The sequence below is a fragment of the Phaenicophaeus curvirostris genome, unplaced genomic scaffold, assembly GCF_032191515.1.
Source record: "Phaenicophaeus curvirostris isolate KB17595 unplaced genomic scaffold, BPBGC_Pcur_1.0 scaffold_55, whole genome shotgun sequence".
Taxonomy (NCBI): domain Eukaryota; kingdom Metazoa; phylum Chordata; class Aves; order Cuculiformes; family Cuculidae; genus Phaenicophaeus; species Phaenicophaeus curvirostris.
The window spans coordinates 922,020-1,060,905 of record NW_027206677.1 but is presented as its reverse complement, the minus strand read 5'-3'; the positions used below and the strand labels follow the sequence as shown (position 1 = coordinate 1,060,905).

At 53.6% G+C, this 138,886-nt stretch overlaps 5 protein-coding genes and 2 pseudogenes across 6 annotated transcripts; 3 read left to right on the top strand and 4 right to left on the bottom strand.

Annotated features, from left to right (window-relative positions):
* Positions 1-7,163: 7,163 nt before the first annotated feature.
* LOC138734077 (olfactory receptor 14A16-like) lies at positions 7,164-8,200 on the bottom strand (annotated as a pseudogene).
* Positions 8,201-23,782: 15,582 nt separating this feature from the next.
* Positions 23,783-26,855, top strand: LOC138734061 (class I histocompatibility antigen, F10 alpha chain-like). Its single transcript, XM_069881621.1, has 7 exons — positions 23,783-23,872; positions 24,830-25,093; positions 25,562-25,837; positions 25,906-26,295; positions 26,374-26,406; positions 26,620-26,647; positions 26,739-26,855. Exons 1-7 carry the CDS (start codon positions 23,809-23,811, stop codon positions 26,848-26,850), a joined length of 1,167 nt encoding a protein of 388 aa, XP_069737722.1. The 5' UTR covers positions 23,783-23,808; the 3' UTR covers positions 26,851-26,855.
* A 15,999-nt stretch (positions 26,856-42,854) lies between these two features.
* Positions 42,855-43,811, top strand: LOC138734062 (olfactory receptor 14A16-like). The gene has a single exon (XM_069881622.1). It carries the CDS (start codon positions 42,855-42,857, stop codon positions 43,809-43,811), a length of 957 nt encoding a protein of 318 aa, XP_069737723.1.
* Positions 43,812-57,946: 14,135 nt separating this feature from the next.
* LOC138734063 (class I histocompatibility antigen, F10 alpha chain-like) lies at positions 57,947-88,218 on the bottom strand. 2 transcript variants are annotated; one of them, XM_069881624.1, is made up of 8 exons: positions 88,213-88,218; positions 61,505-61,583; positions 60,064-60,327; positions 59,319-59,594; positions 58,861-59,250; positions 58,750-58,782; positions 58,509-58,536; positions 57,947-58,417 (listed from the first exon to the last, which is right to left on the bottom strand). In XM_069881624.1, the coding sequence occupies exons 2-8, from the start codon at positions 61,566-61,568 to the stop codon at positions 58,306-58,308; spliced, it is 1,167 nt and encodes a 388-aa protein (XP_069737725.1). In that variant the 5' UTR covers positions 61,569-61,583; positions 88,213-88,218; the 3' UTR covers positions 57,947-58,305. The 2 variants fall into 2 exon arrangements, with proteins under 2 accessions (XP_069737725.1, XP_069737724.1); XM_069881623.1 differs by lacking the exon at positions 88,213-88,218 and having other exon boundaries at positions 57,948-58,417; positions 61,505-61,595.
* LOC138734076 (class I histocompatibility antigen, F10 alpha chain-like) lies at positions 58,508-104,964 on the bottom strand. The gene is made up of 6 exons (XM_069881632.1): positions 104,896-104,964; positions 99,079-99,190; positions 98,335-98,610; positions 97,877-98,266; positions 58,750-58,782; positions 58,508-58,536 (listed from the first exon to the last, which is right to left on the bottom strand). Exons 1-4 carry the CDS (start codon positions 104,962-104,964, stop codon positions 97,902-97,904), a joined length of 822 nt encoding a protein of 273 aa, XP_069737733.1. The 3' UTR covers positions 58,508-58,536; positions 58,750-58,782; positions 97,877-97,901.
* Positions 104,965-106,224: 1,260 nt separating this feature from the next.
* Positions 106,225-107,707, top strand: LOC138734075 (olfactory receptor 14J1-like). The gene is made up of 2 exons (XM_069881631.1): positions 106,225-106,295; positions 106,716-107,707. The coding sequence occupies exons 1-2, from the start codon at positions 106,244-106,246 to the stop codon at positions 107,705-107,707; spliced, it is 1,044 nt and encodes a 347-aa protein (XP_069737732.1). The 5' UTR covers positions 106,225-106,243.
* A 24,732-nt stretch (positions 107,708-132,439) lies between these two features.
* LOC138734073 (olfactory receptor 14A16-like) lies at positions 132,440-133,491 on the bottom strand (annotated as a pseudogene).
* Between the last annotated feature and the right edge of the window lie 5,395 nt (positions 133,492-138,886).

Below are 138,886 nucleotides of genomic sequence, written 5' to 3'. Positions count from 1 at the left end.
GAAAAGGGGGTGCAGGAGGGGCTGGGAGCTGCCCCAGGGGGTTGCAGAGCTGGGGGGGCTGGCGAGGTCCTGGGTACCCCCCAGAGCCCTTCTTGCCGGGGTCCCAAGGGCGGGGGGGGATCCTGGGAGGGTGGGTGTCCCCAGGACTGTGGGATGTGGGGTTGGGGGGGTCCAGGGTTTAGGGGACACAGGGGATGTGGGGGGGAGGGTCTAGGGTCCTGGGGGGTGGGGCTGCCCAGGGGCGTCCCGGGTTGGGGGTTTTGGGGGGCGGGTTTAGGGTCCCGGGGGATCCTCACGCTTCACTGTCCCCACAGGCTCTGGGCGCAAATAGTATTTTGCTCCTTTCCAAGGCTAAATACAGAGGAGCAAGAAGTCAAGAAGCAGCAATTGTTTAACGCCTGGCTCTGAGCTCTCTTCCCTCTGTGAGGGCTGAGGGTTCCCCAGCCCAGCTGAAGGGCATTTACACCAAGGCACGCAGCCTGGGGCATAAGAAGGAGGAGCTGGAGGCTGTTGCAGGGCAAGGAGGCATGGATGGAAAGGCTGTTGTGGAGGCAGCTCTGTCCCACCAGTGCCAACTGCCTGTCCCTGCCTGCGGGCACAGCACTGCCACGCAGCACGGCTGTGACCAAGCTCAGAGCCCTCAGGCCTGACAGCAAGGCAAGGGGTGAGGAGGAGGGTGGGGAAGCAAAAAGAGAACAGCTCTGGGAGATCAGGCAGTGCTGCCATGCTGAGACTCTTCCTCTCCACCCACGAACACAGGAACTGTCCCTACAGGCCCAAAGAGGAACTTGAAGGAAGGGGCTCAGGAAAAATAGAATTTGTTGAAGGTCTCTACTTTCTTTAAAAACACAGAGAGAATGACTCCTCAGTTAGAAAGGTACTTGGCCAGAAAAGAAAAGCGGACAGTAAAAGAGAAAAGGGATGAGAACATTAACACAATTAAAAGATCAGTAATAACAACAAAATGGTGAAGACAGACTGGGAATGCAATGAGTTTCATTATAACTGCTATGCCGAAAGAGAACATCAGTTGATTGCTTCAGGGAACCATCCAGTTATCAGCTTCCACACTGCACCCTTGATCTCCTTGTTCCTCGTGCTGTAGATGAGGGGGTTCAGTGTTGGAGGCACCTCTGAGTACAGAAATGACACCCCCACATCCAAGGATGAGGAGGAGGTGGATGGAGGCTTCAAGTAGGCAAAGAGGCAAGTGCTGATAAACAGGGAGACCACGGCCAGGTGAGGGAGGCAGGTGGAGAAGGCTTTGTGCCTGCCCTGCTCAGAGGGGATCCTCAGCACAGCCCTGAAGATCTGCACACAGGACACCACAATGAAAACAAAACAGCCAAATGCTAAACAAGCACTAAGGCCAAGAAGCCCAGGCTCCCTGATGTAGGAGTGTGAGCAGGAGAAACTGAGAATCTGAGGGGTTTCACAGAAGAACTGTTCCAGAGCATTGCCCTGGCAGAGGGGCAGGGAAAATGTATTGGCCGTGTGCAGCAGAGCAGTGAGAAACCCAGCGCCCCAGGCAGCTGCTGCCATGTGGACACAAGCTCTGCTGCCCAGGAGGGTCCCGTAGTGCAGGGGGTTGCAGATGGCAATGTAGCGGTCGTAGGGATCGTAGGACATGATGGTGAGAAGATAATACTCTGTTGCAATGAAAAAGACAAACAGAAAGAGTTGTGCAACACATCCTGCATAGGAAATGACCTTGGTGTCCCAAAGGGAATTGGCCATGGGTTTGGGGACAGTGGTGGAGATGGAGCCCAGATCAAGGAGGGAGAGGTTGAGGAGGAAGAAGTACATGGTGGTGTGGAGGTGGTGGTCGCAGGCGATGGTGATGATGATGAGGCCGTTGCCCAGGAGGGCAGCCAGGTAGATGCCCAGGAAGAGCCAGAAGTGCAGGAGCTGCAGCTCCCGTGTGTCTGCGAATGCCAGGAGGAGGAACTGGCAAAATGTTCATGGCACAAGTGCCATTGTAGCCAAAGCCAGATCTGCCTGCCCAGGGCCTGGGGCTCAGGGCTTGGCCTTTCTGCTTCATCCAGCAATCCCCGGCTTTTCTCAGCATCACAGCTCCCTGCACAGCGCCTTTGCATTCCTGCAGTCATGGCCTCTAATTCTGAGCTCTAACGAGTCCCTGGGGAGGCTTTGTCACTAGCAGTCCCCATTGAGAGCAGTTAAGACGTCAAGGAATATTCAGCTTTTCTTTTGACTTCTTGAGATGTTTCCTCAATCTCCTCTCAGCAGTGATCCTTCAAGGACCTAGCAGCAAATCCACCCTGAGTCTCATCAAACTACAGAAAGACTTAATGAGCTCTTTGTCTTCCTGTGGTTTTCTTAAGGTCTTCAAGGCTTGCACAGCTCCTTGGAGTCATTTCCCAGTGCGGTTAAACAGGAAAATTTCAAAGTCCACCTAAGAAAATTATATTTTAGTTTAAAGTTTATATTTCCATGCTTTCCAGTATGATAGAATGATTTGGGTTGGAAGGGACTTTAAAGCCCATCCAGTTCCACCCTCTAGACATGGGCAGGGACACCTCCCACTGGACCAGGCTGCTCAAGGCCCCATCCAAGCTGGCCTCGAACACCTTCCGGGAGGGGGCAGCCACAGCTTCACTGGGCAACCTGGGTCACTGCCTCACCACCTTATTTTGTGAAGAGTGTCTTCCTAATGTCTAATCTAAATCCTCCCCTCAGCCATTTAAAACATTTCTCATCATCCTGTCACTCCATGTGGTTGTAAAATGTCCCTCCCCAGCTTTCTTGGTGACCCCTTTCAGGTACTGGAAGGCTGCAATAAGGTCTCCCTGAAGCATTGTCTTCCGCAGGCTGAGGAAGTACCAGGAGAAGATCAGTATTTCTTTAGAAAATCCCTTTTGAAAGGGCTAGGGATTGGTGGAGGTTGTTTTGTGAATAAGGACAAGCAGGTGTCCTGGTGCCCAGGTCAACCTCCTCGGGGCACTCCTCAGCCGGTAAGGTCTGTGCACGTGCTGCTCCATGGAGATGATTTTTGACTTGTGTGCTGAGCTAAAAATAGTTTAATAGGTGAAAGAAAAAAAGACAAAAATCCAACATAAACCCAAACCTAAAACCAATGCAAATATCATCACTTGCCACCTCCCTCAAGCAGATTGACACCCCACCAGTCTACCACCACCTGTCACCTTTAATGATAAAAATCTCCACTTATTCCTTCTCCTGCCATAGTTTTATCGCTGAACATGCCATCTCTGTTAAGGGATCTCCCTCTGGTCAGCCGGGGTCAGCTCTCCTGGCTGTGTTCCCCGACAACTTCTTGCCCACCCCCAGCCCCTCTCTGGGAGGAGCAGAGGGAGCAACTCTTGACGCTGGGCAAAGGAGACAATCGCTGCCCTCACTCTTCTGGCACCAGGACGATGCCACAGGACCCAGTGAGTCTCACATTTCAGAAGGAAAGTGGAGCAATGGGAGAGGTCCTGGAGGAGGTCTGCCAGGATGGAGTTAGGGGCCACAGCATGAGGGGTGAGGGCACACTTTGTCCTGCTGGGGGAGGCTCAGGGCAACCTGCTAAGTGGGTCTCTACATCTTATGCTCATAGCAGAAAAACTTAGGCAATACGAGTGCTCAGGTGATTTCTAGTCCAATGAAAAAAGCTGAAAGCAGGGCCAGCTCTGAGGTCAGAGCAGGCTGCTCAGTCCATGTCAGCATTCACAGAGGAAGTTTAAACATCAAAAATGCACTGAGGTCATGATTAAAGGAAAGGATTTTGTCATTTGACCAGCTCCATGGACTCAGGTATCTGTCGGCCACGGCTCCTGTGGCACCTGGGGACATCCACCTTCTTGTCCAGAGGAGTGGGATCCTTCTGGGTTGGACAGGAGGGAAAATGCCTTTGTGTGAGCTCAGTGCAGCCCCGGCCGAGGCTCCAGGGCAGCGGGGGATTCTCCACCCCTGGGAGTTCAAACCGAGAAGATTTGACACCTCGGGATGCTCCGTGCACGGGGCTGGGCTGGGGCTGGGGTAGCCCAGAGGCTTTTCAGCCTTAATGGTTCTGTGCTGGTGTGAAAGAGGGTCCAGGGCTCCGTGTGTCCCCAGCGAATCCTGCTAGTACCCCCAGACCAATTTTGGGGCCAGATCCCCTCATTTTGGTGCAGAACCCCCGTTCCAGCCAATGGCTCTGCACCCACCCTCCCCTCCCCTTGGCCCTCAGTGCCCACAACTCCCCCTGAGCCTGGCAAAAGCACGGGGGACTGGGGAACACCTCCCTTTTGGGTCCAAAAGCCTTGATTTTGGGTACAGGGCCTCCTTTGTGAGCTCAAATCCCCTTTTTAGCATCAAAGACTCATTTTAAGACCCAGAGTGTAATTCTTAAGGAATGGAGTCTGATTTTCTGTCCACAGACTCTATTTTTTAGACAAAAGCCTCTAAAAGTCTGAAAAGCTAGTTTTTGGTCACCAAAGCCTGCTTTTCAGGCAAGAAAGCCTCAGATTAGAATGAAGTCCCCAATTGTGATAGCTCAAATCCTCTTTATGAGCCTCTCCCATCCCATTTTTTCAAGGGAAATCCTTAATGTTTGCTACCACGGCATCGTTTTAAGGCACAAAACATTGCATCAGGCTCACACCCTCAGTTTCAGTTTCAAAGCACCATTTGTAGGACCCAAACCCTTCTTTGGAGGCTGCAGAGTCTCGTGTAAAGGATAGAACCCCCTCTTTTACAGCTTGAAGCCTGCACTGGAGCTCCCAAAGCCCTGCATTTGGGACCACAGCTTCGTTTCTTGGGGCCACCGAGGAACCAAGAGATTCTCTTCCCTTGCAGGGCCAAAAGACTCACGAGTAGCAGCACACCCACCTCTTTCATGCCCAACATCTTACGTTTGGTGCTGAAATCCTCAGTTCCCGGGTTCCAACCTGTTTTTTAGGACCCGTAGATTTTTATGACCCAAAGTTACATTGTAAGAGTCTAAACTCGAATTTTGTGTCTAATCACTCCTTTTGAGAGCCTCATTCTCAAGGCCCAATGCCTGACTTTGAATTTCCAGTGCCTCAGTTTCAGAGGCCAAACCCTTAGTTATAGGTTCCAAAAGCTAATTTTTATCTTCCCAAGACTCTTTCAGGCAACAAAGCTTCATTTTGAGAGTTATCCACAATTTTGATGGCCCAAATCCTAACTCTGCCCCTCTCAGGATGTTGCTGCCCATGGCAGGGGGGTTGGACTAGATGGATGTTTGAGGTCCCTTCCAACCCCAACCATGGTTCTGGCCGTGGCCTCTGTGATGCTGCCCTGTGACGCTGCCCGGTGTCCTAGGAGACCTCTCTGCTGTCCAGGACAAGCACCCTCTGGGCTCTCTCTCCAGGAGGATCTGGAGGAGGCAGGTGGTCTCTCCGCTGGGAGCTGCCTGCACCTTGCTCTGTGTGTGAGAAACAAAGCGGCTGCGGTTCAGCCTTCGCAGTGCCCGGTGCTGGTTCTGCCGGAGAGGAAACTCTGCCCCACGGCCAGGGTAGGTCAGGTGTGTCCGTGCCTGCTCCTGCGCAGTCATCGCTCGGAGTTTAATCTCCATGGCAGGGCCTCCAGTTCTTGACGGTTCTGTCAGCTCCTGCTCTTCGGAGGTGGAGCCTGTGCTTCTGGTTATTTTCCACATGAGAGATGTTCCCAGCCCAGGTGGTCCCGTTTTAGTTTGACTGTGCACTGCCCCATGCCCCATGCCTTGCCCCCTGCTCCTTCACTCCAGTTGGATTTGTTTCCCAAGTGCTGTATCGCTGACTCCAGGCCCCAGGCGGGGCTGCTCTGTGGGGCTGGAGAGAAAGCAGGGCTGTGGGGAGAGCTGGGAGGGACGGGGCTGAGCTGGAAAGGGCCCGGGAGAGGACACCAGCAGTGCTGGCTGAGCTGTGTGACCATGCAGGGAGGACAGGCTGCAGAGGGCGAGAGGGGCAGAGCCCAGCCCGGCAGGTGCCGGAGAGAGGAGGCCGGTGGGTGCCCTTGGTGGCAGGGACAGACTGGGGAGGTGCCCAGGGCACTGGTCTCTCCCATCGCCAGCTCCAGCACTGGCCCCTCACCCCAGGCGATGGGTGAGCTTTGCCCTCTGTCCATCTCTTCTACTCCTGCCCATCCACTACCCTTCCCGTGACATTCCTTCTTCCTGACAAGTTCCACTGTGTTACCTTTTCCTCTCCCCTGACATCATCCTAGCTCTCCATATCTTTCTGTATTTGGGTTCTACCGGAACACTCCCTTCCTGCATTTGCTTCTCTCTGCACTTGGTGCTTGATTGCAGGCTGCTTAACACCTATTTGTGCACATGGCACGTCATCCCCAGACACCACTGAACCCTTATCCAGTCATAAATTTTTATAATAAAATCAGATTTTGTGCCCATATAGAAATTTCCAGAAACTGTAATAATCACTTCATGCAATCCCTGTGGGCAGAAGAAATGGCAAAGGGCCCGAGGTGCCCCCTGACTGTAAGGGATTTGTGTCTGTGACACTGCAGGGGCAACAGAAGGAGCACAAGGGATTTGCCCCAGAGACACTGTCAGCAGATCCTGGCAGGTGCCGAAGTGTGAAGGACCCGTGATGCCCCCGTACTGCAAGGGGTTTGCCCGGTGACGCTGCCAGCACGGTCCTGCCCTGAGGAGGCTCCGCTGTGTTTTCCACCTGTATCCAAGGCTTAACCCTGCACAGGTCCTGTGGGGGCTTGGCCAGAGCTCCTTTCCCAGCCGTGTTCCTGCTGCTGCCCCATCACCTCCAGAGACAGAACTGACCTCACCAACCCCTTCACAGTCAGATGTTTCCTACTGGATTCTGAGTTTCTGAGACACAATTGACAGCCTAAGCCCCAACTCATCCATCACCTCCTCATGGCCCAGGACCGGAAAATATAAAAGTACGCTTGCCCCGCAACATGAGAAATGGACACAGGGACCTCGGTTCATGGAGGGACATCCAGGTGAAATATTGCTGGTGCCTGGCAGTGCTGCGGTGCTGGGACTCCTTTCCCCTCCACCCACCACCACACGAACTGTCCCTACAGCTCCAAAAAGGCCTTGGAGACAAGATATCAGGAAACAAAAGTCATTGATTATCCCTTTATTTTCTTTAAACACAGAGAGAGCACAGCTCCTCAGTAACACAGCCAATCAGCAAGAAAAGAGAAGACAGTGAATTAAAACCAGAATGACAACATTATTGCAACTGAAAAGCCAGCAACACCAACAACAAATAGAGAAGCCAGTCTGGGCCTGCCATGAGTTGCATGATAACTGCTATGCAGAAGACGATGAGCAGTTCATTACTTCAGGAAACCATCCAGTTATCAGTCTCCTAAGTGCATCCTTGAGCTGCTGGTTCCTCAAGCTGTAGATGAGGGGGTTCAGTGCTGGAGGAACCACTGAGTACAGAACTGACAGCACCAGGTCCAGGGATTGAGAGGAGACAGAGTGGGGCTTCAGGTAGGCAAATACTGCATTGCTGAGAAAGAGGGAGACCACGGCCAGGTGAGGGAGGCAGGTGGAAAAGGCTTTGTGCCGTCCCTGCTCCGAGGGGATCCTCAGCACAGCCCTGAAGATCTGCACATAGGACACCGCAATGAAAACAAAACAGCCACATGCTACTAAGACACTGACCACAAGAAGCCTGGCTTCCCTGAGGTCAGAGTGTGAGCAGGAGAGCTTGAGGATGTGGGGGATTTCACAGAAGAACTGTTCCAGGGCATTGCCCTGGCAGAGGGGCAGGGAAAATGTATTGGCCGTGTGCAGCAGAGCAGTGAGAAACCCAGCGCCCCAGGCAGCTGCTGCCATGTGGACACAAGCTCTGCTGCCCAGGAGGGTCCCGTAGTGCAGGGGGTTGCAGATGGCAACGTAGCGGTCGTAGGACATGATGGTGAGAAGATAATATTCTGCTGAAATGAGAAAGATATGGAGAAAGACTTGGGCAACACATCCTGCATAGGAAATGACCTTGGTGTCCCAAAGGGAATTGGCCATGGATTTGGGGACAGTGGTGGAGATGGAGCCCAGGTCTAGGAGGGAGAGGTTGAGGAGGAAGAAGTACATGGTGGTGTGGAGGTGGTGGTCACAGGCGATGGTGATGATGATGAGGCCGTTGCCCAGGAGGGCAGCCAGGTAGATGCCCAGGAAGAGCCAGAAGTGCAGGAGCTGCAGCTCCCGTGTGTCTGCGAATGCCAGGAGGAGGAACTGGGTGATGGAGCTGCTGTTGGACATGTGCTGCCTCTGGGCATGGAGAACTATCTTAGGAGGAAAGGACAGTGACAAGTTAGGGGAGACGTCTCTGAGCAAAAATCAAAGCCATTTCTCATTCCCCTCCCCTGCTGCACACACCCTGCCCCTTTTCTTGCAGCCCTTCCTCCAGCTCCGTGCCTGGAGCCCTGCTTAGTGCCAGCTGAATTTGCTGGAGGAGCAGAGCCTCTTCCCGCTGCCTGCGAGGAGTCAGCCCTGCTCTGCAGCAGGGGCTCATGGGGACAGTGTGGACAGTACTGGTGTTCTACTTTTCAAGTTAATACTGCACCTAATGCAAAAGGGCTTCGCAGTATCTGCAGTCCCAGTGCTAAGAATCCACAATTCCCAAACTGTTTCAGAGGGTGAGGGTTTCTTTACAGCTCTGTACCATCTTGGCTGGAGATCTTCATGGATGTCAGAAACGCCCAGTATTTCTGTTGCATTCAGGGACAATAAAGCAATTCCTGCAAGGCGTGAGCATTGTCTGTGGCTCAGTGCAGAGGGAAGGGAGCTGCTCTCTCCTTCGCTCTTGTCCTGAGCTGCCCTGGACTTGCACCTTTCTGAGATGGAGGGGGATCACACTGCCGTCTTACCCTGAAAAGCCACCAGACCCTTCTGTGCACAGAGGGCTCCAGCTCACACCACTCAATGTCACACCCTTTCCTAAGGGGTTTTCTCAGCCCAGGAAGCACATGGCTCATTTCACAAATCCAACAGCATTTCCTTGGCTTCAGCATCTCTGCACTTCTCCAAGGTCATTCAGGTAGCACCAAGTTGTGATAGCAGAGGTTTATATCCTGGAGGGAAGCTCACAGCTTGGAAAGAAACGTCATGGAACTATCCCAATATCCTAATGATGGTGTTTCAGTAAGGAAGAGTCAGCTCTTTCCTCAGGGAATGACACAGACTGCTCTGCCCACAGCCCCACGGGTGAGATGAAAGCTTGGACACTGCATTCCCACGGACACACCTGCATGGGAGGAATCAGAAGGTCAGTGCCTGACTCGACTGCTGGAACTCCTCACCCCAGAACGCCTGGCAGCAAGAACAGGAGATCAACAGCAAGAACACAGAGAAACAGAGAAGCCATCAAACAAGCTGTGCTGGTGCAGCTGAGAGAAGCCAGGGCAAAGGCAGCCGGGCACTCAGGGCAGCGTTGCCCTAACCCAGCTGTGCCCTCCCTGCTCCTAAACATAAACTTGCTGCACTGTTGCTCTCAGCCCCTGTGCTCTGGAGAGGAAAATATACTCATGAGTAGAGAGCTGCACCATGGCTCTGCTGGAGTTCTGGCTGCAGAGGAGGGGGTTCAGCCTTGGAGCCCAAGCTGAGGGCAGAGTCTTTGCTGGGTGGCAGAGGAGGCAAGGGGGCTTGCTCAGTGGAAGGGTTTGTACTGAAGGGCATCACACAGAGCTGTCTGAATTCTCCCTCCCACAACATCTCTGTTTTAATTTACTCTCATCCTCTGATCCTATCCCTTCTGCCCAGAGATTTTCCTCACTGGAGGTGTTGCCTTGTCCCATGCCTTTTACCTGTCAGTGCTTACAGACCCCATCTGACCCTCTCTGCTCTCCCCCTGCACCTACAGAAACCTGCCTGTTCACCAGGTTAAACTGAGCACAGTTTATAAGCAGAAAAGGACAGGACACACAAAGCCTGATGGGTCCAGCAGGGGTGATCCTAGTGCTGTTCATGGGCAGAGGAGCAGCTGCAGACACATTTAGAGGCTCCTGTCAGACGTACTGACCACTCAAGGATACAGCTCAGGAGTCTCAGTGATTTCTAGCATGAAAGCCTCTTGCTCCATTTCTTGCCTCAGATTCCCCAAGGGCAGGGAAATGAAAACACAGATGCAGTTGTGTTCCTTATCTTTGACAGAATCCCTGTCCGGATCTTGAAATGTCCTCTTTGAAATACTGTGGGCTGATGTGGAGCTGTGAGCAGCCCTGACTCACACTGCACCCTCTTCAAAGCAGGAAGACCCTCTCCTGCCAGGACGTGCTTCTTCCCCCACGGCTTCTCCCTGTCCCACAATGGGAGCTACAGGGGCAGGCTGAGCACTGACCATGTTTTTTCTCTCCCCTGGAACAACTGCAAGAGCCCTCCTGACAGATCCCACAGGCTGTGACTGTGCCGGCTCTAGGAGATCACTCCAGGAACCGCACCTGCTTTGTCCTGCAGCCAGAGACTCACCTGGAGAAGGGCTGTGAAGATTTTTCTCCAGATGAAGTCTCGTCTTCCCTCTAACTCCAGCCTGCCTATTGCCTCTCTCCCGCTCCCTCCTCTCCCCGCGCTGCCTGCAGGCAGTGCCCTCAGCCCTGCTGGGCTTGGCAGAGGAGCTGCTCCTGGACAGACCTGGCTCTTTGTAGCGCTGCCCCTGGCCACCAGCTCCCTCCCTGCCAGGAGCCCAGCCCAGCTCAGCAGCAGAGGAGCAGCACAGGGCAGCGCTTTCTCTGCCTCCTCTGGGCTCCCTTGAGGTGCCCCTGGGTCTCCAGGGGGATGTTCCCTCCCTCAGCTGGGAGAGACACTTCTTTCCTGCAATGTTACTGCATTACCTGGGCAGGAGAATCACTGGGGAGGGAGAGGAGGTGGGGTTGTGCCACCAGGAAGGTGACAGAATGATCTCATTTCCTCAAGATGTCAGAACAGAAAGAGAAAGGGATGTAAGGAAAAGGGATGCAAGTGCCATGTGGTCCCTGCCAGCAATGGTGGGGCTGGGGAGGTGAGGAGCAAGGCTGTCCATGCCGGGTCAGACCTCAAGGGGTAGCTTTCCATGCTGCCCAGACCCCCTGAGGTGACATTTCATCAATGCCCACTGTAGAAACTTCTGTCATCTTTTCTCTGAGCTGAAAATGAATGAAATATAAACTTCAAACATAACCTATTTTCTTTTCGGTGCACTTTGAAATCTTCCTCTTTAAGCACACTGGGAAATGACTCCAGGGAGATGTCAGAGGCTTGAATAACTGAAGAAAACAAAAGGAAGAGAAAGAGCTTGTTAAGGCTTTCTGTATTTTAATGAGACCCAGGGTGAATTTGCTACTGAGTCCTGAACCTCAGCTGCTGAGAGGAGATTGAGGAGAGCTCTCAAGAAGTAAAAACACAACTCAGAGGAAGTTGAAGTATTAATTGATCTCAGTGAGGATTGTTTCTAAGAAAGTGTCCCCAGGGACTTGTTAGTGCTGAGAATTGGAGGCCATGATTGCAGGAAGGCAAAGGCTCAGTGCAGGCAGCTGTGATGCTGAGAAAAGCCTGGGTTTGCTTGATGAAACAGAAAGGCCAAGCCCTGACCCCCAGGCCCAGGGCAGGTGGATCTGGCTTTAGCTACAATGACACTGGTGTCATGAACATTCTCACATTGCTGAATCAAATGGGGAAGAAATCTTCTTTGTAATTCCAAAAAGAGGGCTGGAGGGTTATGGGAGGAGCCAAGGCTCTCACACAGCTTGATGCGGTTTGGTGACAGAGGGGTCTGTTCAGAGAAGGGTCAGGTCCTAAAAGAGTCATCCAAGCATCTGTTCACTGAAGGCTCACAGAAGATTTATAGGAGGGTGTGATCATAGAAGTGTCAGTTCATAGCCATGTCGGGTCATAGAATGGTTGGGTCATAGAATATTGAAGTCATACAGGAGCTGGGTCACAGAAGAGTCATAGAGAAGTCAGGTCACAGAAAGTCCTAGAAGGATCAAAGAGTTGGGTTGGGTCATCGGCGGCTTGGTTCAGATAAGGCTCGGGTCTTAGAAGAGTCGGGTCATAGAGGAGTCTTAAAAGACGGGTTTAATAGAAGAGTCAGGTCCTCGAAATATTTGATTTGGAAGGTGCACAGAAGTCTTGGGTCACAGAAGGCTCATGGGTCGTACAAAATTCAAATTAAAGAAGTGTTGGGTCGTAGAAGAGATGTCTCATACAAGCATTGGGTCATAGAGGACTCATAGAGGAGTCAGGTCATAGGAGGGTCAGTTAATAGCAGGGTTGGTTCATGGAATGTTTGGGTCGCAGAAGAGTTGTGTTATAGAAGAGTCTGGTCATAGATGTGTCTGGTTGTAGAAGTCATGGGGCATGGGTGATCCATTGCATAGAAGAATCAGGTCATAGAAGAGTCATAGAAGACTTGGACCATAGAATGTGTGTCATAGAAGAGCCAGAGAATAGCTGAGTGGTAGAAGGTGTTGGGTAATAGAAGGGTGATAGAATATTGGGGTTGTGGAAGAGTTGAGTCATAGAAATGTGAGGGTTTAGTTGGGCCATGCAGGAATCATAGAGGAATCAAATCATAGAAGTCTCAGTTGATATAAGGGTTGTGTCTTAGAGAAGTCGAGTCACGGAAGTGTGGGGTTATAGAAAAGTCCTGGAGTCATCAGGTCATAGAAAGTTATAGAAGGCTCAGAGAAGAGTTGGGTTATAGAAGGCAGATCACAGAGCATCCTGGTCATACAGGAGTCACAGAAGAACGGGGTGACTGAAGACTCAGGTCATGGAAAAGTTCAGTCACAGAAGGTATATAGACGTTTTGGGTCATAGAAGAGTTGGATCACAGAAGAATTGAGTCATAGAAGTATTGTTTAAAGACTCTGCTCATAAAAGTTTTGTAGAAGATTCGGGTCGTATAAGGCTCACAGAAGTCAAGACGTATAAGACTCAGGTCCTGATAGCTCTGGAAGGGTCATATAAGCATCAAATCATACAAGAATTGGGTCATAGGTCGGATCATAGAAGTGGTAGCTCATTTAAGAGTCAGGTCACGGAGGAGTCACAGATAAGCCAGGTCATACAAGGACCAGGTCATTGAAGAGCTGAGTCATGGAAGAGCTGAGTCGTGGACGTGGTGGGTGATAGAAGGATATTGAGACTCAATCTCAGCAAGGAAAGTCCAGTCTCCTTCTCTTTCAGACATCCAGAAATGGGATTTGAGGGCCAAGGCCTGGGGCACAGCCTTTAGTTCCCCTCCTCCTCCACTGGCCATTTCAGAAAAGAACATGCAAAATGGGAGTAGTGTCAGTGGTCAGGGAGATTCCTTAGTCTCCATGACCTTTGGAAGATGATGGAGAGAGGCTTCACTGGGACATCGTCCTCCTCACTCAGCTCCCTGGGATGCTGCCCCTCCTGTTCCACAGACTGGGAAGGATCCTGTTTGCTCAAGTGATCCCTGACTTGATCCCCACCCACCACTGGCTGATCTCCTCCAGAGTCCTGCCCTGAGTCACAGAGGACTGGCAGACCCTGATGGGGAAGACAGGGACAGAGAGGACACAGGGAATCTCAAGTCTCTCTACACCTCCTCTTCCTAAACCCAGCAGTGGCCACAGTGTCTTTTTTTCTTCTTTTTTAACTGTTCCAGAAGCAGCAAACACTCATCATGGGGCCCATGAATGGCTTTTCAAGTTGATACTGAGTTTGTCTGGACCCTTGCTCATCCTGGAGGATGCTGTCCTTGAAGATCATCTGTCTTGATGTCTGTGACCATGTCCCAGCTCCGTCTCCCACAGGAACAGCTCCAGCTCCTCCTGCCTGTGCCCCTGGCTGAGGCCATTGCTGCCCATTGGGGCTGATGTCCTGCAGCTGGACAAGGAAAGAAGAGAGCTGAATGTGTTTCCAGCCCCAGGTCTAAAGACCCAGGATGAAATGCCTGAATTCACTCAATGGAACAGATCCTCCCGCTTGGAGATATGAGAATATTCCCTGTCACCGCCCTAGGGTTCTTTGTAAGGATGGGACCAAGCTAAGTGATTCTCACACCCAGCTAGTTTTCTAAGAGGAGCAGTGACACTGCATTTAATCACAGAAGAATTCAGGTTTGAAGAGAGCTCTGAGCATCCTCTTGTCTCACTGCCCTGCTCAGGGCAGGCTGAACCTGATGAAGGTAGTCAAGGCCTCCACCCAGCTTTGCATCATCCACAAAGCAGCTGAAAGTGTGCTCCTTCACATCAGACAGGGTGGTAATAAAGACATTTGACAATGCTGACTCAAGCACTGGTCACTGGGGGAGGCCACAGGTCACTGGCTGCATGGAGGACTTTGTACCACTGATGACATTTGGGCTTGATTGTTCAGGCCACTTCCCAGCCAGGGTCGCTTCTTCAGCCCAGACAGCCCCACTCTGGCTCTGAGGACACCACAGCAGACCATGTCTAAGGCCCTGCATGATTAAATGTACAAAACATGCCGTTCTTTCCCTGCCCATTTGGGTTTAGAAACAACTTTCTTGTCCTTCAAGGGCCTGGAAAGGGTTGCAGGTTGTGTGCCATCCCCTTCCTAGCGTCGGGAGTGTCCTGACCTGCCTGTAATTCTTCCCATTGTCATTCCTACTTTTTCTGGAGACGGATGTGACATCTGCCTGTTCCAAGGAACCCAGAGCATCTCCAATTGCTCTGGTGTCCTTGAAGGCACAATCCAGAATCATGGACCAAGGTGACGCAGCAGACAGGAACATTTGCCCTGGGCCTGTCCAAGGCAGCTGAGATGGATCTCCCTGGGCCAGTGGGGTTTGTTCCTGGAGCCACACACAGAAATCCCAGGGTTCTGTCAGGAGTCCACGTCTGAGCTGGACTCGTGCACCCCTAATGCACCCAGGGATCTTCACTGACAAGGGCTTTCCCTTTCACACCCAGAGGCACTTCAGGAGTCACAGTGTCTCTCTGGCTCCTGGTTGTCACTCCCAGAGGACGGGAGGCACCTCAGCGCTGCAGTGTGTCACCCCGATCTGCAATTCTCTGAGATGAACCAAACCGTGGGGAATGGGCACAGGGAGCTCAGTTCAGGGAAGCAGATCCCAGCGCCACGTCCAGGTGATTCCCATGGGATTTTACTCTCAAAGGGAAGTGACCTCGAGGAACTATCATTCCTAAAGGCCCTCCTGGAACCCAAGGAACACTTGGTCTCAAGTCTGGTCTCACTTGGGTTCATCTCACCTCCCGCAAGCTGGGGTGAGAGGCCAGTGCTGGCAATGATGGTTGTGAGGGGCGACTCCAGGACGATTGCCCTGAGGCAGATTCCGCAGGGTGTCCAACGCACATGGGCACAGACCAGACCCTGCCCGGCTGCTCCTTCAGGTCTCTCACGGGAAGCCTGGTTGTAGTAGCCCGTCCCAACCCTGCACGGCCACACTGTTTATCTGCACACTGGGGCTTCCCTCTGGGGGCAATTCCTTGGAAATGGTCCTAAGAGAATCCTTGGGAAAAAGGCCTAAGCCTTCAGGCGCTGCCCTAGGAGATCCCCTCTCTTCATGGAAAGGCTGTTGTGTCCCACCAGTGCCCACTACCTGTCCCTGCCTGCGGGCACAGCACTGTCACGCAGCACGGCTGTGACCACGCTCAGAGCCCTCAGGCCTGACAGCAAGGCAAGGGCTGAGGAGGAGAGCGTGGGAGTGGAGAGAGAACAGCTCTGGGAGACCAAGCACTGGTGCCTGGCAGTGCTGCCGTGCCAGGACTCTTCTCCCCTCCACCCATGCCCACAGGAACTGTCGCCGCAGCTCCAAAAAGTCCTTGGAGGAAACATATCTGGAAATCCCTTTATTTTTGCATTGAATATCCCTTTATTTTGTTGAAACGCACAAAGAGCACAGCTCCTCATTTCCACAGCCTATCAGCAAGAAAAGAGAAAAGACAGTGAATTAAAAACAGGATGACAAGGTTCTTGCAATTGAAAAAACAGCAACACCAACAAGAAATACAGAAGCCAGTCTGGGCCTCCCATGGGTTGCATTATAACTGCTATGCAGAAGGTGATGAGAATTTCATTGTCTGACAGAACCATCCAGATAACAGTTTCCACACTGCATCCTTGAGCTGCTGGTTCCTCAAGCTGTAGGTTAGGGGGTTCAATGCTGGAGGCACCACTGAGTATAGAACTGCCACCAACAGGTCCAGAGATGGGGAGGAGATGGAGGGAGGCTTCAAGTAGGAAAAAACACTTGTACTGATAAACAGGGAGACCACGGCCAGGTGAGGGAGGCATGTGGAAAACGCTTTGTTCCTTCCTTTCTCAGAGGGGATCCTCAGCACAGCTCTGAATATCTGCATATAGGACAACACAATGAAAACAAAAGAGCCCAGTCCTAATGAGATACTGGCCAAAAGAAGCCCAACCTCCCTTAGGCAGAAATCTGATAAGGAGATCTTGAGGATCTGGGGAACTTCACAGAAGAACTGGTCCACATGGTTGCCCTGGCAGAGGGGCAGGGCAAATGTATTGGCCGTGTGCAGCAGAGCAGTGAGAAACCCAGCGCCCCAGGCAGCTGCTGCCATGAGGACACAAGCTCTGCTGCCCAGGAGGGTCCCGTAGTGCAGGGGTTGGAGATGCAAACGTAGCAACAAAGAGCAACAAAGCTGGTGAAGGGGCTAGAGAACAGGCCTTATGAGGAGCGGCTAAGAGAGCTGGGGTTGTTTAGCCTGGAGAAGAGGAGGCTGAGGGGAGACCTCATTGCTCTCTACAACTACCTGAAAGGAGGTTGTGGAGAGGAGGGTGCTGGCCTCTTCTTCCAAGTGACAGCGGACAGGACGAGAGGGAATGGCCTCAAGCTCCACCAGGGGAGGTTTAGGCTAGACGTTAGGAAAATATTCTTTACAGAAAGGGTCATTGGGCCCTGGAACAGGCTGCTCAGGGAGGGGGTTGAGTCACCTTCCCTGGAGGTGTTTAAGGCACGGGTGGATGAGGTGCTGAGGGATATGGTTTAGTGTTTGATAGGAACGGTTGGACTCGATGATCCGGTGGGTCTCTTCCAACCTGGTTATTCTGTGATTCTGTGATTCTGTAACGGTCATAGGACATGATGGTGAGAAGAGAAAACTCTGTTATAATGACAAACAGAAACATTTGTGCAACACACTCTGTGTAGGAAATCGCCCTGGTTTTCCAGAGGGAATTGGACATGGATTTGGGAACAGTGGTGGAGATGGAGCCCACATCGAGCAGGGAGAGGTTGAAGAGAAAGAAGTACATGGGGGTGTGGAGGTGGTGGTCGCAGGCGATGGTGATGATGATGAGGCCGTTGCCCAGGAGGGCAGCCAGGTAGATGCCCAGGAAGAGCCAGAAGTGCAAGAGCTGCAGCTCCCGTGTGTCTGCGAATGCCAGGAGGAGGAACTGGGTGATGGAGCTGCTGTTGGACATGTGCTGCCTCTGGGCATGGGGAACTGTCCTGGAGGGAAAAGACAGAGAGGAGTTAGGGGACATTTCTCTGACCAAAATCAAAGCTCTTTCTCATAAAACCACCACCAAACTACCTGTTTCAAGGAGGATGTTCAGCAGGTCCCTTTCACAAGCTCTGGTTGCTCCTCTCTGAGGTTGCCCCAGGGAGCAGGAGACTGTGATGTGGGCTCTGCAGGAGTCGGTCCTGCCCTGCAACATCAGCGGAATGGAACACAGGGTGATTTCAGGATGAATCCACTCCTGATATCAAAGAGCTTTCAAACACTGTCCCAGCCCGTTCACCTGACTGTTATGTTCTGGTTGCCCCAACACAGCTCAGGACGGCTTTCAAGCAGAAGCTCCTGGCTTTTCCACTGCACTCCAAGTGAAATCTCCTGAGTCCTGACAGGTAAACGGACTGCCCCTTCGTGGAGAGTGAGCACAGCCATCAACCCTGGTCTCAGCTGCCCTGTGCTGGAGGACTTTTGCACTCGGGTGTTCCCAGCAAAAGAAACTGGCACTGCTGGGACCAGAGGAATCCAGTTTCCCAATGCAGATCTCCAAATACCCTCACCCTGTCCTACCGGAGGGGGGATCTCAGCTCTCCCCTCCTAGCCAGGGACACGGAGGGCTCATTGCTGCTTCCCACCCACAGACGATGAGCAGCCAGATGACACAGAGATACCATGGGAGAGCTGTGCCTTCTGGAGGGCAGCCTGAAGCCCAGCAGGACCCTGCAAGCAAAGAATCAAATGTCACAAATGCAGCGTGTCCTGAGAGGAGAATCTGCTCATTTGCATTGCCTGAACCTGTCACTTCAGAGAGGGATTAGACTCTTTACTCCTATGGCTACAGCTGCATGGCAGGACCCACAGGACTGGTCTCTGCACTGCAGCTTAACCCAAACACCATCCCAGAAGGTCCAGTGGTAAGAACCTGAAGCAAAGGCAGAGAGGGAAGAGGGAGAAATGCACGGTGCTGCTGCAGATGGAGGCAGCAGAGACACAGACAGTCAGGGGGGTGGTAATTTCTCCTTTGAAGGGGTGCGGATGCTGAGAAAGTGACTGACCAGCCATGGCCTGAAGAGAAGAGGTGGGAGAGTAGAGTGTGAGTTTACTCTATGGTAGGTGTCTGCATTGCAGGGGATGGCAGGGAGGTGCCCGAGACCCCCTTCCCTGCCCACGTCTCTGCTGCCTGGAACTTGTTCCTCCTGGGAGCTATTTCTGTGTCCCTGGATCTCCTCCCTGTCTGTGCTCACAGAGCCCACCCCACCCACGGTGTGCTCTGCCCTGCCCTGCAGACCCTCCTGGCAGTGGGGCCCTGCCCAGGGGCAGCTCTGGGAGTGCAGGCGTTCAGTGGTGTGAGGTGGGTCCCTCTGCTCTAATCAGGGCCTGGTGGCTTTTCAGGGAACCATGGGAATCTGAACCCCTCCATCTCAGAAAGGTGCAAGTCCAGGACAGCTGGGAACAAGACCAGGAGCAGTTCCACAGGACAAAGCTGAAACCTGGCAGTGTCCCCTGTCCCCACCGTCCCCATGAGCCCCTGCTGCAGAGCAGGGCTGACTCCTCGCAGGCAGCGGGAAGAGTCTCTGCTCCTCCCAGCACATTCAGCCGGCTCCGAGCAGGGCTCCAGGCACGGAGCTGGAGGAAGGGCTGCAAGAAAAGGGACAGGGTGTGTGCACCAGGGGAGGGGAATGAGAAATGGCTTTGATTTTGTACAGAGAAGACTCCCCTGACTTGTCTCTGTCTTTTCCTCTTGTAACAGTGCCCCATGTCCAGAGGCAGCAGATGTCCAACAGCAGCCATCTGCAACCCCCTGCACTACGGGACCCTCCTGGGCAGCAGAGCTTGTGTCCACATGGCAGCAGCTGCCTGGGGCGCTGGGTTTCTCACTGCTCTGCTGCACACGGCCAATACATTTGCCCTGCCCCTCTGCCAGGGCAATGCCCTGGAACAGTTCTTCTGTGAAATCCCCCACATCCTCAAGCTCTCCTGCTCTGATTCCTGCATCAGGGAGCCTGGGCTTCTTGGCTTTAGTGCCTGTTTAGCATGTGGCTGTTTTGTTTTCATTGCATTGTCCTACGTGCAGATCTTCAGGGCTGTGCTGAGGATCCCCTCTGAGCAGGGATGGTACAAAGCCTTTTCCACGTGCCTCCCACATCTGACTGTGGTTTCCCTATTTCTCAGTACTGCCTGTTTTGCCAACCTGAAGCCCCCTTCCTCCTCCTCCCCATCCCTGGATCTGGTGCTGGCAGTTCTGTGCTCAGTGGTTCCTCCAGCACTAAACCCTCTCATCTACAGCTTGATCAAAATGAGATACAGTGAAGGGAGTTTGGGGAAAAAAAAGCAGCATCATAATCAACACCAGGTGTAGGCCAATTAAACAGCCGTTCCCATGTGCTCACAGGAGGGCACTCTCTCACAATTTACCCAAACAAATACATGCTTAAAAACTCTCAGGAGTTTCACAGAAAAATCACATTTCTCTTCAGGGCTCTTTAAGAAATATTTGAAAGTCCTTTTGTCTGTACACACCAGCTTTGAACACCAGAAGCCCTCTCAGCCCAGGAGAACCGATCAGCCCGGATTAGAGTGGTGGCAGATGCTTTTTCCTTACAAAGAAGTCAAAGAGTCTTCCTTCCCACAACACTCTCCCTTCAGTTGCCCTCTGTAATCCTCTTCTGATATTCTTCAGGGGGTGTTGGCTTTTGGCTCATACTTTTAAAAGGCATCTTAGGGGCAGCTAGGTGTTTGAGTCTGATTTATTTATAGGACCCAGGCACCCAGCTCTCAGGCTCCTTCGAAGCCCTCCTAGGACCAGTGGTATATTTATTCCAAGCACAGTTTTCCTTTGTTGTCTCACTGTTTGATGTGCAAGAAGGTGCATGTTGAAGTAGACAGTTTCACCATGTCCCATCAGGACCTACTGCCCAACCTACTTCCATCCTGTCCAGAGCAAGTGTCCATGTCTCAGCCCCTTTCACGGAGACAAGCACAGTAACCCAAACCATCAGTGCCAGCTATTAAGTCAACCTCCGCCCACAGCAATAAGCAACCCACATACTGCTTGGGCGCACACGCACCTCAGGCCAACCTCACTTCCCCTGCCACGTACAACTCCACTTGTGTCACCTGAGTGCAATCCCTAGTCAAAATCGTGTTTGTACCAAGAAATCCTTTTTCTCTGGCATGCTGGAGCTCCTCTACTTGATTTGGCCTATGGAAGCATGGGATGAATTTTGAATTCACCCCTGTTACTGTCCATTGTAGCAATCATTAGTGTTCATACAAGGCACTTCCAGTCCTCCTGTGCCTCCTCAGGATTCCTCCCATTGGTCCTTCCAGGAGGCTCTCACCATCTACAGAATACATGGAACAGATCACTGAACATGTAGCAAAGGATTTCCTAGGGTTTTGTATGGCTCCCTCCTCACCTGACTGCCAAACAAGCCCTAGTGCTACAGGCAAAGATCTGCAGCACCAGCAGGAGCACAACCCACAGGTCACATCTGTAGTGTAGCCAAGTAAGGATGTGACAAAAAGAAGCTATTTCAGGCTCAGAAAACACCCCAGTGGGAACCAGACTTAGAGATAGGATTCCTCCACCTACGATCCTGCTTTTCAGTTGATAAAATCCTCCTGTGTGGTCTTCTGTCAACTGTAGCTGAACCCTCTTCCCCTTACACTTCTCTAATCATCTCATGCTGACAATTGATTTTGCATGTGTAACTAACCAGTGTGGCAGGAAAAGGGTAAAGTGTCATCCTCTGGGTCTAGACGTGAATTTCAAGGCTGCCTTCAGCTATAAACATTTATTGATTATTCACTTGGAAAGTCAAATGCAGAGAGGGATGATGCTTGTGTAGAAACCTTGGCAGGATGCTGGCTACAGATGCTGGATTGCCTTCATCACATTAGCCTGATGGCATCTGAGCATGTCCTGATCTTTGGCCTTGACCTTACAATAACTGAAGAGAGGTCCTGGACCCCATCACAACAAAGCAGGAGCTTTGCCTGAGTGCAAGAGGAGACGCACACCCCTCCCCTCTTTGGATTCCTCCTGTTGCTTCTGGACTCCAACAAAATTACAGAAGACAGTCATCTGGCTGTTGTACTGCTTCATGCTGGTCGTCATCTCTGTTTGAGGTTGTTGATTGTCATCAGGAAGACTGCGGCTGCCTCTGCCACTTAAAATTAGGATTTATCACATCAAACCTCATAATCTTTTTAGTTTTTATTTTCAAGGGATTCCAGCTTTAACTATATCATCTCAGGGGAGGAAGCCGGAAAGAAAGTGTGTTTAGCATGAATGAAACTGCCTGGAAGCTCTCCTAAGAGTTTTGCATTTTAGAAACAATGTCAGATTAAAGAAGCAGCTTTCAGAGCAGCAGAGCCAATGTCACTGGGCAATCAAAGGATTCATGTTGCAGGTCTCAACATCCCTTTAAAATTTCTGTTATCTTATAAGGGTTGAGTTAACACCGCAGCCTGGGGACGTTATTAGGGCTGCTTCTCTCCTTCATCCCTCTGTCTGTTTTCATGAAATCCAGAGTTATTTAAAACTTTTGAGAGTTTGACCCATCTGCCACGTTTGTTTGACTTTAGCCAACGGGTTCAGAGATTGTTACGTGGGGTCTGCTAGATGCCTGGACGCTGTATCACAGCTTTCTCAATTCCCTTGGAAACTCAGCTAAAACTCTTGGGTTCAATCTCTACAACCTCCTACTGTGCACAGCCATTTATAATACTATCCAGTGAGCATCTCTAGCTCCTGCAAAATGCTAACACATTCAGTTTGTGCCAGGGTTGAATAGCAACCCATCCTGCAAGCACAATTCACTGTTAGCACCAGGCTCTGTTCACGGAGAAAACAATACTTGTACAGCTTGGAAAAGACGATCCTTCTGAGCTGGACGTGCAGGGCACGCTCGGTAGGGCTATCTCTGTCACAGGGGACGAGTAAGATGACAGATGTTATATGAGGCCGAGGCTGAAAGAGGAGAGAAGCAATATATATGTATATCTATCAAACAGCCTGGCTTGTGCAACTAGTAACACCAGAGATTAGATCAGCTTTACTAATGCTCATTTCTGCCATTTCCTCGGGTTTTTTATATTCCCTTTGGCTCACAGTATGTAAATAGACTGATTACCTGCTTCTTGATTGTTTCCAAAACACCACCTTTGTATTGCTTTCGCTAGGGAAGAAAATAATTGATGGCGTAAAAACAGTTATATATATCTTTTTATTATTATTTGATGGCAGCATTTCCATCATCGTTATGATTGATCAAGCTTTTAAATCCTGTTCAAAACCTACATCCTTCCTCAGTTCCTGCTGCTGTCCATGTAAGTACTAGGAGTTCCTATCCAGCAATTCTTTTCTCCTTTCTGCCTCTTCCTTTGACAGGGGCCGTCAGAAGAGTTTTCTGTCTGCTTTCCAGGGCTGAGTAACCGGTTCATTATAAAGTCAACAGGACAGGTTGTGGAAAATGGAATGAACACCTTTCCGTAACCACTGTATTTATGCAAAGAGAGATCAGTCTTCAGTGGGACTGCTTATTTTTGCAGATGTCCCTGGGCTGGGAAAACAGCACAGACCAGAGACAGTGAAAGGATCTTTGTTGTCAGTGATGTAGAAGATTGCAGCTCCAGGGAAAATAGTTGGACATCAAAAAATAAAATACACACTAGAAAAATTTGAAAAGATTAGAGAGAAAGTGTCTGATCTAAATGGGCAAGAGCAGTCGTGTCCTCAGACAGCTGTCCCAGTTTGCCTGGCTTTGAGTTTAAGATGATTGAGGTTTCATCAATGAGCAAAGAACCCCAAGCCCCTCTCCTCCCCCCTGGCTCGGAGCCAGGCGTTAATCAATTGCTGCTTCTTGACTTCTTGCTCCTCTGTATTTAGCCTTGGAAAGGAGCAAAATACTCTTTGAGCCCAGAGCCTGTGGGGACAGTGAAGCGTGAGGATCCCCCAGGACCCTAAACCCGCCCCCCAAAACCCCCAACCCGGGACCCCCTGGGCAGCCCAACCCCCCAGGACCCTAGACCCTCCCCCCCACATCCCCCGTGTCCCCTAAACCCTGGACCCCCCCAACCCCACATCCCACAGTCCTGGGGACACCCACCCTCCCAGGATCCCCCCCCGCCCTTGGGACCCCGGCAAGAAGGGCTCTGGGGGGTCCCGGGGTGTGGGGGACACGGGCATTGGGGGGGTGCAGGAGGGGCTGGGAGCTGCCCCGGGGGTTGCAGAGCTGGGGGGGCCGGGGAGGTCCTGGGGCTCCCCACTCCCTTTTCTCCCTTTGGCTTTCGCCTCCCAACCCTCGGCGCCGGGATCTGCCCGGCGACCGGTGACGTCACGCGGCGCCTCGGGCCGCCATTGGCCGGCGGGCGGCGGCTCCGCCAATGGGAGCGGGCGGGGCGGGGCGCGCGGCTCGGCCCGGGCTCGGCGCCGCGAGAGGAGCGGAGCGGGCGATGGCGTCGGGCTGGGCTGCGGCCCCGGGGCTGCTGCTGGCGGTCCTGGGCGGCGTGGCGAGCGGTGCGAGGGGGCCCGGGGGCTCGGGACCCTGGCCTGGGCTCACAGACCCCCTGCACCCCCTTTTCCTTTGGCTTTGGGACCCCCCTATCCCTTGAACCCCCCCATCCCTGGGCTCCAGGACCCCCTACACAGCCCCTTTTCTCCCTCCTCCTTCCCAGGGCACTGGGACCTCCCTCCCATTCCTCCATCCCCCCCTGCACCCCTTTTTCTGGGCTCCAGAACCCCTCTCCTTTGATGCTCTTCCTGGCCTCCCTACCACCCCCTGAAATCTGCTTTGCTTGACCCCAGGGACTCCCTGAACCCCCATTTCTGGTCCCCACATGTCCCCCACCCCCTGGATCCCCCCTGTCCTTGATACCAGGGTCCCCCTGAATCCCCATTTCTAGTTCCCACATGTCCCCCACCCTGTGGATGCCCCCTGTCCTTGATACCAGGGACCCCCTGAACCCCCATTTCTTGTCCCCACATGTCCCCCACCCCTGGACCCCCCCGGCCTTGATACCAGGGATGCCCTTCACACCCATTTCTGGTCCCCACATGTCCCCCACCCCCAGATCCCCCCTGTCTTTGACTCCAGGGACGCCCTGCACCCCCATTTCTGGTCCCCTCGAGTGCCCCACCCCCTTGACCCCCCCCGTACTTGACCCCAGGGACCCCCTGCACCCCCATTTCTGGCCTCCACATGTCCTCCACCTCTTGGACCTCCCTGTCCTTGACACCAGGGACTCCCTGGACCCCCTTTCCTTGTCACCAATGCTCCCTGGACCCCCTTTTCCTTCACCCTAGTCTCCCCCTGCTCTCCCCTTCCCTAGAACGAGGACCCCCACCCAGACCCACCTCCCTCCCCCGAAGTCCCCCCACCTTCAAGCTGCGCCCGACCCCAGATCTGCTCCTCGAGGACCTCCCCAGCCATCCCTGTGCCCTGTCACCCCCCCGTCACCCTCCATGTCCCCACAGGACTCCACTCCCTGCACTATTTCGATGTTGCGGTGACTAAGCCCAGCCTGGGGGTCCCCGAGTTTGTGTCCGTGGGGTACGTGGATGGGCACCTCATCGTGCGCTACGACAGCGAGATCAGGAGGGCGGTGCCCCGAGCAGACTGGATGAAGGCCAACCTGGGTCAGCAGCACTGGGACACCCAGTCTGAGATCAACCGGCAAGACCAGGAGGTTCACCGTGCAAACCTGTACGTTGCACAGGAACGCTACAACCAGAGTGGGGGTGAGTGCGGGCTGGGGGCTGCGTGGGGCTGGGCGAGTTCCCACGTGCCCCACAAGCTCCTGCCCCACGGTGCTGCCACACTGGTGCCGACCCTTGTCCACCTGCTGTTGTCACCCGAGGGCTCCCAGCCCCCTTGACCCCCAGGCTGAGGGGTCCAGGCTGCCCCATCCCAGCCCCACAATGCGTGGGATCCCCTGTGCCAGATCTGGGGGGGCTTCTGGTCCCCCCATCCCGTGTCCTTGTGCCCCCCGTGGCATTTGGGCCCCCAGGGTGCCATGGGGCTGGGTGCAAGGGGGGCTGCATCATGGACTTACGGGACACGCCGAGCGCTGTGGGCCCCGAGCAGGGCTGGGAGCAGCTCTCGTGCTGGTGCCCGATGCCCCCAAGCTCTGGGGTTCAACACCAGGGGTCCGTGCCCCCCTGAAGGCCCAGGGCTGCAGCAGCCCCTCACCCCACATCGTGTTTTAGGAGTTCACATGTTTCAATACATGTCTGGCTGTGACCTCTTGGAGAACAACAGCACCAAGGGGTATTACCAGCTCGCCTACGATGGGAAGGACTTCATCTCCTGGGACATGGACAGCATGAAGTTCATCGCGGCGGACGCCGGGGCAGTTGTCACCAAGATAAAGTGGGAGAAGGATGGGATGGTTGCTGGGCAGCTTAAGAACTATGTGGAGAACATCTGCATCCCAGCATTGAAGGATTATCTGAGCTATGGGCAGAGGGTGCTGGAGAGGAAAGGTGAGGGCGAGACGGCAAGCAGCCAGCGCGGGGGTGTGTGCCGATGCTGACCCCAAGCCCTTCCCCAGAGCCGCCCACGGTCCGAGTGTCGGGGAAGAAGGCCGGGGAGTTCCTGACCTTGCGCTGCCGCGTTTATGGCTTCTACCCACGGGGCATCTCCGTCAACTGGCTGAAGGACAACGATCCGAGGGACCAGGACACCACGTGGAGCGGCATCATGCCCAACAGCGACGGCACCTTCTACACCGCGGCCTCCATCGTCATCCACCCGGAGGAGAAGGACAAGTACCAGTGCCGCGTGGAACACACCAGCCTGGCCCAGCCTGGCCTCTATGTGTGGGATGAGTCTTCAGAGAGAGAGGCCAACAACATCCTCCTTATCGTCGGGGCCATGGTTGCCGCCATCCTGCTTGTCATCGTCATCATCGTTGGAATTGCCTTCTGGAAGCTCAAGTCAGGTAAAGCGCTGTGGCCGGTGTGGGAGGGAGGTCTGGCAGCGAAGTGCTGGCGATGCTGATGCCTCTTTCTCTCCACAGGGAAGCAGAAGGAGCGCTACATCAAGGCATCAAGTGAGCACCGGCGGCACAGCTGGCTCGGGGTGGCCTCGAGGCTCCAGCTTGTGGCCACTGCCGGTGTTTCCGATCCCCCATCCTTGCTTTGCTGCCCCTTTTCCAAGTGGAAGAGGTGGAATCCGGTGTCACCCTGCTCTCCCAGTGGCTGCCGGGCCGGCTGGTGGCACAGAGCGCCGGGCTGGCGGCTCACGGCTGTTTCTCTCCCTGCAGGCGCCCACACGGGGATTGGCAGCTCAGGGTCAGTACGGCGTGGGGCCGGGGGGGCCCAACGGGAGCTGGGGACACCGAGGTGGCCCTGGGTGACACCGTCTCTTCCTCTGTCCCTGCAGGGAGCACAGCCTAAGTGTGTCCCCGACCCTCGTTGCAGTCAGAGGAGCTGGGGAAGGGTTGGAGCTGCTGGCAGAGAGAGATTGCACCGTGACGGCTCCCGGCGCTGCGTGAAATCCCTGTTTGCCTCTTTCTCTAATTAAGCCCCGTGGGCTTAAAGATTCCAGGATTGTGTCTGTGCTGGGGCGAGCGGCCGATGCCGTGGTGAAGCTGCGATATTAGCAGCAAGCACAGAGCAAACGGTCGATGTTCTCATGCTTGTAACTTGTTGAGACTTTGGAGTCTTTATTAAGACTCGTGGGTTCATAGGAAAGGAAAACGCAAGGCGGAAAACATGCAGGTAAGGGGCACGTGTGTGGAAAAGAGGGTGTTGCACTCTGTCCCTGCACTGTGGGATTCTCACGGGTGGAGATTCACTGGAATAGCTGCTGCTGGATACAGAGGCACTACATAAGGTTTGCATTCTCTAAATAAAGTTAATCTTGATTGTTATAGAATCATAGAATCATGAGGTTGGAAAAGACCCACAGGATCATCGAGTCTAACCATTCCCATCAATCACTAACCCATGTCCCTCAGCACCTCGTCCACCCATCCCTTAAACCCCTCTAGGGAAGGTGACTCCCTCTCAATCCCCCTAATACCCCTCCAAAGCCCCCCTGGATCCCCCCAGATTTTCTCCAGCTCCCTCACAATCTCCCTAAGACCCCTTCCAATGCCCCTCAAGGCACCCTAATTCTCCCCGCCTGCCCCCAAAGCCCTCCAGGATCCCCAAAACATCTTCATCCCTCTCAATCCCCCCAAACCAACCAGGACCCTCTCATTACCCCACAGAACACTTCCAACCCCCCCCTACCCGCAGGCCCCCTAAACCCCCTCAAGACCCCATAAACAATCCACAAGATGCCCTAAACCCCCATAACCCCCCAAACACACCCAGGACCCTCAAAATCCCCCGAAGACCCCCCCAGCTTCACCGAGGACCCCCCCAACAAAACCCCAGACCCTCTCAATCCCCCAACACCCCCACCCCCCCAGCCCCAAAATCATAGAATCATTGAATCAGCACGTTGGAAAAGACGCACTGCATCATCGAGTCCAACCATTCCCATCAATCACTAACCCATGTCCCTCAGCACCTCGTCCACCCATCCCTGAACCCTTCCAGGGAAGGTGACTCAACCCCCTCCCTGGGCAGCCTCTGCCAGTGCCCAGTGACCCTTTTCTGTGAAGAGTTTTTCCTGATGTCCAGCCTGAACCTCCCCTGGTGGAGCTTGAGGCCATTCCCTCTTGTCCTGTCCCCTGTGCCTTGGGAGAAGAGCCCAGCTCCCTCCTCTCCACAACCTCCTCTCAGGGAGTTGGAGAGAGCAATGAGAGCAATGAGCAATGGGGGTGTTTTCTAACCAAGTGATTCTGTGGTTTCGTGATTGTGTGAATAAGTTAAATTCTGACCTGGAGAACACACCAAGCAGGGATTTCTTCTCAGCTCTATGGGCAACCAAACCACAGATGAAAGTGGCAGTTCTAGCGAATTTCTTTGGCATTAATAAATTCAGATTGTCTTTGATGAAGAATAATCTGTTACAGAAGCCTCTTCACCAGTTACAGCTACACTGTGGTGGCCCTGTGACGTTCTCCCTTGAGATTACCATGAGGAATACACAAAAGCCCGGTTCTTTTGATGTATCCAAACATTGCAGGACGTCCAGACTGGGCGTGCAGCACAATTCTTTTCTATAATAACAAAAACTAAAGATGAAGAGCAACACATCTGTCACCAGATATGGGGGAAAAGGAATAGTCCCTGAGCTCAGGAGGTGCCGGGGGCCGGTGCCTGGCGAGGGGCGGGGGTGGCTGGGGTCTGGACTATGAGGTCACAGACGCCGCTGCCCACGCCGGGAGGTGCTGTGCTGTGCCACGGGCTCTGCTCAGCAGTGCTGGCAGCAGCGGCAGCAGCAGCAGCAGCAGCAGCAGCATGGTGCACGCACAGGGGACTGTGGTCCCTATCAGCCTTGTTATATTCCTTGCGTTGGTCGTTCTGGAAGCCCAGGGCGTTCAGGCTGCTCCGTGGCGAGCACGGGGATCAGGTGAGTGGGAAGGGCCGGCACCCAGCCTGGGGAAGCGTGTGGCTGTGCCCAGCGCTCCTCGGGGTGGCAGCGGGGCTGGGGTCAGGATGGGGCAGGGCTGGGGGAGCGGCGGGGCCAGGCTGGGCTGGGGGAGCCGCGGCAGCTCCACTGCAGGTCCCTGGAAAGAAGTGAGTCCCAAAATCTCATGGCAACGGGCTGGGTTCCAGCTGTGCCCCTAAGCAAAGGCCACCTGGCTTCTCAGCCGCATCTTGTCCAGGAGCCTCAGGGTGACCCCGCAGCTCGTCACTGGAGTGAGTGGCCCTGGGGGCTCATAGGAGATTTTCCTTCCTATTTCCCTGCCCAGAGCTCTGATGTGTAGAAGAGGGTTGGGTCGGGGCTGTGCCCTGGCTGCTCTGCCCTGGGAAGATCTTTGCTGGCCTCTCCCTCCCTGCGCTGCTCCCCGTGCCGCCTGCAGAGCTGGGGGGGGCTGAGCTTAGAGCTGCCGGGAGCTCCAGGGAGTCATTTCTCCAGGAAGCTCCATGCCTGGTTGGTGTTGGATCAGCACGGTGCAGGCACGCAGGGACAGCACGATGGTCCCGAGTGGAAGGGAGAGACGAGAGATACGGAGCAATCCTGCTTTTGAACTGCATTCAGCACCATTCCAATTGGAAGAAGTAGATTGGAATATTTCATGGGAGCTGCTTTCTTCTCTTTGTTTACAGACGTGGCTGGAGGCAACAAATCCCCAGCTTCCCGGCTGAGTCCCAAAGATGACGTGCAGGGACATCACACGGGTACGTCATGGCTTTTGACCCCCTTTGGAAGCCGCCAGCTCTAAGCCCCCATGGGAGAGCTGCCTCTCCTGTGTGTGTGAGAACACAGACCTGAATCGCGTGTGCCACCCCGTTCCATGATCCCCCCGTGTTCTGCTGTTCACTTTTGATGGGGTGATCACTGTGTGTGATGGAAACTTCTCATGGATGTTTGGGTGCAGATGTGGCTCCTGCTCCAGCTTCTCAGCTGGATCCTGTGCTGGAGCCTGCCTGGCATCAGAGAATCAGAGAATAGTTTGAGTTGAGAGGGACCGTAAATATCCTCCAGTTCCAATAAGGCTTCCCAAGGCCCCATCCAACCTGGCCTTCAACACCTCCAGGGATGGGGCAGTCACAACTTTCCTGGGCAACCTGCGCCAGTGCTTCACCACTCTCATGGTGAAGTAATTCTTCCTCATGTCTAGTATAAATCTGCTCCTCTCCAGTTTATACCCATTCCATTTCATCCCATCACCACAAACCTTTGTCAACAGTCCCTCCCCAGCTTTCTTGTAGCCTCTTCAGGTACTGGAAGGTCACTATGAGGTCTCCTCGGAGCCTTCTCTTCTCCAGGCTGAACAACCCCAGCTCTCTCAGCCTGTCCTCCTGCAGGAGGTGCTCCAGCCCTCTGATCATCCTTGGAGCCTCCTCTGGACCTGTTCCAACAGCTCCACCTCCTTTGCGTGTTGAGGATTCCAGAACTGGACACAGTGCTCTAGATGAGGTCTCACAAGAGAGGAAGAGAGGAGCAGAATCCCCTTCCTTGACCTGCTGGCCACGCTTCTTTTAATGCAGCCCAGGACAGAGTTTGCTTTCTGGGCTGTGAGCGCACATTGCCAGCTCTTGTTGAGCTTCTCATCCCCCAGCACCCCCAAGTCCTCCTTTGCAGGGCTGCTCTCCATCACATCATCTCCCATCCTGTATTGAAACCATGGATTGCCCTGACCCAGGCGTAGGACCTTGTAATTGGCCTTGTTGAACCTCATGAGGTTCCCGGAGCCCCACTTTCCTCAGGTGAGTCAGCGGGAGGAAGGAGCCTTCCCCTTGTCAGCTTCTTTCCATGTGCAGTGCGAGTCGCTCCTTCCGTGGCCGATGCACAGACGTGGAGAAGAGCTTTTTGGTTGTGTTCAATCTCCCATGTGCTCACCCACAGCTGGGATGGGACGGCTGTGACCGTACTGGAGGGTAGAGGGAAGCGCCTGAAGGCTTTGCATAGGAGCCTTCTCCCAGGGTCTGTTTCCCTGCTGGCCTGGCTGCAGCTGCTTCCCCTCCCCTTTGAAGGAAGGGCTGCGGCATCACCGCACGGTCGCCACAAACCCACCTCGTGCAGCTCAGGGCAGCAGATCGCCTGCCGTGTCCTGGTCTCCCAGCAGGGCAGGTGTGGCGGCTGCTTGCAGCAGCCCCCAAAGCCCAGATGTTGTTCCTAGACCTTGTCAGTGTCTTTGGGAGGGATCGTGTCCTGAAGGGCCATCACCCTGATGGGAACGGTTCCATCTGATCCAACTGTCCTGCTTCCTCTCCCTAGAGGTGGACGAAGAAGCTGTGCCAGAGGATGAGCTTTTGCAAGGTGGCTCAGTGATCATCTCTGCCAATGGAGAAGGTAATTGCTGTCCTGTGGTCACCCAATGTCACCCCTCAGGGGGGAGGGAGCTGGCCAGAGGGCAGGAAGAGCTGGGGGTGGCCCTCGCTGCTGCAGTTTTCTCTGTTTTGTCCACATGCTTTGTCCGTGTCCCTCAAAGGAGCAAGTGGCCAGGCAGCCACGCTCCCCACGAGCTCTCTTGACACCTGATTTTTGTTCAGTGTGACAACCTGTCCCAGCTGGGAATGAGCCTGCAGGCACCAGGACTGGAGGGAAACAGAGAACATTCTGGCCATGCCACACGTGCTGAGAGCTCTCCAGAGGGCCACAGGACAGACTGACATTCTGAATTGTTCCTCCAGGTGCAGACAGCAAGACGGCCCCAAGTGTTCACGAGTCCCAGAATGATGTGGAAATCTACGTTATGTCAGTCATAGCAGGATTTCTGAGTTCCCTACCACCTGTGTTTTTATTGTGCTGCGATGTGATCTGGCTGAGGAGGAAGAGAGTAAAGTGAGTCCCTGATTCCCCCCACTGCTGCCTTCCCAGGGCTGCTCCCAGCCACGAGGCATCGCTGCTCAGGCTGCTGGGCAGCGGCGAGTGAGGGGCTGGACAGAACACTCTTCTGCTGCTGTCCGGTGCTTTAACTGCTGTCTGAACTCCCGTGCCTTCCTCTCGGGAGCGCTCTGACTGGAGCCAGGGTTGGCTCAGGCTGGCCCTGCCTGGACAGGAGCAGCCCCAGGAGCAACAGGCAAAGCCAGGTCGGGATGGGAAAGAGCCGGGTCTGAGGCTGGCCTGGAAACAGGGACACACAGCAGCGCCTGCTCCTGACAGGGAACCTGCCTGCAGGGATCCCCCTGCCTGGAGGAGCCATCAGGTGCCGGTGTCCCCCTCGGTCATGCTGTGCCAGCACCTCTGAGCCTGTGGTGCGGAGCTGAGCCAGCTCCGTGTCGTGCAGGAGATTCCCCGTCCTCCATCTGCAGCTGAGGCCTCAGCCACAACTTTTCTCTCCACAGAGCCGTCTCTGCACCTCCAGAAGAACAGCTGGAAAGTGGCGGCTTTCCACACAGCTGGAGCCCCGGCACCCCAAGTATCAAGATGCTCCAGCATCCAGCCGCCACCAGCCCTCAAGCGGCCCAGGCACCAGGGAACCAACCTGGCAACCAGCAGCCCGAGACTTGTACCATCTGGTTCACCTCCCTGTGAGCTGGACAGGATGGACCCTGGGTCCAAGGTGGATGCTCAGGGCTGGTGCCTGCCCTGCTCAGGCTCGTCCATCCGAGGACAACTAGCAAGGGAGATAAACGACCTCCACATCAGAAAAGAGCATCTTGCGATCTTATTGAATGCAACTATATAGCAAGCAAGCAAAGTAGACGTGGGCTGAAAAATTATTGTGGAGGCATTTATTTGTTAAAGAATGTAGATAGGAGGCCTGGTTTGTGTAAAAGTGCAAGCTACTTAAAAGCAAAACACCATCCGTCTCCCATCAAAAACACCCCTTGTATCTTCAGGGGACAAAGCACACGATGTACAAGTTTGATGACTTGGTAATAGTTTGGGGCTAGGGAGCAGGAAAAATAAATTCAGGTATTGTCCTAAAACCCTCTAAACTTTAGAAGCTATTTTTCCTAGAAACATCCACAACAGTGACAGCATTTCCTTTCACAGGTTCTTGATGGTGTAAAAAGAATTTGGCAGAGAGACTTTTTCTTCAGAATGCTGCTTTTTGAGCAGTTTGTGCTGAACGTAAAAGCAATTACCGAGCTTCTGGATGCAGACCTGGACAATTCACTCTTATACTGCTTCAAAACTAGATTTAAAGCCGTTTAAATAGAGAAGAAATCTGGTTTACTGAGTCAAAGGAGTACCATCACTGCCCAAAAGATGTTGAGATCCCCTCTCAGTTTTTCATAAGCTTGGGATGGAAAAGAAGAATTTGAGACTATGTAGTGCAGCAATGTTGGCTTCCAACATTGTCCTACAGCAGAGCAGCCTGTCTTGTGCATGACAGCATGAAGAAAGCTGCAACTGCTCAGCACTCCTGCCCCTGAGCCTTCCGAGAACAGATTTAAATACAGCTGCCACCTGGCTGCGCCAGGAAAGGGGAGAAAGCAAAGAGGTCTCTGGGGTGGTAGGCGGAATGTACTTAAGCTCTGAACTGAAGCAGACAAACTGTTTTGCGCAAACTCACTGAATTGAAATACTTCTGAAATATCTCCTGATCTGGGGAAATATAGTTTGTTCATAAACCTGTAGTAGATGACCATAAAAACAAGGATGGCAAGGAAAATATTTCAATTTCATGGAAATCGTACTTCCTGGTGAAAAACTATTCCCAGAGAAAACTTGTGACTAACCCTCTACACAACACACTTAGAAGAAGGCATTAAAAACGCCTCAGATCTCCTGGTAGAGGCTCAGAGCAGGCAAAATAAACATCCTACAGAGGAAGAAGGGATTGTGCTATTCCATTGAGATCAAAGCCTCTCTCTGAAGGTCAAGGTCTCCAAGTCACGTTGAAGCAAGTTACACAACAAGATCAGGTGTTTGTACCGCACTTGGAGGGGAGGTGACACAAACAGCATCTTATAATCTAAATTATGTCACTGCTTCCATCTCGCACTCACTTTGTAGGTTTGTTTGGTTTTTTTTTTTTTTCAATTTGCCATCTAGTCTCTACTTTAAGTCTACTCCAGACATTTTTTATTATTTTAAAAATAGTTTACTTTTTGAGCTAGAGTTAGTCTCAGATGTCTCAGAATGCAGAGATGCAGATCCGGCCAGCTATGTTGAACAGAGATGAGTAGGACCTCAGCAGCTGCTTCTACTATGATATTAATTATTACGATAATACTCCTATAGTCTATAATAGCATGACTATAATACTATTATATTTCCTTGATAGTAACTACTATTATAATGTCTATGGCACAGATATTATAATAGTAATAATACCCATTACTGCCACAGAAAGTGGTGGCTTAGTGCTTCTAATGCAGGCAATATTCCCTTTCCCTCGTCTCCTATGTTAGTCCTGCAAAACCGGTGCAATATTTTTAGCAGAGAAAGGTCATTGAAGTCAGATCCCTCATTATTCCGACTTGAATATGCAGGTCTTTGAAGCAGAAGCTTAATTATTATATTAATACAAAGAAGAGGGGGAAAAAATTCTTTTTCCCCACACGGTGTGAGACAAAAGGACGCTTGCACAGGGAGTATAATTCCTAACTCAGCAGGAGCTGGGAGCTGCTGGTTGCACAAGGTGTGACCCCTCTGATCAGGCTGACGGGAGGTGTCTTGGTAGCAAGCACCACTTCCCAGCTCCTGCTGGATTCCCCCCTGAAGAAAATGGGCAAAGTGTCTCTTATTTTCCTGCTGGTTCTAAACAGAGCAGGGGCTAGAGGAGTGCCTCATATGAAAGGCACCGTTCTGTTTCTGTAAAGAGACAATCTCTGCCTTGCATACAGTCAGCCCCTTCCCTGGAGCACACACACACAGGTGGCTGCTGCTCCGTTCCGAGTCACGATGTCACCCGTCAGCTGCTGCTTGGCACTGTGTGACCCCATGGCAGGGCAGGGATCTGCTTTTCCTGCTAAACTTCTCCTAGTCTGATGGTAAGGATCCAGCTCACTGTGTGAGGTGTCGGCTTATACAGTATTTATTCCCTTGGCACTGGTTTGTGAAATGCAGTCCGACACATACTGCAGGTTGCCGGAGGACTGATCTAAAATTAAAATATTATCCTCCATTCCTTCCTGTTCCACGCATCTTACAGGCTAAAATCCGAGCTGGCTATCAGGTAGCTCCATGCAAGGGTCAAGATCTGAGCGCGTTCAGAAAGGGCTCCCTTCCCTCCAGACTGTATCCTGCTGGCCAGAAAGCACATTGCCATGGCAGAGACAGCTCGAGGGATGCTTTATTGCCCTTGTCTAGGCTACAGATAATGAGGAAGCTCTTTAGTCTCCAGCCCTGTCAATCGGACAAATTCTCATCTGCATTAAAATTGGTCCAAAGGTGTTTTTAAAAGAAAATATAATGAGGGGATGCACTTGGGAAAATGAAAAGCTCGGCTGCTTTTTTATCCCTTCTCAGGCACTTTGCATCCTTCTCTGACGAGAGCTGTTGTCGTTCAGGGCAGCTCATCAGCTTCTTGTGCTGGGAGCAGATACGGGCTTGGCACCTTCCTCCTCTCCTGGTGACAGACAGATGTGCACTCTGCTCATTTCCTCCTCGATAAAGCTTCCATCCCGCTTTGAACCTTCTCATATTTCATTGGGCTTGTCAGATAGAAGCCCCTGTACAGTCCACTCACAGAGATTAGGTTTTGGTTTGGCATTATATTAGCAAAATAAATTCCCGAGTTGCTTTTTCCTCACTCTTTTTATTCCTGGACAAGAATCAGGCTGCTGCAGTCCCTTTCACGCAGGGCTCTTCCAAGTCCTCTTACAAGAGCGGATGAAATCTCGCTACTCCCTTGTGTGACCTGGAGGTGTTACTCTCGTTATCGGAAGGCAAAACTCAGTGCTGAAGAAATGAGGGGCCTTGTTTTCAGAAGCAGTTACTGTCTGCTGCTTCCATGGGATGTTGTCCTTGACATCATGGCCAGGAGTGATGTGTCTGAGACAAGCAAGCTCATCGATGGCTGCTGCAAATAACAAAGGGAGGCAGGAGTTCAAAGCTGGATGCCCTCCAGTGATATAATCTCTCTCTTTATTTTTCTGAAGTGCTGCCAATTTCCATGTGAAGGGAAAGAGAAGGCAAATGTGCTCCTTCTTACGAAATAAGCCAGAGAGTGTGTTTGTGGTCCTACAGAGGCACGGTGCAGTGCACATCTCAATGGAGCTGAGTGAGCAAGACCTGGCTGCAGTGCCAGTTCCTAGGGAAGCAAAGTGTTTCTTGGAGAGCGCCATGGAGACACCGGATCTTGGTGGGACAAAGAAAAGCTCTGCCATCTGGCAGGAGCGGAGAAAACAAAGCTTGGAGAGTTCGCATTCATTTTGAATATGGTAACCTCTGCAGGCAAAAGGATGAAGAGCATTGTCTGTCTTGGGTTTCCCAAGGAACTTATTTAAGGGAAAAATGTTATTGACAATTGCCTTTGGAACATTTCTCCTTGTTTTCCAGAAGAGCGAAGAAAATGATGGAGCTTCCCTCATGTGGATTCCCACATGGTTTGTCCATCATTTACTCGGTTTGCCTTGCATCTCAGATCCCTGTTGACCTATTTTGCTCTGAGTTTGGCCTCCTTCTCTTCCCAAACGGGGACTGAACGTGCTGCATCCTGATGTAAATGGAAGTGGAGGAGGGAGGCCCCGCAGGGCTGTTCTCTTTCACCCTGTGTTGGGAAATGGAATGAGGGCTGGTCCATCTGCAGACCGAGGGAGGCCTTAGTCCCTTACTCTCAGGACAAGAACCTGTTTTATGAAGCCCCAGTCCTGTGCAGGGTTAGCAGGCGCTGGCAGTGGGATAAAGAAGGATAAAACAGTGGCTGCAGAGGAGACTAGAATATCCCTCCACCCCATCTTCTGGTTTGCTGTAAAGGTAGAATAAATTTGTGACTGTGAGCTCATCAACGGGAATCGTGGGCCTGTAAGAAGCACATAAGCTGTGTAACTTGGATAAGCCCCTTCCCTGTTAACAAATTCTGCTCCACACATGTTCAGTCAATATGCTGTCACATTATAAAAAGAAACTTTTTCAGGACGGTTATGGAGCCCTCACTATCACAGAGATATATTTATACTACCATTCTGCTTCAATTTAAGCCCCTGACAGGATTACCAAAATGCCAGTGTTTGATACCTGACCGCTGGAGATGCAAAGCAGCTGTAGCTCCCAATAAATAGAGAATATTTACAGTCTGAGGTCGTTCTGGCTTGTTGTATGTGGCGTCTTTATCACTGATCTGTTTCTCCAAACATCTATCTTGCAAACACACTCAAAGTATTTTCTGTCATGCTCAGTCTAGACAGTCAGTCGACCCACAAGGCAGCACGTTCAGGGGATGCAAATCAGTGAGGAGCAGAGCACAGAGCCTGCGAGGCAGACACCAGGACTTGTTCTTCATTCCTAAAAATGCTACTGACTGGAAACTAAATCAGAGGCTTTTAGAGCACAAAACCCCACTAGCCTTTTTAGGTTGGAATTAAATAATAATAATGACTGCTTCTTTGGCAGCCCCCGGCAGCAGGACGGTGAGTTCTGTGGTGGGGTGGACTTTTTGAGGCAGTGGGAGCATCCCGGAGCCGGGAAAATCCCAGAAAAACCCAGGCGGGGGTCCTGCCAGCTCCTACACGCTGGTCCTGTGGGGCCTGACAGGAGGGGGGGGTCCCGGCGGCCACCGTGGGAGATTTAAAGAGTCCCCTGGGAGCCCCGTGACCTGGAGCACGGCAAAGAGGAGCGTGGCAAAGAGGAGCGGGGCACTTCGAGTGGCAGTTCGAGTGGGCAGGGCAAGAAGGCAGGGCGCAGAGAGGACCTAGGGACTAGACGGAAGACACTGAGTACGATGGTGACCACCCGGCAGAAGGTTAAAGCTGCCCGCCATGCTGCAGCAGGCAGGACGGATGCTGCCACCCAGCCAGAGCCACAGTGGGTGCAGCAGCTCCCCAGCCCCTGGGCTGCAGGCAGTGTCCCCTCCCACACCGGCTCGTGCCTCTGGTCCTGGCTCCACTGGTGAAAGCTGCACCCGAGTGGGGGAAATCCTTCACATGGTGGAGGAGCTAAGGGAGGAAGTAAAGAGGCTGAGGACCATCAGGGAGTGTGAGAGGGAGATTGACCAGTGGAGCAGGGCCCTCTCCCTAACTCAGCGGCTGCTGGAGCTGGTGTGTCTGAATATCATCCACCTGCAAACTGCATTGTTGGGGGAACAAGAAATGGGGAACGGCAGCAAGTTCCTGCCAGACGAAGGAAACGTGCTCCCCTCACCCAGACAGCAAAGCCCCAGATCCCCCTGGTGAACAAGTACCAGGTGCTGCATGTGGAATCCAACCCTGAGGATGAGGATGGTGGTTCCCACAGCCTAGAATCCTTCCCTAGGCTGCACCATCCTCAGAAAAAGATAAAAAAATCCTCCATCAAGAAGAAGAGGAGGGTGATTGTTGTAGGGGACTCCCTCCTAAAAGGAACAGAGGGACCCATTTGCAGACCGGACCTGCTCCACAGAGAGGTCTGCTGCTTACCGGGGGCATCAGGGAAGGAGGTAGCTAGAAAACTTCCTTCCCTGGTCCACGAGACAGACTACTGTCCTCTGATAGTCCAAACTGGTAACAACGACCTAGTAAACAAAAAGACCAAAACCATCACGAATGACTTCAGGGCCATTGGGAAAATGATGGAGGGCTCTGGGGCACAAGAAGTATTCTGCTCCATCCCAAGGCTAAATAGAGAGGAACGGGAGGCCAGGAAGAAGAATTCGATTAATTCCTGGCTCCGAGCCTGGTGTGAGGAGAGGGGCTTTGGCTTCTTTGATCATGGGGTGGCTCACGCACCCCCAGGCTTTCTTGCTAAGGATGGGACACGTGTGTCTCCTAGGGGGACTAAAGCCCTTGCTAGAAACCTAGCTAAGCTCATAAATCGAGCTTTAAACTAGATGTGAAGGGGGAGGGGGTTGAGCCCAGGCCAGACAGGAATGAGCCTGGACGTGGGGCACTGGTGATTGGGAGAGGGTGTGCTGGTGAGGACCACCAGTACCTCACCACACAGAAAGTGGGGGACAACACACCCCGGGGTGCTAAGGGAGATATGGGCACTCTGGAGCTAGCTACTCCAGTTACCAGGCAATTGGGAATAAACTCTGTTCCCTCTAAGAGGGCTGAAGGCTCGGCAGCTCAGCTGAAGGGCATTTACACCAATGCACGCAGCATGGGGAATAAGAAGGAAGAGCTGGAAGCTGTCGTAGGGCAAGGAGCCTATGATGTCGTTGCCATCACGGAAACGTGGTGGGACGACTCATATAACTGGAGTGCAGCTATGGTGGGTACAAACTCTTCAGGCGGGATAGGAAGGGTAGGAGAGGAGGCGGGGTAGCCCTCTTTGTAAGGGAGGACTTGGACACCGTTGAGGCGGATTGTGGTGATGAGGAGGTTGAGTGCCTGTGGGTCAAAATCAGAGGAGCCCACCAGAAGGTAGATTTTGTGATGGGAGTCTGTCACAGACCACCAGCCAAGGAGAAGCAGCTGAGGAGCTCTTCTATAAACAGCTGGAGTTAATCTCTAGATCAATGCCTCTCATTCTTGTGGGAGACTTCAATCTGCCTGATATCTGCTGGAGGTACTATAGAGCAGAAAGGAAGCAGTCTAGGAGGTTCCTGGAGTGCGTGGAAGACAACTTCCTTGCACAGCTGGTGAATGAACCAACAAGGGAGGGTGCCCTCCTGGACCTGCTCTTTGTGAACAGAGAAGGCCTTGTGGGGGATGTGGCAGTAGGTGGACGCCTAGGACTAAGTGACCATGAGATGACAGGGTTTTCTGTTCTAGGTGAAGTGAAGAGGGTGGTTAGTAGGACAGGAGCATTAAATTTCCAGAGGGCAGACTTTGAACTCTTCAGAAGGCTGGTTGGCAAAGTCTCATGGGAGACAGCCCTTAAGGGCAAGTGAGCCCACGAGGGCTGGGAGCTCTTCAAAAAGGAAATCCTAGCAGCTCAGGAGAAAGCCATCCCCATGTTCCGGAAAAACAGCCGGTAGGGGAGAAAACCAGCTTGGTTGAACAGAGAGATCTTGAGTGATATCAAGAAGAAGAGAAATGTTTATGGGCTCTGGAAGAGGGGACAGGCCTCTTGGGTGGACTACAGGAGGGAAGTGAGGTTGTGTAGGGAAAAAATCAGAAGGGCTAAGGCTCAGCTAGAGATCAGATTGGAAAAGTCTGTGAAAGATAACAAAAAATCCTTCTATAAATATATAAATAATAAAAGGAGGACTAGGGAGACCATACAGTCCCTATTGGACACAGAAGGAACAACAGTGACAGGGGATGAGGAAAAGGCTGAGGTACTTAATGCCTTCTTTGCCTCAGTCTTTAATTGTAAGGAGGGTCGTTCCATCTTTGTACAAACCCAGGAGCTAGAGGAGCAAAATGAGGCTCCCGTGATCCAAGAGGAGGTGGTCGGAGCCTTGCTAGCCCAACTAGACAGTCACAAGTCTATGGGGCCGGATGGGATCCACCCAAGGGTATTGAAGGAGCTGGCGGATGTGCTGGCCAAACCCCTTTCCAACATCTTCCAGCAGTCCTGGAAGACTGGGGAAGTCCCACTGGACTGGAGGCTGATGTCGTGCCCGTCTACAAGAAGGGTCGCAGGGAGGATCCAGGGAACTCCAGGCCTGTCAGTCTGACCTCAGTGCCAGGGAAAGTCATGGAGCAGGTGATCTTGAGTGTGATCATGAAGCACATGCAAGAGAACCGGGTGATCAGGCCCTGTCAACACGGGTTCACAAAAGGCAGGTCTTGCCAGACTAACCTGATCGCCTTCTATGACAAAGTGACTCGGCTGCTGGATGAGGGAAAGGCTGTGGATGGATCTTCCTGGACTTCAGTAAAGCCTTTGACACAGTTTCTCACAGCGTTCTGCTTGAGAAACTGTCACCTCTGGCCTGGAGAGGCGCACACTCTCCTGGGTGGAAAACTGGTTGGCTGGAGGGCCCAGAGAGTGGTGGGAAATGGAGTTAACTCCAGCTGGAGGCCAGTGACAAGTGGGGTTCCCCAGGGCTCAGTGCTGGGTCCAGCCCTGTTCAATGTCTTTATCAATGACCTGGATGAAGGCATCGAGTGCACCCCTAGCAAGTTTGCGGACGACACTAAGCTGGGTGGAAGTGTCGATCTGCTGGAGGGTCGGGAGGCTCCAAAGGGATCTGAACAGGCTGGACCGCTGGGCAGAGTCCAACGGCATGAGGTTTAACAAGGCCAAATGCCGGGTCCTGCACTTGGGGCACAACAACCCTGTGCAGTGCTACAGACTAGGAGAAGTCTGTCTAGAAAGCGGCCTGGAGGAGAGGGACCTGGGGGTGTTGGTTGACAGTGACTGAACATGAGCCAGCAGGGGCCCAGGTGGCCAAGAAGGCCAATGGCATCTTGGCTTGTATCAGAAATGGCGTGACCAGCAGGTCCAGGGAGGTTCTTCTCCCTCTGTTCTCGGCACTGGTGAGACCGCTCCTCGAATCCTGTGTTCAGTTCTGGGCCCCTCACCACAAGAAGGATGTTGAGGCTCTGGAGCGAGTCCAGAGAAGAGCAACAAAGCTGGTGAGTGGGCTGGAGAAAAAGAGGAGCGGCTGAGAGAGCTGGGGTTGTTTAGCCTGGAGAAGAGGAGGCTGAGGGGAGACCTCATTGCTCTCTCCAACTACGTGAGAGGAGGTTGTGGAGAGGAGGGAGCTGGGCTCTTCTCCCAAGTGACGGGGGACAGGACAAGAGGGAATGGCCTCAAGCTCCACCCGGGGAGATTTAGGCTGGACATTAGGAAAAAATTCTTCACAGAAAGGGTCATTGGGCACTGTCAGAGGCTGCCCAGGGAGGGGGTTGAGTCACCTTCCCTGAAGGTTTTTAAGGCACTGGTGGACGAGGTGCTAAGGGGCATGGTTTAGTGTTTGATAGGAATGGTTGGACTCGATGGTCTGGTGGGTCTCTTCCAACCTGGTTATTCTATGATTCTATGTGTGCCTTCAGTGAACAGATGCTTCGATGACTCTTCTAGGACCTGACCCTTCTCTAAACAGACCCCTCTATCACCAAACCCTTCTAAAACCTGCATAAATCTCACACTTCTACAACTCCACTCTTGCATGACCCAAATATTCTATGACGCTTTCAAGACCTTTATCTTCTATGACCCCACATTTCTGTGAATCTTTTAGGAGTGAGCTCCTCTACTACTCCCCTATGACCTAACTGTTCTGTGATGTGACTCTTGTCACACCCAAGTTTTCTGTCATTCTATTTTGAACCAACACTTTTATGACCCAACCTTTCTAGGACCCAAGTCTTCTACAACCGCATCAAGCTGTGTGAGAGCCTTGGCTCCAACCATAACCCTCCAGCCCTCTTTTTGGGATTACAAACAAGAATTGTTCCCAATTTGGTTCAGCAATGTGAGAATGTTCATGACACCAGTGTCATTGTAGCCAAAGCCAGATCCGCCTGCCCAGGGCCTGGGGGTCAGGGCTTGGCCTTTCTGTTTCATCCAGCAAACCCAGGCTTTTCTCAGCATCACAGCTGCCCGCAGCAACAGAAATACTGGGGGTTTCTGACATCCATGAAGATCTCCAGCCAAGATGGTACAGAGCTGTAAAAAACCCTCACCCTCTGAAACAGTTTGGGAATTGTGGATTCTTGGCACTGGGACTGCAGACACTGAGAAGCCCTTTTGCATTAGGTGCAGTCTTAACTTGAAAACTAGAACACCAGTACTGTCCACACTGTCCCCATGAGCCCCTGCTGCAGAGCAGGGCTGACTCCTCGCAGGCAGCGGGAAGAGGCTCTGCTCCTCCAGCAAATTCAGCTGGCACTAAGCAGGGCTCCAGGCACGGAGCTGGAGGAAGGGCTGCAAGAACAGGGGCAGGGTGTGTGCAGCAGGGGAGGGAATGAGAAATGGCTTTGATTTTTGCTCAGAGACGTCTCCCCTAACTTGTCACTGTCCTTTCCTCCTAAGATAGTTCTCCATGCCCAGAGGCAGCACATGTCCAACAGCAGCTCCATCACCCAGTTCCTCCTCCTGGCACTCGCAGACACACGGGAGCTGCAGCTCTTGCACTTCTGGCTCTTCCTGGGCATCTACCTGGCTGCCCTCCTGGGCAACGGCCTCATCATCATCACCATCGCCTGTGACCACCACCTCCACACCCCCATGTACTTCTTCCTCCTCAACCTCTCCCTCCTAGACCTGGGCTCCATCTCCACCACTGTCCCCAAATCCATGGCCAATTCCCTTTGGGACAGCAAGGTCATTTCCTATGCAGGATGTGTTTCCCAAGTCTTTCTCCATATCTTTCTCATTTCAGCAGAATATTATCTTCTCACCATCATGTCCTACGACCGCTACGTTGCCATCTGCAACCCCCTGCACTACGGGACCCTCCTGGGCAGCAGAGCTTGTGTCCACATGGCAGCAGCTGCCTGGGGCGCTGGGTTTCTCACTGCTCTGCTGCACACGGCCAATACATTTTCCCTGCCCCTGTGCCAGGGCAATGCCCTGGAACAGTTCTTCTGTGAAATCCCCCACATCCTCAAGCTCTCCTGCTCACACTCCTACCTCAGGGAAGCCAGGCTTCTTGTGGTCAGTGTCTTAGTAGCATGTGGCTGTTTTGTTTTCATTGCGGTGTCCTATGTGCAGATCTTCAGGGCTGTGCTGAGGATCCCCTCGGAGCAGGGACGGCACAAAGCCTTTTCCACCTGCCTCCCTCACCTGGCCGTGGTCTCCCTCTTTCTCAGCAATGCAGTATTTGCCTACCTGAAGCCCCACTCTGTCTCCTCTCAATCCCTGGACCTGGTGCTGTCATTTCTGTACTCAGTGGTTCCTCCAGCACTGAACCCCCTTATCTACAGCTTGAGGAACCAGCAGCTCAAGGATGCACTTAGGAGACTGATAACTGGATGGTTTCCTGAAGTAATGAACTGCTCATTGTCTTCTGCATAGCAGTTATCATGCAACTCATGGCAGGCCCAGACTGGCTTCTCTATTTGTTGTTGGTGTTGCTGGCTTTTCAGTTGCAATAATGTTGTCATTCTGGTTTTAATTCACTGTCTTCTCTTTTCTTCCTGATTGGCTGTGTTAATGAGGAGCTGTGCTCTCTCTGTGTTTAAAGATTGTAACAGATTGTAACTGTCCTATATACTACTTCAAAACACTTTACAAGGTATACATAAATTTTTAAAAGGGAAAATGCAGTCAAAACAGTAGTGCATAAAGACTTGGTTCGAGATGGTGAGGTAAAAACTTGGACCTAGAGAAGGGTGAAAGAGGGGGAAAATATAAAGGAACAGTTACTCGGGGGGAAGAATTCAACTGAGATGCTACTTTTCAAATGATAAGTGAAAGGGAAATTGTGCTTTGGCTGATCTTTATACTCTTCCTCTTTGAGAAGTGTAACTGATTACAGCATTGTAACTCCGTTGCTCAAGGGAAGGTCAAGTTAAATATTCCAAAGGTGTGCTTGCATCTGAGCGTTAATGATTAAAGAAATTAGCCAACACTCCTTCAGAGGAAGAGTAGCATGATTATACTGTGCATGTGCCATTCACTATTAGTAATGACTTGTAGATCTTGGTTAATTTAAACCAGATAGTTTGGGTACTAGTCCACAGTACGTGTGAAGCATCTAAGAAAATAAAGGGATAATCAATGACTTTTGTTTCCTGATATCTTGTCTCCAAGGCCTTTTTGGAGCTGTAGGGACAGTTCGTGTGGTGGTGGGTGGAGGGGAAAGGAGTCCCAGCACCGCAGCACTGCCAGGCACCAGCAATATTTCACCTGGATGTCCCTCCATGAACCGAGGTCCCTGTGTCCATTTCTCATGTTGTGAGGCAAGAGTACTTTTATATTTTCCGGTCCTGGGCCATGAGGAGGTGATGGATGAGTTGGGGCTTAGGCTGTCAATTGTGTCTCAGAAACTCAGAATCCAGTAGGAAACATCTGACTGTGAAGGGGTTGGTGAGGTCAGTTCTGTCTCTGGAGGTGATGGGGCAGCAGCAGGAACATGGCTGGGAAAGGAGCTCTGGCCAAGCCCCCACAGGACCTGTGCAGGGTTAAGCCTTGGATACAGGTGGAAAACACAGCGGAGCCTCCTCAGGGCAGGACCGTGCTGGCAGCGTCACCGGGCAAACCCCTTGCAGTACGGGGGCATCACGGGTCCTTCACACTTCGGCACCTGCCAGGATCTGCTGACAGTGTCTCTGGGGCAAATCCCTTGTGCTCCTTCTGTTGCCCCTGCAGTGTCACAGGCACAAATCCCTTACAGTCAGGGGGCACCTCGGGCCCTTTGCCATTTCTTCTGCCCACAGGGATTGCATGAAGTGATTATTACAGTTTCTGGAAATTTCTATATGGGCACAAAATCTGATTTTATTATAAAAATTTATGACTGGATAAGGGTTCAGTGGTGTCTGGGGATGACGTGCCATGTGCACAAATAGGTGTTAAGCAGCCTGCAACCAAGCACCAAGTGCAGAGAGAAGCAAATGCAGGAAGGGAGTGTTCCGGTAGGACCCAAATACAGAAAGATATGGAGAGCTAGGATGATGTCAGGGGAGAGGAAAAGGTAACACAGTGGAACTTGTCAGGAAGAAGGAATGTCACGGGAAGGGTAGTGGATGGGCAGGAGTAGAAGAGATGGACAGAGGGCAAAGCTCACCCATCGCCTGGGGTGAGGGGCCAGTGCTGGAGCTGGCGATGGGAGAGACCAGTGCCCTGGGCACCTCCCCAGTCTGTCCCTGCCACCAAGGGCACCCACCGGCCTCCTCTCTCCGGCACCTGCCGGGCTGGGCTCTGCCCCTCTCGCCCTCTGCAGCCTGTCCTCCCTGCATGGTCACACAGCTCAGCCAGCACTGCTGGTGTCCTCTCCCGGGCCCTTTCCAGCTCAGCCCCGTCCCTCCCAGCTCTCCCCACAGCCCTGCTTTCTCTCCAGCCCCACAGAGCAGCCCCGCCTGGGGCCTGGAGTCAGCGATACAGCACTTGGGAAACAAATCCAACTGGAGTGAAGGAGCAGGGGGCAAGGCATGGGGCATGGGGCATGGGGCAATGCACAGTCAAACTAAAACGGGACCACCTGGGCTGGGAACATCTCTCATGTGGAAAATAACCAGAAGCACAGGCTCCACCTCCGAAGAGCAGGAGCTGACAGAACCGTCAAGAACTGGAGGCCCTGCCATGGAGATTAAACTCCGAGCGATGACTGCGCAGGAGCAGGCACGGACACACCTGACCTACCCTGGCCGTGGGGCAGAGTTTCCTCTCCGGCAGAACCAGCACCGGGCACTGCGAAGGCTGAACCGCAGCCGCTTTGTTTCTCACGCACAGAGCAAGGTGCAGGCAGCTGCCAGCGGAGAGACCACCTGCCTCCTCCAGATCCTCCTGGAGAGAGAGCCCAGAGGGTGCTTGTCCTGGACAGCAGAGAGGTCTCCTAGGACACCGGGCAGCGTCACAGAGCAGCATCACAGAGGCCACGGCCAGAACCATGGTTGGGGTTGGAAGGGACCTCAAACATCCATCTAGTCCAACCCCCCTGCCATGGGCAGCAACATCCTGAGAGGGGCAGAGTTAGGATTTGGGCCATCAAAATTGTGGATAACTCTCAAAATGAAGCTTTGTTGCCTGAAAGAGTCTTGGGAAGATAAAAATTAGCTTTTGGAACCTATAACTAAGGGTTTGGCCTCTGAAACTGAGGCACTGGAAATTCAAAGTCAGGCATTGGGCCTTGAGAATGAGGCTCTCAAAAGGAGTGATTAGACACAAAATTCGAGTTTAGACTCTTACAATGTAACTTTGGGTCATAAAAATCTACGGGTCCTAAAAAACAGGTTGGAACCCTGGAACTGAGGATTTCAGCACCAAACGTAAGATGTTGGGCACTAAAGGGGTGGGTGTGCTGCTACTCGTGAGTCTTTTGGCCCTGCAAGGGAAGAGAATCTCTTGGTTCCTCGGTGGCCCCAAGAAACGAAGCTCTGGTCCCAAATGCAGGGCTTTGGGAGCTCCAGTGCAGGCTTCAAGCTGTAAAAGAGGGGGTTCTATCCTTTACACGAGACTCTGCAGCCTCCAAAGAAGGGTTTGGGTCCTACAAATGCTGCTTTGAAACTGAAACTGAGGGTTTGAGCCTGACACAATGTTTTGTGCCTTAAAACGATACCTGTGATTTTTGCCTGAAAAGCAGGCTTTGGGGACTAAAAATTAGCTTTTCAGACTTCCAGAGGCTTTTGTCTCCAGAAGAGAGTCTGTGGACAGAAAATCAGACTCCATTCCTTAAGAATTACACTCTGGGCCTTAAAATGAGTCTTTGATGCTCAAAAAGGGGATTTGAGCTCACAAAGGAGGCCCTGTACCCAAAATCAAGGCTTTTGGACCCAAAAGGGAGGTGTTCCCCAGTCCCCCGTGCTTTTGCCAGGCTCAGGGGGAGCTGTGGGCACTGAGGGCCAGGGGGAGGGGAGGGGGGTGCAGAGCCATTGGCTGGAACGGGGGTTCTGCACCAAAATGAGGGGATCTGGCCCCAAAATTGGTCTGGGGGCACTAGCAGGAGGCGCTGGGGACACACCAGGCTCTGGCCCCTCTGTCACACCAGCACAGAACCATTAAGGCTGAAAAGCCTCTGGGCTCCCCCAGCCCCAGCCCAGCCCCGTGCACGGAACATCCTGAGGTGTCAAATCTTCTCGGTTTGAACTCCCAGGGGTGGAGAATCCCCCGCTGCCCTGGAGCCTCGGCCAGGGCTGCACTGCGCTCACACAAAGGCATTTTCCCTCCTGTCCAACCCAGAAGGATCCCACTCCTCTGGACAAGAAGGTGGATGTCCCCAGGTGCCACAGGAGCCGTGGCCGACAGATAGCTGAGCCCATGGAGCTGGTCAAATGACAAAATCCTTTCTTTTAATCGTGACCTCAGTGCATTTTTGATGTTTAAACTTCCTCTGTGGATGCTGACATGGACTGAGCAGCCTGGTCTTTTATCATTAAAGGTGACAGGTGGTGGTAGACTGGTGGGGTGTCAATCTGCTTGAGGGAGGTGGCAAGTGATGATATTTGCATTGGTTTTAGGTTTGGGTTTATGTTGGATTTTTGTCTTTTTTTCTTTCACCTATTAAACTATTTTTAGCTCAGCACACAAGTCAAAAATCATCTCCATGGAGCAGCACGTGCAGAGACCTTACCGGCTGAGGAGTGCCCCGAGGAGGTTGACCTGGGCACCAGGACACCTGCTTGTCCTTATTCACAAAACAACCTCCACCAATCCCTAGCCCATTCAAAAGGGATTTTCTAAAGAAATATTGACCTTCTCCTGGTACTTCCTCAGCCTGCAGAAGACAATGCTTCAGGGAGACCTTATTGCAGCCTTCCAGTACCTGAAAGGGGTCACCAAGAAAGCTGGGGAGGGACATTTTACAACCACATGGAGTGACAGGATGATGAGAAATGTTTTAAATGGCTGAGGGGAGGATTTAGATTAGACATTAGGAAGACACTCTTCACAAAATAAGGTGGTGAGGCAGCGACCCAGGTTGCCCAGTGAAGCTGTGGCTGCCCCCTCCCGGAAGGTGTTCAAGGCCAGCTTGGATGGGGCCTTGAGCAGCCTGGTCCAGTGGGAGGTGTCCCTGCCCATGTCTACGGGGTGGAACTGGATGGGCTTTAAAGTCCCTTCCAACCCAAATCACTCTATCATTCTGGAAAGCATGGAAATATAAACTTTAAACTAAAATATAATTTTCTTAGGTGGACTTTGAAATTTTCCTGTTTAACCGCACTGGGAAATGACTCCAAGGAGCTGTGCAAGCCTTGAAGACCTTAAGAAAACCACAGGAAGACAAAGAGCTCATTAAGTCTTTCTGTAGTTTGATGAGACTCAGGGTGGATTTGCTGCTAAGTCCTTGAAGGATCACTGCTGAGAGGAGATTGAGGAAACATCTCAAGAAGTCAAAAGCAAAGCTGAATATTCCTTGACGTCTTAACTGGTCTCAATGGGGACTGCTAGTGACAAAGCCTCCCCAGGGACTCGTTAGAGCTCAGAATTAGAGGCCATGACTGCAGGAATGCAAAGGCGCTGTGCAGGGAGCTGTGATGCTGAGAAAAGCCGGGGATTGCTGGATGAAGCAGAAAGGCCAAGCCCTGAGCCCCAGGCCCTGGGCAGGCAGATCTGGCTTTGGCTACAATGGCACTTGTGCCATGAACATTTTGCCAGTTCCTCCTCCTGGCATTCACAGACACACGGGAGCTGCAGCTCCTGCACTTCTGGGTCTTCCTGGGCATCTACCTGGCTGCCCTCCTGGGCAACGGCCTCATCATCATCACCATCGCCTGTGACCACCACCTCCACACCCCCACGTACTTCTTCCTCCACAACCTCGCCCTCCTTGATCTGGGCTCCATCTCCACCACTGTCCCCAAACCCATGGCCAATTCCCTTTGGGACACCAAGGTCATTTCCTATGCAGGGGGTGTTGCACAACTCTTTCTGTTTGTCTTTTTCATTGCAACAGAGTATTATCTTCTCACCATCATGTCCTACGATCCCTATGACCGCTACATTGCCATCTGCAACCCCCTGCACTACGGGACCCTCCTGGGCAGCAGAGCTTGTGTCCACATGGCAGCAGCTGCCTGGGGCGCTGGGTTTCTCACTGCTCTGCTGCACACGGCCAATACATTTTCCCTGCCCCTCTGCCAGGGCAATGCCCTGGAACAGTTCTTCTGTGAAATCCCTCAGATTCTCAGTTTCTCCTGCTCACACTCCTACCTCAGGGAGGTTAAGCTTCTTAGCCTTAGTGCCTGTTTAGCATTTGGCTGGTTTGTTTTCATTGTGGTGTCCTGTGTGCAGATCTTCAGGGCTGTGCTGAGGATCCCCTCGGAGCAGGGACAGCACAAAGCCTTCTCCACCTGCCTCCCTCACCTGGCCGTGGTCTCCCTGTTTATCAGCACTTGCCTCTTTGCCTACTTGAAGCCTCCATCCACCTTCTCCTCATCCTTGGATGTGGGGGTGTCATTTCTGTACTCAGAGGTGCCTCCAACACTGAACCCCCTCATCTACAGCACGAGGAACAAGGAGATCAAGGGTGCAGTGTGGAAGCTGATAACTGGATGGTTCCCTGAAGCAATCAACTGATGTTCTCTTTCTGCATAGCAGTTATAATGAAACTCATTGCATTCCCAGTCTGTCTTCACCATTTTGTTGTTATTACTGATCTTTCAATTGTGTTAATGTTCTCACCCCTTTTCTCTTTTACTGTCCGCTTTTCTGGCCAAGTACCTTTCTAACTGAGGAGTCATTCTCTCTGTGGTTTTAAAGAAAGTACAGACCTTCAACAAATTATATGTTTCCTGAGCCCCTTACTTCAAGTTCCTCTTTGGACCAGTAGGGACAGTTCCTGTGTTCGTGGGTGGAGAGGAAGAGTCTCAGCATGGCAGCACTGCTTGATCTCCCAGAGCTGTTCTCTTTTTGCTTCCCCACTCTCCTCCTCACCCCTTGCCTTGCTGTCAGGCCTGAGGGCTCTGAGCTTGGTCACAGCCGTGCTGCGTGGCAGTGCTGTGCCCGCAGGCAGGGACAGGCAGTGGGCACTGGTGGGACAGAGCTGCCTCCACAACAGCCTTTCCATCCATGCCTCCTTGCCCTACAACAGCCTCCAGCTCCTCCTTCTTATGCCCCAGGCTGCGTGCCTTGGTGTAAATGCCCTTCAGCTGGGCTGGGGAACCCTCAGCCCTCACAGAGGGAAGAGAGCTCAGAGCCAGGCGTTAATCAATTGCTGCTTCTTGACTTCTTGCTCCTCTGTATTTAGCCTTGGAAAGGAGCAAAATATTATTTGAGCCCAGAGCCTGTGGGGACAGTGAAGCGTGAGGATCCCCCGGGACCCTAAACCCGCCCCCCAAAACCCCCAACCCGGGACCCCCCTGGGCAGCCCAACCCCCCAGGACCCTAGACCCTCCCCCCCACATCCCCCGTGTCCCCTAAACCCTGGACCCCCCAAACCCCACATCCCACAGTCCTGGGGACACCCACCCTCCCAGGATCCCCCCCCGCCCTTGGGACCCCGGCAAGAAAGGCTCTGGGGGGTCCCGGGGTGTGGGGGACACGGGCATTGGGGGCGTGCAGGAGGGGCTGGGAGCTGCCCCGGGGATTGCAGAGCTGGGGGGGCCGGGGAGGTCCTGGGGCTCCCCACTCCCTTTTCTCCCTTTGGCTTTCGCCTCCCAACCCTCGGCGCCGGGATCTGCCCGGCGACCGGTGACGTCACGCGGCGCCTCGGGCCGCCATTGGCCGGCGGGCGGCGGCTCCGCCAATGGGAGCGGGCGGGGCGGGGCGCGCGGCTCGGCCCGGGCTCGGCGCCGCGAGAGGAGCGGAGCGGGCGATGGCGTCGGGCTGGGCTGCGGCCCCGGGGCTGCTGCTGGCGGTCCTGGGCGACGTGGCGAGCGGTGCGAGGGGGCCCGGGGGCTCGGGACCCTGGCCTGGGCTCACAGACCCCCTGCCCCCCCTTTTCCTTTGGCTTTGGGACCGGAATGACCCCCTGAACCCCCATTTCTGGTCCCCCCATGTCCCCCACCCCGTGGACCCCCCCTCTCCTTGACTCCAGGGAGTATTTGTCTGTTTTTAAGGCAAGGTCAGGCAGAGCTGGAGCAAAGCTGCGAATTAGCTACTTTTGGCTGTTGTGAAATTCGTAACAACATTAAAAGTAGACCTTGGAAAGTAATAGAAAGTAATAGAAAACGCCTAAGATTTCTGGGAAGATTTATACATAGGCATGGAAGTGGGAAATTTCTTGTGTCCCGGCTTCTGTCTCGCTCGCTGCCCATGACCGGTGGAGATCAGTGCCGCACGTTCCCAGCCCTGAGCAAGGATGCTCGCTTTCTAAACCTCCAGAAGGAGTCTCAGAGAGTTGGATTTGCCAGAATTTTTGGGATCAATGGGGAGAGAGGAAACGGCCTCGAGCTGCTCCTGGGGGAGGTTTGGGTTGGGTCTTGGGGAAGAGCTCGGGGCTGGAGACGCAGTTTGAGGTCCCAAAGCTTGGTTTTTGGGTTAAACCCCTCCTTGACAGGTTCAAAAGTGCGTTTTGGGGCTTCAAAGGCTCATTGGAAGGGCCTGGAGCATCATTCTTAGGGCACAAATCCCGATTTTACGCGTACAACACCTCAGTTTTAGAGATAAAATTCTCTGAAAGGGTTCAAAAGCTCATTTTTAGCTGCCAAAGCCTTCATTTCGGGGAACAAAGCCTCAGTTTAGGACTAAGTCCACAACTGTGCGGGCTCAAATCATCCTTTTGATCTTCTCAAGTCCCATTTTTAGGGCTCAAGGCCTTCGTGTTTTGTGCCACGGCGTCGTTTGTAGGTACAATCCCTTAGGTCAGCATCCACAGCCTCGATTTCAAAGCGCCAGCTGTAGACCCAGACCCTCCATTTGAGGATTCAAACTCTCATGGTAAGGATCCAACCTGCTCTTTTACAGCTCAAAGCCTCCACTTCAGCACCCAAAGCCCTGCGCTCGGGACTAGAGCTTCATTTCCTGGGGCCACGGAGGAACCAAGTGGCTCCTCTCCCTTGCAGGGTCCAAAAACTCATTAGTAGCGCCTCACCCATCTCTTTTAGTGCCCCAAAGCCTCCTGTTTGGGGCTGAAATTCTCATTTCTAGGGTTCCAACCTGTCTTTACAGACCCACATCATTTTTTTAGGGCCCACAGTTATATTTTGAGAGAGTGAAAACTCGCTTTTTGTGTCTAAACACTCTTTTGTCTCTAAAAACACATATGATGGCTCAGAGCATCAATTCTAAGGCCCAAAGTCTGATTCTGGATAACCAAAGCATCAGCTTTAGGGGCCAAAGCCTTATTTGTAGGTTCCAAAATCTCAGTTTTACCTTCCAAAGCCTCCTTTTCAGGGAACAAACCTTCATTTTCAGAATTGTGAGGGCCCCCATCCTCATTTTGAGCCTCTCAAGTACTGCTTTTAGGGTGTAAAGCCTTTGTGTTTGCTACCACAGCATCTTTTTAGGGCACAACCCCCAGTTTCAGGGTTCAAAGCCTCGATTTCATTTTGAAAGTCCCATCTTCGAGGCCCAAAGCCCTCATTTTGAGGGCCCAAACTCTCATCTAAAGGATCCAACCCCCTGTTTTCAGCTCAAAGCCTCCACTTGCCAGATGTCCCCAGACTTGTGCTTTCAGCCTTCAAACCCAACCTGTGCAGGCAGCCTCTCTGCTGAAAATTCGCCCCCCATAGCCACACGAGAGAGGCTCTTTCCCACACGTCACCGAGTTCCTAACACATTTTATTGAAGATCTCCAGGTGTCTGGCAGACGCCTGCCCAGCTGGTGGGATCCTGATTGTAAACGTTCCCTTGACTTTCCGTTGTAGAAGAAACAGAAGTCACAGGGCTTCATCTTGAGGTTGCTGGTCTGAGGAGGGGCTGCAGGGGCCGTTTAGTTTCGAGCTGTGTCACAAGTCACCTGGCCACTTTGCAGCTGGGCTTCTTAAACATCGGAGATGAGTCTGTGGAGAGAAAAGGCTGCTGAGGCCTCCGCTGCAGGTGGGCACAGGGACTCTCCTCCACGGCACGGAGCTGGCACAGCTTCCAAGCGCGGGCTGGGAGCTGCCGGCACAGCGTGGCCGAGCGGGACACCAGCACCTGGTGGCACCACCGAGCATGGGGATTGCCTGGGGAGCAACAGATGCTGGTGTGTGTCCCTCTTCTCAGGGCAATCTCAGCCCCTGCTCTTTCCCACCCCAACCTGGCTTTCTCCACGCCTGTTGCTCCTGGGGCTGCTCCTGTCCAGGCAGGGTCAGCTTGAGCCAACCCTGGCTCCAGTCAGAGCGCTCCCAAGAGGAAGGCACGGGAGTTCAGACAGCAGTTAAAGCACCGGACAGCAGCAGAAGAGTGTTCTGTCCAGCCCCTCACTCGCCGCTGCCCAGCAGCCTGAGCAGCGATGCCTCGTGGCTGGGAGCAGCCCTGGGAAGGCAGCAGTGGGGGGAATCAGGGACTCACTTTACTCTCTTCCTCCTCAGCCAGATGACGAAGCAGCACAATAAAAACGTAAGTACCATGCATCCCAGAAATCCTGCTATGACTGACATAAAGTAGATTTCCCCATCTTTGAATGTGTGAACACCTTCATCATTCTGGGACTCGTGAACACTTGGGGCCGTCTTGCTGTCTGCACCTGGAGGAACAATTCAGAATGTCAGTCTGTCCTGTGGCCCTCTGGAGAGCTCTCAGCACGTGTGGCATGGCCAGAATGTTCTCTGTTTCCCTCCAGCCCTGGTGCCTGCAGGCTCATTCCCAGCTGGGACAGGTTGTCACACTGAACAAAAATCAGGCGGCAAGAGAGCTCGTGGGGAGCGTGGCTGCCTGGCCACTTGCTCCTTTGAGGGACATGGACAAAGCATGTGATCACCCCATCAAAAGCGAACAGCAGAACATGGGGGGATCATGGAACGGGGTGGCACACGCGGTGCAGGTCTGTGTTCTCACACACACAGGAGAGGCAGCTCTCCCGTGGGGGCTTTGAGCTGGCGGCTTCCAAAGGGGGTCAAAAGCCGTGACGTACCCGTGTGATGTCCCTGCACGTCATCCTTGGGACTCAGCCGGGACGCTGGGGATTTGTTGCCTCCAGCCACGTCTGTAAACAAAGAGAAGAAAGCAGCTCCCATGAAATATTCCAATCTACTTCTTCCAATTGGAATGGTGCTGAATGCAGTTCAAAAGCGGGATTGCTCCATATCTCTCGTCTCTCCCTTCCACTCGGGACCATCGTGCTGTCCCTGCGTGCCTGCACCGTGCTGATCCAACACCAACCAGGCATGGAGCTTCCTGGAGAAATGACTCCCTGGAGCTCCCGGCAGCTCTAAGCTCAGCCCCCCCCAGCTCTGCAGGCGGCACGGGGAGCAGCGCAGGGAGGGAGAGGCCAGCAAAGATCTTCCCAGGGCAGAGCAGCCAGGGCACAGCCCCGACCCAACCCTCTTCTACACATCAGAGCTCTGGGCAGGGAAATAGGAAGGAAAATCTCCTATGAGCCCCCAGGGCCACTCACTCCAGTGACGAGCTGCGGGGTCACCCTGAGGCTCCTGGACAAGATGCGGCTGAGAAGCCAGGTGGCCTTTGCTTAGGGGCACAGCTGGAACCCAGCCCGTTGCCATGAGATTTTGGGACCCACTTCTTTCCAGGGACCCGCAGTGGAGCTGCCACGGCTCCCCCAGCCCAGCCTGGCCCCGCCGCTCCCCCAGCCCTGCCCCATCCTGACCCCAGCCCCGCTGCCACCCCGAGGAGCGCTGGGCACAGCCACACGCTTCCCCAGGCTGGGTGCCGGCCCTTCCCACTCACCTGATCCCCGTGCTCGCCACGGAGCAGCCTGAACGCCCTGGGCTTCCAGAACTATCAAAGCAAGGAATATAACAAGGCTGATGGGGACCACAGTCCCCTGTGCGTGCACCATGCTGCTGCTGCTGCTGCCGCTGCTGCCGCTGCTGCCAGCACTGCTGAGCAGAGCCCATGGCACAGCACAGCACCTCCCGGCGTGGGCAGCGGCGTCTGTGACCTCATAGTCCAGACCCCAGCCACCCCCGCCCCTCGCCAGGCACCGGCCCCCGGCACCTCCTGAGCTCAGGGACTATTCCTTTTCCTCCATATCTGGTGACAGATGTGTTGCTCTTCATCTTTAATTTTTGTTATTATAGTAAAGAATTGTGCTGCACGCCCAGTCTGGACGTCCTGCAATGTTTGGATACATCAAAAGAACCAGGCTTTTGTGTATTCCTCATGGTAATCTCAAGGGAGAACGTCACAGGGCCACCACAGCGTAGCTCTAACTGGTGAAGAGGCTTCTGTAACAGATTATTCTTCATCAAAGATAATCTGAATTTATTAATACCAAAGAAATTCGCTAAAACTGCCACTTTCATCTGTGGTTTGGTTGCCCACAGAGCTGGGAAGAAATCCCTGCTTGGTGTGTTCTCCAGGTCAGAATTTAACTTATTCACACAATCACGAAACCACAGAATCACTTGGTTAGAAATCACCCCCATTGCTCATTGACCTCATTGCTCTCTCCAACTCCCTGAGAGGAGGTTGTGGAGAGGAGGGAGCTGGGCTCTTCTCCCAAGGGACAGGGGACAGGACAAGAGGGAATGGCCTCAAGCTCCACCAGAGGAGGTTCAGGCTGGACATCAGGAAAAACTCTTCACAGAAAAGGGTCACTGGGCACTGGCAGAGGCTGCCCAGGGAGGGGGTTGAGTCACCTTCCCTGGAGGGGTTTAAGGGATGGGTGGACAAGGTGCTGAGGGACATGGGTTAGTGATTGATGGGAATGGTTGGACTCGATGATGCAGTGCGTCTTTTCCAACCTGGTGATTCTATGATTCTATGATTCTGTGGCATAAGAAAGACCTAATGCCACAAAGGGAATCTGGGGAGGTCCAGGCTGGACACAAGAAGAAAGAAATATCAGTGCAAGGGCAGTGCTGTGGTGCCACACATCGCCCAGAAGGAGCCTGGATCAGTCGAGGGCTTTGTGTCTCAAGGAAGAGCCAGGGAGGACAGAGATATCAGCAAAGGAAGGTGACAGCAAGGTGGGGCAGCCAGGGAGATCACTGCAGCCTGGAGGGCAAGAGGCACACGTGATGTGACACCATGGGACAGCTTGTGGTGGAGAGGACAGAGGGATGTGGAAAGCTGAAAGCTCCCAATCAGAGCAGCCCTTTCATGACTTTGGAGATGGCTGTTGTCTCTGCTACTGATGCCTCTGAGGCGACAAGCAGCCTTTCCAGCCCTGGGGCCTCATTGCCTCCTTGTCCATATTCAGGAGGCTGGGAGGTGTCGTACCATAGTCCTGCTCTTGGCATTGCCCATCTCCACATGCCAGTGAGCCAGGAAAAGCCCCGAGGGCACTGGAACAGGCTGCCCAGTGAGGTGGTTGAGTCGTCATCCCTGGAAATATTTCAAAGATGGGTGGATGAGGTGCTCAGGGACATGGTTCAGTGGTTGATAGGAACGGTTGGACTCAATCCTCCAACCTTGTGATTCTGTGATCTGAGGGATGAGTAAGGGACAGGACCTCCCTTCGCAGGATCTGGGGGTCAGGGCTTGGCCCTTTGTTTTAATGAAATGCATCCAGGTTTACTCAGCATCGGAGCCACCTTGACCTTGTTTCTCCAAACCTTTTGTCACTGCCGTCAATTTTCTGCTCTAACTGGAGCCTGGGGATACTTTCTCGGCAGGGTCCCTAAGTGGGACCCATAAACACTGCAAGAAGGTTTGGAGTTTGAATTTGACTCTTGAGAGGTTTGTTCGGCTTCTGCTGAGGGTCTGAGGTTCATGGGGGGGGCTCATTAAAATGCCTTGGGCTGTTCCTCTGCTGCTGAGCTGGTCTCCTGGGGCTGAGGGAGCTGGTGGCCAGGGGCAGCGCTACAAAGAGCCAGGTCTGTCCAGGAGCAGCTCCTCTGCCAAGCCCAGCAGGGCTGAGGGCACTGCCTGCAGGCAGCGAGGGGAGAGGAGGGAGCAGAGAGAGGGGAAAGGCAGGTGGGGTGGGAGGATGCTGAGAGCTCCCTGACAGAGGAATCCTTACAGCCCTTTACGTGGTGACTCTCTGGCTGTAGGACAATGCAGATGTGGTTCATGGAGGGATCTCCTCAAGGGGACCCATCCCAGCGCTCGTGGTATCTGTAAGTACAAACCAGGCAGTTTGTCTAGAGCAGAGGAAGAGGACGGGCTGAGACAGCTGGGGGTGTTTAGCCTGGAGAAGAGGAGGCTGAGGGGAGACCTCATGGCTCTCTAAAACTTCCTGAGAGGAGGTTGTGGAGAGGAGGGTGCTGGCCTCTTCTCCCAAGGGACAGGAGACAGGATGAGAGGGAATGGCCTCAAGCTCCGCCGGGGGAGGTTCAGGCTGGACATTAGGAAAAAATTTTTTACAGAAAGGGTCATTGGGCACTGGCAGAGGCTGCCCAGGGAGGGGGTTGAGTCACCTTCCCTGGAGGGGTTTAAGGGATGGGTGGACGAGGTGCTGAGGGACATGGGTTAGTGATTGATGGGAATGGTTGGACTCGATGATCCTGTGGGTCTTTTCCAACCTCGTGATTCTATGATTCTATAACAATCAAGATCAACTTTATTTAGAGAATGCAAACCTTATGTAGTGCCTCTGTATCCAGCAGCAGCTATTCCAGTGAATCTCCACCCGTGAGAATCCCGCAGTGCAGGGACAGAGTGCAACACCCTCTTTTCCACACACGTGCCCCTTACCTGCATGTTTTCCACCTAGCGTTTTCCTTTCCTATGAACCCACGAGTCTTAATAAAGATTCCAAAGTCTCAACAAGTTACAAGCATGAGAACATCGACCGTTTGCTCTGTGCTTGCTGCTAATATCGCAGCTTCACCACGGCATCGGCCGCTCGCCCCAGCACAGACACAATCCTGGAACCTTTAAGCCCACGGGGCTTAATTAGAGAAAGAGGCAAACAGGGATTTCACGCAGCGCCGGGAGCCGTCACGGTGCAATCTCTCTCTGCCAGCAGCTCCAACCCTTCCCCAGCTCCTCTGACTGCGACAAGGGTCGGGGACACACTCAGGCTGTGCTCCCTGCAGGGACAGAGGAAGAGACGGTGTCACCCAGGGCCACCTCGGTGTCTCCAGCTCCCGTTGGGCCTCCCCGGCCCCACGCCGTACTGACCCTGAGCTGCCAATCCCCGTGTGGGCGCCTGCAGGGAGAGAAACAGCTGTGAGCCGCCAGCCCGGCGCTCTGTGCCACCAGCCGGCCCGGCAGCCACCGGGAGAGCAGGGTGACACCAGATTCCACCTCTTCCACTTGGAAAAGGGGCGGCAAAGCAAGGATGGGGGATCGGAAACACCGGCAGTGGCCACAAGCTGGAGCCTCGAGGCCACCCCGAGCCCGCTGTGCCGCCGGTGCTCACTTGATGCCTTGATGTAGCGCTCCTTCTGCTTCCCTGTGGAGAGAAAGAGGCATCAGCATCGCCAGCACTTCGCTGCCAGGCCTCCCTCCCACACCGGCCCCGGCGCTTTACCTGACTTGAGCTTCCAGAAGGCAATTCCAACGATGATGATGATGACAAGCAGGATGGCGGCAACCACGGCCCCGACGTTAAGGAGGATGTTGTTGGCCTCTCTCTCTGAAGACTCATCCCACACATAGAGGCCGGGCTGGGCCAGGCTGGTGTGTTCCACGCGGCACCGGTACTTGTCCTTCTCCTCCGGGTGGATGACGATGGAGGCCGCGGTGTAGAAGGTGCCGTCGCTGTTGGGCACGATGCCGCTCCACGTGGTGTCCTGGTCCCTCGGATCGTTGTCCTTCAGCCAGTTGACGGAGATGCCCCGTGGGTAGAAGCCGTAAACGCGGCAGCGCAAGGTCAGGAACTCCCCGGCCTTCTTCCCCGACACTCGGACCGTGGGCGGCTCTGGGGAAGGGCTTGGGGTCAGCGTCGGCACACGCCCCCGCGCCGGCCGCTCGCCGTCTCGCCCTCACCTTTCCTCTCCAGCACCCTCTGCCCATAGCTCAGATAATCCTTCAACGCTGGGATGCAGATGTTCTCCACGTAGTTCTTAAGCTGCCCAGCGACCATCCCATCCTTCTCCCACTTTATCTTGGTGACAACTGCCCCGGCGTCCGCCGCGATGAACTTCATGCTGTCCATGTCCCAGGAGATGAAGTCCTTCCCATCGTAGGCGAGCTGGTAATACCCCTTGGTGCTGTTGTTCTCCAAGAGGTCACAGCCAGACATGTATTGAAACATGTGAACTCCTAAAACACGATGTGGGGTGAGGGGCTGCTGCAGCCCTGGGCCTTCAGGGGGGCACGGACCCCTGGTGTTGAACCCCAGAGCTTGGGGGCATCGGGCACCAGCACGAGAGCTGCTCCCAGTCCTGCTCGGGGCCCACAGCGCTCGGCGTGTCCCGTAAGTCCATGATGCAGCCCCCCTTGCACCCAGCCCCATGGCACCCTGGGGGCCCAAATGCCACGGGGGGCACAAGGACATGGGATGGGGGGGACCAGAAGCCCCCCCAGATCTGGCACAGGGGATCCCACGCATTGTGGGGCTGGGATGGGGCAGCCAGGACCCCTCAGCCTGGGGGTCAAGGGGGCTGGGAGCCCTCGGGTGACGACAGCAGGTGGACAAGGGTCGGCACCAGTGTGGCAGCACCGTGGGGCAGGAGCTTGTGGGGCACGTGGGAACTCGCCCAGCCCCACGCAGCCCCCAGTCCGCACTCACCCCCACTCTGGTTGTAGCGTTCCTGTGCAACGTACAGGTTTGCACGGTGAACCTCCTGGTCTTGCCGGTTGATCTCAGACTGGGTGTCCCAGTGCTGCTGACCCAGGTTGGCCTTCATCCAGTCTGCTCGGGGCACCGCCCTCCTGCTCTCGCTGTCGTAGCGCACGATGAGGTGCCCATCCACGTACCCCACGGACACAAACTCGGGGACCCCCAGGCTGGGCTTAGTCACCGCAACATCGAAATAGTGCAGGGAGTGGAGTCCTGTGGGGACACGGGGGATGACGGGGGGGGTGACAGGGCGCAGGGAGGGCTGGGGAGGTCCTTGGGGAGCAGATCTGGGGTCGGGGGCATCTTGAAGGTGGGGGGCCTTCGGGGGAGGGAGGTGGGTCTGGGCGGGGGTCCTCGTTCTAGGGAAGGGGAGAGCAGGGGGAGCCTGGGGTGAAGGAAAAGGGGGTCCAGGGGGCATTGGTGACAAGGAAAGGGGGTCCAGGGAGTCCCTGGTGTCAAGGACAGGGAGGTCCAAGAGGTGGGGGACATGTGGAGGCCAGAAATGGGGGTGCAGGGGGTCCCTGGGGTCAAGTACGGGAGGGTCCAGGGGGTGGGGCACTCGAGGGGACCAGAAATGGGGGTTCAGGGGGTCCCTGGTATCAAGGACAGGAGGGGTCCAGGGGGCGGGGGACGTGTAGTGACCAGAAATGGGGGTGCAGGGCGTCCCTGGTATCAAGGACAGGGGGGATCTAGGGGGTGGGGGACATGTGGGGACCAAAATTGGGGGTGCAGGGCGTCCCTGGTATCAATGACAGGGTGGGTCCAGGGGGTGGGGAACATGTGGGGACCAGAAATGGGGGTTCAGGGGGTCCCTGGTATCAAGGACAGGGGGGATCCAGGGGGTGGGGGACATGTGAGGACCAGGAATGGGGGTTCAGGGGGTGCCTGGTATCAAGGACAGGGGGATCCAGGGGGTGGGGGACATGTGGGGACCAGAAATGGGGGTTCAGGGGGTGCCTGGTATCAATGACAGGGTGGGTCCAGGGGGTGGGGAACATGTGGGGACCAGAAATGGAGGTTCAGGGGGTCCCTGGTATCAAGGACAGGGGGGATCCAGGGGGTGGGGGACATGTAGTGACCAGGAATGGGGGTTCAGGGGTCCTTGGGGTCAAGGAAATAAGATTTTGGGGGGTGACAGGGAGGCCAGGAAGAGCATCAAAGGAGAGGGGTTCTGGAGCCCAGAAAAGGGGGTGCAGGGGGGGATGGAGGAATGGGAGGGAGGTCCCAGTGCCCTGGGAAGGAGGAGGGAGAAAAGCGGCTGTGTAGGGGGTCCTGCAGCCCAGGGACGGGGGGGTTCAAGGGATAGGGGGGTCCCAAAGCCAAAGGAAAAGGGGGTGCAGGGGGTCTGTGAGCCCAGGCCAGGGTCCCGAGCCCCCGGGCCCCCTCGCACCGCTCGCCACGCCGCCCAGGACCGCCAGCAGCAGCCCCGGGGCCGCAGCCCAGCCCGACGCCATCGCCCGCTCCGCTCCTCTCGCGGCGCCGAGCCCGGGCCGAGCCGCGCGCCCCGCCCCGCCCGCTCCCATTGGCGGAGCCGCCGCCCGCCGGCCAATGGCGGCCCGAGGCGCCGCGTGACGTCACCGGTCGCCGGGCAGATCCCGGCGCCGAGGGTTGGGAGACGAAAGCCAAAGGGAGAAAAGGGAGTGGGGAGCCCCATGACCTCCCTCGGCCCCCCCAGCTCTGCAACCCGCGGGGCAGCTCCCAGCCCCTCCTGCACCCCCCCAATGCCCGTGTCCCCCACACCCCGGGACCCCCCAGAGCCCTTCTTGCCGGGGTCTCAAGGGCGGGGGGGGATCCTGGGAGGGTGGGTGTCCCCAGGACTGTGGGATGTGGGGTTGGGGGGGTCCAGGGTTTAGGGGACACGGGGGATGTGGGGGGGAGGGTCTAGGGTCCTGGGGGCTTGGGCTGCCCAGGGGGGTCCCGGGTTGGGGGTTTTGGGGGGCGGGTTTAGGGTCCCGGGGGATCCTCACGCTTCACTGTCCCCACAGGCTCTGGGCTCAAATAGTATTTTGCTCCTTTCCAAGGCTAAATACAGAGGAGCAAGAAGTCAAGAAGCAGCAATTGATTAACGCCTGGCTCCGAGCCTGGGGGGAGGAGAGGGGCTTGGGGTTCTTTGCTCATTGATGAAACCTCAATCATCTTAAACTCAAAGCCAGGCAAACTGGGACAGCTGTCTGAGGACACGACTGCTCTTGCCCATTTAGATCAGACACTTTCTCTCTAATCTTTTCAAATTTTTCTAGTGTGTATTTTATTTTTTATGTCCAACTTTTTTCCCTGGAGCTGCAGTCTTCTACATCACTGACAACAAAGATCCTTTCACTGTCTCTGGTCTGTGCTGTTTTCCCAGCCCAGGGACATCTGCAAAAATAAGCAGTCCCACTGAAGACTGATCTCTCTTTGCATAAATACAGTGGTTACGGAAAGGTGTTCATTCCATTTTCCACAACCTGTCCTGTTGACTTTATAATGAACCGGTTACTCAGCCCTGGAAAGCAGACAGAAAACTCTTCTGACGGCCCCTGTCAAAGGAAGAGGCAGAAAGGAGAAAAGAATTGCTGGATATGAACTCCTAGTACTTACATGGACAGCAGCAGGAACTGAGGAAGGATGTAGGTTTTGAACAGGATTTAAAAGCTTGATCAATCATAACGATGATGGAAATGCTGCCATCAAATAATAATAAAAAGATATATATAACTGTTTTTACGCCATCAATTATTTTCTTCCCTAGCAAAAGCAATACAAAGGTGGTGTTTTGGAAACAATCAAGAAGCAGGTAATCAGTCTATTTACATACTGTGAGCCAAAGGGAATATAAAAAACCCGAGGAAATGGCAGAAATGAGCATTAGTAAAACTGATCTAATCTCTGGTGTTATTAGTTGCACAAGCCAGGCTGTTTGATAGATATACATATATATTGCTTCTCTCCTCTTTCAGCCTCGGCCTCATATAACATCTGTCATCTTACTCGTCCCCCGTGACAGAGATAGCCCTACCGAGCGTGCCCTGCACATTCAGCTCAGAAGGATCGTCTTTTCCAAGCTGTACAAGTATTGTTTTCTCCGTGAACAGAGCATGGTGCTAACAGTGAATTGTGCTTGCAGGATGGGTTGCTATTCAACCCTGGCACAAACTGAATGTGTTAGCATTTTGCAGGAGCTAGAGATGCTCACTGGATAGTATTATAAATGGCTGTGCACAGTAGGAGGTCGTAGAGATTGAACCCAAGAGTTTTAGCTGAGTTTCCAAGGGAATTGAGAAAGCTGTGATACAGCGTCCAGGCATCTATCAGACCCCACGTAACAATCTCTGAACCCGTTGGCTTAAGTCAAACAAACGTGGCAGATGGGTCAAACTCTCAAAAGTTTTAAATAACTCTGGATTTCATGAAAACAGACAGAGGGATGAAGGAGAGAAGCAGCCCTAATAACGTCCCCAGGCTGCGGTGTTAACTCAACCCTTATAAGATAACAGAAATTTTAAAGGGATGTTGAGACCTGCAACATGAATCCTTTGATTGCCCAGCGACATTGGCTCTGCTGCTCTGAAAGCTGCTTCTTTAATCTGACATTGTTTCTAAAATGTAAAACTCTTAGGAGAGCTTCCAGGCAGTTTCATTCATGCTAAACACACTTTCTTTCCGGCTTCCTCCCCCTGAGATGATATAGTTAAAGCTGGAATCCCTTGAAAATAAAAACTAAAAAGATTATGAGGTTTGATGTGATAAATCCTAATTTTAAGTGGCAGAGGCAGCCGCAGTCTTCCTGATGACAATCAACAACCTCAAACAGAGATGACGACCAGCATGAAGCAGTACAACAGCCAGATGACTGTCGTCTGTAATTTTGTTGGAGTCCAGAAGCAACGGGAGGAATCCAAAGAGGGGAGGGGTGTGCGTCTCCTCTTGCACTCAGGCAAAGCTCCTGCTTTGTTGTGATGGGGTCCAGGACCTCTCTTCAGTTATTGTAAGGTCAAGGCCAAAGATCAGGACATGCTCAGATGCCATCAGGCTAATGTGATGAAGGCAATCCAGCATCTGTAGCCAGCATCCTGCCAAGGTTTCTACACAAGCATCATCCCTCTCTGCATTTGACTTTCCAAGTGAATAATCAATAAATGTTTATAGCTGAAGGCAGCCTTGAAATTCACGTCTAGACCCAGAGGATGACACTTTACCCTTTTCCTGCCACACTGGTTAGTTATACATGCAAAATCAATTGTCAGCACGAGATGATTAGAGAAGTGTAAGGGGAAGAGGGTTCAGCTACAGTTGACAGAAGACCACACAGGAGGATTTTATCAACTGAAAAGCAGGATCGTAGGTGGAGGAATCCTATCTCTAAGTCTGGTTCCCACTGGGGTGTTTTCTGAGCCTGAAATAGCTTCTTTTTGTCACATCCTTACTTGGCTACACTACAGATGTGACCTGTGGGTTGTGCTCCTGCTGGTGCTGCAGACCTTTGCCTGTAGCACTAGGGCTTGTTTGGCAGTCAGGTGAGGAGGGAGCCATACAAAACCCTAGGAAATCCTTTGCTACATGTTCAGTGATCTGTTCCATGTATTCTGTAGATGGTGAGAGCCTCCTGGAAGGACCAATGGGAGGAATCCTGAGGAGGCACAGGAGGACTGGAAGTACCTTGTATGAACACTAATGATTGCTACAATGGACAGTAACAGGGGTGAATTCAAAGTTTATCCCATGCTTCCATAGGCCAAATCAAGTAGAGGAGCTCCAGCATGCCAGAGAAAAAGGATTTCTTGGTACAAACACGATTTTGACTAGGGATTGCACTCAGGTGGCACAAGTGGAGTTGTACGTGGCAGGGGAAGTGAGGTTGGCCTGAGGTGCGTGTGCGCCCAAGCAGTATGTGGGTTGCTTATTGCTGTGGGCGGAGGTTGACTTAATAGCTGGCACTGATGGTTTGGGTTACTGTGCTTGTCTCCGTGAAAGGGGCTGAGACATGGACACTTGCTCTGGACAGGATGGAAGGAGGTTGGGCAGTAGGTCCTGATGGGACATGGTGAAACTGTCTACTTCAACATGCACCTTCTTGCACATCAAACAGTGAGACAGCAAAGGAAAACTGTGCTTGGAATAAATATACCACTGGTCCTAGGAGGGCTTCGAAGGAGCCTGAGAGCTGGGTGCCTGGGTCCTATAAATAAATCAGACTCAAACACCTAGCTGCCCCTAAGATGCCTTTTAAAAGTATGAGCCAAAAGCCAACATCCCCTGAAGAATATCAGAAGAGGATTACAGAGGGCAACTGAAGGGAGAGTGTTGTGGGAAGGAAGACTCTTTGACTTCTTTGTAAGGAAAAAGCATCTGCCAGCACTCTAATCCGGGCTGATCGGTTCTCCTGGGCTGAGAGGGCTTCTGGTGTTCAAAGCTGGTGTGTACAGACAAAAGGACTTTCAAATATTTCTTAAAGAGCCCTGAAGAGAAATGTGATTTTTCTGTGAAACTCCTGAGAGTTTTTAAGCATGTATTTGTTTGGGTAAATTGTGAGTGAGTGCCCTCCTGTGAGCACATGGGAACGGCTGTTTAATTGGCCTACACCTGGTGTTGATTATGATGCTGCTTTTTTTTCCCCAAACTCCCTTCACTGTATCTCATTTTGATCAAGCTGTAGATGAGAGGGTTTAGTGCTGGAGGAACCACTGAGCACAGAACTGCCAGCACCAGATCCAGGGATGGGGAGGAGGAGGAAGGGGGCTTCAGGTTGGCAAAACAGGCAGTACTGAGAAATGGGGAAACCACAGTCAGATGTGGGAGGCACGTGGAAAAGGCTTTGTACCATCCCTGCTCAGAGGGGATCCTCAGCACAGCCCTGAACATCTGCACGTAGGACAACGCAATGAAAACAAAACAGCCACATGCTAAACAGGCACTAAAGCCAAGAAGCCCAGGCTCCCTGATGTAGGAATCTGAGCAGGAGAGCTTGGGGATCTGGGGGATTTCACAGAAGAACTGTTCCAGGGCATTGCCCTGGCAGAGGGGCAGGGAAAATGTATTGGCCGTGTGCAGCAGAGCAGTGAGAAACCCAGCGCCCCAGGCAGCTGCTGCCATGTGGACACAAGCTCTGCTGCCCAGGAGGGTCCCGTAGTGCAGGGGGTTGCAGATGGCTGCTGTTGGACATCTGCTGCCTCTGGACATGGGGCACTGTTACAAGAGGAAAAGACAGAGACAAGTCAGGGGAGACTTCTCTGTACAAAATCAAAGCCATTTCTCATTCCCCTCCCCTGGTGCACACACCCTGTCCCTTTTCTTGCAGCCCTTCCTCCAGCTCCGTGCCTGGAGCCCTGCTCGGAGCCGGCTGAATGTGCTGGGAGGAGCAGGGCCTCTGCCCGCTGCCTGCGAGGAGTCAGCCCTGCTCTGCAGCAGGGGCTCATGGGGACGGTGGGGACAGGGGACACTGCCAGGTTTCAGCTTTGTCCTGTGGAACTGGGAAGGGGGTCTCGGGCACCTCCCTGCCATCCCCTGCAATGCAGACACCTACCATAGAGTAAACTCACACTCTACTCTCCCACCTCTTCTCTTCAGGCCATGGCTGGTCAGTCACTTTCTCAGCATCCGCACCCCTTCAAAGGAGAAATTACCACCCCCCTGACTGTCTGTGTCTCTGCTGCCTCCATCTGCAGCAGCACCGTGCATTTCTCCCTCTTCCCTCTCTGCCTTTGCTTCAGGTTCTTATCACTGGACCTTCTGGGATGGGGTTTGGGTTAAGCTGCAGTGCAGAGACCAGTCCTGTGGGTCCTGCCATGCAGCTGTAGCCATAGGAGTAAAGAGTCTAATCCCTCTCTGAAGTGACAGGTTCAGGCAGTTCAAATGAGCAGATTCTCCTCTCAGGACACCCTGCATTTGTGACATTTGATTCTTTGCTTGCAGGGTCCTGCTGGGCTTCAGGCTGCCCTCCAGAAGGCACAGCTCTCCCATGGTATCTCTGTGTCATCTGGCTGCTCATCGTCTGTGGGTGGGAAGCAGCAATGAGCCCTCCGTGTCCCTGGCTAGGAGGGGAGAGCTGAGATCCCCCCTCCGGTAGGACAGGGTGAGGGTATTTGGAGATCTGCATTGGGAAACGGGATTCCTCTGGTCCCAGCAGTGCCAGTTTCTTTTGCTGGGAACACCCGAGTGCAAAAGTCCTCCAGCACAGGGCAGCTGAGACCAGGGTTGATGGCTGTGCTCACTCTCCACGAAGGGGCAGTCCGTTTACCTGTCAGGACTCAGGAGATTTCACTTGGAGTGCAGTGGAAAAGCCAGGAGCTTCTGCTTGAAAGCCGTCCTGAGCTGTGTTGGGGCAACCAGAACATAACAGTCAGGTGAATGGGGTGGGACAGTGTTTGAAAGCTCTTTGATATCAGGAGTGGATTCATCCTGAAATCACCCTGTGTTCCATTCCGCTGATGCTGCAGGGCAGGACCGACTCCTGCAGAGCCCACATCACAGTCTCCTGCTCCCTGGGGCAACCTCAGAGAGGAGCAACCAGAGCTTGTGAAAGGGACCTGCTGAACATCCTCCTTGAAACAGGCAGTTTGATGGTGGTTTTATGAGAAAGAGCTTTGATTTTGGTCAGAGAAATGTCCCCTAACTCCTCTCTGTCTTTTCCCTCCAGGACAGTTCCCCATGCCCAGAGGCAGCACATGTCCAACAGCAGCTCCATCACCCAGTTCCTCCTCCTGGCATTCGCAGACACACGGGAGCTGCAGCTCCTGCACTTCTGGCTCTTCCTGGGCATCTACCTGGCTGCCCTCCTGGGCAACGGCCTCATCATCATCACCATCGCCTGTGACCACCACCTCCACACCCCCATGTACTTCTTCCTCCTCAACCTCGCCCTCCTTGATCTGGGATCCATCTCCAACACTGTTCCCAAATCCATGGCCAATTCCCTCTGGGACACCAGGGCGATTTCCTACACAGTGTGTTGCACAAATGTTTCTGTTTGTCATTATAACAGAGTTTTCTCTTCTCACCATCATGTCCTACGACCGCTACGTTGGCATCTGCAACCCCCTGCACTACGGGACCCTCCTGGGCAGCAGAGCTTGTGTCCTCATGGCAGCAGCTGCCTGGGGCGCTGGGTTTCTCCCAGCTCTGCTGCACACGGCCAATACATTTTCCCTGCTCCTCTGCCAGGGCAACCATGTGGACCAGTTCTTCTGTGAAGTTCCCCAGATCCTCAAGCTCTCCTGCTCAGATTTCTGCCTAAGGGAGGTTGGGCTTCTTTTGGCCAGTATCTCACTAGGACTGGGCTGTTTTGTTTTCATTGTGGTGTCCTGTGTGCAGATCTTCAGGGCTGTGCTGAGGATCCCCTCTGAGAAAGGAAGGAACAAAGCGTTTTCCACATGCCTCCCTCACCTGGCCGTGGTCTCCCTGTTTATCAGTACAAGTGTTTTGTCCTACTTGAAGCCTCCCTCCATCTCCTCCCCATCTCTGGACCTGTTGGTGGCAGTTCTATACTCAGTGGTGCCTCCAGCATTGAACCCCCTAACCTACAGCTTGAGGAACCAGCAGCTCAAGGATGCAGTGTGGAAACTGATATCTGGATGGTTCTGTCAGGCAATGAAATTCTCATCACCTTCTGCATAGCAGTTATAATGCAACCCATGGGAGGCCCAGACTGGCTTCTGTATTTCTTGTTGGTGTTGCTGTTTTTTCAATTGCAAGAACCTTGTCATCCTGTTTTTAATTCACTGTCTTTTCTCTTTTCTTGCTGATAGGCTGTGGAAATGAGGAGCTGTGCTCTTTGTGCGTTTCAAGAAAATAAAGGGATATTCAATGCAAAATTAAAGGGATTTCCAGATATGTTTCCTCCAAGGACTTTTTGGAGCTGCAGCGACAGTTCCTGTGGGCATGGGTGGAGGGGAGAAGAGTCCCGGCACGGCAGCACTGCCAGGCACCAGTGCTTGGTCTCCCAGAGCTGTTCTCTCTCCACTCCCACGCTCTCCTCCTCAGCCCTTGCCTTGCTGTCAGGCCTGAGGGCTCTGAGCTTGGTCACAGCCGTGCTGTGTGGCAGTGCTGTGCCCGCAGGCAGGGACAGGCAGTGGGCACTGGTGGGACACAACAGCCTTTCCATGAAGAGAGGGGATCTCCTAGGGCAGCGCCTGAAGGCTTAGGCCTTTTTCCCAAGGATTCTCTTAGGACCATTTCCAAGGAATTGCCCCCAGATGGAAGCCCCAGTGTGCAGATAAACAGTGTGGCTGTGCAGGGTTGGGACGGGCTACTACAACCAGGCTTCCCGTGAGAGACCTGAAGGAGCAGCCGGGCAGGGTCTGGTCTGTGCCCATGTGCGTTGGACACCCTGCGGAATCTGCCTCAGGGCAATCGTCCTGGAGTCGCCCCTCACAACCATCATTGCCAGCACTGGTCTCTCACCCCAGCTTGCGGGAGGTGAGATGAACCCAAGTGAGACCAGACTTGAGACTAAGTGCTCCTTGGGTTCCAGAAGGACCTTTAGGATTCATAGTTCTAGTAAAGATCCCTGGGTGCATTAGGGGTGCACGAGTCCAGCTCAGACGTGGACTCCTGACAGAACCCTGGGATTTCTGTGTGCGGCTCCAGGAACAAACCCCACTGGCCCAGGGAGATCCATCTCAGCTGCCTTGGACAGGCCCAGGGCAAATGTTCCTGTCTGCTGCGTCACCTTGGTCCATGATCCTGGATTGTGCTCTCAAAGGTGCCAGAGCCATCAGAGCAGTTCTGGGCTCCTTAGAAAAGGCAGATGCCAAATCCATTTTCAGGAAAAGCAGGAAAGAGAATCAGGAGATTATAGGCAGGTCAGGCTACCCCTGACCCCAGGAAGGGGGTGGCACATGTCCTGCAGCCATTTCCAGGCCCTCAAATAACAAGAAAGGAGTTTCTGAACCAAAATGAGAAGGGAAAGAAGGGCATGTTGTGTCCGTGGAATTCTGCAAGGCCTTAGACATGGTCTCCTGTGGTGTCCTTACAGCCAGAGTGGGGCTGTCTGGGCTGAAGAAGTGACCCTGGCTGGGAAGTTGGCTGAAGGACCAAGCCCAAATGTCATCAGCGGTACAAAGTCCTCCATGCAGCCAGTGACTTGAGGCATCCCCAGTGACCAGCGCTTGGGCCAGCACTGTCAAAAGTCTTTATTACCATCCTGTAGGATGTGATGGAGCACAGGTGACAGGGAATGATGTCGTATCTCCAAAAGGGAGGATGTGTTCCATTGAGTGACTTAAACCATTTTGTCTTGAATCTTTAGACGTGGGACTGGAAAGACACTCAGCTCTCTTCTGTCCTTGACATGTCTCTGCTCCAAGCAAAGCCTTTGCACACATGGTGTCTTGGATGCTTTGTCCCAGCTTTCCTCATGGCAGGGATGAGGTTGCCTGGTGCCCCAGCTGCAGGGCTTCAGCCTCAATAGGCAGCAATGGCCTCAGCCAGGGGCACAGGCAGGAGGAGCTGGAGCTGTTCCTGTGGGAGACAGAGCTGGGATATGGTCACAGACGTCAAGACAGATGATCTTCAAGGACAGCATCCTCCAAGAGCAGCAAGGGTCCAGACAAAATCAGTATCAACTTGAAAAGCCATTCATGGGCCCCATGATGAGTGTTTGCTGCTTCTGGAACAGTTGAAAAGAAAGAAAGAAAGACACTGTGGCCACTGCTGGGTTTTGGAAGAGCAGGTGTAGACAAATCTTAGATTCCCTGTGTCCTCTTCGCCTCTGTCTTCCCCATCAAGGTCTCCCAGGCCTCTGTGACTCAAGGCAGGACTCTGGAGATCACCAGTGGAGGGTGGGGATCAACTCAGGGATCACCTGAGCAAACGGGATCCTTCCCAGTCTGTGGGGCAGGTTGGGCAGCATCCCACAGAGCTTAGTTAGCAGGACAATGTCCCAGTGAGGCCTCTCTCCATCATCTTCCAAAGGTCATGGAGACTAAGGAATCTCCCTGACCACTGACACCACTCCCACTTGGCATGTTCTTTTCTGAAATGGCCAACGGAGGAGGAGGGCAACTAAAGGCTGTGCCCCAGACCTTGGCCCTCAAATCCCATTTCTGGATGTCTGAAAGAGAAGGAGACTGGACTTTCCTTGCTGAGACTGTGTCTCACCATCTTTCTATGACTCAGTTCTACTATGACTCAGCTCTTCTATGACCCAGTCCTTGTATGACCTGGCTCATCTGTGACTCCTCTATGACCTCACTTTTAAATGAGCTACCTTTTCTATGACCCGATTCTTGTATGATCTGATGCTTATATGGCCCTTTCAGTGCTCTTAGGATCTGAGTCTTATATGTCCTGATTTCTGTGAGCCTTATATGACCCAAATCTTCTACAAAACTTGTATGAGCAGAGTCTTTAAAAAACTCTTCTATGACTCGATTCTTCTGTGACCCAACTCTTCTATGACCCGATATTTCTATAAACCTTCTGTGACTGAAATTTTCTATGACCTGACTCTTCTATCACTCCACTGTTCTGTGACTCCTGTATGACCAGGATGCTCTATGATCTGTCTTCTATGACCCAACACTTCTCTGAACCTTCTATCCCTTTCTATGACCTGACGACTCCAGGACTCTTCTATAAGCCAACTCTTCTGTGACCCGACTTCTCTAAGACCCAACCCTTACATCAACTGGACTTCTATGATTTGACTCCTCTATGACTCCTGTATGGCCCAACTAAGCCCTCACGCTTCTATGACTCAACACTTCCACAACCCCAATATTCTATCACCCTTCTATTACCCAACACTTCTATGACCTAGATATTCTCTGCCTCTTCTATGACTTGACATTCTGTGACCCAAGGCTTCTATGACTCTTCTATGACCTGATTCTTCTATGCAATGAATCACCCGTGCCCCATGACTTCTACAACCAGACACATCAACGACCAGACTCTTCTATGACACAACTCTTCTGGGACCCAACCCTGCTATGAACCAACCCTACTATTAACTGACCCTCCTATGACCTGACTCCTCTGCGACTCCTCTATGGCCTGATGCTTGTATGAGACATCTCTTCTATGACTCAACACTTCTTTAATCTGAATAGTCTATGACCCATGAGCCTTCCGTTATCCAAGACTTCTGTGCACCTTCCAAATCAAATATTTCGAGGACCTGACTCTTCTATTAACCCCGTCTTTTAAGACTCCACTGTGACCTTACACTTCTAAGACCCGAGCCTTATCTGAACCAAGCGGGCGATGACCCAACCCACCTCATTGAACCTTATATTACTCCCTGTGACCTGACTTCTCTATGACTCTTCTGTGATCAGCTCCTGTATGACTCTCCTATAACTCTTCTACGACACTTCAGTGAACTGATTCTTCGATGACTCTTCTAGGACCTGACCCTTCTCTGAACTGACCCCTCTATCACCCAGCCCTTCTAAAATCTGCATAAATCTCACACTCCTACAACTCCACTCTTTCATGACCCAAATATTCTATGACCCTTTTAGAAGACCTTAAACTTCTATGACCCCACATTTCTGCGAATCTTTTAGGAGTGAGCTCCTCTACTCCTTCCCTATGACCTAACTGTTCTGTGTCGTGACTCTTCTCACAATCAAATTTTCAGTCATTCTGTTATGAACCAACCCTTTTGTGACCCAACCATCCTAGGACCCAAGTCTTCTACAACCGCATCAAACTGTGTGAGAGCCTTGGATCCTCCCATAACTCTACAGCCTCTCTTTGGAATTACATGGAATAACTGCCCCCAATTTGATTTTGCAATGTGAGAATGTTCATGACACCAGTGTCATTGTAGCCAAAGCCAGATCTCCCTGCCCAGGGCCTGGGGTCAGGGCTTGGCCTTTCTGTTTCACCAAGCAAACCCAGGCTTTCCTCAGCATCACAGGTGCTTGCACAGCACCTTCGCCTTCATGCAATCTTGGCCTCCAATTATTGACACTAACTAGTCCCTAGGGAGCCTTTGTCACTAACAATCCTCACTGAGACCAATTAATACTTCAACTTCCTCTGAGTTCTGCTTTTGACTTCTTGAGAGCTCTCCTCAATCTCCTCTCAGCAGCTGAGATCCTGGGATTCATCAGCAAATTCATCCTGGGTCTCATTAAAATACAGAAAGCCTTAACAAGCTCTTTCTCTTCCTTTTGTTTCCTTCAGGTCTTCAAGCCTTGTCTATCTCCCTGGAGTCATTTCCCAGTGTGCTTAAAGAGAAACATTTCAAAGTGCACCTAAGAAAAATACATTCAGACTGAAGTTTATATTTTATTCCTTGTTACCTCAGAGAACAGATGACAGAAGCATCCTCCAACAGGCATTGATAACAAGTATCAGCTCAGGGGGTCTGGGCAGCATGGAAAAGCATCCCTGGAGGTCTGACCCGGCATGGACAGCCTTGCTCCTCACCTCCCCCAGCCCCACCAATTCTGGCAGGGACCACATGGGACTTGCATCCCTTTTCCTTATGTCCCTTTCCATTTCCATTCTGACAGCTTGGGGAAATGAGATCATTCCCTGTCACATTCCTGGTGGCACAACCCCCCCTCCTCTCCCTCCCCAGTGATTCTCCTGCCCAGGTAATGCAGTAACATTGCAGGAAAGAAGTGTCTCTCCCAGCTGAGGGAGGGAACATCCCCCTGGAGACCCAGGAACACTTCAAGGGAGCCCAGAGGGGGCAGAGAAAGCGCTGCCTTGGGCTGCTCCTCTGCTGCTGAGCTGGGCTGGGCTCCTGGCAGGGAGGGAGCTGGTGGCCAGGGGCAGCGCCACAAAGAGCCAGGTGTGTCCAGGAGCAGCTCCTCTGCCAAGCCCAGCAGGGCTGAGGGCACTGCCTGCAGGCAGCGAGGGGAGAGGAGGGAGCAGAGATGGGGGGAAGGCAGGGTGAGGTGGGAGGATACTGAGAGCTCCCTGCTGGAGGAACCCTCACAGCCCTTCTCCAGGTGAGTCTCTGGTTGTAGGACAATGCAGAAGCCACTCCTGGAGGGATCTCCTGAAGGGAGCACATTCCACAACTCATGGTATTTGTAAATATCTCACTTTCTGTAGAGCAGAGGAGGAGGACGTGCTGCAGATGAGGGACTCCGCACTGAACCATCAGAAAGACAGAACACAGGAGCTGCCTCCTGCTGATGGCTGTGGGGGTGTAAAGGTGGATCTGCACCGTTGGGTTCCTCAGGGCTGTCCTTCCAAACAGGGTCCCTGTGTCCCAGTGTGCTGGGACAGAGACTCTGCACCTTTCAGGGTCAGCACTTAGCCCATCAGAGGAACTCATCACAGTGGTGTGAGGACAAGCTGTGGGTGCAAGGAGAAGCTGTATGGCAGGCTCCTCCTTCTTCCAAGAGTGTGCTGCATGGGTCACGGCAGCTCACAGTTCTGGATCAGCCCTGGGATATGTCCAAAGTGAAGTCTCAAGGAGGAGATCAAGGCAGGGATTGCTCTAAAGGTAAGGAGCTTACCTGAGACTCTGTTCTCCATTTCCTTTTCCAGGGGAGTAAGGAGGTGGGAGAAAAGCAGAGTAGAAACAGAGCCCTCAGTTTTTAACAAGTCACTGAGATTCCTGAATTGCCGCTCTGAGTGGTCACTAGGTTGACCAAGACCCTCTTAAAATGCCTAGAGGTATTCTCTGCCTATGGACAACATCAGCATCACTCTGCTGGACCCATCAGGACCGTTCTGACCTGTTCTTTTCCTCTCTCAAGGAGGACCAAGCAGGAGTGGATGAAGATTTAGATGTGGTTTGTATGTGCTGACAGAGTAAAGACCTGGCACAGGGAAACACCTCCAAGGAGGAAAATCAAGGCAGAAGATCCAAGAATCATGGAATGAGTCAAAACTTAAACCAGAGATGTTGTGGGAGGGTATAATTCAGAACTCTTTGTGACCCCCACCAGCGCAGACTCTTCCTCTGAGCAAGCCCCTTGCCTCCTCTCCCACCCTGCAAAGCCTCTGCCCTCAGGGCTCTGGGCTCCAAGGCTGAGCCCCCTCCTCTGCAGCCACAGCTCCAGTGCCCTCTCCAGAGCCCAGGGGCTGAGAGCAACTGCCCGGCAAGGTTGGTGTCTGGGAGGGGGCGAGCACAGCTGGGCAAGGGGAGCGCTGTCTGCATGCCCAGCTGCCTCGGCTCTGGCCTCTCTCAGCCAGCCCCTCACTCTGTTTCTAGCCTTTTCTCATTCTTGCTGTTGTTGTATAGCTCTCACTACCAGCCTCTCTGAAAGACCTGAATCTCTCTTCATCAAATACCATAATGAAGACATTTGGCTCTCCTTGAGGTGTCCTCCCAAACTGTGAGCTTCCATCCAGGATCCAAACCCATCCAATCACATCTTTGTGTTACCTCAAAGCCCCACGGAGAAGTGCAGGGATCCTATGAAAGAGAAGATGCTGCTGGGTTTGTGAAATGAGCTGTGTGTGTCCTGGGCTGAAAGTGGGGTGCCGAGACCTTCGGAAAGGGTGAGACCTTGAGTTGTCTGAGGTGGATCCCTCTGCTTCCAGCAGGTCCTGGCGGCTTTACTGGGTAACATGGGAGTGGGATCCCCTCGATCTTAGAAAGGTGCAAGCCCAGGGCAGCTGGGAACAAGAGCGAGGGAGAGAGCAGCTCCCCTCCCTCTGCACTGAGTCACAGACAATGCTCTCACCTCACAGGACTCCCCCTTGTTCTCCCTGAGCACAGCAGAGATGCTGAGGGCTTCTGATTTCCAGGAGAAAAGAAACCCAGCTGAGATGGGACAGGGCTGTAAAAAAACCTCCCCCCTCAAACACTTTGACAGTTTGGGTGTCTTAGCATTGGGTGTGCAGATGCTGCCAATCCTTTTTGCGTTAGAAGCAGTTTTACCCACACAATTGGAACACCAGGGCTGTCCCCACCATCCCCATGACCCCCTGCAGCAGAGCAAGGCTGACTCCTCGCAACCAGTCAGCAGACGTCCTGCTCCTCCTGGCACGTTCAGCTGGAAGCAAGCAGGGCTCCAGGCATGGAGCTTAAGGAAGGGCTGTGAAAGGAAAAGCAGTGGCAAGTGTACAGTGTGAGCAATGGCTTTGGTTTGGCTCGGAGATGTCTCCCCTGTCACTGTAATTTCATTTCTTTCAGTGCTTCACATGCAGAGGCAGCAGATGTCCAACAGCAGCTCCATCACCCAGTTCCTCCTCCTGGCATTCGCAGACACACGGGAGCTGCAGCTCCTGCACTTCTGGCTCTTCCTGGGCATCTACCTGGCTGCCCTCCTGGGCAACGGCCTCATCATCATCACCATCGCCTGTTACCACCACCTCCACACCACCATGTACTTCTTTCTCTTCAACCTCGCCCTCCTCGACGTGGGCTCCATCTCCACCACTGTCCCCAAATGCATGGCCAATTCCCTTTGGGACACCAGGGTTATTTCCTACACAGAGTGTGTTGCACAAATGTTTCTGTTTGTCTTTTTCATTATAACAGAGTTTTCTCTCCTCACCCTCATGTCCTACGACCGCTACGTTGCCATCTGCAACCCCCTGCACTACGGGACCCTCCTGGGCAGCAGAGCTTGTGTCCACATGGCAGCAGCTGCCTGGGGCGCTGGGTTTCTCCCAGCTCTGCTGCACACGGCCAATACATTTTCCCTGCTCCTCTGCCAGGGCAACCATGTGGACCAGTTCTTCTGTGAAATCCCCCACATCCTCAAGCTCTCCTGCTCAAATTTCTACCTAAGAGAGGTTGGGCTTCTTTTGGCCAGTATCTCACTAGGACTGGGCTGTTTTGTTTTCATTGTGGTGTCCTATATGCAGATATTCAGAGCTGTGCTGAGGATCCCCTCTGAGAAAGGAAGTTACAAAATGTTTTCCACATGCCTCCCTCACCTGGCCGTGGTCTCCCTGTTTTTCAGTACAAGTGTTTTGTCCTACTTGAAGCCTCCCTCCATCTCCTCCCCATCTCTGGACCTGTTGGTGGCAGTTCTATACTCAGTGGTGCCTCCAGCATTGAACCCCCTCATCTACAGTTTGAGGAACCAGCAGCTCAAGGATGCAGTGTGGAAACTGATATCTGGATGGTTCTGTCAGGCAATGATATTCTCATCACCTTCTGCATAGCAGTTATAATGCAACCCATGGGAGGCCCAGACTGGCTTCTGTATTTCTTGTTGGTGTTGCTGCTTTTTCAATTGCAAGAAACTTGTCATCCTGCTTTTAATTCACTGTCTTTCTCTCTTTTCTTGCTGATAGGCTGTGGAAATGAGGAACTGTGCTCTTTGTGCGTTTCAAGAAAATAAAGGGATATTCAATGCAAAAACAAAGGGATTTCCAGATATGTTTCCTCCAAGGACTTTTTGGAGCTGCAGCGACAGTTCCTGTGGGCATGGGTGGAGGGGAAAAGAGTCCCGGCACAGCAGCACTGCCAGGCACCAGTGCTTGGTCTCCCAGAGCTGTTCTCTCTCCACTCCCACGCTCTCCTCCTCACCCCTTGCCTTGCTGTCAGGCCTGAGGGCTCTGAGCTTGGTCACAGCCGTGACCCTTCTTCCTGCTGTCTTTGCAGAGGAGCTGCTCCTGGCCAGAGCTCACTCTTTGTAGTGCTGCCAGGTTTCCAGGAGCTCGCTCCATCCCAGGAGCCGAGTGCCACTCAGCAGCAGAGGAGAAAGCCAGGGCATTTTAATGACCCCTCTGGTGAGTTTGATGCCGAGTCCATGAACCTCAGCCCTGAGAGGAAGTGGAACAAACCTCTCAAGGTGTCAAAGTCAGATTCAGACTCCAAAGTTTCTTGTTAATGGGTCCCACTGAGGGCACTGCTGAGAAAGCATCTCCAGGGCCCAGGTAGAAGAGAAAACTGGAGGCAGTGATGAGAGGCTGAGAAAAGCAAGGTAACGCTGTCTCTGATGCTGAGTCAGCCTGGATTTCTTTCATTAATCCAAAGGGCCAAGCCCTGACCTCGTTAACCAAATGGACAGTCCTGACCCCCAGCCCCCAGGAAGGGAGATCTTGTCTCTCACCCATTCCTCAAGGTTCATCCTGGGACAGAGGGATGTGGAGATGGGCAAAGCTCAGGGCAGGACAATGGTACGACACCTCCCAGGCTCCGAAGTATGGACAAGGTGGCAATGAGGCCCCAGGGCTGGAAGGATTTGTCATCTCCTCCTAGGAATCCGTGTCAGACACAACCACCACCAAAGCTAAGAAAAGGCTACTCTGTTAGGGAGCTTTCGTCTTTCCCACATGCGTCTGTCGTCTCCACCACCGACTGTCCCACAGTGTTGCATCACCCGTGCCTCTTGCCCTGCAGGCTGCAGCCATCTCCCCAGCTGCCTCACCTTGCTGTCACCTTCCTTTGCTGTTATCTCTCTGTCCTCCCTGGCTCTTCCTTGAGACACAAAGCCCTGGGCTGATCCAGACTCCTTCTGGGTGACATGTGGCAGCACAGCACTGCCCTTGCACTGATATTTCTTTCCCCTCGTGTCCAGCTTGGAGCTCCCCAGCTACACTTTGTGGCACTATTTCTTTCACATACCTTTTTCCACTAGGAAGGAAAGTTCCACCACCCTCAGAACTGCCCTTCAATCACTCTCAGAGAGCTCCCATAGCGTCTGCAGTCTCCGCATCTCTAAGCCCAGGACCCACTGGTCATGCTCTTGAGGCCTCCAAAGCCCATCTTGGGAGGTCTCTGGGCACCCTGCAGGGTGTTTGCAGGTGAACTCCTAGCAGTCACAGGCCAAGAAAGACAGAGTGAGACTTTTTACCAAGGCAGAACTGGCAGAACAAGGGACAACGGCTTTAAGCTGGAAGAGGAGAGATTTAGATTGGATCCAAGGAAAAAATAGGTTAAGATGGGGATTGCAAGACACTGGCACAGGTTGCCTAGAGAAGGTGTGGATGCACCAACTCTGAAAGTGTCCAAGATCAGGAAATCAGAGCAACCGGAATGATGTCCCCATCCATAGCAGAGGCGTTGGAACTGCATGACCTTTTAGGTCCCTTCCCACCAAAACCATCCTATGATTCCTTGATTCTACTCTCCCCAACCCCTTCTCCACAGGGCTGCAAAGACCTGTAGAAATCACGTAGGTGTTTTAATCTGACCTGGTTCTCCACAGTCTCATAAAAAGAAAGCATTGCTATTTCTAGGACATGAATTGCCAAGTTTTCAGAGAAAGAATTCAAAACCCAGAAGGTGAAATATTAATTCAAAGAAAGTTCCAATGCCTCTGTGTGAGAGATTCACCAAGTGGGTCAGCGGGAGCCTCCCAGGATGATGTTGCCAACTGAGGACGGGGTTTCTGCCTCTGGGTCTGGGACTCATGATGGGAAACCAGGAAGCGCATTTGGAGAATGTGCATGAGCTGCCAGGGGATGTCCAGGAAAGGACCAAATGCAGGGAAAGGGTGGGGTCAAGGTGGTTTGTGGAGGAACAAGCATGGGAAAACAGAGAGAAAAGGGGCTAAAAGATGCTGGACATCAGGAGACCTGGAACCTGATTGGACAAATCCCATGGGATAACAGCCCTGCAGAGAAGAGGAGTGCAGAGAGCAGTTTGAAGGTCAAAGAGAGCCTCTTCCAGCTCCTCACGGTCCAGCTTTATTGGAATATCTTTTTAATGAGGAGATGCTAAATATATACAAATATGTAATTGCCGCACCTTGGTGACTCCATCACCACTGATGCTTCAGAGCAGGCATGGAGGGAAGGTCCCAGGCTGGACTCAGCAGCAGGAGAGAGCGGGACTTAGGAACAGGATTCAGGAGTGCACAGATCTGGGATCACGGCATGTTGTGTAACAGACTGGCTGGGCCAGTCAAATCAGTCAAAATCAGACTTTGGGCCTTAAAAATCAGGCTCTTAAAATGTCTGTTTAGACACAAATAAATGACAGTTTGGACCCTCAAAATGTACCTGTGGGCTCTAAAAATTCTATGGGTCCTAAAAAGCCGGTTGGAACCCTGGAACTGAGGATTTCATCCCCAAAGGTGAGACTTTGGGAACTATAGGGATGGGTGCGATGCTACGAATAACTCTTGTGACCCTGCAAGGGAGGAGAACCTCTTGGTTCCTCTGTGGCCCCAAGAAAAGAAGCTCCTGTCCTAACTGCAGGGCTTTGGGTGCTCCAGTGGAGGTTTCAAGGTGTAAAAGAGAGGTTAGGATCCTTTACATTAGAGGCTGGAGCGTGGAGCTTTAAATGGAGGGTTTGGGTCCTACAAATGGTGCTTTGAATCTGAAACTGAGTCCTTGGGCCCTGATTTCAAGTTTTGTGCTCTAAAATGATGAAGTGTTCGCAAACAAGAAGGCTTTGCACCCTAAAAATAGGACTTGAGAAGCTAAAAAAGATGATTTGAGCCCTTACAATTGTAGACTGGATTCTAATATGAGGCTTTGTTCCCTGAAAAGAGGCTTTGGGGGCTAAAATCGAGCTTTTGAATCATTTTAGAGGCTTTTGTCTCTAAAACTGAGGCTGTGGACATAGAAATTCAGACTTTGTTCCTTAAAAATGATGCTCTCAGCCTTAAAATGAGTCCTTGAAGCTAAAAAGGGGGCCTTGGAGCTCACAAAGGAGGCCCTGTACCCGATAGCAAGGCTTTTGGCCCCAAAAGGGATGTGTCCCCCAGCCCCACACTGTTGCCCGGCTTGGGGGGAGCTGCAGATTCTGAGGGGCAGAGCCAGGGGCTGGGACAGGGGTTCTGCACCAAAAAGATGGGGTTCTGGACACAAAACGGGGCTGGGGGTGCTGGCAGGAGGTGCTGGAGTCACACAGGACTCTGGCCCCTCAGTCACACGAGCACAGAACCATTAAGGCTGAAAAGCCTCTGAGCTCCCCCAGCCCCAGCCCAGCCCCGTGCACGGAACATCCCGAGGCGTCAAATCCACTGGGTTTGAATCCCCAGGGGTGGAGAATCCCCCGCTGCCCTGGAGCCTCGGCCGGGGCTGCACTGCACTCACACAAAAGCATTTTCCCTCCTGTCGAACCCAGAAGGATCCCACTCGTCTGGACAAGAAGGTGGAGGTTCCCAGGGGCCATAGGAGCCGTGGCCGACAGATAGCTGTGTCCATGGAGCCATCCAATGCCAAAACACTTTCTTTTAATCGTGGCCTCGGTGCCTTGTTGATGTCTAAACTCTCTGTGGATGCTGACATGGACTGAGCAGCCTGGTCTGGCCTCAGAGAACAGCTGACCTCGGGCCGGCTGAGGATTGCCCTGAGATTGATCCAGACACCAGGACATCTGCTTGTCCTCACTCGCAGGAGACCTCCAACCAAAACCAAACCCTTTAAAAAGGGATTTTCCAAAGAAATATTGATCTTCTCATGGAATTTCCTCAGACTGGACAAGAGAAGTCTCCAGGAAGACCCTATAGCATTCGTCCCATCTATGACATCGGTCACCAAGAAGGCTCGGGAGGGACTTTTTACAAGGGAATGGAGGGATAGGATGAAGGGGAATAGATTTAAAGTGGAAGGGGAATAGATTTAAAGTGGAAGGGGAAACATTTTGACATTGCTGAATCAGAATCACAGCAGTTATTCCATGGAATTCCAAATACAGGCCTGTAGGGTTATGGGAGATGCCAAGGCTCTCACTCAGCTTCCTGCAGTTATAGAAGAATTGGGTCATAGATGGGCAGGGTCATAAAAGGTTGAGTCATAGAAGAGAAACAGAAATCTTGGGTATGAGAAGGGTCAGCTGAGAGAAGAGTTGAGTCATAGAGGAGTAACTGAGGAGTGCAGTCATAGAAGGTTTATAGAAGTTTTGAACCGTAGAATTTTCATAGCACAACTGGATCATAGATGATTGAGTTCATAAAAGGGTCACAGAATATTCAGGCCATAGAAGAGCTGAGTCATAGAAGTGTGAGTTTATTTGGGTCTTAGAAGGATTTATACACAGAAGGGTGATAGAAGAGTTGGTTCATAGAAGAGATGGGTCATAGAAGAGTCATAGAAGAGTCAGGGAATGGAAGAATCTCTTCACAGAGAGTTCATGGAAGGGTCAGGTCATGGAAAGTTGCATCGTAGAGCAGTCAGACAAGAGTCAGGTCATGGAATGAAGTGTTGTGTCATAGAAGGCTTGAGTCATGGAAGGGCCTGGTCATGTAAGAGATGAGTCACAGAAGAGTTGAGTTATAGATGAGTCAGGTCATAGAAGAATAAGAGAAGATTTCAGTCATAGAAGGCTCATAAAAGGGTCGGATGATGGAAGACTCAGATCACAGAATTTTCAGGTAATAGCAGTATTGAGTAATAGAAGCATGAGAGTTTATTTGGATAATAGAAGGGTTTGGTCATTGAAGGGACATTAAAGTGTCAGGTCATAGAAGGGTCTGGTCATAAAATGGTTGGGTCACAGATTATTCAATTCAGAGAGGAGTCAGGTCATAGAAGGATCATAGAAGAACTGGGTCATGGATGGCTTGATTTGTAGAAGGCTCAGACTCTAGAGGAGTCGGATCATAGAGAAGTCACAGAAGAATGGGGTGGTAGAAGAGTTGGTTCATAGAAGAGATGGGTCATAGAAGGCTCATAGAAGAGCAGTGTTGTACAAGGGTGTGTCATTGAAGTGTCGGGTCATAGAAGCACTAGGTCATAGATTGGTGATAGAACTCTTGGGTCATAGAAGTCATAAAATCACAGGTGGCGGCTCATTTAAGAATCAGGTCATAGAAGGGTCAGTTAATAGTAGGTTTGGTTCATAGAACAGTTGGGTAATCAAAGGGTTGGGTTTTAGAAGAGTCGGGTCATGGATGATTTGTGTCACAGAAGAATCATAGAAGACTTAGGTCATAGAAGAATCAGAGGATAGTCAAGTCATAGGACATAGAAGGCTCATGTCACAGAAGGGTCTGATCATGTAAGATCAGGTCAAAGAAGAGTCAGGTTATAGATGAGTCGTATCATGGAGGAGTAATAGCATAGTTCAGTCATAAAAGGCTCATAGAGGTGCCGGGTCACAGAAGTCTCAGGCTATAGAAAATTTGGGTCATAAGAAGGGTCATAAAAGATTTGGGTCATGGAAGAGTTGAGTCATAGAAGCATGAGAATTTAGTCAGGGAAAGGAAGGAACAGGTCATAGAAAGGCGTTAGAAGAGTCAGATCATAGAAGTGTTGGGTCATAGAAGAGTTCAGTGAACAATTATTCAGATCGTAGAGGAGTTGGGTCATAGAAGGATGGTGAGACACAATCTGCCCAAGGGAAATCCAGTCCACTTCTCTTTCAGATACCCAGAAATGGAATCCAAGGAGACAACGTCTGGGCAAAGCCTTTAAATCCCCTGCCCATCCATTGGCCATTTCTGAAAAGGACACGTAATGTGGGGGTGATGGCAGTGGTCAGGGAGTTCCCCCATCTCTGTGACCTTCTGAAAATGATGGAGAGTGGCCTGATGTGACACGGTCCTCCTCACTCAGCTCCCTGGGATGCTGCCCCTCCTGTCCCACAGACTGGGAGGGACTGGGTTTGCTGAAGTGATCCCTGACTTGATCCCCAGTCACCACTGGTTGATCTCCCCCAGAGTCCTGCCCTGAGTCACAGGGGCCTGGGAGACCTTGATGGGGAAGACAGAGGCAAAGAGGACACAGGGAATCTCAGATCTGTCTACACCTGCTCTTCCTAAATTCAGCACTGCCCACACAGTGCCCTGTACTCTTCCTGAAAAAGCAAACACTCATCATGGGGCACTTGAATGGCCTTTCAAGTTGAGATGGAGTTTTGGTCTGGACCTTTGCTCAGCTCGGGGGATGCTGTTGTTGAAGCCCATCTTTCCTGAGCTCTGTGACCTTATCAGAGCTCTGCCTCCCACAGGAACGGCTCCAGCTCCTCCTGCCTGTGTCCCTGGCTGAGGCCATTGCTGCCTATTGAGGCTGAAGCCCTGCAGCTGTGGCACCAGGCAAGCTCATCCCTGCCATCAGGAAACCTGGGACCAAGTTTCTAAGACCCCATGTGTGCAAAGGCTTTGCTCAGAGGAGAGCCATGTCTGGGAGAGAAGGGAACTGAGTGTCTTTCCAGCCCCAGGTCTGAAGACCCAGGATGAAATGTCTAAATTCACTCAGTGGAACAGATCCCCCCAGGTTGGAGAAATGAGATCATTCCCTGTTACCTTCCTGCTGTCCTATCTAGTGATGGGACAAAATTATTGATTCTCATACCCAGGTATTTTTCAAACAGGAGCAGTGACACTGCAAGAAAGAAGTTTCTCTTCCCAGCTGAGGGAGGGAACATCAGGGATGGCTTCAGCCTGTTTCAGCATGTTCCATTGGAGCCCCAGGGACACCTCGAGGGAGCCCAGAGGGGACAGAGAAAGCGCTGCCTTGGGCTGCTCCTCTGCTGCTGAGCTGGGCTGGGCTCCTGGGACAGTGTGAGCTGAGAACGAGAGGGCAGTTCTGAAAAGAGCCAGCGCTTTCCAGGAGCAGCCCCTCTGCCAAGCCCAGCAGGGCTGAGGGCACTGCCTGCAGGCAGCAAGAAGGGATAACTGAGAGAGAAGCAATCAGGAGTGGGAGAAGAGCTGAGTGTTCGCTTGGGGAGAAATCATCACAGTCACAAATACAGTAAGTGTCTGGGTGCAGGGCAGGGCAGTCACAGTTCCTGGGAAGATCTCCTAAAGCTCGCATGGGCCACAGATTTTGGAATCCATGAGGACGACTCTCAGTTTCTCTAGTGCACAGGAGAGGGACAGTGCTCCGGAGCCAGGGTTCTGCACTGCACCAGCAAAGCACTGGGTGTGACGGCTGCCTTCTCCCAGGGGTGGCTGCAGGGCTGTGAGGGTGAGGGTGCAGCCAGGGGTGCCCTGGGCTCTCCTTCAGCTGCCTGCCAGGAAGCTCCCTGAGCTCCTGTGTGGAGAAGGAGCGACCCCCAGCAGGTCAGGGCAGGGTCCTCCTGCTGTCCAGAGGGTGCTGTGTGTGTGTCAGGGCTGCTCACAGCTCCAGGTCACCCCCACGACACTTGCAGAGGGTCTTTTTGTAGAACGACATTAGGACAGCTTCTACCTGGAAGCGATGGAGTCTGTGCTTCAAGGTTTCCACTCCTGGTGCTGGGAGGGCAGTGGGGATGGGAATTTACTTCTTGGTTCTTGAAAGGCACTGGTACTCCAGTTCCTGTTAGGATTTGTGTGAGCTGCTCCTCAGCCCCTGCACTCCCAGAGCTGCCCCTGGGCAGGGCCCCACTGCCAGGAGGGTCTGCAGGGCAGGGCAGAGCACACAGTGGGTGGGGTGGGCTCTGAGCACAGACAGGGAGGAGATCCACGGACACAGAAAGAGCTCCCAGGAGGAACAAGTTCCAGGCAGCAGAGACGTTGGAAGGGAAGGGAAGGGGGTCTCAGGCACCTCCCTGCCATCCCCTGAATGCAGACACCTACCATGGAGCAAACCCACACTCTCCTCTCCCACCTCTTCTCAGCATGGCAGCACTGCTTGATCTCCCAGAGCTTTTCTCTTTTTGCTTCCCCACTCTCCTCCTCACCCCTTGCCTTGCTGTCAGGCCTGAGGGCTCTGAGCTTGGTCACAGCCGTGCTGCGTGGCAGTGCTGTGCCCGCAGGCAGGGACAGGCAGTGGGCACTGGTGGGACAGAGCTGCCTCCACAACAGCCTTTCCATCCATGCCTCCTTGCCCTACAACAGCTTCCAGCTCCTCCTTCTTATGCCCCAGGCTGCGTGCCTTGGTGTAAATGCCCTTCAGCTGGGCTGGGGAACCCTCAGCCCTCACAGAGGGAAGAGAGTTTATTCCCAATGGCCTGGTCACTGCAGTAGCTAACGCCAGAGTGCCCGTATCTCCATTAGCACCCCCAGGTGCAATCGCCCCCACTTGCTGTGAGGGGATGTACTGGTGCTGCTCTCCAGCACACCCTCTCCCAGTTACCAGTGCCCCACGTCCAGGCTCGCTCCTGTCTAGCCTGGGCTCATCCCCCTCCCCCTTCACATCTAGTTTAAATCTCAGTTGATGAGCTTAGCTAGGTTTTTAGCAAGGGCTTTAGCCCCCTAGGAGACACGCGTGTCCCGTCCCAGTGAGAAAGCCTGGGGGTGCGTGGGCCACCCCATGAGCAAAGAACCCCAAGCCCCTCTCCTCCCCCCTGGCTCGGAGTGAGGCGTTAATCAGTTGCTACTTCTTGACTTCTTGCTCCTCTGTATTTAGCCTTGGAAAGGAGCAAAATACTATTTGAGCCCAGAGCCTGTGGGGACAGTGAAGCGTGAGGATCCCCCAGGACCCTAAACCCGCCCCTCAAAACCCCCAACCCGGGACCCCCCTGGGCAGCCCAACCCCCCAGGACCCTAGACCCTCCCCCACACATCCCCCGTGTCCCCTAAACCCTGGACTCCCCCAACCCCACATCCCACAGTCCTGGGGACACCCACCCTCCCAGGATCCCCCCCCGCCCTTGGGACCCCGGCAAGAAGGGCTCTGGGGGGTCCCAGGGTGTGGGGGACACGGGCATTGGGGGGGTGCAGGAGGGGCTGGGAGCTGCCCCGGGGGTTGCAGAGCTGGGGGGGCCGGGGAGGTCCTGGGGCTCCCCACTCCCTTTTCTCCCTTTGGCTTTCGCCTCCCAACCCTCGGCGCCGGGATCTGCCCGGCGACCGGTGACGTCACGCGGCGCCTCGGGCCGCCATTGGCCGGCGGGCGGCGGCTCCGCCAATGGGAGCGGGCGGGGCGGGGCGCGCGGCTCGGCCCGGGCTCGGCGCCGCGAGGAGAGCGGAGCGGGCGATGGCGTCGGGCTGGGCTGCGGCCCCGGGGCTGCTGCTGGCGGTCCTGGGCGGCGTGGCGAGCGGTGCGAGGGGGCCCGGGGGCTCGGGACCCTGGCCTGGGCTCACAGACCCCCTGCACCCCCTTTTCCTTTGGCTTTGGGAACCCCCTATCCCTTGAACCCCCCCGTCCCTGGGCTCCAGGACCCCCTACAGAGCCGCTTTTCTCCCTCCTCCTTCCCAGGGCACTGGGACCTCCCTCCCATTCCTCCATCCCCCCCTGCACCCCCTTTTCTGGGCTCCAGAACCCCTCTCCTTTTATGCTCTTCCTGGCCTCCCTACCACCCCCTGAAATCTGCTTTCCTTGACCCCAGGGACTCCCTGAACCCCCATTTCTGGTCCCCACATGTCCCCCACGCCCTGCACCCGCCCTGTCCTTGACTCCAGGGAGTATTTGTCTGTTTTTAAGGCAAGGTCAGGCCGAGCTGGAGCAAAGCTGCGAATTAGCTACTTTTGGCTGTTGTGAAATTCGTAACAACATTAAAAGTAGACCTTGGAAAGTAACAGAAAGTAATAGAAAACGCCTAAGATTTCTGGGAAGATTTATACATAGACATGGAAGTGGGAAATTTCTTGTGTCCCGGCTTCTGTCTCGCTCGCTGCCCGTGACCGGTGGAGAACAGTGCCGCACGTTCCCAGCCCTGAGCAAGGATGCTCGCTTTCTAAACCTCCAGAAGGCGTCTCAGAGAGTTGGATTTGCCAGAATTTTCGGGATCAACGGGGAGAGAGGAAACGGCCTTGAGCTGCTCCAGGGGAGGTTTGGGTTGGGTCTTGGGGAAAAGCCTCTGTGTGGGTTCGGGACAGGGTTGGGGCTGGGGGAGCCGAGGGGCTTTGCCAGCCTTAAGGATTCTGTGCAACGGCGGGGGAGGGGGGGGAGCGGGAACAAGAGTGACCGCCCTGTGGCCAATGGGGGCCCAGAGCTCAGGGCTGGAGACGCAGTTTGAGGTCCCAAAGCTTCGTTTTTGGGTTAAACCCCTCCTTGACAAGTTCAAAAGTGCATTTTTGGGCTTCAAAGGCTCATTGGAAGGGCCTGGAGCATCATTCTTAGGGCACAAACCCTGATTTTACGTATCCAATGCCTCAGTTTTAGAGATAAAATTCTCTGAAAGGGTTCAAAAGCTCATTTTTAGCTGCCAAAGCCTTCATTTCGGGGAAGAAAGCCTCAGTTTAGGACCAAGTCCACAACTGTGAGGGCTCAAATCATCCGTTTGATCTTCTCAAGTCCCATTTTTAGGGCTCAAGGCCTTCGTGTTTTGTGCCACGGCATCGTTTCTAGGTACAAACCCTTAGGTCGGCATCCACAGCCTCGATTTCAAAGCGCCAGCTGTAGACCCAGACCCTCCATTTGAGGATTCAAACTCTCATGGTAAGGATCCAACCTGCTCTTTTACAGCTCAAAGCCTCCACTTCAGCACCCAAAGCCCTGCGCTCGGGACTAGAGCTTCATTTCCTGGGGCCACGGAGGAACCAAGTGGCTCCTCTCCCTTGCAGGGTCCAAAAACTCATTAGTAGCGCCTCACCCATCTCTTTCAGTGCCCAAAGCCTCCTGTTTGGGGCTGAAATTCTCATTTCTAGGGTTCCAACCCATCTTTACAAACCCACATCCATTTTTAAGAGCCCACAGTTATATTCTGAGAGAGTAAAAACTCGCTTTTTGTGTCTAAACACTCTTTTGTCTCTAAAAACACATATGATGGCTCGGAGCATCAATTCTAAGGCCCAAAGTCTGATTCTGGATAACCAAAGCATCAGCTTTAGGGGCCAAAGCCTTATTTGTAGGTTCCAAAATCTCAGTTTTACCTTCCAAAGCCTCCTTTTCAGGGAACAAACCTTCATTTTTAGAATTGTGAGGGCCCCCATCCTCATTTTGAGCCTCTCAAGTACTGCTTTTAGGATGTAAAGCCTTTGTGTTTGGTACCACAGCATCTTTTTAGGGCACAACCCCCAGTTTCAGGGTTCAAAGCCTCGATTTCATTTTGAAAGTCCCATCTTTGAGGCCCAAAGCCCTCATTCTGAGGGTCTAAACTCTCATTTAAAGGATCCAACCCCCTCTTTTCCGCTCAAAGGCTCCACTTGCCAGATGTCCCCAGACTTGTGCTTTCAGCCTTCAAACCCAACCTGTGCAGGCAGCCTCTCTGCTGAAAATTCGCCCCCCATAGCCACATAAGAGAGGCTCTTTCCCACACGTCACCGAGTTCCTAACACATTTTATTGAAGATCTCCAGGTGTCTGGCAGACGCCTGCCCAGCTGGTGGGATCCTGATTGTAAATGTTCCCTTGACTTTCTGTTGTAGAAGAAACAGAAGTCACAGGGCTTCATCTTGAGGTTGCTGGTCTGAGGAGGGGCTGCAGGGGCCGTTTAGTTTCGAGCTGTGTCACAAGTCACCTGGCCACTTTGCAGCTGGGCTTCTTAAACATCGGAGATGAGTCTGTGGAGAGAAAAGGCTGCTGAGGCCTCCGCTGCAGGTGGGCACAGGGACTCTCCTCCACGGCACGGAGCTGGCACAGCTTCCAAGCGCGGGCTGGGAGCTGCCGGCACAGCGTGGCCGAGGGGGACACCAGCACCTGGTGGCACCACCGAGCATGGGGATTGCCTGGGGAGCAACAGATGCTGGTGTGTGTCCCTCTTCTCAGGGCAATCTCAGCCCCTGCTCTTTCCCACCCCAACCTGGCTTTCTCCACGCCTGTTGCTCCTGGGGCTGCTCCTGTCCAGGCAGGGTCAGCTTGAGCCAACCCTGGCTCCAGTCAGAGCGCTCCCAAGAGGAAGGCACGGGAGTTCAGACAGCAGTTAAAGCACCGGACAGCAGCAGAAGAGTGTTCTGTCCAGCCCCTCACTCGCCGCTGCCCAGCAGCCTGAGCAGCGATGCCTCGTGGCTGGGAGCAGCCCTGGGAAGGCAGCAGTGGGGGGAATCAGGGACTCACTTTACTCTCTTCCTCCTCAGCCAGATGATGAAGCAGCACAATAAAAACGCAAGTACCACGCATCCCAGAAATCCTGCTATGACTGACATAAAGTAGATTTCCCCATCTTTGAATGTGTGAACACCTTCATCATTCTGGGACTCGTGAACACTTGGGGCCGTCTTGCTCTCTGCACCTGGAGGAACAATTCAGAATGTCAGTCTGTCCTGTGGCCCTCTGGAGAGCTCTCAGCACGTGTGGCATGGCCAGAATGTTCTCTGTTTCCCTCCAGCCCTGGTGCCTGCAGGCTCATTCCCAGCTGGGACAGGTTGTCACACTGAACAAAAATCAGGTGGCAAGAGAGCTCGTGGGGAATGTGGCTGCCTGGCCACTTGCTCCTTTGAGGGACACGGACAAAGCATGTGGACAAAACATAGAAAACTGCAGCAGTGAGGGCCACCCCCAGCTCTTCCTGCCCTCGGGCCAGCTCCCTCCCCCCTGATGGGTGACAGTGGGTGACCACGGGACAGCAATTACCTTCTCCATTGGCAGAGATGGTCACTGAGCCACCTTGCGAAAGCTCATCCTCTGGCACAGCTTCTTCGTCCACCTCTAGGGAGAGGAAGCAGGACAGTTGGATCAGATGGAACCGTTCCCATCAGGGTGATGGCCCTTCAGGACACGATCCTTCCCAAAGACACTGACAAGGTCTAGGAACAACATCTGGGCTTTGGGGGCTGCTCCAAGCAGCCGCCACACCTGCCCTGCTGGGAGACCAGGACACGGCAGGCGATCTGCTGCCCTGAGCTGCACGAGGTGGGTTTGTGGCGACCGCGTGGTGATGTCACAGCCCTTCCTTCAAAGGGGAGGGGAAGCAGCTGCAGCCAGGCCAGCAGGGAAACAGACCCTGGGAGAAGGCTCCTATGCAAAGCCTTCAGGCGCTTCCCTCTGCCCACCAGTACGGTCACAGCCGTGCCATCCCAGCTGTGGGTGAGCACATGGGAGATTGAACACAACCAAAAAGCTCTTCTCCACGTCTGTGCATCGGCCACGGAAGGAGCGACTCGCACTGCACATGGAAAGAAGCTGACAAGGGGAAGGCTCCTTCCTCCCGCTGACTCACCTGAGGAATCGCTCTCAGGCTCCAGGGACGGATTGGACCAAGGAGTCTGGAAGTCGTCACTTGTCAGAGGATCTGAAGGAAAATTGCAAGGAATGAGCTCTCGGCACAGTGTCCACCTGTGTTCTTGCAGGGAAAGGGACCTTGGGAACTTACCTCCAGCCTGCGCCACTGGCTCCACACCAACTTCCAGTTGAGCAGTTGGAAAACGATTGCCACTATCCTGACCTAGAAGTGAGCACAGAGGAGAAACATTTCCTTCAGGAATGAGGCTCTGCTCCTGCCCTGGGGAACTGCAGGTGCTGGAAGGGGGTCAGGGAACCAAGTGAGAGCCCAACATCGGTGGCAATTGCCAAAGCTTCCATGAGGACCTCTTGGCTGGCTCCTTGCAGTTCTCTAAAAACTCTTCCTGGCCACGTGCAGCACCCCTTGAGGAGGGGAGGGACCAACATGGGGCCCCTCGGGGCTGTCTCACAGGAGAGATCTTGCACACAGAGGAAACCCTCTTGGAACACTGGAGGAAAAAGCCATCGTCCCTGCTTCCTGGGAAGAAGAAATTCTGTCCCAGGAAGGCTGCACCGGTGCCACCTGTTTACTTGCTCCTGTCCCCCAAAGATGCACACCTGACCAGCAAATGGACTGGAGGCAGAAAAAAATGGTCCTCACTAATTAACGGGCATTGGAGGTTATTTGCCTCAAAGTAAAGAATGACGAGTGCCTGGAGAACAGAGAAATGAGCTGAGGCCATCATCGACAGCATTGTAGAATCCTTTAGGTTGGAACAGACCCAGTTTTCAGGACTTGTCCGCCCTTATGGTCCCCCGTGAGACTGCTCAGGACCAGGATTCTCGTGGGAAAAATCATCTGCCCCTGTGTGGTGTCTTCCCCAGGGTGGGACAGCACCACCAAGGGTCAGGGAAAGGCAAAGCTTCAGCAGGGCTCTGGCACAGAGGGTGCAGGGGACGGTGCGGGGCCCAGCCAGTCAGTGCATCCCTTTGGAGCCCGGCTCCCAGCGGGGATCCCCCTCTGTTGTGCCTGGGGCACTCCCGGCAGGCTCAGGGAGGCAGCTTTGGCAGGAGGTGCATTCCTTTAAGGGTCACGTTTCCCATCCTCTGCTGAGCACGGATCCAATGGCCTCATTCCCAAAACAGCAAAGTTCTGGAATCCCTGTGAGCGGTGGGTGCTGAGCACCTCCCGGCACCCACCAAGCGCTAAGAGTGAGCGTTGCTGGGGGTCACTGACGGCAACGACTCCGCACCCCAGAGATGATGGTTGTCTCCAGAGAGCTGCCCCTGGCTTCTTTGGGCACAGCCGCTCCACGCTAAGAGTTTCGCTGAGACACCACGTGCAGAGGCAGAACCAGGGGAAGAGCCTGTGAACCCACAGGGTTGCTGAGAGATGGCGCAGGGTGACCGAGGGACAATTACCTGGCACGTCTGTTGGTTGGGTCGCTTCCGTGTTCTCATGAGAGCCTGGCGCTGCCTGGCTGCCTCCTTCCCAAAGCTCCTCCTTCTCTGCAGGCTTACTCTCCATCTCTTCAGAAAGAAAGAGGGTCAGTTTAATTAAAGTAACCATATCTCAGCAGGAACTCAGTCTCCCCAGGAGGCAAAGGACATCACTAATGTGTAGAAACAGCCTGGGCATTTAGGGCTGCGCCTCATCACCAGTCCAAGCCATGTGCCTGTCATTCATGGAGGAAAACTCTAACCCTTGACACTTCCCAGTGTCCTCAGAGAGAGCAAAACCTGAGCTGCTGAGAGACCTGGACATGGCATGGGATCTTCTTGTCACGCTTAGAACATTTTTGGTAAACCACAAGATTCCGGTAAACACCTTCCCTCCGAGGGGACAGGGAGATGATGCAGCCGGTTCAGCTGGGAAAGAGCCGTTTGGAGAAGCACGTCCCATCCTACCACCTCCATCACGCGGGAAGGGTCACAGACACACACTGAACCCCGAGCTCTGGTCACCACGTCCTGGGCTCTTTCACCAGAGGCAGCGAAGAGCCCACAGAGCCCCAAAGCCAGAGGGAAACCACAGCCAAGTTGTCTAAAACACAGCTGGAAGCAGAGAGCTGAACCACCAAGAATGAGTCCACAGCCTTTCACAGTCGCTGCCTTCAAGCCAGCCGCGCAGCCTCAAGCTGGGTGTCCAGCTTCCATCTTCCCCTGTCCCCGAGGTGTCACCCAGAGCCCTCAGACATGGAGCAGCACAACGGGGCTGGACGAGGCTGCAAAGCCGGGGCTGCTCTCATCCTGGCCCGTGCACGCCTGCCGCCCCAGCAAAGTCTGCCAGTCTCAGGGACTCCAAGCTGCCGCTCTCCTCTGCCACAAGCAACAGCGAGGGCTGAGCACCCACAGCTCCTGCCGGCTGGAGACCAGCGTCTGCCCAGAACGGCTCCTGGCCAGGATCGACGCAGCTGGGGCAGCGCTGGGGCTCAGCTGGGACCACAACTGCAGCAGAGACCCTGGACCATCCCTGCGGCTCAGCAGCTCCTGTGGGTGTGACAGCGCGTGTCGAGCAGCGAGGCTCTGGTTGATCCCTTCCGGCTGGCGTAGGCTCTGGCTTCTCCCTACAAGTCTCTAAACCCTCCGCTTCCCAAGCCCTCTGGTTACGAGGGCTGCATACCCACCGCGTTTTGCTTCATCCAACTTTGCTAGAATGTCCACCAGCATTTTGAAGAGCTGCTGGGGAGATAGCTTCGTGTTGTCCTTGTGCTTCTCTCCATGAAGAACTGAACAGAAAGGATCTAGTTAAATTTCTCATTATTAAAATCTTGACAATGAGTGCTCAGTCACCCAGAGTGACAGCCACCCCTGGGACGCCTCAGTGGAAGGACGAGATGTCATGCAGAGGGACCTGGACAGGCTGGGGAAGTGGGGCTCTGGGAACCTCATGAGGTTCAACAAGGCCAATTACAAGGTCCTACGCCTGGGTCAGGGCAATCCATGGTTTCAATACAGGATGGGGGATGATGTGATGGAGAGCAGCCCTGCAAAGGAGGACTTGGGGCTGCTGGGGGATGAGAAGCTCAACAAGAGCTGGCAATGTGCGCTCACAGCCCAGAAAGCCAACTCTGTCCTGGGCTGCATTAAAAGAAGCGTGGCCAGCAAGTCAAGGAAAGGGATTCTGCTCCTCTCTTCCTCACTTGTGAGACCTCATCTAGAGCACTATGTCCAGTTCTGGAATCCTCAACATGCGAAGGAGTTGGAGCTGTTGGAACGGGTCCAGAGGAGGCTCCAAGGATGATCAGAGGGCTGGAGCACCTCCTGCAGGAGGACAGGCTGAGAGAGCTGGGGTTGTTAAGCCTGGAGAAGAGAAGGCTCCGAGGAGACCTCATAGTGACCTTCCAGTACTTGAAGGGGCTACAAGAAAGCTGGGGAGGGACTGTTGACAAAGGTTTGTGGTGATGGGATGAGATGGAATGGGTATAAACTGGAGAGGAGCAGATTGATACTAGAGATGAGGAAGAATTTCTTCCCCATGCGAGTGGTGAAGCACTGGCGCAGGTTGCCCAGGAAAGTTGTGGCTGCCCCATCCCTGGAGGTGTTGAAGGCCAGGTTGGATGGGGCCTTGGGAAGCCTTATTGGAACTGGAGGATATTTACGGTCCCTCTCAACTCAAACTATTCTCTGATTCTCTGCTTCTCTGATGCCAGGCAGGCTCCAGCACAGGATCCAGCTGAGAAGCTGGAGCAGGAGCCACATCTGCACCCAAACATCCATGAGAAGTTTCCATCACACACAGTGATCACCCCATCAAAAGTGAACAGCAGAACACGGGGGGATCATGGAACGGGGTGGCACACGTGATGCAGGTCTGTGTTCTCACACACACAGGAGAGGCAGCTCTCCCGTGGGGGCTTTGAGCTGGTGGCTTCCAAAGGGGGTCAAAAGCCATGACGTACCCGTGTGATGTCCCTGCACGTCATCCTTGGGACTCAGCCGGGACGCTGGGGATTTGTTGCCTCCAGCCACATCTGTAAACAAAGAGAAGAAAGCATCTCCCATGAAATATTCCAATCTACTTCTTCCAATTGGAATGGTGGTGAATGCAGTTCAAAAGCGGGATTGCTCCATATCTCTCGTCTCTCCCTTCCGCTCGGGACCATCATGCTGTCCCTGCGTGCCTGCACCGTGCTGATCCAACACCAACCAGGCATGGAGCTTCCTGGAGAAATGACTCCCTGGAGCTCCCGGCAGCTCTAAGCTCAGCCCCCCCCAGCTCTGCAGGCGGCACGGGGAGCAGCGCAGGGAGGGAGAGGCCAGCAAAGATCTTCCCAGGGCAGAGCAGCCGGGGCACAGCCCCGACCCAACTCTCTTCTACACATCAGAGCTCTGGGCAGGAAAATAGGAAGGAAAATCTCCTATGAGCCCCCAGGGCCACTCACTCCAGTGACGAGCTGCGGGGTCACCCTGAGGCTCCTGGACAAGATGCGGCTGAGAAGCCAGGTGGCCTTTGCTTAGGGTCACAGCTGGAACCCAGCCCGTTGCCATGAGATTTTGGGACCCACTTCTTTCCAGGGACCTGCAGTGGAGCTGCCGCGGCTCCCCCAGCCCAGCCTGGCCCCGCCGCTCCCCCAGCCCTGCCCCATCCTGACCCCAGCCCCGCTGCCACCCCGAGGAGCGCTGGGCACAGCCACACGCTTCCCCAGGCTGGGTGCCGGCCCTTCCCACTCACCTGATCCCCGTGCTCGCCACGGAGCAGCCTGAACGCCCTGGGCTTCCAGAACTATCAAAGCAAGGAATATAACAAGGCTGATGGGGACCACAGTCCCCTGTGCGTGCACCATGCTGCTGCTGCTGCTGCTACTGCTGCCGCTGCTGCCAGCACTGCTGAGCAGAGCCCGTGGCACAGCACAGCACCTCCCGGCGTGGGCAGCGGCGTCTGTGACCTCATAGTCCAGACCCCAGCCACCCCCGCCTCTCGCCAAGCACCGGACCCCGGCACCTCCTGAGCTCAGGGACTACTCCTTTTCCTCCATATCTGGTGACAGATGTGTTGCTCTTCGTCTTTAATTTTTGTTATTATATAAAAGAATTGTGCTGCACGCCCAGGTTGGACGTCCTGCAATGTTTGGATACATCAAAAGAAGCGGGCTTTTGTGTATTCCTCATGGTAATCTCAAGGGAGAACGTCACAGGGCCACCACAGCGTAGCTGTAACTGGTGAAGAGGCTTCTGTAACAGATTATTCTTCATCGAAGATAGTCTGAATTTATTAATGCCAAAGAAATTCGCTAAAACTGCCACTTTCATCTGTGGTTTGGTTGCTCATAGAGCTGAGAAGAAATCCCTGCTTGGTGTGTTCTCCAGGTCAGAATTTAACTTATTCACACAATCACGAAACCACAGAATCACTTGGTTAGAAAACACCCCCATTGCTCATTGACCTCATTGCTCTCTCCAACTCCCTGAGAGGAGGTTGTGGAGAGGAGGGAGCTGGGCTCTTCTCCCAAGGGACAGGGGACAGGACGAGAGGGAACGGCCTCAAGCTCCACCAGGGGAGGTTCAGGCTGGACATCAGAAAAAACTCTTCACACAAAACGGTCATTGGGCACCGGCAGAGGCTGCCCAGGGAGGGGGTTGAGTCACCTTCCCTGGAGGGGTTTAAGGGACGGGTGGACGAGGTGCTGAGGGACATGGGTTAGTCATTGATGGGAATGGTTGGACTCGATGATGCAGTGCATCTTTTCCAACCTGCTGATTCAATGATTCTATGATTTTGGGGCTGGGGGTGTGGGGGTGTTGAGGGATTGAGAGGGTCTGGGGTTTTGTTGGGGGGGTCCTTGGTGAAGCTGGGGGGGTCTTTGGGGGATTTTGAGGGTCCTGGGTGTGTTTGGGGGGTCATGGGGGTTTAGGGCATCTTGTGGATTGTTTATGGGGTCTTGAGGGGGTTTAGGTGGCCTGCGGGTGTGGGGGGGTTGGAAGTGTTCTGTGGGGTAATGAGAGGGTCCTGGTTGGTTTGGGGGGATTGAGCGGGATGAAGAGTTTTGGGGATCCTGGAGGGCTTTGGGGGGGGGCGGGGAGAATTAGGGTGCCTTGAGGGGCATTGGAAGGGGTCTTAGGGAGATTGTGAGGGAGCTGGAGAAAATCTGGGGGGGTCCAGGGGGGCTTTGGAGGGGTATTAGGGGGATTGAGAGGGAGTCACCTTCCCTAGAGATGATCATGATTCTATGATTCTATAACAATCAAGATCAACTTTATTTAGAGAATGCAAACCTTATGTAGTGCCTCTGTATCCAGCAGCAGCTATTCCAGTGAATCTCCACCCGTGAGAATCCCGCAGTGCAGGGACAGAGTGCAACACCCTCTTTTCCACACACGTGCCCCTTACCTGCATGTTTTCCGCCTAGCGTTTTCCTTTCCTATGAACCCACGAGTCTTAATAAAGACTCCAAAGTCTCAACAAGCTACAAGCATGAGAACATCGACCGTTTGCTCTGTGCTTGCTGCTAATATCGCAGCTTCACCACGGCATTGGCCACTCGCCCCGGCACAGACACAATCCTGGAATCTTTAAGCCCACGGGGCTTAATTAGAGAAAGAGGCAAACAGGGATTTCACGCAGCGCCGGGAGCCGTCACGGTGCAATCTCTCTCTGCCAGCAGCTCCAACCCTTCCCCAGCTCCTCTGACTGCGACAAGGGTCGGGGACACACTCAGGCTGTGCTCCCTACAGGGACAGAGGAAGAGACGGTGTCACCCAGGGCCACCTCGGTGTCCCCAGCTCCCGTTGGGCCTCCCCGGCCCTACGCCGTACTGACCCTGAGCTGCCAATCCCCGTGTGGGCGCCTGCAGGGAGAGAAACAGCCGTGAGCTGCCAGCCCGGCGCTCTGTGCCACCAGCCGGCCCGGCAGCCACCGGGAGAACAGGGTGACACCGGATTCCACCTCTTCCACTTGGAAAAGGGGCAGCAAAGCAAGGATGGGGGATCGGAAACACCGGCAGTGGCCACAAGCTGGAGCCTCGAGGCCACCCCGAGCCCGCTGTGCCGCCGGTGCTCACTTGATGCCTTGGTGTAGCGCTCCTTCTGCTTCCCTGTGGAGAGAAAGAGGCATCAGCATCGCCAGCACGTCGCTGCCAGGCCTCCCTCCCACACCGGCCACAGCGCTTTACCTGACTTGAGCTTCCAGAAGGCAATTCAAACGATGATGACGATGACAAGCAGGATGGCGGCAACCACGGCCCCGACGATGAGGAGGATGTTGTTGGCCTCTCTCTCTGAAGACTCATCCCACACATAGAGGCCGGGCTGGGCCAGGCTGGTGTGTTCCACGCGGCACCGGTACTTGTCCTTCTCCTCCAGGTGGATGACGATGGAGGCCGCGGTGTAGAAGGTGCCGTCGCTGTTGGGCACGATGCCGCTCCACGTGGTGTCCTGGTCCCTCGGATCGTTGTCCTTCAGCCAGTTGACGGAGATGCCCCGTGGGTAGAAGCCGTAAACGCGGCAGCGCAAGGTCAGGAACTCCCCGGCCTTCTTCCCCGACACTCGGACCGTGGGCGGCTCTGGGGAAGGGCTTGGGGTCAGCGTCGGCACACGCACCTGCGCCGGCCGCTCGCCGTCTCGCCCTCACCTTTCCTCTCCAGCACCCTCTGCCCATAGCTCAGATAATCCTTCAACGCTGGGATGCAGATGTTCTCCACATAGTTCTTAAGCTGCCCAGCAACCATCCCATCCTTCTCCCACTTTATCTTGGTGACAACTGCCCCGGTGTCCGCCGCGATGAACTTCATGCTGTCCATGTCCCAGGAGATGAAGTCCTTCCCATCGTAGGCGAGCTGGTAATACCCCTTGGTGCTGTTGTTCTCCAAGAGGTCACAGCCAGACATGTATTGAAACATGTGAACTCCTAAAACACGATGTGGGGTGAGGGGCTGCTGCAGCCCCGGGCCTTCAGGGGGGCACGGACCCCTGGTGTTGAACCCCAGAGCTTGGGGGCATCGGGCACCAGCACGAGAGCTGCTCCCAGTCCTGCTCGGGGCCCACAGCGCTTGGCGTGTCCCGTAAGTCCATGATGCAGCCCCCCTTGCACCCAGCCCCATGGCACCCTGGGGGCCCAAATGCCACGGGGGGCACAAGGACATGGGATGGGGGGACCAGAAGCCCCCCCAGATCTGGCACAGGGGATCCCATGCATTGTGGGGCTGGGATGGGGCAGCCAGGACCCCTCAGCCTGGGGGTCAAGGGGGCTGGGAGCCCTTGGGTGACGACAGCAGGTGGACAAGGGTCGGCACCAGTGTGGCAGCACCGTGGGGCAGGAGCTTGTGGGGCAGGTGGGAACTCGCCCAGCCCCACGCAGCCCCCAGCCCGCACTCACCCCCACTCTGGTTGTAGCGTTCCTGTGCAACGTACAGGTTTGCACGGTGAACCTCCTGGTCTTGCCGGTTGATCTCAGACTGGGTGTCCCAGTGCTGCTGACCCAGGTTGGCCTTGGGGGTTTTGGGGGGCGGGTTTAGGGTCCCGGGGGATCCTCACGCTTCACTGTCCCCACAGGCTATGGGCTCAAATAGTATTTTGCTCCTTTCCAAGGCTAAATACAGAGGAGCAAGAAGTCAAGAAGCAGCAATTGATTTACGCCTGGCTCCGAGCTCTCTTCCCTCTGTGAGGGCTGAGGGTTCCCCAGCCCAGCTGAAGGGCATTTACACCAAGGCACGCAGCCTGGGGCGTAAGAAGGAGGAGCTGGAAGCTGTTGTAGGGCAAGGAGGCATGGATGGAAAGGCTGTTGTGGAGGCAGCTCTGTCCCACCAGTGCCCACTGCCTGTCCCTGCCTGCGGGCACAGCACTGCCACGCAGCACGGCTGTGACCAAGCTCAGAGCCCTCAGGCCTGACAGCAAGACAAGGGGTGAGGAGGAGAGTGGGGAAGCAAAAAGAGAACAGCTCTGGGAGATCAAGCAGTGCTGCCATGCTGAGAAGAGGTGGGAGAGGAGAGTGTGGGTTTGCTCCATGGTAGGTGTCTGCATTCAGGGGATGGCAGGGAGGTGCCCAAGACCCCCTTCCCTTCCAACGTCTCTGCTGCCTGGAACTTGCTCCTCCTGGGAGCTCTTTCTGTGTCCGTGGATCTCCTCCCTGTCTGTGCTCACAGAGCCCACCCCACCCACTGTGTGCGCCGCCCTGCCCTGCAGACCCTCCTGGCAGTGGGGCCCTGCCCAGGGGCACCTCTGGGAGTACAGGGGCTGAGGGGCAGCTCACACAAATCCTAACAGGAACTGGAGTACCAGTGCCTTTCAAGAACCAAGAAGTAAATTCCCATCCCCACTGCCCTCCCAGCACCAGGAGTGAAAACCTTGAAGCACAGACTCCATCGCTTCCAGGTAGAAGCTGTCCTAATGTCGTTCTACAAAAAGACCCTCTGCAAGTGCCGTGGGGGTGACCTGGAGCTGTGAGCAGCCCTGACACACACACAGCACCCTCTGGACAGCAGGAGGACCCTGCCCTGCCCTGCCGGGGGTCGCTCCTTCCCCCCACAGGAGCTCAGGGAGCTTCCTGGCAGGCAGCTGAAGGAGAGCCCAGGGCACCCCTGGCTGCACCCTCACCCTCACAGCCCTGCAGCCACCCCTGGGAGAAGGCAGCCGTCACACCCAGTGCTTTGCTGGTGCAGTGCAGAACCCTGGCTCCGGAGCACTGTCCCTCTCCTGTGCACTAGAGAAACTGAGAGTCGTCCTCATGGATTCCAAAATCTGTGGCCCATGCGAGCTTTAGGAGATCTTCCCAGGAACTGTGACTGCCCTGCCCTGCACCCAGACACTTACTGTATTTGTGACTGTGATGATTTCTCCCCGAGCGAACACTCAGCTCTTCTCCCACTCCTGATTGCTTCTCTCTCAGTTATCCCTTCTTGCTGCCTGCAGGCAGTGCCCTCAGCCCTGCTGGGCTTGGCAGAGGGGCTGCTCCTGGACAGCGCTGGCTCTTTTCAGAACTGCCCTCTCGTTCTCAGCTCACACTGTCCCAGGAGCCCAGCCCAGCTCAGCAGCAGAGGAGCAGCCCAAGGCAGCGCTTTCTCTGTCCCCTCTGGGCTCCCTCGAGGTGTCCCTGGGGCTCCAATGGAACATGCTGAGAAACAGGCTGAAGCCATCCCTGATGTTCCCTCCCTCAGCTGAGAAGAGAAACTTCTTTCTTGCAGTGTCACTGCTCCTGTTTGAAAAATACCTGGGTATGAGAATCAATAATTTTGTCCCATCATTAGATAGGACAGCAGGAAGGTAACAGGGAATGATCTCATTTCTCCAACCTGGGAGGATCTGTTCCACTGAGTGAATTTAGACATTTCATCCTGGGTCTTAAGACCTGGGGCTGGAAAGACACTCAGTTCCCTTCTCTCCCAGACATGGCTCTCCTCTGAGCAAAGCCTTTGCACACATGGGGTCTTAGAAACTTGGTCCCAGGTTTCCTGATGGCAGGGATGAGCTTGCCTGGTGCCACAGCTGCAGGGCTTCAGCCTCAATAGGCAGCAATGGCCTCAGCCAGGGACACAGGCAGGAGGAGCTGGAGCCGTTCCTGTGGGAGGCAGAGCTCTGATAAGGTCACAGAGCTCAGGAAAGATGGGCTTCAACAACAGCATCCCCCGAGCTGAGCAAAGGTCCAGACCAAAACTCCATCTCAACTTGAAAGGCCATTCAAGTGCCCCATGATGAGTGTTTGCTTTTTCAGGAAGAGTACAGGGCACTGTGTGGGCAGTGCTGAATTTAGGAAGAGCAGGTGTAGACAGATCTGAGATTCCCTGTGTCCTCTTTGCCTCTGTCTTCCCCATCAAGGTCTCCCAGGCCCCTGTGACTCAGGGCAGGACTCTGGGGGAGATCAACCAGTGGTGACTGGGGATCAAGTCAGGGATCACTTCAGCAAACCCAGTCCCTCCCAGTCTGTGGGACAGGAGGGGCAGCATCCCAGGGAGCTGAGTGAGGAGGACCGTGTCTTATCAGGCCACTCTCCATCATTTTCAGAAGGTCACAGAGATGGGGGGAACTCCCTGACCACTGCCATCACCCCCACATTACGTGTCCTTTTCAGAAATGGCCAATGGATGAGCAGGGGATCTAAAGGCTTTGCCCAGACGTTGTCTCCTTGGATTCCATTTCTTGGTATCTGAAAGAGAAGTGGGCTGGATTTCCCTTGGGCAGATTGTGTCTCACCATCCTTCTATGACCCAACTCCTCTACGATCTGAATAATTGTTCACTGAACTCTTCTATGACCCAACACTTCTACGATCTGGCTCCTCTAAGACCTTTCTATGACCTGTTCCTTCCTTTTCCTGACTAAATTCTCATGCTTCTATGACTCAACTCTTCCATGATCCAAATCTTTTATGACCCTTCTTATGCCCCAAATCATTTATGACCCTTCTTATGACCCAAATCTTTTATAGCCTGAGACTTCTGTGACCCGACACCTGTATGAGCCTTTTATGACTGAACTACGCTATTACTCCTCCATGATAAGACTCATCTATAACCTGACTCTTTCTTTGACCTGATCTTACATGATCAGATCCTTCTGTGACATGAGCCTTCTATGTCCTATGACTTGACTATCCTCTGACTCTTCTATGACCTAAGTCTTCTATGATTCTTCTGTGACACAAATCATCTATGACCCGACTCTTCTAAAACCCGACCCTTTGATGACCCAACTGTTCTATGAACCAAACCTACTATTAACTGACCCTTCTATGACCTGACTCTTAAATGAGCTGCCACCTGTGATTTTATGACTTCTATGACCCAACAGTTCTATCACCAATCTATGACCTAGTGCTTCTATGACCCGACACTTCAATGACACACCCTTGTACAACACTGCTCTTCTATGAGCCTTCTATGACCCATCTCTTCTATGAACCAACTCTTCTACAACCCCATTCTTCTGTGACTTCTCTATGATCCGACTCCTCTAGAGTCTGAGCCTTCTACAAATCAAGCCATCCATGACCCAGTTCTTCTATGATCCTTCTATGACCTGACTCCTCTCTGAATTGAATCGGTTGGACTCGATGATCCGGTGGGTCTCTTCCAACCTGGTTATTCTGTGATTCTGTGAATAATCTATGACCCAACCATTTTATGACCAGACCCTTCTATGACCTGACCCTTTAATGTCCCTTCAGTGACCAAACCCTTCTATTATCTGAATAAACTCTCATGCTTCTATTACTCGATACTGCTACTACCTGAAAATTCTGTGATCTGAGTCTTCCATCATCCGACCCTTTTATGGACCTTCTATGACTGAAATCTTCTGTTCTTCCTCTATGACCTGACTCATCTGTAACTCAACTCTTCTGTGACCCATCTCTTACATGACCAGGCCCTTCCATGACTCAAGCCTTCTATGACACAACACTTCATTCCATGACCTGACTCTTGTCTGACTGCTCTACGATGCAACTTTCCATGACCTGACCCTTCCATGAACTCTCTGTGAAGAGATTCTTCCATTCCCTTACTCTTCTATGACTCTTCTATGACCCAACCCTTCTCTGAACCAACCATTTTGGGACACTTCTGTGTATAAATCCTTCTAAAACCCAATTAAACTCACACTTCTATGACTCAGCTCTTCTATGGCCTGAATATTCTGTGACCCTTTTATGAACTCAATCATCTATGATCCAGTTGTGCTATGAAAATTCTACGGTTCAAAACTTCTATAAACCTTCTATGACTGCACTCCTCAGTTACTCCTCTATGACTCAACTCTTCTCTCAGCTGACCCTTCTCATACCCAAGATTTCTGTTTCTCTTCTATGACTCAACCTTTTATGACTCTGCCCATCTATGACCCAATTCTTCTATAACTACAGGAAGCTGAGTGAGAGCCTTGGCGTCTCCCATAACGCTACAGGCCTGTATTTGGAATTCCATGGAATAACTGCTGTGATTCTGATTCAGCAATGTCAAAATGTTTCCCCTTCCACTTTAAATCTATTCCCCTTCATCCTATCCCTCCATTCCCTTGTAAAAAGTCCCTCCCCAGCCTTCTTGGTGACCCACGTCATAGATGGGATGAACGCTATAGGGTCTTCCTGGAGACTTCTCTTGTCCAGTCTGAGGAAATTCCATGAGAAGATCAATATTTCTTTGGAAAATCCCTTTTTAAAGGGCTTGGTATTGGTTGGAGGTCTCCTGTGAGTGAGGACAAGCAGATGTCCTGGTGTCTGGATCAATCTCAGGGCAATCCTCAGCCGGCCCGAGGTCAGCTGTTCTCTGAGGCCAGACCAGGCTGCTCAGTCCATGTCAGCATCCACAGAGATGGGCTTTGGAGGCCTCAAGAGCATGACCAGTGGGTCCTGGGCTTAGAGATGTGGAGACTGCAGATGCTATGGGAGCTCTCTGAGAGTGATTGAAGGGCAGTTCTGAGGGTGGTGGAACTTTCCTTCCTAGTGGAAAAAGGTATGTGAAAGAAATAGTGCCACAAAGTGTAGCTGGGGAGCTCCAAGCTGGACACGAGGGGAAAGAAATATCAGTGCAAGGGCAGTGCTGTGCTGCCACATGTCACCCAGAAGGAGTCTGGATCAGCCCAGGGCTTTGTGTCTCAAGGAAGAGCCAGGGAGGACAGAGAGATAACAGCAAAGGAAGGTGACAGCAAGGTGAGGCAGCTGGGGAGATGGCTGCAGCCTGCAGGGCAAGAGGCACGGGTGATGCAACACTGTGGGACAGTCGGTGGTGGAGACAACAGACGCATGTGGGAAAGATGAAAGCTCCCTAACAGAGTAGCCTTTTCTTAGCTTTGGTGGTGGTTGTGTCTGAGACGGATTCCTAGGAGGAGATGACAAATTCTTCCAGCCCTGGGGCCTCATTGCCACCTTGTCCATACTTCGGAGCCTGGGAGGTGTCGTACCATTGTCCTGCCCTGAGCTTTGCCCATCTCCACATCCCTCTGTCCCAGGATGAACCTTGAGGAATGGGTGAGAGACAAGATCTCCCTTCCTGGGGGCTGGGGGTCAGGACTGTCCATTTGGTTAACGAGGTCAGGGCTTGGCCCTTTGGATTAATGAAAGAAATCCAGGCTGACTCAGCATCAGAGACAGCGTTACCTTGCTTTTCTCAGCCTCTCATCACTGCCTCCAGTTTTCTCTTCTACCTGGGCCCTGGAGATGCTTTCTCAGCAGTGCCCTCAGTGGGACCCATTAACAAGAAACTTTGGAGTCTGAATCTGACTTTGACACCTTGAGAGGTTTGTTCCACTTCCTCTCAGGGCTGAGGTTCATGGACTCGGCATCAAACTCACCAGAGGGGTCATTAAAATGCCCTGGCTTTCTCCTCTGCTGCTGAGTGGCACTCGGCTCCTGGGATGGAGCGAGCTCCTGGAAACCTGGCAGCACTACAAAGAGTGAGCTCTGGCCAGGAGCAGCTCCTCTGCAAAGACAGCAGGAAGAAGGGAGCTCCCAGGGTTTCTCAGAGAGATAAGCAAGACAGAGGGAGTTTAAAGGTGGTCAGGAGGATGACTGGGAGCTGACTGGAGGAGTCCTGGACGCGGTAAGTGTGGGCGCAGGGCAATGCAGGTGTAGATCCTGGCAGCATCTCCTAAAGCTGGCACATGCCCCGCTCATGGGATCTGTGAGGAGGGGGCTCTTATGAGGCAGTTTGGAAGGGCTGTAAAGTCAGGGGGTACAGCCAGGGGTGCCTCGGGCTGTCCTTGAAAGCAGGGACCCTGCACCCCAGGCTCTGGGTGCCGGGGCAGGGCCTCTGCCACCTGCCCGGGGGACACCCCGAGGTGCTGTGGGGAGAAGCTGGGGCAGGGGAAGAAGGATTTCCTGGCAGGAGAGGACCTTCAGCTTTTGACAGGGTCCTGTGTGGGTCAGGGCTGCTCACAGCTCCAGGTCACTCCAGGATATTTCTGGAAGGAAATTTCTATTTGAAAATCAATGCAAGGATTACGTTGCTGATGAGAAGCTTTCCTGAGTTTGTGTTTTAATTTTCCTACTCTTGGAGAATTTGGGGGGAGAATGAGAAAAAGCGGCTTTCATACTTGAAGAAATCACTGAAACTCCTGAGCTGCACTGCAAGGTTGGTGTCTGGGAGGGGGTGAGCACAGCTGGGAAATGGAAATGCTGTCTGCCTGCCCGGCTGTCTCTGCCCTGGCCTCTTGCAGCCAGACCCTCACTCCCTTTCTCCCTTTTCCTCCCTTTGACTCTGTTCTTGCTGGTGTTCTCTTCTTCTCCTTGCCAGGCTCTCTGGGGATGGGAGTTTCAACTGCAGAGTCACCCTCTGACCTGGTGGCTCTTTTCCTTCTGTTGTGTCCAGGGGAACCCGTGTCCCTGCTTTGCTCTGAGCTGTGAGGCTGTGGGCGATGCAGTCAGTGGGGCTGGGAAAGGAGCTGAATCTCCAGTCATCAAATGGTATCACTTGGCTCTCCTTGAGGTATCCTTCCAAGCTCTGATCTTCCATCCAGGATGCTAACCTGTCAAATCCAATCTTTGTGTTACCTTAAAGTCCTGTGGAGAAGCTCACATACTGTAAGAGAGAAAATGCTGTTCAGTTTGTGAAATGAGCCATTTGTGTCCTGGGCTGAAAGTGGGTGCTGAGACCTTAGGAAAAGGTGGGGCATTCAGTGGTGTGAGGTGGGTCCCTCTGCTCTAATCAGGGCCTGGTGGCTTTTCAGGGAGCCATGGGAATCTGAACCCCTCCATCTCAGAAAGGTGCAAGTCCAGGACAGCTGGGAACAAGACCAGGAGCAGTTCCACAGGACAAAGCTGAAACCTGGCAGTGTCCCCTGCCCCACCGTCCCCATGAGCCCCTGCTGCAGAGCAGAGCTGACTCCTCGCAGCCAGTGGGCAGAAGCCCTGCTCCTCCCAGCACATTCAGCCGGCTCCGAGCAGGGCTCCAGGCACGGAGCTGGAGGAAGGGCTGCAAGAAAAGGGACAGGGTGTGTGCACCAGGGGAGGGGAATGAGAAATGGCTTTGATTTTGTACAGAGAAGTCTCCCCTAACTTGTCTCTGTCTTTTCCTCTTGTAACAGTGCCCCATGCCCAGAGGCAGCAGATGTCCAACAGCAGCTCCATCACCCAGTTCCTCCTCCTGGCATTCGCAGACACACGGGAGCTGCAGCTCCTGCACTTCTGGCTCTTCCTGGGCATCTACCTGGCTGCCCTCCTGGGCAACGGCCTCATCATCATCACCATCGCCTGCGACCACCACCTCCACACCCCCATGTACTTCTTTCTCTTCAACCTCGCCCTCCTTGACCTGGGCTCCATCTCCACCACTGTCCCCAAATCCATGGCCAATTCCCTCTGGGACACCAGGGCCATCTCTTTTGCGGGATGTGCAGCCCAGGTTTTCTTTCTATTCTTCTTGTTTGGTTCAGAATTATCTCTTCTCACGGTCATGTCCTACGACCGCTACGTTGCCATCTGCAACCCCCTGCACTACGGGACCCTCCTGGGCAGCAGAGCTTGTGTCCACATGGCAGCAGCTGCCTGGGGCGCTGGGTTTCTTTATGCTCTGCTGCACACGGCCAATACATTTTCCCTGCCCCTCTGCCAGGGCAACGCTGTGGAACAGTTCTTCTGTGAAATCCCCCACATCCTCAAGCTCTCCTGCTCAGATTCCTACATCAGGGAGCCTGGGCTTCTTGGCTTTAGTGCCTGTTTAGCATGCGGCTGTTTTGTTTTCATTGTGTTGTCCTACGTGCAGATGTTCAGGGCTGTGCTGACGATCCCCTCGGAGCAGGGACGGTACAAAGCCTTTTCCACGTGCCTCCCACATCTGACTGTGGTTTCCCTATTTCTCAGTACTGCCTGTTTTGCCAACCTGAAGCCCCCTTCCTTCTCCTCCCCATCCCTGGATCTGGTGCTGGCAGTTCTGTACTCAGTGGTTCCTCCAGCACTAAACCCTCTCATCTACAGTTTCAGGAACCAGCAGCTCAAGGATACAATCTGGAAACTTATGTGTGACTTGTTAAGCAGCAATAAGCTGTCCATCTTCATCTCTGTTTCACTTGCAATATAATGCAATGCAGAGGAGCCTTTCTTTGGTAGCTTATTTACATTCGTTTGGAGTTTATTTTTCTTGGTTTTAATAAAGTTGTCCACAGAGGGATATTATTGTGTCCCAGCTTTGCTCTGAGCTGTGAGGCTGTAGGCAGTTCAGGCAGAGGGGCTGGGGAAGGAGCTGAATCTCCCTTCATCAAATGCCACCTTGAGGACCCTTGGCTTTCTCCTTAGGTGTCCTTCCAAGCTGTGAGTTTCCCTCCAGGATGTAAACACGACCTGTCACATCTTGGTTTTACCTGGAAGCTCCATGGAGAAGCAAGGAGACGCTCCAGTCAAGGAACTGCTCTTGGGTTTGTGAAATGAGCCATTTGTGTCCTCGACTGAAAATGGGTTCTGAGACCTTAGAGAAAGGTGAGACATTGAGTGGTGTGAGGCAGATTCTTCTGCTCTCAGCAGGTCCTTGTGGCTTCTCAGGGTAACATGGGAGTGTGATGCCTCTTCATCTCAGAAAGGTGCAAGCCCAGGTCAGCTGAAAACAAGAGCTAGGGACAGAGCAGCTCCTCTCCCTCTGCACTGAGCCACAGGAAAGGCTCTGGCCTTGCAGGAATTGCTTTGTTGTCCCTGAATGCAACTGAAAGCCTGAGAGTTTCTGACATCATCCGCTCAAACAGGTTGGAGACTGGTTTCTTATCACTGGGAGTGCAGATGCTGAGAAGCCCATTTGCATTAGAAGAAGTTTTAACTGGAGAATTAGAGAATTAGAACACTAGGTCTGCTTGCACCATCCCTATGACCTCCCTGCAGAGCAGGGCTGACTCCTTGCAGCCAGCGGACAGAGGTCCTGCTCCTCCAGCACATTCAGCCGGCACCAATCAGGGCTCCAGGCATGGAGATGAAAGTAGATCTCCTGGGAAAGGAGAAGCAGTGGAGAGTGTGCATTGTGAGAAGTGGCTTTCATGTTCCTCAGAGACATCTCGCTTAATTTTCACTGCTGATTCTTCATGTTTAGTGACTTCACGGGCAGAGGCAGCAGATGTCCAACAGCAGCTCCATCACCCAGTTCCTCCTCCTGGCATTCGCAGACACGCGGGAGCTGCAGCTCTTGCACTTCTGGCTCTTCCTGGGCATCTACCTGGCTGCCCTCCTGAGCAACGGCCTCATCATCATCACCATCGCCTGCGACCACCACCTCCACACCACCATGTACTTCTTCCTCCTCAACCTCTCCCTCCTTGATCTGCGATCCATCTCCAACACTGTCCCCAAATCCATGGCCATTTCCCTCTGGGACACCAGGGCCATCTCTTATGCAGGATGTGCTGCCCAGGTTTTCTTTCTATTCTTCTTGTTTGGTTCAGAGTTATCTCTCCTCACCATCATGGCCCATGACCGCTACGTTGCCATCTGCAACCCCCTGCACTACAGGACCCTCCTGGGCAGCAGAGCTTGTGTCCACATGGCAGCAGCTGCCTGGGGCGCTGGGTTTCTTTATGCTCTGCTGCACACGGCCAATACATTTTCCCTGCCCCTCTGCAAGGGCAGCGCTGTGGACCATTTCTTCTGTGAAGTTCCCCACATCCTCAAGCTCTCCTGCTCACACTCCTTTTTCAGGTTTTCAGGGAGGTTGGGCTTCTTGTGCCCATGTATTTTGTGGCTGTTTTGTTTTCGTTGTGGTGTCCTATGTGCAGATCTTCAGGGCTGTGCTGAGGATCCCCTCTGAGCAGGGACGGCACAAAGCGTTTTCCACGTGCCTCCCTCACCTGGCCATAGTCTCCCTGTTTATCAGCACTGGCACGATTGCTTATCTGAAGCCCCTTCCATCTCCTGTCCATTGCTGAACCATGTAATGTCGATTTTATATGTGGTGGTTCCTCCAGCACTGAACCCCCTCATTTACAGCTTCAGGAACCAGCACCTCAAGGACACAGTTTGGAAACTGATAACTGGATGTTCTTTGTAAGCACTAAACTCCCCATCTTCTTCATGGCAAATATAATGGAACTCATTGCACGTCCAGCCTGTCATCTTTATTTTTTGGCTGTTCTGGTGGTTCATGTTCGAGCCTTTGAGCTCCATAGGGAGCACCAGAAAGCACCATCATAGTTTAACTCCAGTAACAGGTCAGTTCCTCACGGCCACTCTTTCTTTCCTCCATGGTGAGATGGGGGAGAGGATTGGAAGGGAAAAGTGAAAAAAACACAGGGGTGAGACAAAACCATTTAAAATGATAAAACAAAACTGTGCTTGCAAGCAAAGCAAATCGAGAGATTCGTTCACTATGTCCAGCCAGCGGGAAGGTGTTCAGCCCTCCCTGGGACAGTAGGGCTCGATCAACAGAAACAGTTTCTTAGAAAGAAAAAAGAAATAATTTTGAACATCCTCAACCTCTTCTTTTTAAGCCAACTTGAATTGCAGAGTGTGGCCTCCTATGTTACAGAAAGTCCCTTTGGTCACTTAGGGTCAGCTGTTCCAGCAGTGCCCCCTCTCAGTTTCTTCTACACCCCGAGCCCACTCCCTAGCAGAGCTGTGTGAGGAGAGAAAAGATCTTGATGCTCTGTAAGCCCCGATCAGCAATAACAGAAACCTCCCTGGGTTGTCAACAGCACAAATCCAAACCTCAGCTACATTCTGGCCATGGTGAAGAATGTTAACTCTACCCAAAACAAACAAGCAAAATAAGCCAAGTGACTTCTCATCCCTGTCCCCCACACGGCCACCAGTGATGCCACAAGCACCATCTCAGGCCAGGCTCCTTCTCCAGCCTTGTGTTTTAGTCAGCCATGAGGGACATCAAGAAGCTCCAAGAGCCTGGCCCCAGTCTCCAGTCCTATCAGTTAATCAGCCACCTCTGGCCTCACAAGGGCCACGAAAAGTCAGGACACTGCTGCTGCCCTGTGACATAATCAGACACCAGTGACATCACAAGGCCCCGTGGAACACAAAGGAATGCTTCGAACCTACATGGTGTGGTGGTACCAGAGACATCCCATGTCCCTGTGCAAGGCAGGAGCCTGCTCCTGGTCCGAGACCTCCTCAGTCACCAGGGACATCCCAAAGCTGCAGCACAAACCAGGGCTTTGCTCCTGGCCTGCCACCAACTTGGGATGCAGAGACATCAAACGCACCCTCACAAGCAAAGGGGCTGCTCCTCTGCTCAGACCTTCTCAGCACTTCTGGCCTCAGAAGCACCTGCACAGCCTGGGGCGTCTTGTGCCCTTCCACCCACTGACACAGACATCAACAAAAGGCAGGGGCTGGTCCTGCCTAAGAAAATATTTAGGGCCAGGGCCCTGCTCCTGCCCTGCCCTCTGGTCAGTCACGGGTGACATCCCAAGCACCAGCACAAGCCAGCTGCCTCCTCCTGGCCTATCAGCTCCTCACCCATCAGTGACAACGTGAGCAGCTGCACAGACCAGGGCTCCCCCCATGCCTCATCACCTACTCAGCCACCTGGGACGGCACAAAAAGCTGCAAAGCCACATGCATGACCCTGCCCTACGTGCTGCAGAGCCACCAGTGACTTCGTAAGGACCTGCAGCACCAGCTGCCCGTTCATTCCCAGTCAGCTCCTGAGGCTCCAGGGGCAGCAGAAGCAGCTGCACAAGCCAGGGCCCTGCTCCTGCCCTGTCACCTATTAAACCACCAGCATCATCACAAGCACCTGCAGAAGCCAGAGGCATCTTTCTGCCCTAAAGTGGTTTTTACAGGCCAAGCTCTTGGTGAGCCTGGTGTACCTTGTCATGGAGTCACAGAATGGTCTGATTTGGAAGGGACCTCAAAAGCCATTCAGTTCCAACCCCCTTCCATGGGCAGGGACACCTCCCACTGGATCAGGTCGCTCGAATCCCCATCCATCCTTGCTTTGAACACCTCCAGGGATGGGGCAGCCACCACTTCTCTGGGCACCCTGGGCCAGGGCTTCACCACCCTCACAGGGAAACATTTCTTCCTGAGATCTCATCTCAATCTCCCCTTTTTCAGACTAAAACCATTCCCCCCTCATCTTCCCCCTGAGCTCCCTGATCAAGAACCCCTCCTCAGCATTTCTGGAGCCCCTTTCAGCTCTGGAAGGTAACTATAAGGTGTCCTTGGAGTCTTCTCTTCTCCAGGCAGAAAAAGCCCAACCCTCTCAGCCTGTCTTCATATGGAAGGTTCCCCAGCCCTTGGATAATCCTTGTAGCCTCCTCTGTGCCTATTCCAACAGCTCCATCTCCTTCTTATGTGGAGGATTCCAGAACCGGACACAGCAGTCCAGATGAGGTCTCACAAGAGAGGAATAGAGGGGCAGAATCCCCTCCCTTGATCTTTCTGGCCACGCTTCTTTTGACGCAGCCCAGGACACAGTTGGCCTTCTGGGCTGCAAGTGCACGTTGCTGGCTCATATTGAGGTTCCCATCGACCAGCACCCCGAGGCCTCTCCAGCCTGTCCAGGTCTCTCTGGAGGACATCCCACCCTACTGGTGTGGCAACTGCTCCACTCAGCTTGTGTCATCTGCAAACTTGCTGAGGGTGCACTCAATCTCACTGTCAATAGCATTAATGAAGATATTAAAAAGCACTGGTCCCAGCACAGACCCCTGCGGGCCACCATTCATCACGCATCTCCATCTGGACTTCGAGCCATTGAACACTAGTCTCTGAATACGACAATCCAACCTATGTCCCATCCACCAAACCATCCACTCAACAAATCCATCTCTCTCCAATTTGGAGAGAAAGATGTTGTGGGCGACCCTGTCAAAGGCTTTCCAGAAGTCCAGATAGATCACGTCCGTCAGATTTCCCATGTCCACTGCTGTGTTTACCCCATCACAGCAAGCCACAAGTTGGTCATACTGGACTTGCCCCTGGTGACACCAGAGCATTTGTCCCAATTATAGATTGCCTGTCACAGGCAATTGTCCCCTGGATACCCTGGGGAAGATGCTCCAGGGAAATCTTCTCAGATGAGTCCCACACACCAGCCATTTCTATGTCTGGCTGCACCTCCCAAACCTGAGGAGGGGCTCCGGCTACATGGTCGCCTGTGTCCTCCTCCATTGCTCAGTGATAACAACTCTACCATCATCATTAATAAAAAGGGGACCCTTTTCCTACTGACATTTATTGCACGCCGGTCCCACAGCTCTTGCCACTGCTGGTCTCTCAGCCAAGACCTGTGTCACACAGTTCCAAACAGATCAGGGGTTCATGGTCTTGTCTCATCAAACACTGAGAAAAGCCATGGATAGGGATCTCCCTGCTGCCCTGGGTCCTTGCTCCGTATTTCATCCCAACAGCTTTCTCAGAGCCCAGCTCTCCCAGCCTCTCTTTGTCCACGATGTGCTCCAAGCCCAACCATCCTTCTGGCCTCGGCAGGACTCTCTCCAGGCTGGGCAGGGTCTTCCTTGTGCTGGGAGCCCTGGACGCGGCAGCCCTGATGTGTCCTGTGGGGGGTTAACCTTGGCCAGCAGCCGGACCCAACCCAGCTGCTCCCTCCCTGCCCGGAACCAACGGGACAGAGGGAGAGAATGGAACAGAAAAGCTCAGAGGTAGAGAGGAAGGAGGGGAGGTCAGTGACCAATGACTGTCACTGGCAAAGACCTGTGAACACTCCAAAGTTCAATTTAATTTTTTGCCAGTCAAGAAAGGTTTGGATTGGGAGAGGCAATAACATAATTTTAAAGCCCATTACCCTCACAATTTACCCCAGGCTCCAATGACTCCACAGCTCCCAATTCCTCTGCCCACCACAACTCCAGGAGGAGCATGGAAACTGGAGAAGAGTGAATTAACAGTCAGTGACAAACAGCCCTGCTGCTCCTTCCCCCTCACCCTTCTCCCCTGCTCTAGCCTGGCTCCTCTCCATGGGATCCCATCATAGCAGCAGTCAAGGCTCTGTGTGGTTCATTTCTTTCTCTCTACCCGTGGGGCAGTGTCACCGCCCTAAGAGCACCCATGGGCCTTCATGGCCCTGACCAGCATCTCCTGGGCCTCCACCCACCCCTCTGTCCACGACCCAGGAGACACTGAAGACAGGACTGAGTTCCAGCTCCATCTGGCTCTGAGCTGTGGGTGTGCGGGTCTCCAGACACAGACGCGGACACAGCCTGGCCGCTCCATGGGCCTCATTGAGTCAGACTTGCAGAGTCACTTCCCAGCTTGGTTCTTTCTGGGGTGTGCAATGGAATTACACCACGGGTCACCAAATTCCACACCCCATCACCTGTCAGGTTTTGGGAAGGGAGAAAGGGAAAGCAGGTGAGGTTTAAGACTGCCAGAGACGGAAAGGGAGTGCAGAGCCATCAAATGTGAAATGATCTAAAGGCAATGCCTGTACAGAACGGGTCTCTTCTGTTCCTTTCTTGGACAACTTAAATCTTCCAAAGGAACATGGAAGTGCTGACATCCCTCTCCTCTCTCTCTTTAACCATTTAAGCTGACAGAACCCAAGTCATTGTGTTTGAATTCTTTTCCCAGCCTGAAGAACCCCCTGGTCTGGAGATTTGCCAGAAGAGTCTAAGAGGGATCCTGCTCCTCTGGACAAGAAGGTGAAAGTTCCCACGTATCTCAGGGGGACTGGGTGACCGATACTTGTCTCCACACAGCTGCATAAATGCCTTCTCTCAGGATCCCACTCCTCTGGACAAAGAAGGTGGATGTTCCCAGGTGTCCCAGGAGCCAGGGTCAACCAATCGCTGTGTCCATGGAGCTGGTCAAATGCCAAAGTCCTTTCTTTTAATCCTGGCCTGGGTGCCTTGTTGATGTCTAAACTCTCTCTGTGGATGCTGACATGGACTGAGCAGCCTGCTCTGACCTCAGAGCTGGCCCTGCTTTCAGCTGGGCATTGGACTAGAAATCACCTGAGCACTCGTATTGCCTAAGTTTTTCTACTATGAGCACAAGATGTAGAGACCCACTTAGCAGGTTGCCCTGAGCCTCCCCCAGCAGGCCAAAGTGCGCCCTCACCCCTCATGCTGTGGCCCCTAACTCCATCCTGGCAGACAGACCTCCTCCAGGGCCTCTCCCATGTCTCCACTTTCCTTCTGAAATGTGAGACTCACTGGGTCCTGTGGCATCGTCCTGGTGCCAGAAGAGTGAGGGCAGCGATTGTCTCCTTTGCCCAGCGTCAAGAGTTGCTCCCTCTGCTCCTTCAACCTCTCCCTCCTTGATCTGGGATCCATCTCCACCACTGTCCCCAAATCCATGGCCAATTCCCTCTGGAATACCAGGGCCATTTCCTATGCAGGGGCTGTTGCACAACTCTTTCTGTTTGTCTTTTTCATTGCAACAGAGTATTATCTTCTCACCATCATGTCCTACAATCCCTATGACCGCTACGTTGCCATCTGCAACCCCCTGCACTACGGGACCCTCCTGGGCAGCAGAGCTTGTGTCCACATGGCAGCAGCTGCCTGGGGCGCTGGGTTTCTCACTGCTCTGCTGCACACGGCCAATACATTTTCCCTGCCCCTCTACCAGGGCAATGCTCTGGAACAGTTCTTCTGTGAAATCCCTCAGATTCTCAGTTTCTCCTGCTCACACTCCTACCTCAGGGAGGTTAAGCTTCTTAGCCTTAGTGCCTGTTTAGCATTTGGCTGGTTTGTTTTCATTGTGGTGTCCTGTGTGCAGATCTTCAGGGCTGTGCTGAGGATCCCCTCTGAGCAGGGCTGGCACAAAGCCTTCTCCACCTGCCTCCCTCACCTGGCCGTGGTCTCCCTGTTTATCAGCACTTGTCTCTTTGCCTACTAGAAGCCTCCATCCACCTTCTCCTCATCCTTGGATGTGGGGGTGTCATTTCTGTACTCAGTGGTGCCTCCAACACTGAACCCCCTCATCTACAGCACGAGGAACAAGGAGATCACGGGTGCAGTGTGGAAGATGATAACTGGATGGTTCCCTGAAGCTATCAACTGATGTTCCCTTTCGGCATAGCAGTTATAATGAAACTCATTGCATTCCCAGTCTGTCTTCACCATTTTGTTGTTATTACTGATCTTTTAATTGTGTTAATGTTCTCATCCCTTTTCTCTTTTACTGTCCGCTTTTCTGGCCAAGTATCTTTCTAACTGAGGAGTCATTATCTCTGTGGTTTTAAAGAAAGTAGAGACCTTCAACAAATTCTATTTTTCCTTCCTTCAAGTTCCTCTTTGGGCCTGTAGGGACAGTTCCTGTGTTCGTGGGTGGAGAGGAAGAGTCTCAGCATGGCAGCACTGCTTGATCTCCCAGAGCTGTTCTCTTTTTGCTTCCCCACCCTCCTCCTCACCCCTTGCCTTGCTGTCAGGCCTGAGGGCTCTGAGCTTGGTCACAGCCGTGCTGCGTGGCAGTGCTGTGCCCGCAGGCAGGGACAGGCAGTGGGCACTGGTGGGACAGAGCTGCCTCCACAACAGCCTTTCCATCCATGCCTCCTTGCCCTACAACAGCTTCCAGCTCCTCCTTCTTACGCCCCAGGCTGCGTGCCTTGGTGTAAATGCCCTTCAGCTGGGCTGGGGAACCCTCAGCCCTCACAGAGGGAAGAGAGCTTGGAGCCAGGCGTTAATCAATTGCTGCTTCTTGACTTCTTGCTCCTCTGTATTTAGCCTTGGAAAGGAGCAAAATACTATTTGAGCCCATAGCCTGTGGGGACAGTGAAGCGTGAGGATCCCCCGGGACCCTAAACCCGCCCCCCAAAACCCCCAACCCGGGACCCCCCTGGGCAGCCAAAACCCCCAGGACCCTAGACCCTCCCCCCCACATCCCCCGTGTCCCCTAAACCCTGGACCCCCCCAAACCCACATCCCACAGTCCTGGGGACACCCACCCTCCCAGGATCCCCCCCCGCCCTTGGGACCCCGGCAAGAAGGGCTCTGGGGGGTCCCCAGGACCTCCCCAGCCCCCCCAGCTCTGCAACCCCCTGGGGTAGCTCCCAGCCCCTCCTGCACCCCCTTTTCCTTTGGCTTTGGAACCCCCTATCCCTTGAACCCCCACATCCCTTGGCTCCAGGATCCCCTACACAGCCCCTTTTCTCCCTCCTCCTTCCCAGGGCACTGGGACCTCCCTCCCATTCCTCCACGCCCCCCCGCACCCAGTTTTCTGGGCTCCAGAACCCCTCTCCTTTGATGCTCTTCCTGGCCTCCCTGTCACCCCCTGAAATCTGCTTTCCTTGACCCCAGGGACCCCCTGAACCCCTATTCCTGGTCCTGACATGTCCCCTACCCCCTGGACCCCCTCTGGCCTTGACACCAGGGATGCCCTGAACCCCCATTTCTGTTCCCCACATGTCCCCCACCCCCTGGATCCCCCCTGTCCTTGATACCAGGGACGCCCTGCACACCCATTTCTGGTTACTACATGTGACCCACCCCCTGGACACAAACCCGTCCTTGACCCTGGGACCCCCTGAACCCCCATTTCTGGTCCCCACATGTCCCCAAACACCTGGACCCCCCCTGTCCTTGATACATGATACGTGTCCTTGTCCATTCCCTTTTGTCCTGTCCCCTGTCCCTTGGGAGAAGAGCCCAGCTCCCTCCTCTCCACAACCTCCTTTCAGGGAGTTGGACAGAGCAATGAGGTCTCCCCTCAGCCTCCTCTTCTCCAGGCTAAACACCCCCAGCTCTCTCAGCCCGTCCTCTTCCTCTGCTTTAGACAAACTGCCTGGTTTGTACTTACAGATACCACGAGCGCTGGGATGGGTCCCCTTGAGGAGATCCCTCCATGAACCACATCTGCATTGTCCTACAGCCAGAGACTCACCACGTAAAGGGCTGTGAGGATTCCTCTCTCAGGGAGCTCTCAGCATCCTCCCACCCCACCTGCCTTTCCCCTCTCTCTGCTCCCTCCTCTCCCCTCGCTGCCTGCAGGCAGTGCCCTCAGCCCTGCTGGGCTTGGCAGAGGAGCTGCTCCTGGACACACCTGGCTCTTTGTAGCGCTGCCCCTGGCCACCAGCTCCCTCAGCCCCAGGAGACCAGCTCAGCAGCAGAGGAGCAGCCCAAGGCATTTTAATGAGCCCCTCCATGAACCTCAGACCCTCAGCGGAAGCCGAACAAACCTCTCAAGAAGTCAAATTCAAACTCCAAACTTTCTTGCAGTGTTTATGGGTCCTACTGAGGGACCCTGCCGAGAAAGCATCCCCAGGCTCCAGTTAGAGCAGAAAATTGAGGGCAGTGACAAAAGGTTTGGAAAAACAAGGTCAAGGTGGCTCCGATGCTGAGTAAACCTGGATGCATTTCATTAAAACAAAGGGCCAAGCCGTGACCCCCAGATCTCGCGAAGGGAGGTCCTGTCCCTTACTCATCCCTCAGATCACAGAATCACAAGATTGGAGGATTGAGTCCAACCGTTCCTATCAACCACTGAACCATGTCCCTGAGCACCTCATCCACCCATCTTTGAAATATTTCCAGGGATGATGACTCAACCACCTCACTGGGCAGCCTGTTCCAGTGCCCTCGGGGCTTTTCCTGGCTCACTGGGATGTGGAGATGGGCAATGCCAAGAGCAGGACTATGGTACGACACCTCCCAGCCTCCTGAATATGGACAAGGAGGCAATGAGGCCCCAGGGCTGGAAAGGCTGCTTGTCGCCTCAGAGGCATCAGTAGCAGAGACAACAGCCATCTCCAAAGTCATGAAAGGGCTGCTCTGATTGGGAGCTTTCAGCTTTCCACATCCCTCTGTCCTCTCCACCACAAGCTGTCCCATGGTGTCACATCACCTGTGCCTCTTGCCCTCCAGGCTGCAGTGATCTCCCTGGCTGCCCCACCTTACTGTCACCTTCCTTTCCTGATATCTCTGTCCTCCCTGGCTCTTCCTTGAGACACAAAGCCCTGGGCTGATCCAGGCTCCTTCTGGGCGATGTGTGGCACCACAGCACTGCCTTTGAACTGATATTTCTTTCTTCTCGTGTCCAGCCTGGACCTCCCCAGATTCCCTTTGTGGCATTAGTTCTTTCTTATGCCACAGAATCATAGAATCATAGAAACACCAGGTTGGAAAAGACGCACTGCATCATCGAGTCCAACCATTCCCATCAATCACTAACCCATGTCCCTCAGCACCTCGTCCACCCGTCCCTTAAACCCCTCCAGGGAAGGTGACTCAACCCCCTCCCTGGGCAGCCTCTGCCAGTGCCCAATGACCCTTTTCTGTGAAGAGTTTTTCCTGATGTCCAGCCTGAACCTCCCCTGGTGGAGCTTGAGGCAATTCCCTCTTGTCCTGTCCCCTGTCCCTTGGGAGAAGAGCCCAGCTCCCTCCTCTCCACAACCTCCTCTCAGGGAGTTGGAGAGAGCAATGAGGTCAATGAGCAATGGGGGTGTTTTCTAACCAAGTGATTCTGTGGTTTCGTGATTGTGTGAATAAGTTAAATTCTGACCTGGAGAACACACCAAGCAGGGATTTCTTCCCAGCTCTATGGGCAACCAAACCACAGATGAAAGTGGAAGTTCTAGCGAATTTCTTTGGTATTAATAAATTCAGATTATCTTTGATGAAGAATAATCTGTTACAGAAGCCTCTTCACCAGTTACAGCTACGCTGTGGTGGCCCTGTGACGTTCTCCCTTGAGATTACCATGAGGAATACACAAAAGCCCGGTTCTTTTGATGTATCCAAACATTGCAGGACGTCCAGACTGGGCGTGCAGCACAATTCTTTTCTATAATAACAAAAATTAAAGATGAAGAGCAACACATCTGTCACCAGATATGGAGGAAAAGGAATAGTCCCTGAGCTCAGGAGGTGCCGGGGGCCGGTGCCTGGCGAGGGGCGGGGGTGGCTGGGGTCTGGACTATGAGGTCACAGACGCTGCTGCCCACACCGGGAGGTGCTGTGCTGTGCCACGGGCTCTGCTCAGCAGTGCTGGCAGCAGCGGCAGCAGCAGCATGGTGCATGCACAGGGGACTGTGGTCCCCATCAGCCTTGTTATATTCCTTGCTTTGATAGTTCTGGAAGCCCAGGGCGTTCAGGCTGCTCCGTGGCGAGCACGGGGATCAGGTGAGTGGGAAGGGCCGGCACCCAGCCTGGGGAAGCGTGTGGCTGTGCCCAGCGCTCCTCGGGGTGGCAGCGGGGCTGGGGTCAGGATGGGGCAGGGCTGGGGGAGCGGCGGGGCCAGGCTGGGCTGGGGGAGCCGCGGCAGCTCCACTGCAGGTCCCTGGAAAGAAGTGAGTCCCAAAATCTCATGGCAACGGGCTGGGTTCCAGCTGTGCCCCTAAGCAAAGGCCACCTGGCTTCTCAGCCGCATCTTGTCCAGGAGCCTCAGGGTGACCCCGCAGCTCGTCACTGGAGTGAGTGGCCGTGGGGGCTCATAGGAGATTTTCCTTCCTATTTTCCTGCCCAGAGCTCTGATGTGTAGAAGAGGGTTTGGTCGGGGCTGTGCCCTGGCTGCTCTGCCCTGGGAAGGTCTTTGCTGGCCTCTCCCTCACTGTGCTGCTCCCCGTGCCGCCTGCAGAGCTGGGGGGGGCTGAGCTTAGAGCTGCCGGGAGCTCCAGGGAGTCATTTCTCCAGGAAGCTCCATGCCTGGTTGGTGTTGGATCAGCACGGTGCAGGCACGCAGGGACAGCACGATGGTCCCGAGTGGAAGGGAGAGACGAGAGATACGGAGCAATCCTGCTTTTGAACTGCATTCAGCACCATTCCAATTGGAAGAAGTAGACTGGAATATTTCATGGGAGCTGCTTTCTTCTCTTTGTTTACAGGCGTGGCTGGAGGCAACAAATCCCCAGCTTCCCGGCTGAGTCCCAAGGATGACGTGCAGGGACATCACATGGGTACGTCACGGCTTTTGACCCCCTTTGGAAGCCGCCAGCTCTAAGCCCCCACGGGAGAGCTGCCTCTCCTGTGTGTGTGAGAACACAGACCTGCATCGCATGTGCCACCCCATTCCATGATCCCCCCGTGTTCTGCTGTTCGCTTTTGATGGGGTGATCACTGTGTGTGTGATGGAAACTTCTCATGGATGTTTGGGTGCTGATGTGGCTCCTGCTCCAGCTTCTCAGCTGGATCCTGTGCTGGAGCCTGCCTGGCATCAGAGAAGCAGAGAATCAGAGAATAGTTTGAGTTGAGAGGGACCGTAAATATCCTCCAGTTCCAATAAGGCTTCCCAAGGCCCCATCCAACCTGGCCTTCAACACCTCCAGGGATGGGGCAGCCACAACTTTCCTGGGCAAACTGCGCCAGTGCTTCACCACTCGCATGGGGAAGAAATTCTTCCTCATGTCTAGTATAAATCTGCTCCTCTCCAGTTTATACCCATTCCATCTCATCCCATCACCACAAGCCTTTGTTAACAGTCCCTCCCCAGCTTTCTTGTAGCCCCTTCAAGTACTGGAAGGTCACTATGAGGTCTCCTCGGAGCCTTCTCTTCTCCAGGCTGAACAACCCCAGCTCTCTCAGCCTGTCCTCCTGCAGGAGGTGCTCCAGCCCTCTGATCATCCTTGGAGCCTCCTCTGGACCCGTTCCAACAGCTCCACCTCCTTCGCGTGTTGAGGATTCCAGAACTGGACACAGTGCTCTAGATGAGGTCTCACAAGAGAGGAAGAGAGGAGCAGAATCCCCTCCCTTGACCTGCTGGCCACGCTTCTTTTAATGCAGCCCAGGACAGAGTTGGCTTTCTGGGCTGTGAGCGCACATTGCCAGCTCTTGTTGAGCTTCTCATCCCCCAGCACCCCCAAGTCCTCCTTTGCAGGGCTGCTCTCCATCACATCATCTCCCATCCTGTATTGAAACCATGGATTGCCCTGACCCAGGTGTAGGACTTTGTAATTGGCCTTGTTGAACCTCATGAGGTTCCCAGAGCCCCACTTTCCTCAGGTGAGTCAGCGGGAGGAAGGAGCCTTCCCCTTGTCAGCTTCTTTCCATGTGCAGTGCGAGTCGCTCCTTCCGTGGCCGATGCACAGATGTGGAGAAGAGCTTTTTGGTTGTGTTCAATCTCCCATGTGCTCACCCACAGCTGGGATGGCACGGCTGTGACCGTACTGGAGGGCAGAGGGAAGCGCCTGAGGGCTTTGCATAGGAGCCTTCTCCCAGGGTCTGTTTCCCTGCTGGCCTGGCTGCAGCTGCTTCCCCTCCCCTTTGAAGGAAGGGCTGCGGCATCACCGCACGGTCGCCACAAACCCACCTCGTGCAGCTCAGGGCAGCAGATCGCCTGCCGTGTCCTGGTCTCCCAGCAGGGCAGGTGTGGCGGCTGCTTGGAGCAGCCCCCAAAGCCCAGATGTTGTTCCTAGACCTTGTCAGTGTCTTTGGGAGGGATCGTGTCCTGAAGGGCCATCGCCCTGATGGGAACGGTTCCATCTGATCCAACTGTCCTGCTTCCTCTCCCTAGAGGTGGACGAAGAAGCTGTGCCAGAGGATGAGCTTTCGCAAGGTGGCTCAGTGATCATCTCTGCCAATGGAGAAGGTAATTGCTGTCCTGTGGTCACCCAATGTCACCCCTCAGGGGGGAGGGAGCTGGCCCGAGGGCAGGAAGAGCTGGGGGTGGCCCTCGCTGCTGCAGTTTTCTCTGTTTCGTCCACACGCTTTGTCCGTGTCCCTCAAAGGAGCAGGTGGCCAGGCAGCCACGCTCCCCACGAGCTCTCTTGCCACCTGATTTTTGTTCAGTGTGACAACCTGTCCCAGCTGGGAATGAGCCTGCAGGCACCAGGGCTGGAGGGAAACAGAGAACATTCTGGCCATGCCACACGTGCTGAGAGCTCTCCAGAGGGGCACAGGACAGACTGACATTCTGAATTGTTCCTCCAGGTGCAGACAGCAAGACGGCCCCAAGTGTTCACGAGTCCCAGAATGATGAATGGTTTAACCCATCCAAAGATGGGGAAATCTACTTTATGTTAGGCATAGCAGGATTTCTGGCATCCCTGCCACTTGCATTTTCATTTTGCTGCTTCGTCATCTGGCTGAGGAGGAAGAGAGTAAAGTGAGTCCCTGATTCCCCCCACTGCTGCCTTCCCAGGGCTGCTCCCAGCCACGAGGCATCGCTGCTCAGGCTGCTGGGCAGCGGCGAGTGAGGGGCTGGACAGAACACTCTTCTGCTGCTGTCCGGTGCTTTAACTGCTGTCTGAACTCCCGTGCCTTCCTCTCGGGAGCGCTCTGACTGGAGCCAGGGTTGGCTCAGGCTGGCCCTGCCTGGACAGGAGCAGCCCCAGGAGCAACAGGCGTGGAGAAAGCCAGGTTGGGGTGGGAAAGAGCAGGGGCTGAGATTGCCCTGAGAAGAGGGACACACACCAGCATCTGTTGCTCCCCAGGCAATCCCCATGCTCGGTGGTGCCACCAGGTGCTGGTGTCCCCCTCGGCCACGCTGTGCCGGCAGCTCCCAGCCCGCGCTTGGAAGCTGTGCCAGCTCCGTGCCGTGGAGGAGAGTCCCTGTGCCCACCTGCAGCTGAGGCCTCAGCAGCCTTTTCTCTCCACAGACTCATCTCCGAGGTTTAAGAAGCCCAGCTGCAAATTGGCCAGCTGACTGGTGACACAGCTCGAAACTAATCGGCCCCTGCAGCCCCCTCCTCAGACCAGCAACCTCAAGATGAAGCCCTGTGACTTCTGTTTCTTCTACAACGGAATGTCAAGGGAACGTTTACAATCAGGATCCCACCAGCTGGGCAGGCGTCTGCCAGACACCTGGAGATCTTCAATAAAATGTGTTAGGAACTCGGTGACGTGTGGGAAAGAGCCTCTCTCGTGTGGCTATGGGGGGCGAATTTTCAGCAGAGAGGCTGCCTGCACAGGTTGGGTTTGAAGGCTGAAAGCACAAGTCTGGGGACATCTGGCAAGTGGAGCCTTTGAGCGGAAAAGAGGGGGTTGGATCCTTTAAATGAGAGTTTGGACCCTCAGAATGAGGGCTTTGGGCCTCGAAGATGGGACTTTCAAAATGAAATCGAGGCCTTGAACCCTGAAACTGGGGGTTGTGCCCTAAAAAGATGCTGTGGTAGCAAACACAAAGGCTTTACATCCTAAAAGCAGTACTTGAGAGGCTCAAAATGAGGATGGGGGCCCTCACAATTCTAAAAATGAAGGTTTGTTCCCTGAAAAGGAGGTTTTGGAAGGTAAAACTGAGATTTTGGAACCTACAAATAAGGCTTTGGCCCCTAAAGCTGATGCTTTGGTTATCCAGAATCAGACTTTGGGCCTTAGAATTGATGCTCTGGGCCATCATATGTGTTTTTAGAGACAAAAGAGTGTTTAGACACAAAAAGCGAGTTTTCACTCTCTCAAAATATAACTGTGGGCCCTAAAAAAAGGATGTGGGTTTGTAAAGATGGGTTGGAACCCTAGAAATGAGAATTTCAGCCCCAAACAGGAGGCTTTGGGCACTGAAAGAGATGGGTGAGGCGCTACTAATGAGTTTTTGGACCCTGCAAGGGAGAGGAGCCACTTGGTTCCTCCGTGGCCCCAGGAAATGAAGCTCTAGTCCCGAGCGCAGGGCTTTGGGTGCTGAAGTGGAGGCTTTGAGCTGTAAAAGAGCAGGTTGGATCCTTACCATGAGAGTTTGAATCCTCAAAAGGCGGGTCTGGGTCTACAGCTGGCGCTTTGAAATCGAGGCTGTGGATGCCGACGTAAGGGTTTGTACCTAGAAACGACGCCGTGGCACAAAACACGAAGGCCTTGAGCCCTAAAAATGGGACTTGAGAAGATCAAAAGGATGATTTGAGCCCTCACAGTTGTGGGCTTAGTCCTAAACTGAGGATTTGTTCCCCGAAACGAAGGCTTTGGCAGCTAAAAATGAGCTTTTGAACCCTTTCAGAGAATTTTATCTCTAAAACTGAGGTGTTGTACGCGTAAAATCGGGATTTGCGCCCTAAGAATGATGCTCCAGGCCCTTCCAATGAGCCTTTGAAGCCCAAAAATGCACTTTGTAACTTGTCAAGGAGGGGTTTAACCCAAAAACGAAGCTTTGGGACCTCAAACTGCGTCTACAGCCCCGAGCTCTTCCCAAAGACGCAACCCAAACCTCCCCCGGAGCAGCTCGAGGCCGTTTCCTCTCTCCCCGTTGATCCCCAAAATTCTGGCAAATCCAACTCTCTGAGACTCCTTCTGGAGGTTTAGAAAGCGAGCATCCTTGCTCAGGGCTGGGAACGTGCGGCACTGATCTCCACCGGTCACGGGCAGCGAGCGAGACAGAAGCCGGGACACAAGAAATTTCCCACTTCCATGCCTATGTATAAATCTTCCCAGAAATCTTAGGCCTTTTCTATTACTTTCTGTTACTTTCCAAGGTCTACTTTTAATGTTGTTACGAATTTCACAACAGCCAAAAGTAGCTAATTCGCAGCTTTGCTCCAGCTCTGCCTGACCTTGCCTTAAAAACAGACAAATACTCCCTGGAGTCAAGGAGAGGGGGGGGTCCAGGGGGTGGGGGACATGTGGGGACCAGGAATGGGGGTTCAGGGGGTCTCTGGTTTCAAGGACAGGAGGGGGCCAGGGGGTGGGGGAAATGTGGGAACCAGAAACGGGGGTTCAGGGGGTCCCCGGTATAAAGGACAGGGGGGGTCCAGGGGGTGGGGGACATGTGGGAACCAGAAATGGGGGTTCAGGGGGTCCCTGGTATCAAGGACAGGGGGGATCCAGGGGGTGGGGGACATGTGGGGACAAGAAATGGGGGTTCAGGGCGTCCCTGGAGTCAAGGACAGGGGGGATCCAGGGGGTGGGGGACATGTGGGGACCAGAAATGGGGGTTTCAGGGGGTCCCTGGGGTCAAGCAAAGCAGATTTTGGGGGGTGACAGGGAGGCCAGGAAGAGCATCGAAGGAGAGGGGTTCTGGAGCCCAGAAAAAGGGGTGCAGGGAGGGATGGACGAATGGGAGGGAGGTCCCAGTGCCCTGGGAAGGAGGAGGGAGAAAAGCGGCTGTGTAGGGGGTCCTGCAGCCCAGGGACAGGGGGGTTCAAGGGATAGGGGGGTCCCAAAGCCAAAGGAAAAGGGGGTGCAGGGGGTCTGTGAGCCCAGGCCAGGGTCCCGAGCCCCCAGGCCCCCTCGCACCGCTCGCCACGCCGCCCAGGACCGCCAGCAGCAGCCCCGGGGCCGCAGCCCAGCCCGACGCCATCGCCCGCTCCTCTCCCCTCGCGGCGCCGAGCCCGGGCCGAGCCGCGCGCCCCGCCCCGCCCGCTCCCATTGGCGGAGCCGCCGCCCACCGGCCAATGGCGGCCCGAGGCGCCGCGTGACGTCACCGGTCGCCGGGCAGATCCCGGCGCCAAGGGTTGGGAGACGAAAGCCAAAGGGAGAAAAGGGAGTGGGGAGCCCCAGGACCTCCCCGGCCCCCCCAGCTCTGCAACCCCCGGGGCAGCTCCCAGCCCCTCCTGCACCCCCCCAATGCCCGTGTCCCCCACACCCCGGGACCCCCCAGAGCCCTTCTTGCCGGGGTGCCAAGGGCGGGGGGGGATCCTGGGAGGGTGGGTGTCCCCAGGACTGTGGGATGTGGGGTTGGGGGGGTCCAGGGTTTAGGGGACACGGGGGATGTGGGGGGGAGGGTCTAGGGTCCTGGGGGGTTGGGCTGCCCAGGGGGGTCCCGGGTTGGGGGTTTTGGGGGGCGGGTTTAGGGTCCTGGGGGATCCTCACGCTTCACTGTCCCCACAGGCTCTGGGCTCAAAGAGTATTTTGCTCCTTTCCAAGGCTAAATACAGAGGAGCAAGAAGTCAAGAAGCAGCAATTGATTAACGCCTGGCTCTGAGCTCTCTTCCCTCTGTGAGGGCTGAGGGTTCCCCAGCCCAGCTGAAGGGCATTTACACCAAGGCACGCAGCCTGGGGCATAAGAAGGAGGAGCTGGAAGCTGTTGTAGGTCAAGGAGGCATGGATGGAAAGGCTGTTGTGGAGGCAGCTCTGTCCCACCAGTGCCCACTGCCTGTCCCTGCCTGCGGGCACAGCACTGCCACGCAGCACGGCTGTGACCAAGCTCAGAGCCCTCAGGCCTGACAGCAAGGCAAGGGGTGAGGAGGAGAGTGGGGAAGCAAAAAGAGAACAGCTCTGGGAGATCAAGCAGTGCTGCCATGCTGAGACTCTTCCTCTCCACCCACGAACACAGGAACTGTCCCTACTGGTCCAAAGAGGAACTTGAAGGAAGGGGCTCAGGAAACATATAATTTGTTGAAGGTCTGTACTTTCTTTAAAACCACAGAGAGAATGACTCCTCAGTTAGAATGATACTTGGCCCGAAACGAGGACAGTAAAAGAGAAAAGGGATGAGAACATTAACACAATTGAAAGATCAGTAATAACAACAAAATGATGAAGACAGACTGGGAATGCAATGAGTTTCATTATAACTGCTATGCAGAAAGAGAACATCAGTTGATAGCTTCAGGGAACCATCCAGTTAACAGCTTCCACACTGCACCCTTGATCTCCTTGTTCCTCGTGCTGTAGATGAGGGGGTTCAGTGTTGGAGGCACCTCTGAGTACAGAAATGACACCCCCACATCCAAGGATGAGGAGAAGGTGGATGGAGGCTTCAAGTAGGCAAAGAGGCAAGTGCTGATAAACAGGGAGACCACGGCCAGGTGAGGGAGGCAGGTGGAGAAGGCTTTGTGCCTGCCCTGCTCAGAGGGGATCCTCAGCACAGCCCTGAAGATCTGCACACAGGACACCACAATGAAAACAAAACAGCCAAATGCTAAACAAGCACTAAGGCTAAGAAGCCCAGGCTCCCTGAGGTAGGAGTGTGAGCAGGAGAAACTGAGAATCTGAGGGGTTTCACAGAAGAACTGTTCCAGAGCATTGCCCTGGCAGAGAGGCAGGGAAAATGTATTGGCCGTGTGCAGCAGAGCAGTGAGAAACCCAGCGCCCCAGGCAGCTGCTGCCATGTGGACACAAGCTCTGCTGCCCAGGAGGGTCCCGTAGTGCAGGGGGTTGCAGATGGCAATGTAGCGGTCGTAGGGATCGTAGGACATGATGGTGAGAAGATAATACTCTGTTGCAATGAAAAAGACAAACAGAAAGAGTTGTGCAACACCCCCTGCATAGGAAATGACCTTGGTGTCCCAAAGGGAATTGGCCATGGGTTTGGGGACAGTGTTGGAGATGGAGCCCAGATCAAGGAGGGAGAGTTTGAGGAGGAAGAAGTACATGGGGGTGTGGAGGTGGTGGTCGCAGGCGATGGTGATGATGATGAGGCCGTTGCCCAGGAGGGCAGCCAGGTAGATGCCCAGGAAGAGCCAGAAGTGCAGGAGCTGCAGCTCCCGTGTGTCTGTGAATGCCAGGAGGAGGAACTGGCAAAATGTTCATGGCACAAGTGCCATTGTAGCCAAAGCCAGATCTGCCTGCCCAGGGCCTGGGGCTCAGGGCTTGGCCTTTCTGCTTCATCCAGCAATCCCTGGCTTTTCTCAGCATCACAGCTGCCTGCACAGCACCTTTGCATTCCTGTAGTCATGACCTCTAATTCTGAGCTCTAACGAGTCCCTGGGGAGGCTTTGTCACTAACAGTCCCCACTGAGACCAGTTAAGACGTCAAGGAATATTCAGCTTTGCTTTTGACTTCTTGAGATGTTTCCTCAATCTCCTCTCAGCAGTGATCCTTCAAGGACTTAGCAGCAAATCCACCCTGAGTCTCATCAAACTACAGAAAGACTTAATGAGCTCTTTGTCTTCCTGTGGTTTTCTTAAGGTCTTCAAGGCTTGCACAGCTCCTTGGAGTCATTTCCAAGTGTGGTTAAACAGGAAAATTTCAAAGTCCACCTAAGAAAATTATATTTTAGTTTAAAGTTTATATTTCCATGCTTTCCAGAATGATAGAGTGATTTGGGTTGGAAGGGACTTTAAAGCCCATCCAGTTCCACCCCGTAGACATGGGCAGGGACACCTCCCACTGCACCAGGCTGCTCAAGGCCCCATCCAAGCTGGCCTTGAACACCTTCCGGGAGGGGGCAGCCACAGCTTCACTGGGCAACCTGGGTCGCTGCCTCACCACCTTATTTTGTGAAGAGTGTCTTCCTAATGTCTAATCTAAATCCTCCCCTCGGCCGTTTAAAACATTTCTCATCATCCTGTCACTCCATGTGTCCCTCCCCAGCTTTCTTGGTGACTCCCTTCAGGTACTGGAAGGCTGCAATAAGGTCTCCCTGAAGCATTGTCTTCTGCAGGCTGAGGAAGTACCAGGAGAAGGTCAATATTTCTTTAGAAAATCCCTTTTGAAAGGGCTAGGGATTGGTGGAGGTTTTTTTGTGAATAAGGACAAGCAGGTGTCCTGGTGCCCAGGTCAACCTCCTCGGGGCACTCCTCAGCCAGCAAGGTCTCTGCACGTGCTGCTCCATGGAGATGATTTTTGACTTGTGTGCTGAGCTAAAAATAGTTTAATAGGTGAAAGAAAAGAAGGCAAAAATCCAACATAAACCCAAACCTAAAACCAATGCAAATATCATCACTTGCCACCTCCCTCAAGCAGATTGACACCCCACCAGTCTACCACCACCTGTCACCTTTAATGATAAAAGACCAGGCTGCTCAGTCCATGTCAGCATCCACAGAGGAAGTTTAAACATCAAAAATGCACTGAGGTCATGATTAAAGGAAAGGATTTTGTCATTTGACCAGCTCCATGGACTCAGCTATCTGTCGGCCACGGCTCCTGTGGCACCTGGGGACATCCACCTTCTTGTCCCGAGGAGTGGGATCCTTCTGGGTTGGACAGGAGGGAAAATGCCTTTGTGTGAGCGCAGTGCAGCCCCGGCCGAGGCTCCAGGGCAGCGGGGGATTCTCCACCCCTGGGGGTTCAAACCCAGCAGATTTGACACCTCGGGATGTTCCGTGCACGGGGCTGGGCTGGGGCTGGGTTAGCCCAGAGGCTTTTCAGCCTTAATGGTTCTGTGCTGGTGTGAAAGAGGGGCCAGAGCCCCGTGTGTCCCCAGCGCCTCCTGCCAGTGCCCCCAGACCAATTTTGGGGCCAGATCCCCTCATTTTGGTGCAGAACCCCCGTTCCAGCCACTGGCTCTGCACCCCCCTCCCCTCCCCCTGGCCCTCAGCGCCCGCAGCTCCCCCTGAGCCTGGCAAAAGCACGGGGGACTGGGGAACACCTCCCTTTTGGGTCCAAAAGCCTTGATTTTGGGTACAGAGCCTCCTTTGTGAACTCAAATCCCCTTTTTGAGCATCAAAGGCTCATTTTATGGCCCAGAGTGTAATTCTTAAGGAATGGAGTCTGATTTTCTGTCCACAGACTCTCTTCTGGAGACAAAAGCCTCTGGAAGTCTGAAAAGCTAATTTTTAGTCCCCAAAGCCTGCTTTTCAGGCAAAAATCACAGGTATCGTTTTAAGGCACAAAACATTGTGTCAGGCTCAAACCCTCAGTTTCAGTTTCAAAGCAGCATTTGTAGGACCCAAACCCTTCTTTGGAGGCTGCAGAGTCTCGTGTAAAGGATAGAACCCCCTCTTTTACAGCTTGAAGCCCGCACTGGAGCACCCAAAGCCCTGCATTTGGGACCACAGCTTCGTTTCTTGGGGCCACCGAGGAACCAAGAGATTCTCTTCCCTTGCAGGGCCAAAAGACTCACGAGTAGCAGCACACCCACCTCTTTCATGCCCAACATCTTACGTTTGGTGCTGAAATCCTCAGTTCCAGGGTTCCAACCTGTTTTTTAGGACCCGTAGATTTTTATGACCCAAAGTTACATTGTAAGAGTCTAAACTCGAATTTTGTGTCTAATCACTCCTTTTGAGAGCCTCATTCTCAAGGCCCAATGCCTGACTTTGAATTTCCAGTGCCTCAGTTTCAGAGGCCAAACCCTTAGTTATAGGTTCCAAAAGCTAATTTTTATCTTCCCAAGACTCTTTCAGGCAACAAAGCTTCATTTTGAGAGTTATCCACAATTTTGATGGCCCAAATCCTAACTCTGCCCCTCTCAGGATGTTGCTGCCCATGGCAGGGGGGTTGGACTAGATGGATGTTTGAGGTCCCTTCCAACCCCAACCATGGTTCTGGCCGTGGCCTCTGTGATGCTGCTCTGTGACGCTGCCCGGTGTCCTAGGAGACCTCTCTGCTGTCCAGGACAAGCACCCTCTGGGCTCTCTCTCCAGGAGGATCTGGAGGAGGCAGGTGGTCTCTCCGCTGGCAGCTGCCTGCACCTTGCTCTGTGTGTGAGAAACAAAGCGGCTGCGGTTCAGCCTTCGCAGTGCCCGGTGCTGGTTCTGCCGGAGAGGAAACTCTGCCCCACGGCCAGGGTAGGTCAGGTGTGTCCGTGCCTGCTCCTGCGCAGTCATCGCTCGGAGTTTAATCTCCATGGCAGGGCCTCCAGTTCTTGACGGTTCTGTCAGCTCCTGCTCTTCGGAGGTGGAGCCTGTGCTTCTGGTTATTTTCCACATGAGAGATGTTCCCAGCCCAGGTGGTCCCGTTTTAGTTTGACTGTGCACTGCCCCATGCCCCATGCCTTGCCCCCTGCTCCTTCACTCCAGTTGGATTTGTTTCCCAAGTGCTGTATCGCTGACTCCAGGCCCCAGGCGGGGCTGCTCTGTGGGGCTGGAGAGAAAGCAGGGCTGTGGGGAGAGCTGGGAGGGACGGGGCTGAGCTGGAAAGGGCCCGGGAGAGGACACCAGCAGTGCTGGCTGAGCTGTGTGACCATGCAGGGAGGACAGGCTGCAGAGGGCGAGAGGGGCAGAGCCCAGCCCGGCAGGTGCCGGAGAGAGGAGGCCGGTGGGTGCCCTTGGTGGCAGGGACAGACTGGGGAGGTGCCCAGGGCACTGGTCTCTCCCATCGCCAGCTCCAGCACTGGCCCCTCACCCCAGGCGATGGGTGAGCTTTGCCCTCTGTCCATCTCTTCTACTCCTGCCCATCCACTACCCTTCCCGTGACATTCCTTCTTCCTGACAAGTTCCACTGTGTTACCTTTTCCTCTCCCCTGACATCATCCTAGCTCTCCATATCTTTCTGTATTTGGGTCCTACCGGAACACTCCCTTCCTGCATTTGCTTCTCTCTGCACTTGGTGCTTGATTGCAGGCTGCTTAACACCTATTTCTGCACATGGCACGTCATCCCCAGACACCACTGAACCCTTATCCAGTCATAAATTTTTATAATAAAATCAGATTTTGTGCCCATATAGAAATTTCCAGAAACTGTAATAATCAATTCATGCAATCCCTGTGGGCAGAAGAAATGGCAAAGGGCCCGAGGTGCCCCCTGACTGTAAGGGATTTGTGTCTGTGACACTGCAGGGGCAACAGAAGGAGCACAAGGGATTTGCCCCAGAGACACTGTCAGCAGATCCTGGCAGGTGCCGAAGTGTGAAGGACCCGTGATGCCCCCGTACTGCAAGGGGTTTGCCCGGTGACGCTGCCAGCACGGTCCTGCCCTGAGGAGGCTCCGCTGTGTTTTCCACCTGTATCCAAGGCTTAACCCTGCACAGGTCCTGTGGGGGCTTGGCCAGAGCTCCTTTCCCAGCCGTGTTCCTGCTGCTGCCCCATCACCTCCAGAGACAGAACTGACCTCACCAACCCCTTCACAGTCAGATGTTTCCTACTGGATTCTGAGTTTCTGAGACACAATTGACAGCCTAAGCCCCAACTCATCCATCACCTCCTCATGGCCCAGGACCGGAAAATATAAAAGTACGCTTGCCTCACAACATGAGAAATGGACACAGGGACCTCGGTTCATGGAGGGACATCCAGGTGAAATATTGCTGGTGCCTGGCAGTGCTGCGGTGCTGGGACTCCTTTCCCCTCCACCCATCCCCACACGAACTGTCCCTACAGCTCCAAAAAGGCCTTGGAGACAAGATATCAGGAAACAAAAGTCATTGATTATCCCTTTATTTTCTTTAAACACAGAGAGAGCACAGCTCCTCATTAACACAGCCAATCAGCAAGAAAAGAGAAGACAGTGAATTAAACCAGAATGACAACATTATTGCAACTGAAAAGCCAGCAACACCAACAACAAATAGAGAAGCCAGTCTGGGCCTGCCGTGAGTTGATAACTGCTATGCAGAAGACGATGAGCAGTTCATTACTTCAGGAAACCATCCAGTTATCAGTCTCCTAAGTGCATCCTTGAGCTGCTGGTTCCTCAAGCTGTAGATGAGGGGGTTCAGTGCTGGAGGAACCACTGAGTACAGAACTGACAGCACCAGGTCCAGGGATTGAGAGGAGACAGAGTGGGGCTTCAGGTAGGCAAATACTGCATTGCTGAGAAAGAGGGAGACCACGGCCAGGTGAGGGAGGCAGGTGGAAAAGGCTTTGTGCCGTCCCTGCTCCGAGGGGATCCTCAGCAGAGCCCTGAAGATCTGCACATAGGACACCGCAATGAAAACAAAACAGCCACATGGTACTAAGGCACTGACCACAAGAAGCCTGGCTTCCCTGAGGTAGGAGTGTGAGCAGGAGAGCTTGAGGATGTGGGGGATTTCACAGAAGAACTGTTCCAGGGCATTGCCCTGGCAGAGGGGCAGGGAAAATGTATTGGCCGTGTGCAGCAGAGCAGTGAGAAACCCAGCGCCCCAGGCAGCTGCTGCCATGTGGACACAAGCTCTGCTGCCCAGGAGGGTCCCATAGTGCAGGGGGTTGCAGATGGCAACGTAGCGGTCGTAGGACATGACCGTGAGAAGATAATATTCTGCTGAAATGAGAAAGATATGGAGAAAGACTTGGGCAACACATCCTGCATAGGAAATGACCTTGGTGTTCCAAAGGGAATTGGCCATGGATTTGGGGACAGTGGTGGAGATGGATCCCAGGTCTAGGAGGGAGAGGTTGAGGAGGAAGAAGTACATGGGGGTGTGGAGGTGGTGGTCACAGGCGATGGTGATGATGATGAGGCTGTTGCCCAGGAGGGCAGCCAGGTAGATGCCCAGGAAGAGCCAGAAGTGCAGGAGCTGCAGCTCCCGTGTGTCTGCGAATGCCAGGAGGAGGAACTGGGTGATGGAGCTGCTGTTGGACATGTGCTGCCTCTGGGCATGGAGAACTATCTTAGGAGGAAAGGACAGTGACAAGTTAGGGGAGACGTCTCTGAGCAAAAATCAAAGCCATTTCTCATTCCCCTCCCCTGCTGCACACACCCTGCCCCTTTTCTTGCAGCCCTTCCTCCAGCTCCGTGCCTGGAGCCCTGCTTAGTGCCAGCTGAATTTGCTGGAGGAGCAGAGCCTCTTCCCGCTGCCTGCGAGGAGTCAGCCCTGCTCTGCAGCAGGGGCTCATGGGGACAGTGTGGACAGTACTGGTGTTCTAGTTTTCAAGTTAAGACTGCACCTAATGCAAAAGGGCTTCGCAGTATCTGCAGTCCCAGTGCTAAGAATCCACAATTCACAAACTGTTTCAGAGGGTGAGGGTTTTTTACAGCTCTGTACCATCTTGGCTGGAGATCTTCATGGATGTCAGAAACCCCCAGTATTTCTGTTGCATTCAGGGACAATAAAGCAATTCCTGCAAGGCGTGAGCATTGTCTGTGGCTCAGTGCAGAGGGAAGGGAGCTGCTCTCTCCTTCGCTCTTGTCCTGAGCTGCCCTGGACTTGCACCTTTCTGAGATGGAGGGGGATCACACTGCCGTCTTACCCTGAAAAGCCACCAGACCCTTCTGTGCACAGAGGGATCCACCTCACACCACTCAATGTCGCACCCTTTCCTAAGGGGTTTTCTCAGCCCAGGAAGCACGTGGCTCATTTCACAAATCCAGCAGCATTTCCTTGGCTTCAGCATCTCTGCACTTCTCCAAGGTCATTCAGGTAGCACCAAGTTGTGATAGCAGAGGTTTATATCCTGGAGGGAAGCTCACAGCTTGGAAAGAAACGTCATGGAACTATCCCAATATCCTAATGATGGTGTTTCAGTAAGGAAGAGTCAGCTCTTTCCTCAGGGAATGACACAGACTGCTCTGCCCACAGCCCCACGGGTGAGACGAAAGCTTGGACACTGCATTCCCACGGACACACCTGCATGGGAGGAATCAGAAGGTCAGTGCCTGACTGGACTGCTGAAACTCCTCACCCCAGAACGCCTGGCAGCAAGAACAGGAGATCAACAGCAAGAACACAGAGAAACAGAGAAGCCATCAAACAAGCTGTGCTGGTGCAGCTGCGAGAAGCCAGGGCAAAGGCAGCCGGGCACTCAGGACAGCGTTGCCCTAACCCAGCTGTGCCCTCCCTGCTCCTAAACATAAACTTGCTGCACTGTTGCTCTCAGCCCCTGTGCTCTGGAGAGGAAAATATACTCATGAGTAGAGAGCTGCACCATGGCTCTGCTGGAGTTCTGGCTGCAGAGGAGGGGGTTCAGCCTTGGAGCCCAAGCTGAGGGCAGAGTCTTTGCTGGGTGGCAGAGGAGGCAAGGGGGCTTGCTCAGCGGAAGGGTTTGTACTGAAGGGCATCACACAGAGCTGTCTGAATTCTCCCTCCCACCACATCTCTGTTTTAATTTACTCTCATCCTCTGATCCTATCCCTTCTGCCCAGAGATTTTCCTCACTGGAGGTGTTGCCTTGTCCCATGCCTTTTCCCTGTCAGTGCTTCCAGACCCCATCTGACCCTCTCTGCTCTCCCCCTGCACCTACAGAAACCTGCCTGTTCACCAGGTTAAACTGAGCACAGTTTATAAGCAGAAAAGGACAGGACACACAAAGCCTGATGGGTCCAGCAGGGGTGATGCTAGTGCTGTTCATGGGCAGAGGAGCAGCTGCAGACACATTTAGAGGCTCCTATCAGACGTACTGACCACTCAAGGATACAGCTCAGGAGTCTCAGTGATTTCTAGCATGAAAGCCTCTTGTTCCATTTCTTGCCTCAGATTCCCCAAGGGCAGGGAAATGAAAACACAGATGCAGTTGTGTTCCTTATCTTTGACAGAATCCCTGTCCGGATCTTGAAATGTCCTCTTTGAAATACTGTGGGCTGATGTGGAGCTGTGAGCAGCCCTGACTCACACTGCACCCTCTTCAAAGCAGGAAGACCCTCTCCTGCCAGGACGTGCTTCTTCCCCCACGGCTTCTCCCTGTCCCACAATGGGAGCTACAGGGGCAGGCTGAGCACTGACCATGTTGTTTCTCTCCCCTGGAACAACTGCAAGAGCCCTCCTGACAGATCCCACAGGCTGTGACTGTGCTGGCTCTAGGAGATCCCTCTAGGAACCGCACCTGCTTTGTCCTGCACCCAGAGACTCACCTGGAGAAGGGCTGTGAAGATTTTTCTCCAGATGAAGTCTCGTCTTCCCTCTAACTCCAGCCTGCCTATTGCCTCTCTCCCGCTCCCTCCTCTCCCCGCGCTGCCTGCAGGCAGTGCCCTCAGCCCTGCTGGGCTTGGCAGAGGAGCTGCTCCTGGACACACCTGGCTCTTTGTAGCGCTGCCCCTGGCCACCAGCTCCCTCCCTGCCAGGAGCCCAGCCCAGCTCAGCAGCAGAGGAGCAGCACAGGGCAGCGCTTTCTCTGCCTCCTCTGGGCTCCCTTGAGGTGTCCCTGGGTCTCCAGGGGGATGTTCCCTCCCTCAGCTGGGAGAGACACTTCTTTCCTGCAATGTTACTGCATTACCTGGGCAGGAGAATCACTGGGGAGGGAGAGGAGGGGGGGTTGTGCCACCAGGAAGGTGACAGAATGATCTCATTTCCTCAAGCTGTCAGAACATAAAGAGAAAGGGATGTAAGGGAAAGGGATGCAAGTGCCATGTGGTCCCTGCCAGCAATGGTGGGGCTGGGGAGGTGAGGAGCAAGGCTGTCCATGCAGGGTCAGACCTCAAGGGGTAGCTTTCCATGCTTCCCAGACCCCCTGAGGTGACATTTCATCAATGCCCACTGTAGAAACTTCTGTCATCTGTTCTCTGAGCTGAAAATGAATGAAATATAAACTTTAAACATAACGGGGTTTTTTTTGGTCAAATCTTCCTCTTTAAGCACACTGGGAAATGACTCCAGGGAGATGTCAGAGGCTTGAATAACTGAAGAAAACAAAAGGAAGAGAAAGAGCTTGTTAAGGCTTTCTGTATTTTAATGAGACCCAGGGTGAATTTGCTACTGAGTCCTGAACCTCAGCGGCTGAGAGGAGATAGAGGAGAGCTCGCAAGAAGTAAAAACACAACTCAGACGAAGTTGAAGTATTAATTGGTCTCAGTGAGGATTGTTTCTAAGAAAGTGTCCCCAGGGACTTGTTAGTGCTGAGAATTGGAGGCCATGATTGCAGGAAGGCAAAGGCTCAGTGCAGGCAGCTGTGATGCTGAGAAAAGCCTGGGTTTGCTGGATGAAACAGAAAGGCCAAGCCCTGACCCCCAGGCCCTGGGCAGGTGGATCTGGCTTTGGCTACAATGACACTGGTGTCATGAACATTCTCACATTGCTGAATCAAATGGGGAACCATTACTCTTTGTAATTCCAAAAAGAGGGCTGGAGGGTTATGGGAGGAGCCAAGGCTCTCACACAGCTTGATGCGGTTGTAGAAGACTTGGGTCCTAGAAAGGTTGGGTCATAAAAGTGTTGGTTCAAAATAGAATGACAGAAAACTTGGGTGTGACAAGAGTCACGTCACAGAACAGTTAGGTCATAGGGGAGTAGTAGAGGAGCTCACTCCTAAAAGATTCACAGAAATGTGGGGTCATAGAAGATAAAGGTCTTGAAAGAGTCATAGAATATTTGGGTCATGCAAGAGTGGAGTTGTAGAAGTGTGAGATTTATGCAGGTTTTAGAAGGGTTTGATGATAGAGGGGTCTGTTTAGAGAAGGGTCAGGTCCTAGAAGAGTCATCGAAGCATCTGTTCACTGAAGGCACACATAGAATCATAGAATAACCAGGTTGGAAGAGACCCACCAGACCATCGAGTCCAACCATTCCTATCAAACACTAAACCATGCCCCTTAGCACCTCGTCCACCAGTGCTTTAAAAACCTTCAGGGAAGGTGACTCAACCCCCTCCCTGGGCAGCCTCTGACAGTGCCCAATGACCCTTTCTGTGAAGAATTTTTTCCTAATGTCCAGCCTAAATCTCACCGGGTGGAGCTTGAGGCCATTCCCTCTTGTCCTGTCCCCTGTCACTTGGGAGAAGAGCCCAGCTCCCTCCTCTCCACAACCTCCTTTCAGGTAGTTGTAGAGAGCAATGAGGTCTCCCCTCAGCCTCCTCTTCTACAGGCTAAACAACCCCAGCTGTCTCAGCTGCTCCTCTTTTTCTCCAGCCCACTCACCAGCTTTGTTGCTCTTCTCTGGACTCGCTCCAGAGCCTCAACATCCTTCTTGTGGTGAGAGGCCCAGAACTGAAAACAGGATTCGAGGAGCGGTCTCACCAGTGCCGAGAACAGAGGGAGAAGAACCTCCCTGGACCTGCTGGTCACGCCATTTCTGATACAAGCCAAGATGCCATTGGCCTTCTTAGCCACCTGGGCCCCTGCTGGCTCATGTTCAGTCACTGTCAACCAACACCCCCAGGTCCCTCTCCTCCAGGCCGCTTTCTAGACAGACTTCTCCTAGTCTGTAGCACTGCACAGGGTTGTTGTGCCCCAAGTGCAGGACCCGGCATTTGGCCTTGTTAAACTTCATGCCATTGGACTCTGCCCAGCGGTCCAGCCTGTTCAGATCCCTTTGGAGCCTCCCGACCCTCCAGCAGATCGACACTTCCACCCAGCTTAGTGTCGTCCGCAAACTTGCTAGGGGTGCACTTGATGCCTTCATCCAGGTCATTGATAAAGACATTGAACAGGGCTGAACCCAGCACCGAGCCCTGGGGAACCCCACTTGTCACTGGCCTCCAGCTGGAGTTAAGTCCATTTCCCACCACTCTCTGGGCCCTCCAGCCAACCAGTTTTCCACCCAGGAGAGTGTGCGCCTGTCCAGGCCAGAGGTGACAGTTTCTCAAGCAGAACGCTGTGAGAAACTGTGTCAAAGGCTTTACTGAAGTCCAGGAAGATCCATCCATAGCCTTTCCCTCATCCAGCAGCCGAGTCACTTTGTCATAGAAGGCGATCAGGTTAGTCTGGCAAGACCTGCCTTTTGTGAACCCGTGTTGACTGGGCCTGATCACCCGGTTCTCTTGCATGTGCTTCATGATCACACTCAAGATCACCTGCTCCATGACTGTCCCTGGCACTGAGGTCAGACTGACAGGCCTGGAGTTCCCTGGATCCTCCCTGCGACCCTTCTTGTAGACAGGCACGACATCAGCCTCCAGTCCAGTGGGACTTCCCCAGTCTTCCAGGACTGCTGGAAGATGATGGAAAGGGGTTTGGCCAGCACATCCACCAGCTCCTTCAATACCCTTGGGTGGATCCCATCCGGCCCCATAGACTTGTAGGTGTCCAGTCGGGCTAGCAAGGCTCTGACCACCTCCTCTTGGATCACGGGAGCCTCATTTTGCTCCTCTAGCTCCTGGGTTTGTACACAG

What these genes read in the sequence shown, in the direction of transcription:
- LOC138734061 (XM_069881621.1), top strand. Translation starts at nt 23,809, where the DNA reads ATGGCGTCGGGCTGGGCTGCGGCCCCGGGGCTGCTGCTGGCGGTCCTG. An exon ending in ACGCTACAACCAGAGTGGGG is followed by an intron (nt 25,094 to 25,561) that starts GTGAGTGCGGGC and finishes ATCGTGTTTTAG; the next exon opens with GAGTTCACATGTTTCAATAC. An exon ending in CTTCTGGAAGCTCAAGTCAG is followed by an intron (nt 26,296 to 26,373) that starts GTAAAGCGCTGT and finishes TTCTCTCCACAG; the next exon opens with GGAAGCAGAAGGAGCGCTAC.
- LOC138734062 (XM_069881622.1), top strand. Translation starts at nt 42,855, where the DNA reads ATGTCCAACAGCAGCTCCATCACCCAGTTCCTCCTCCTGGCACTCGCA.
- LOC138734063 (XM_069881624.1), bottom strand. Translation starts at nt 61,568, where the DNA reads ATGGCGTCGGGCTGGGCTGCGGCCCCGGGGCTGCTGCTGGCGGTCCTG. An exon ending in ACGCTACAACCAGAGTGGGG is followed by an intron (nt 59,595 to 60,063) that starts GTGAGTGCGGAC and finishes ATCGTGTTTTAG; the next exon opens with GAGTTCACATGTTTCAATAC. An exon ending in ACGGGGATTGGCAGCTCAGG is followed by an intron (nt 58,418 to 58,508) that starts GTCAGTACGGCG and finishes CTGTCCCTGCAG; the next exon opens with GGAGCACAGCCTGAGTGTGT.
- LOC138734076 (XM_069881632.1), bottom strand. Translation starts at nt 104,964, where the DNA reads ATGAACCTCAGCCCTGAGAGGAAGTGGAACAAACCTCTCAAGGTGTCA. An exon ending in ACGCTACAACCAGAGTGGGG is followed by an intron (nt 98,611 to 99,078) that starts GTGAGTGCGGGC and finishes ATCGTGTTTTAG; the next exon opens with GAGTTCACATGTTTCAATAC. An exon ending in GAGGGTGCTGGAGAGGAAAG is followed by an intron (nt 98,267 to 98,334) that starts GTGAGGGCGAGA and finishes GCCCTTCCCCAG; the next exon opens with AGCCGCCCACGGTCCGAGTG.
- LOC138734075 (XM_069881631.1), top strand. Translation starts at nt 106,244, where the DNA reads ATGAGCCATTTGTGTCCTGGGCTGAAAGTGGGTGCTGAGACCTTAGGA. An exon ending in TGCTGAGACCTTAGGAAAAG is followed by an intron (nt 106,296 to 106,715) that starts GTGGGGCATTCA and finishes CTCTTGTAACAG; the next exon opens with TGCCCCATGCCCAGAGGCAG.